Source organism: Vulpes vulpes, chromosome 16, assembly GCF_048418805.1.
Source record: "Vulpes vulpes isolate BD-2025 chromosome 16, VulVul3, whole genome shotgun sequence".
Lineage (NCBI taxonomy): Eukaryota > Metazoa > Chordata > Mammalia > Carnivora > Canidae > Vulpes > Vulpes vulpes.
The window spans coordinates 50889860-51032495 of NC_132795.1; the positions used below are offsets into that span (position 1 = coordinate 50889860).

The 142636-nt window shown below is 46.3% G+C and overlaps 4 protein-coding genes across 17 annotated transcripts; 1 reads left to right on the forward strand and 3 right to left on the reverse strand.

Moving 5' to 3' along the window:
- Positions 1-4692: 4692 nt before the first annotated feature.
- On the reverse strand, positions 4693-19721 carry RIBC2 (RIB43A domain with coiled-coils 2). Its single transcript, XM_026017399.2, has 7 exons — positions 19431-19721; positions 17997-18078; positions 15836-16180; positions 11936-12054; positions 10175-10402; positions 6134-6300; positions 4693-4866 (listed from the first exon to the last, which is right to left on the reverse strand). Exons 1-7 carry the CDS (start codon positions 19542-19544, stop codon positions 4788-4790), a joined length of 1134 nt encoding a protein of 377 aa, XP_025873184.2. The 5' UTR covers positions 19545-19721; the 3' UTR covers positions 4693-4787.
- Positions 19722-19808: 87 nt separating this feature from the next.
- SMC1B (structural maintenance of chromosomes 1B) lies at positions 19809-91637 on the forward strand. 2 transcript variants are annotated; one of them, XM_026017397.2, is made up of 25 exons: positions 19809-19993; positions 37576-37764; positions 39988-40100; positions 40190-40393; positions 43178-43416; positions 44064-44322; positions 45230-45370; positions 49409-49491; positions 50071-50278; positions 52779-52964; positions 54317-54496; positions 61223-61369; positions 64329-64466; positions 64755-64871; positions 66271-66377; positions 76397-76538; positions 77366-77511; positions 79052-79205; positions 81393-81491; positions 83248-83404; positions 84069-84223; positions 85230-85381; positions 87179-87248; positions 89786-89896; positions 91124-91637. In XM_026017397.2, exons 1-25 carry the CDS (start codon positions 19885-19887, stop codon positions 91223-91225), a joined length of 3708 nt encoding a protein of 1235 aa, XP_025873182.2. In that variant the 5' UTR covers positions 19809-19884; the 3' UTR covers positions 91226-91637. The 2 variants fall into 2 exon arrangements, with proteins under 2 accessions (XP_025873182.2, XP_072599099.1); XM_072742998.1 differs by lacking the exon at positions 52779-52964 and having other exon boundaries at positions 19831-19993.
- A 1891-nt stretch (positions 91638-93528) lies between these two features.
- Positions 93529-118721, reverse strand: FAM118A (family with sequence similarity 118 member A). 13 transcript variants are annotated; one of them, XM_072742568.1, is made up of 9 exons: positions 118614-118706; positions 108900-108955; positions 107856-108108; positions 104420-104641; positions 102146-102274; positions 100548-100833; positions 98711-98743; positions 97764-97847; positions 93529-94722 (listed from the first exon to the last, which is right to left on the reverse strand). In XM_072742568.1, exons 2-9 carry the CDS (start codon positions 108944-108946, stop codon positions 94703-94705), a joined length of 1074 nt encoding a protein of 357 aa, XP_072598669.1. In that variant the 5' UTR covers positions 108947-108955; positions 118614-118706; the 3' UTR covers positions 93529-94702. The 13 variants fall into 13 exon arrangements, with proteins under 13 accessions (XP_072598669.1, XP_072598667.1, XP_072598670.1 ...); XM_072742566.1 differs by having other exon boundaries at positions 107856-108111; positions 118614-118698; XM_072742569.1 differs by lacking the exon at positions 118614-118706 and adding an exon at positions 111616-112164.
- Positions 118722-127352: 8631 nt separating this feature from the next.
- Positions 127353-135368, reverse strand: UPK3A (uroplakin 3A). Its single transcript, XM_026017398.2, has 6 exons — positions 135252-135368; positions 134169-134324; positions 132643-132922; positions 131047-131129; positions 129337-129469; positions 127353-127648 (listed from the first exon to the last, which is right to left on the reverse strand). The coding sequence occupies exons 1-6, from the start codon at positions 135301-135303 to the stop codon at positions 127486-127488; spliced, it is 867 nt and encodes a 288-aa protein (XP_025873183.1). The 5' UTR covers positions 135304-135368; the 3' UTR covers positions 127353-127485.
- Between the last annotated feature and the right edge of the window lie 7268 nt (positions 135369-142636).

Here is a 142636-nt window from a genome sequence, read left to right on the forward strand (position 1 = left end):
TCCTACAGAGTCTAAGTTGGGACTGCTTTTGCCCAGCGATTATGTTAGCCTCTAGTAGGTTCTGTGGAGACAAAATTAATCTGAGAACACTGAGATTTAATTTTTCTGCTGGGGATTTCTCTCACCTCTTTGGAAAACATGGAAACTCTGGGGCCATGTAAAAGTGAGCAACTGGGTGTGGATTTTCAAGGACCAGTATCATCAGCATTACCACTGTCATGTCATCATCCTCATCCCCATCATCATCAGCATCACCATCAATCACCATCACCACCAGCAACATCACCATCGCCATCATCATCACTATCCCAGAGCCATGGCGGAGACTCATTGATTTCTAACAGTCTCTGCCTATCTCTCTCATTTAGAGTGTAATCCAAGGACCCAGATTAATGCACAGGTCTCAGTTTTTGATAACCCCCCTTTATGAGGGCCTCTTATTATTTTTCTCCTAATTATTAATCCCCCAAACTCTGGATTCCTATTATCAGCCTTGGCCACCAGCACCACCCCAGCCTCTATTTCTTATTAATGTTCCTGTTCTGGTTTCTGTTCACTGTTCTTATGTGTGTCTGTAACTTCCATGGTTTCATTTACTACCTTGTGAGCTCAGCAATGCATATAAAATGCTTGTTATGATTAATCTGGGACCCAGTTGAGTGGTAGAGGACAAATATTTTAGGATATTCATTCTGCTGTATAGATCATTCCCCTTGGAAGTAGAAATCCCTCACCTTAGTGACTTCATCTGCAGAAAATGGGGACAACAATCTTGATTTGTGAGGATTCTTGCAAAGAACCAAGACGTGTGGAAGGAATGCACTTAGCATAGTGCTTAGCACCAGTAGAGCGTGTGTGCAGCATCCTTCATGATACAGGAGGTGAGGAAAAAGTACTAACTGCAACACAATGCACCGTTGACTCCTTTAACAAACATATTGCTCACGCAGGCCATAGCTGTATATTGTATGGGTTTGGACAAATGAATGATGACCTGTTTAAATGCCCTAAAAATCCTCTATGTCACCCTTGTTCATTCCTCCCTCCCCCCAACTCCTGGCAACCACTGATCGTTTTACTGTCTCCATAGTTTTATTTTATCCAGCAGGTCATAGAATTAGAATCGCTCATTATGTAGGCTTTTCACATTTGCTTCTTTCACCTAGTAATATGCATTTAAATTTCCTTCAAGTCTTTTTGAGGCTTGATAGCTCATTTCTGTTTATCACTGATAATATCCATTGTCTGGATTCCATTGTCTGGACATCTTGGCTATGTGCAAGTTTTTGCGAGTATGAAGAAAGCTGCTATAAACATTGGTGGGCAGATTTGTGTGTGAACATCAGTTTTCACTTTTTTGGTGTTAAGTTCAAATAACTTTGGAATCCTCTTATTTTTTTTCTATGCTGTTTTGTTTTGATGTGTCTTTCTATCTTAAAGATTTATTTACTTATTTTAGAGAGTGAGCATGAGCAGGGGGAGAGGCAGAGGGAGAAAGAGAGAGAGAATCCTCAGGCCGCCTCCCCACTCATTGTCGACCCGATATGGGGCTCGATCTCACCACCCTGAGATCACAACCTGAGCTGAAACCAAGAGTCACCCAGGTGCCCCTTAGTGTGTCTTTTGTAAGCAGCATATAAGTAGAATTTTGAAAGCCTGTCTGTGAAGAGATAAGGAAGCAGATATAGCAAAATATTAATTGGAGAATCTAGGTAGAGGTGTATGCATCATACCCTACAATTCTACCCATTTTTTTGTGTTTGAAAATTTGTATAGGGATCCCTGGGTGGCGCAGCGGTTTGGCGCCTGCCTTTGGCCCAGGGCGCGATCCTGGAGACCCGGGATCGAATCCCACGTCGGGCTCCCGGTGCATGGAGCCTGCTTCTCCCTCTGCCTGTGTCTCTGCCTCTCTCTCTCTCTCTCTCTCTGTATGACTATCATAAATAAATAATAATAAAAAAATTAAAAAAAGAAAAAAAAAAAGAAAATTTGTATAGTAAAATCTTGAGACAAAATTAAACAAAACAAACCCAGCTACTCTGGAGAGTGTGCGTGTGCAGGTAAGACTGCAAGGGGCCATTCAGAGGAGAGTCAGAGAGACCCCACGCCTGGACCCTGGCTCCGCTTTCCAGCCAGCGCTAAGGTGTAAGCTCTCTTCTCTTTTCTCTTGGCTGGAGGGTGATCACGACAACCAGCGGTATAAGGGCTGTGGCACCAGCCTGCCCAGTGCCTGGTCTGGGTGGATCCTTCAGTGGCTGGGTTCCTTTACCCATGCCTGAGAACCACCTGGAATGTGTTGTGCTTCTGATCACCAGCAGAGGGCTCCCGTAAAGCAAGCCGGTGCCCAAAGTTTCCAAGCCTGTCCTTCCTCTTAGAACATTTGTTATAATGATGCAAAATTCAGAGTTAAAGCATGCCTTTCACGCTGTAGATATCATTGGTTAAGGTCACTGGGGTAGGCCTTAATCCAATATGGCTGGTATCCTTATAAAAAGGTGGAAATTTGGACACAGAAGCATGCATATGGATAATGTCATGCAGAGATGGAGGCATAGGTCAGGGTGATGCATCTACAAGCCAAGGAACCCTAAAGGTCCCCAGCAAACCCTTGGAAGCTGTAGAGCCCTCATAAGAAGCCTACCAACACCTTGATCTCTGTCCTCCAGACTGTGAAGAAGTATAAATGTCTGTGGCTTAAGCCCACCAGTCTGTAGTCCTTTGTTATGGCAGCTCCGGGAAACTAATGCGCCCCTAACCTGCCCCCCAAAGGGAGTATACTGTCCCTGTTGATCACTTAGGGGTACCCGCTCCATTGGGATGGTCAGCAGCAGTGGCAAGGGGGTGAATCACAGGACACGCACTTGATTTGGATGGATGTGGATGTCTCCTCCCCCTGCAGAGGACCATAAGTCAAAGTGAGTCTGCCCAGCTGCCTAACGGGGGCAGAAAGTCCAGAACACGCTCATCTGCACCAGGCACTAGTGAGATCCAGCATCCATTAGGTGCTAATAAATGGGCTTGCATGCTCCCCACTCCCCAGCATAAGATCACAATTGGTATCTCAGCTGCAGCCCCTGCAGGAGCCCCCACCCCCCACCCCGCCCCACTTCACCCTGTGGGTGGCACCATTACTAGGCTAACTCTGGGTTTGAACTAGGTCCCAGTTTACCATTCACTCAGATGCTTTGCCATTCTGGGAGCCCGCGTGAGGCTGGATTGGCCGGGAGACGGTGACATGCACCTTCAAAGTCAGCCTGTCCTCTGGCAGCTCCGCTGCTGCTGAAGCCACCTTTCAGAAACATGCACACTGGACCCTGTTACTCACTGGCCCACAGCTCCTCGGGAGCTCTCCTGGCTAGAGCCCACAGGATCCTCCCCTTCCACTTCAGCCCGTGTGGTCCCCCAAGCCATCTGCACGCTGTGCTCCAACAAATAATGTTCAGCTGGACAGTCCAGCCCCAAGTGACCCAGCCAGGAAACCCTGCCAACCCTCAGGCTCCGTTAACATCAGCCGGTGAAGGGTTTGGAGCCTAAGCAGAATGAGAGTCGCCTTTAGACCAAGAGGGGGATGAGCCAACCAGCTTATGTTGGCATACCTAGCTCTCTCTCGGCTAATTGGTAAAGGGCCACCAAGAGCTGCCATATGTCACTGGTTCTGTGCACATGGCCCCCCAAGAAACCTACATGGAGAAGGAAGAGTCAACTGGGTAGGATGCACTCATCCTGGGCCTGGGAGCTAGAGACCCCATTCCTGCCAGACACAGTACTCCTGCCCAGTATAAAGTGCCTCCTTCCACCTCCCCTCTGGCAAATTCCAAGTCCACTCTTCAAGTCTGCTGGAGGTCCCCCAACAACTATTCTTCTACTCTTTACACCATTCTGGAATCACTGCCCGGTCACATGGTTGGCCAGCTCAGTTTCCCAGCCTCCTGTGTTGCGGGATGTGGTTACGTGACCCATCTCTGGCCAACAGGATGTGAACGGAGGTGAAACGTACACTTTCTATGGCTTGTCCTGGAGGGTAAGGAGTATGCCATGGTCCCCTCTGTCCCCCTTTCCCCTCCTCCCTGCTGCCTAGTGACATGGTGGTGGCACCTGGAAGCAGCATCCCTGGACCACAAGATGGGAGATGCCAGAGCAGGGAGGGAGCAGCATTTGGCTTGGTCTTCTGAGAGCAAGAGGGAAGTGGCTTTGCTGAGGCCACATTTGCTTTGGGTCTCTGTCACTGGAGCCAGGAGAGTGAGGCGTGCGTTTGAGAGCTGGACTCCCTGGGCTCAACCCCAGGCCCATCACTGCCATCAGCATGACCTTGGGCGAGTCACTTAACATCCCTAAATCTTAGGCTCCTCTCCAGGAGCACGTGAGTAATAACGATACCCACCACCGGCTGCCGCAAGAGTGAAATCGTTCTAAATGCCTTGCACATAGTGAGCACCTGTGTTAGCTTTGACAGCAGCTGGAACTAGGGTCTCAGTGAGATGCGGGCCCCCTCAAATGCCCCTCTCTGGGATGGTCCTTTGCAGGGTCACATCTGCTCCATCCCTGTGGCCACAGCACCCACAGCTGCTCCGGGAACATTCTCTGAGCGGAGCTGCACAGAAACTAACGCTCCTTGCACACATACAAGCATGGGGTTCCGTACCTGTTGACCCAAGGGAGAAAAGCAAGAGGGTTTCTCTGAAACAAGGAATGTATTTCTTTTTTTTTTTTTTTAATAAATGAGACTCTTCATGGCCATTGCATTTTATGCATAAACAATTCAGAAGAGAAGGACGCTGTCTCTTTTGTTACCGACTTCTTGTATTAAATTGCGTGAAATAGTCTTCAGTGGGTTCATTTGTACAGATTTCCTCCATATATTTTTTCCTGAAAATAAAACGAGGGAAAAAAAATCCGCAAATACCTTGTTTCCTAAATATCCTACCTTTTTTTTTTTTTTAAGATTGTATTTATTTATTTGAGAGAGAGGGAGACAGAGCACGAGCAGGGGAGAAGGACAGAGGGAGAGGGAGAAGCAGACTCCTTGCTGAGCAGGATGCCTGCAAGAGCGCTCCATCCCGGGACTTTGAGATCATGACCTGAGCCGCAGGCAAACACTTAACCCACTGAGCCACCCAAGTGCCTCCTAAATATCCTACTTTTTGTTTTATTTTACTTTTTAAAAATATTTTATTTATTTATTCATGAGAGACACAGAGAGGCAGAGAGACAGGTAGAGGGAGAAGCAGGCTCCCTGTGGGGAGCCTGATGTGGGACTCGATCCCAGGACTCCAGGATGACACCCTGACCCGAAGGCAAACACTCCACCACTGAGCCACCCGGGTGCCCCAATATCCTCCCACTTAAAAATATATATATATATATATGTATATATGTATACATATATACATACATGAGTATGGCTGTAAAGACATTTGTTCATCCCATCTGACTCCCCTCAGGTCATCTCTACTGCTCCTTTGGGGCCCCCAACAGAAGGGACCCAGTAACGGTGGACCCACTGGCAAACATACAGGTGGTTCTCTGCCAAGTTCAAGCACAGAGCTCGACGAACAGATTAATGAGTAATGTTTTTTAACGAACAAGTTCACATATGGCTCTGCATTTGACATTTTCTATAGCCAGAACTCTGAACTACTCTTGGGGTCCGACCATGATGGAGAGACTCCAGCTTGCCCCTGGCAGCCCAGGAGGCCCCTCCCTGCACCAGGCAGCTGGCACCATCCTCCCACTCCCCCAGGCCCACCCAGGGGCCTCCCTGGGGTTCCCAGTGCCCTGTGTACTCCATCACCAACACCCAAGTCTGAGCTGCTGGGGTGGGGGGAGGGTGCTAGTGCCCGCATGAGCACCTCCCAGGGAGCTGGTTTCCAACCACTTAACCCCTGGCCTGTGGCTCTCAGGCCTCTCCCCTTCCTGTTTGAATCCTATAGCAGGAGGCTGTGCTGGGCCCAAGCCGCTGCTGGGGGGCCTCCAGGGGGATCAACAGCTCGGGTCTGGAGCCTCAGGGTGGGCCTGCACAGCCTGCCTCGACCCTCCCCACCACTCAGTCAGATCTCCATTCGGACAACCCCCCATCCCACCTGCTCCCCCGACCCGGCCACCCCTCCCCATGGCCCTTGGCCCAGGCCCTCACTGCAAACGCTGCTCCTTGGCCAGGCTGAGGTTGTTGCAGTCCAGGGCCCTGCGCAGGTCACGCTGCTGGCGCCGCTGCTGCCGCTCCAGGAGGAGGGCAGCTCGAGCCATCTGCACCCGCCGGCGGTCCCAGTCCATGTCTCGCTGCCGCTCTTCTTCTTGAAGCCTCTGGAGGGAGGACAGGTGACTCGCCACCCCCCATCCCCAGACCCGGAAGAGAGTCTGTGACCATCCAGGAGAATCGGCCTCTTATTTTACAGCTGGGGAAACTAAGGCTCGGAGTGGGGGGGGGGGGCAGACAGGTGAGCATCGTCATGCAGGAAATCAGCAGAGACCGCCCCTGCCTGCCACAAGTCCAGGTAGCCCAGGGGCTTCCCACGCTTGTAGGGGCCAGCTGGCCCTCTGAGGTGTGCAGGGACAGCAGCTGCCAGCCCAGGGCTCCGTAGGAGGGCCTCCCACCCAGGATGCTGCCGGCGGGCCATGCTGCCGAACACTGGGATCACCTGGTCGCTTCTAGAAGGCACGGAAGTGACACCCCCACCTGACAATGGACTCATGAGCTTGGGGGGAATTTCTGCATCTCAGCTCATTCCTCATCACCTTCCAGATCCCTCTATAAAAACCACCGAGCCTTAGAAGAGGAAACTGGAGTAAGGCAGAGGGAAGGGGTCACTCTCCCAAATGTGAGTAGTTTTATCAGCCATCCTGCCTATGGATCACTGCTTCTACAGGAAAAGGAAGCAAAAGCGGGTGCTGCCGTGTCTGAAGACAAGCACACCTCCTTCCCTTCCACGGGCTTCCACCCACCAGATGAGCAGGGCTTGAGTGTCCAGTGGCCCCGTAGACCTGGGGCTGCCGGCCACCATGTGCAGACAGGCAGAGGCCCTGGCCCCCCTCCCAGGGACGGAGACGAGGCTGGCACCTGGTCTTGCCACCTACTGGGCCAGTCATTTTGCCTGTCCAAACCTCAGTTTCCTTACCTGTAAAATGAGGCTGCTCACAGCCGCCCCCAGTCATGACACAAGATGCTTCAGTCAAGAATACAGAATGTCGGGGGGCATGCTCGCCCTGGACTCAGAGACGGATGGCCTAACTAGTCTGCATGACCTCAGCTCTCCAAACCGTCTACACAGGTGAGAAAGGTGGCAAGAGGGACAGGCACCAGGGAGCACACAAGGGTGTGGGGAGGGGGAGTATTTGCGAATGGTGAGACCTAATGTAGGCGTTTTTTCCCTTTGTGTTTTTCTGTCTTGATTTCCTGCAAAGATCGAAAATCAGATAAAAATGCCACTTTGGGGACAGATGGTTGACCTTCCTTGCCAGACATTTGGGCTGACTTGCAGGAGAGAAGGGCAAAGCAGGGCCCTGCAAGGGTGACCAACATTCCCTGCATCTGAAATCTACCTTAGGGCTCTTCTTGGGCTGCTCCCCCACCTTACCCCCTGGCGGCCCCCCATCCTGGCTCCCAGGCCCCCCGCTGCCTCTCACCCAGGTGCCATCTTCCCTCCCGCACAGGTGACCCTCTGGGCCTGGAGCAGAGCGGGCAGGGGAGCCGTCCCATCCACTCCTCACTTCCTGAGCTGGGCTGCTGCCCCTCGCCCTGGACATGCCAGCCTGGAAGCTCACACTGACCACAGCACCTGCCACCGCACCCCAGGTCCTCCTCTACTGACCCTGGGGCGGTGCCCCCCATCCCATAGGCCTGAGAACTTTCCTTTCCCTGGCTTGTCAGTGATTCTCCTTCCTCTCCAAGGACCTAGGGCCAACCTGTCAGCTGTTACCCCCTGGGCACAGCCTACTGGTGACCCTCGAACTCCAATGGGCATTGAACCCCCAGGGAGCTTTCCCAGCCACAGACTGTGGGCCCTACTCCAGGGTTTCTGATTCAGGGGGCCTGGGGTAGAGCCTGAGAATCTGCATGTCTCCCAAGTTCCAAGGCAATGCCAATGTTGCTGGTCCAGAGACCCCATTTTGAGAACTCTTGCCCCCACTTTGTCACTACCAAGAAGGCCAGGCTCCCTGGTATCACCTTCAAGTGCCCCAACCCCCACCTTTCTGACCTGCCTCTTCCACTGGGTCCCCACGCAGGGCCCTCCCATCCACTGACCACACACTTTCCACTCTCCTGGTGCTCCTGCGTCTTCGTCCACCCCCCACCCCCACCCCAGTTCAGCCCAGCATCCGTGGCTGACACCTGGCCCAGCAGACACCCTCAGCACCCTTGAAACTCTCACTTGGACAGACTTGCCGGGGGCCCAGGGGCCCCTCACAGCTGAGCGTGGCCAGGACAGCCCCTGACAGTGCTCACTAGGGAGACTTCAAGGTCATGCCCTTCCATCTCTAGGGCCCCCCACCCCTGGCTCTGCCTGGCCATCCTGCCCTCTTCCCCAGGCCATCCCGTTCCAGCTCTCCGAGGTGACCATCGGCACCTGGTTCTCTGTCCTCAAATCCCTAACTGGATCCCCCACCCTCAGCTGCTATCTTCCTACTTCCCCAGGAAATTGGGTCTCCGGAAGAGAAGCCCCGCAGGCTGCTCCCACAGCCAAGGACAGTCAGCCTGACTCCCACCCACCCCAAGCTTCACTAATGCCTCGGTGCCTCATGCTCCTGCCAACCAGGACACAGCTCCAGCAAGTCCTCACTGGCATCAGTTTCCCCGTCTCTGCTGTCATCCTCATGGAATGACAAGTATGCTGTTATTTCTACAGTCAGAGAAACCAAATGACTTGACTCCGGGTCCCCAGCAGCTACCACCCCGTTTCCCTGCACCCTTTACAGCAAAACCTAGATAGTGTTACCTGCCTGCCTGTGACCCCTCTGTCGCCCCCACCCCTTCTCCAAGGATGCTCCAGGTTGAGTCCCCAGGACCGCCACCTGGACCCAGCATTCAGGCAGCAGCAGAGCGGCAGGGTCTGACCCGGGGGCTCCCTGGCTGGGCCCCTCCTCCCTCACTGGCTGCCCTTTCGCTCTTCACAGACCATGGCAGGGGTGGGGGCTGTCCCAGGACTCAGTCCTTGGATCCCTTTGCTAGTCCATCTTGACTCCCTGCATGACCTCAGCCAGTTTCACTGCTTTAAACGCTGCCTGCGTGGTCGTGTCCCTATGCCTGTGTCTCCCACCTATACCTTGTTCTGAACTCCAGCTGCTGGCTCTACTTGGAGGTTGTGGCAGAAAATATTACGTCCCTCCCAGTAGCCATTTTTTCTTTCTTCCTTAATGAAACAATTGCCAACACCTTACTACCCCTGGAATAAACCCTGCATTTCCCAATCTTACAGTTTGGGGCAACTCTGTGACTGAATGTTCTCTAACGGAATTTAAGTGGAAGTGTCCTGTGAAACTTCTGAGAAGTGTCCTTGGAGTGTCCTTCCTCATTCCTTCTTCCTGCTAGATGAAATATGCATGTGGGGGCTGGAGCTCAAGCAGCCATCTTGCACTAGGAGGTGGGAGCCAGTTACCAAGGATGTTCAGGTACAAAATCCTAACAGACATAGATGCCTAGTGGACATTGCATTACACATACCATATCCAAAGTTGCACTTGTGACTTCCACTCCACCTAACAACCTGCGCTTTCCACTATCTTCCTATCTCAGTAAATGCCAACTCCATCCTTCTGAATGCTCAGGCCACAAGGCCTGGAGTAATCCTTAACTCCTCTGGGTCTCATATGCCACACCCAACCCTTCAGCCTGCCTGAATCCCGTTCACCCTGCCTGGTGGTCCTTCCCCAGGTATCTGCATGGCTCGTTCCCTCCTCCTCTTCAGGTCTTTGAAACCATGTCACTTCCCAGTCCCCTGGTGACTCCCCTCAAACCCCATACCCTCCATTCCCCTGGCCCGGCCTTACTTCTACCCAAGCACTGTCACACATGTGTGGGATTATTTGGCTTTTATCCCCCAGCCCCACCCAGAACATAAATTCCTTGAGGGCTTCTTCTAGGGACAAGGGCAGCGCAGCTATAACTAGATGCTGGAGGAAGACAGCAGGTGGCACAGGGCTACGTCTGGGGGCTCTGTGAGGGGGGATGAGGGGCGAGTACCAGCTTCTCCTGGATTTGCTGCTTCTGAACCAGGCGGATCTGCTCCAGTTGCTCCTGGGTCATGCCCTTCCAGCGGTCTGGCACCACACGGTGGGGCCCGAAGGAGCTGGCTGCCTGCTGTGGGTTCTCCGAGAGCAGGTCCCCGCGCAGCAGGTTGGAGATCTCAGCCACGTTGTCTTCTTGTTCCTGTTTTTTCTCTTGAATTTTCCTTTCCAGTGATTCGGTGGCCTGCACAGGGGGGAGACATTAAGGAAGATGCCCTGAGTGACCCCATGGGGATCGAGGCACAGATGGGCAAATCTCACTGGGGGCCCTTGAAGGAGGAGTTTGCTCAAGTGCACCTGGGACAGGTAGGAGGGGGCAGTAGACTCATCAGACATGGATGTGCGGAGGCCCTTGGATCCTGGCTGCCTGGATGACAACAGGCACATGGGCTGGGCCGAGGGACTCCCTACCTGTTGCTTGTGTGTGTAAGAGTTGCAGCTGTTTGCACTGATTTGCCAAAGCAGGGAGCTGTCTCCCCAGGTTAGGACGCCATCTCTCCCTGGCGTGGCTTCCCTCACCTCAGGGCAGGGCTCTGGGCCCCTCCTGGTGGCCCTGGTCACCCTTGGATGGCTGCAGGCCACAGAGTGCATCCAACAGAGTGATTGACAACAGTGGTGACTTCTTTCTTTCTTTTTTTTTTTTTTAAGATTTATTTATTTATTTGAGAGAGAGGGAGGCAGAGGGAGAGAGAATCTCAAATGGACTCGCCACCTGCCCTGAGCATAAAGCCTGATGTGAGGTTTGATCCCAGGACCCTGAGATCATGACCTGAGCCGAAATCGAGAGTCCGACGCTCAACTGGCTGAACCCCCAGGTGCCCCAACGGTGGGGACTGAGATTTGGGAGGTGTTTCCCACCCACCCCAGCATGCATTAGCTCACTCTGACTGGCACAGGTGAGTGTCCTCATTATCCCCACTCTACAGATGACAGAACTGAGGCATGTGGCTGGCTTTCCCAAGGAGGCAGACAAGGGCCTGGTCTTGTCCCTGCGGAGGTGGGCTCCGGGGCCTGCCACCCACCCTGACTCCACGACACACATCTAACAAAAAGAGCAGCCCCCCCCCCACCCCCCGCCTCGAGGGAGACTCTCCTGTGTGCGTCTCCTCTGTCGAACTGGACTGACCTGCTGGGAATTTGTCCTTGAGGACAGCTGTCTAGACTTTTGTCTAATTAACAAAAGGGATGGAAAACAGGGAATGGCCAGGCGAGGAGGAGTCTGGGAGGAGTTCCTACAGAGTTTAGAGGGGGAGTCAGGAGCCACCAGGAGTCTGCTCTAATCATCCCCATAGTAATTGCTCCCATTAATGAGCCCCCGTGGACCTGTTCTTGGTAAGGACCAGCGCTCTGAGAGGTGACAGAGAGGAAGGGAAACCGAGACAAGGTGTCAAAGCAGTGCTGGGTGGCATCCTTTTAGGTAGATGTCATGGTCCTCAGTATTTGAGAAGAGCCTGGGGTTTAGAGGGTCTATTGAGACCCTCACCCCCACCAAGGCTCGCATGACTAGTTTTGTTGAATTCACATCCTGATTCAGAGCTCCGGAGCAGGGACTGGGTGTCATTCATCCCTGTACCCGGGCAGCCCTGGCAGGGCTCTGTGCAGGTGTGGCGTGAGCAGGTGAGGGGCTGAGTGTGGGCAGGGGAGGCTGGGGTGCCCCGGGGGAGCGGCCATGGCTGTAGCCGTGGGTGTGTCCTCCCCCATAGAGCCTGGGACGCACCTGGCTCTTGTTGAATTCTTTCACAGCTACACAAACCGCCTTTCTGGTGGCGCTCTCCAGATTCTGTAGATGCTTGGCTGTTTCATCAAACTGCAGCCTTGTCTTCAAGTACAGGTCCTCTGAAAATGAAGCAAAATGCAGTCAAATCTTGCAGGCTCCCCATTCCAGCTCCTTCCCAGGGGAGCAGAGCACCCTGGGGCATATCCATTCATACAGACAATACCTGCAGGCCCTACCCCAGCTCCTTCCCAGGCATGCAGAGCACCTCTTCTTATCCTGCCCTCTTCCACAGAGCAGGGCTGCGGGGACACTCAGTGAGGGGATTCAGGTAAAGCTCTGGGGTGCAGGCACCGGCTGTTAGCTCCACTACCTGGGGATCGGTGATGTGGGCTGTGGTCCTGGGCTGGGGCGCTGGTGGTGGAGGGGCTCTGAGCAATCATCCTCACAATGGGCAAGGGAGTTCTGCAAGGGGAACCAGAGGGGGCTCCCTAGAGGACAGGTGTCAGAGTGGGGGGAGATATTCGTGCAGTCACAGTGGGACTTTGGAGGAGGAGCATCCAAACAGCAAAAGCTAAAGATTTAGCATCAGACAAGAGCAGACCCCTGTCCCCACCCAGACATTTTCTTTTCTTTCTTTCTTTCTTCTTTTTTTTTTTTTAATTTATGATAGTCACACACAGAGAGAGAGAGAGAGGCAGAGACACAGGCAGAGGAAGAAGCAGGCTCCATGGGAGCCCAAAGTGGGACTCGATCCCAGGTCCCCAGGATCACAACCTGGGCCAAAGGTAGCGCTAAACCGCTGAGCCACCCAGGCTGCCCTACCCGACCTCTCTGAGCCTACAACCCTCTTTTGGGAGGCAGGACAGCTCCTACGTCGCAGGGTTGTTACACTTTTTTTTTAAGTCACCAGTCACAAGGTTCTCCTTATGGTCTTATGCCCCGTGATGTCCTTGTTATCTCCAAACACAAGGATCAAGGGGTGAGTTCATGGCCTTTGCTGCTTTCAGCTCCATCTCCCCCACCTCCTATGTTTATACCTTCCAGGTGACACAGTGCCACAAGGAGAACCACACGGACTGCGCCCTTTGTGGGCACGGTGTGGTGTGTGCAGCGGTGGCAAAGACATCACGGCTTTTCCTGCCTTCGTGGAACTTACTGTCCGGAGATGAGCAACATCATAAACAAGCAAACCCCGAAATACATCTATGAATGCATGTGGAGATAGTGCTCGAGAGGGGAAGGGTCCCAGGGGAGGAAGTGCTGGGAGTACCCACCTCCAGTGGAGGTGGGTGGGGGAGTCAGACGCTTCTCCAGGAGGAAGTGACCTTGAAGCTGAGGCAGAAGGACAAGAAGTTGGGTGGGGAGCAGGTACAAAGGCTCTGATGGGATCTGCCAGGATCCAGAAGTGAAAGGAAGCCAAGTAGCTGGAAGGTAGTGAGTGAGTGGGGTAGGGGGCAGAGCTGGCCCGGGGTGGGGGGCTGCTGAGCAGCGGCCCAGCACGCAGGGCCCCACAGGCTACAGAGGATTTTGCACTTAATTCCATACAGAATGGGAAGCCACTGGAGGGTTTTAAGCTGGGATGGGGTGAGGGTGACCTTGTCCAACTTGACGTTGATTAAAAAGTAGCATTCTGGAGGCGCCTGGGTGGCTCAGTGGCTGAGCATCTGCCTTCGGCTCAGTCGTGATCCTGGGGTCATGGGATCAAGTCCCACATCGGGCTCCCCATAGAGAGCCTGCTTCTCCCTCTGCCTGTGTCTCTGCTTCTCTCTCTGTGTCTTTCATGAATAAATAAAATCTTAAAAAAAAAAATTTCTCTGACTGCTATGTTGGGAATAGAGTGGAGAGGACAAGAAAGAAAATGAAGGACAATGAGAAAGCCCTTGGCGTGGTACCTCAGGTGGCTTGGATCACCGTGGTGATGGCAGGGATGGCAGAAATGGACAATTCAAAATATACACAGGAGGTGGAAGGACAGGGGTTGAAGATGGCCTGGAGATAAGGGTGGCTCAAGGAGGACTCCTGGGTCTGTGGCCTGACAAGGGACAGAGACGTCATTCACCGAGGGGAGGAGGGTGGAGGGAGGAGCAGAGCTGGAGAGAAATTCAGGGTTACTTTCTAGAATGTTCTGAGGTGCCTGGGGAGATGTCCAGGGGGCGGTTCAAGGACCAAGTTCAAGGCTGAGACAAAGGCTCTCATCCAGAGATGGAAATGTGGAGTGCCTGGGAAGTGGGTGCAATGTTTTTAAAGGCCTATGAATTCATTCTTCAACAGCTACCTATGTGCCAAGAACTAAAGATAGAGCAGTGAATAAAACAGACAAATCTCCTGCCTTCACTGAGCTTGGTATAGGATATTGGGGACAGGAATGACAAATACATGATCGTATAGTATGTCAGTGATCACTGCTATGGAGACATGGATAAGAGAGTGTGGGGATGTGGGAGGGTACAGGGGTGCAATTTAAAAGAGTGGTCAGGAGAGACCTCTCTAAGATGACATTTCAGCAAAGGCCTGAAGAAGGATCAGGGGCAGGCTTTGCCAATGTAGAGGGAAATGTTTTCAGGCAGAGGAAACAATAGGTGCAAAGGCCCTGAGGCAGAAGTGAGCTGGACACTCAACGTTCTGAGGAAGCCAGGGTGGCAAGGGTGGAATGAATGAAAGGAAGTGTGGTAGGAGATCAGTGCAGGCTGTGAAAACCTTATGGGTCATAAAAATGAATCTGGCTTTTATTCTGAGTGAAAAGAGAAGCTATTGGAAGATTTTGAGCAAAAGACCTAGTTTCATTTTTAGCAGGATCATCCTGGTCGCTGGGTCAAGAGGAGATTTCAGAGGGGCAAGGCCTGAAGCAGGGAGACCCCTTAGAGGCTGTTGCAATAATCCTACTGAGATGTGCTGATAGTTTATTTCAGAAAGGTTGCAGTGGGTGTGAAGGGAGGTAGTTGCAATTCGAGATGATTTGCTGCTGGGCCAGATGTGGCATTTGAGAGAAAGGAAGGAATCAAGATGCCTTGGGGTTGGGACTTGCACAACTAGAACAGTGGAGTTCCTATTGACAGAGGTGGAAGGTCAGCTTTGGGGGAAGGTCAGTCAGTGTGTCTGGTATTGACTTTGATACATTTATTAGACATCCAAGAGCACAGAGATGTCCGGAGGTGACTGGACGGATGAGTCTGGATTCAGGGAAGGGTCCAGGCTGGAGATGTAAATCTGGGGAAGGATGGTCTGTGGGTGGTATTTAAATCCATAAGACTAGCTGAGATCGCCAAGGGAATGAGTGTAGTTGAGAGAGGAGAGGGGCAGAGGGCCCTGGTCAACAACAACGTCCAGAGGTTTGGCAAGTGAGGAGAAACCAGGAAATGGCCTGGGGAGGAGCACTGGGATGACGATGCATCTGGGAAACCAGTTGGGGGAAGTAGTCCCAGGAAGAGGAGGAGGTGATCCACGATGGCACAGGCTGCAGGTGAAGGAGAGGCCTGGAAATGGAGCTTGGTTGGGGCAGCATGGAGGTCCTGGTGACGGTGGCCAGGCAGGTTCAGGGCAGGGTGAGGGCAGATGTCTGGTGGGGGTGGGCTCAGAAGCGACAGGAGATAGCCATCTGGGGAGACCTCACCCCCAGAGAGCAGAGTGAGAAGAGGGGAGAGGAGGCTGGGAGGAGGGTGGTGAGCTGCCTCTGAGGGGGCCAGCTGAATCCTGGGCACCGAGCACAAGCTCAGAGCAGGGTTCCTGGGTGACTGCTATGTGGCTGAAGACATTTATACCCTGGGATGCAGACCCCTGCTCCTCATGGCCAACGCAGCACATCTATAGGACTTAAAAGACAAAATGAAGCTGGGGAGAAGACCAGGGGGCCAATTGGCCGAGCAAAGTATTGAGACCAATTCCTCCTCCTTGCTTCATTACCTGCACATCTCTGGTGGGCACGGGCATCCTCCCATTCCCTTTGCTGTTGCAAGGACCACTCTCGGTTTTGTTCCTCCTGGAATTTCTTCCTCTCCCGGAAATTTAAATCCTCTCCCATGAATTTCTGCATTCCCGATATGGTATTCCGAATATCATTATCTGACTGTCTCGCTGGAAGATCTTTCTTAAGGGCTAGGGGGTCAGATAGGTCAAATTCACGACGCATTTCTGGCCTCTGGAAGCTCTGCTGGAAGTCATTGATGGCTTTACAGAGGCTTCTCTTATCTCTCCTTTCCCGGCCTTCCAATATGCATGTGATTTTGTCATTATGCCTCATTTCAGCGGCTAGAAGAAATATAGCATACCCGTAAGATTAGGTTCAGAGAAAAAATAAATTTGAATCCACTTTAAAAAATAATTTTTGGTGATTCTAAAAGTCACATAAGCCTCTATAGAGGTAACACAATCATCAAAGAATTAGTATTCTGAATATATAAAGAGTACCTACAAATCAGTGTTAAGAACCAAACAGGGGAGCTTGGAAGCTGGGGCTGATCTCAGGAGCCTGAGATCTTGACCTGAGCCAAAATCAAGAGTCAGTCGCTTAACAACTGAGCCACCCAGGCACCCCATCACTGATTAATTTTAAAAATATGTTGAATAATGGGAATCCCTGGGTGGCTCAGCGGTTTAGCTCCTGCCTTTGGCCCAGGGCATGATCCTGGAGACCCAGACGGAGTCCCATTTCGGGCTCCCTGCATGGAGCCTGCTTCTCCCTCTGCCTGTGTCTTTGCCTCTCTCTCTCTCTCTCTCTCTCTCTCTCTCTGTCTTCCATGAATGAATAAATAAATTTTAAAGATGTTGAATAAAAAAAGTTGCAAAAAGATTCATTCAATATATTTACGTAAAATTTAGGTGAAGTTTTAAAATACACACACAAAATTTTATATCATCATGAATATATACATAAACTGTATAATATTATAAGAAACACGTATGGAAATGATACACCTGTCAAGGAGGAAGAGGGAAGATGAGGTGGGCGAGAGCTCTATCTATAGCTATATATACACACATATACATGTGTAGTGCTTATCTATATTTATGTATGCATACAAAGCATTTATATGTTTTTATATATACATTATAGCATTTATATATCTATAGCTATAGATATATATACATATATAGCATTTAATTCTCAAAAAGAATACATAAAATAAGATCTCTAAAGCCAATTTGGCAAAATATTAACATCTAATCTGCAAGTAGTTATGTATGTGCTTGTCATATTGTTCTTTTCATTTTGAATTATTTTTAAATTAACATAAAAAAAGCTGAACTGTTCAGAAACTAGAGAAGAAAATAAAAGTTCACTTGTATTCTATCATTTCAACATCACCACTGCTTACATTTTGATAGATTTTCTGTCTGTCTTTTTCTAAGCTTATTTTTTAAAGTATATTTTAACATTTAGGGGCGCCTGGGTGACTCAGTGAAGTGTCTGCCTCTTAATTTCAGCTCCGGTCATGATCTCTGGGTCATGAGATCAAGCCCCCAGTAGGGCTCCATACTGGGTGCAGAGTCAGATTGAGAGTTCCCCCCTCTGCTCCTCCCCCCACACTCACTCTTGCTCTCCCCTCCTCTCTCTCAAATGAATAAATCTTTTTAAAAATATTCTTATGGTACTTAAAAAAAATAAGCTAGACTTGTTGTACCTGCTGTGGGAAAATGAATTCTATTTGAGATTTTTATCTCAGAGCTACCACACTACCATATCTAGCTCTGAATCCACGCAGGAGTGTGAGCTGAGAGTGTGCACATGTCAGCTAGTGCAAGCAGCTATCCCCAGGAGAAGGTCTGGAACCTTGGGGCACAGAATGATGTGTGTGTAGGGTTTCTCATAATCAGTTTTTAAAGAAAACTGATGCAAATGTACATTTACCCTTAAAATATATTTCCTGCCACCTACATAGAATTCAATAGCTGTTTTCCTTTGAAGAGAGAAAGAATCAGCACATTAATTGAATACAATCAACGGTGAAATTTTAAAAGGAGGGGGAGTATGAAAATGATGAGTTTTACATCTTTGAAGACATGAGAACTGGAGTCTAGAGGTACCCGGCCCTAAACTGCTAGATAGGCTCCAGGAAATTCTCACCAAAAGTTTCATGTCTAGCTTTCTCTATTGCTTCTTTTATCTTCTGGTCTTGAACCTGAATATCCCAGGCTTCTGTGTCTCCCTGGAAATGGAAAACAAGGGGAGACCAGTTACAGCCAGATAATTTTAGTCAGTTGATAACCATCCCACTTACCTTTTTAAAAACCTTGTTCCACTGTTAACTAGTTGTCTTAGGTGCACATCAGGTCTTTTCATACCTGGATGCCTTTCCTTATAGTTGGTTCTTCCTCCTGTCCCCAGAGCTTCCTTCTCCCCTTCTCTTTGTTAATAGGTGTCCTCAGAACAGGCTTAGGCAACACCTCCTCTGGGCAGCCCTCTCTGATTTCCTCCCCTAGACCCAGTCTGTTCTTCCCTGCCTCACAGCATTGATTCCACTGCATAGTAATGTGATCGTTTTAATGCCTGCCTCTCTTCTCCTTCCTGGGCCATGAACTCTGCAAGTTCAGGCAGGAATTGCCATGTTCCTCATTTTGTGCCCCCCCCAAAAGCCTGCCACAAAACAAATAAATAGACTGGAAGGAGCCCCTGGCAAGTGTAGAAAATCTGGCTCAGGGAAAGGAGATGTGCTCAGGTCTCCGTTGAGCCAGTGGGTGCAGGTGAGCCCCCTCCCTGCTGCAGGACTCCATTTTCCTGCTGAGCAGGTGAAGGGGTGCAGCGTCTGGTGTGCCCTGCAGGTGAGGGGGTGCAGTATCTGCTGTGCCCTGCAGGTGAGAGGGTGCAGCGTCTGGTGTGCTGAGGTGAGGGGATGCAGTATCTGGTGTGCCCTGCAGGTCAGAGGGTGCAGTGTCTGGTGTGCCCTGCAGGTGAGAGGGTGCAGCATCTGGTGTGCCCTGCAGGTCAGAGGGTGCAGTGTCTGGTGTGCCCTGCAGGTGAGGGGGTGCAGTATCTGGTGTGCCCTGCAGATGAAGAGGTGCAGTATCTGTTGTGCCCTGCAGGTGAGGCGGTGCAGTATCTGGTGTGCCCCTCAGGTGAGAGGGTGCAGCGTCTGGTGTGCCCTGCAGGTGACGGGAATCAGTATCTGGTGTGCCCTGCAGGTGAGGGGATGCAGTATCTGGTGTGCCCTGCAGGTGAGAGGGTGCAGTGTCTGGTGTACCCCACAGGTGAGGAGGCGCAGCGTCTGGTGTGCCCTGCAGGTGAAGGGGTGCAGTCTGGTGTGCCCTGCAAGTGAGAGAGTGCAGTATCTGGTATGCCCTGCAGGTGAAGGGGCTCCCGCCCCTCTCCCCCCGCCACAAGGTCAGCAGCCCATTCAAGGAACCCGTCTTCCCCGGGAGAGCCGTCAGCCTTTGCAGCTGTACCTGCATCCGCGGTCCCCCCACCCCCACCCCCGCGGTTCGCCTCCGCTCCCGCCGCCCGCCGCCCGCCGCCCTCGCCACCCCCCGCCCCGCACATGCCCTCCCGGCCCGCGGGCCTCACCCCCACGATCCGGTTCCTGGCGTTGAAGACCCGTTTCTGCCTGCACAGCTCGTTATGCCTCCTTTTACCCAGAGCCAAGTCCTGCCCCAGGTCCCTGGGCTGCGCTAGCTCCATGACTGGAATCGCGAAGAAATTCTACGGGTTTTTTAAGGCCTGCGAGGTGAAAAGGGAAAAAGACAACGAAAATAAAAGTAGCTGTAGCCTAGGAGAGGCTGGTTCCGCTGCAACACGCGGCCCCTTCACGAGCTTTTCAGTTCGGCTCTCCGCTACCTCGCGCGGGGCGCGGAGGCCGGTTTCCTGGGAGACGTAAACAACCTGGTTGCTTAGGAACGGCGCGGCGCCAGCTGGGGGTGGGGGCGTCGCTCTCTCTCCTCTCGCGAGACGCCGCGAGGCCCTTCCCGCGCTTTTCCTGCGGGCGTGCGGGGAGGACGCTTGAGGCGCGGAGGGCGCAGCCATGGGCCGCCTGGAGGTGCTGCTTGTGGAAAACTTTAAGTCGTGGCGGGGCCACCAGGTCATCGGCCCCTTCAGGAGGTTCACCTGCATCATCGGCCCCAATGGCTCCGGTAACTGGGACCCTGAAGCCTCTGCCCAACCCCGCTCGTCCAGGCCGCATTTGGCCCAAGGGGACGGAGGGCGGCCTCGGGTGCGGGACTCGGGGGTTGGCCACCCGCGGGCTTCTGCCACCGCGCCGCCCCGGGACCCCGGGCCGCGGCCCCGACCCTGGACCTCGGACCCCGACCCCAGACGGCGACCCCGACCCCGGACCCCAGACCGCGACCCCGACCTCGGACCCCGACCGCGTGCCCCACCCCAGCGCCCGGGCCTGACTCCGGGCCGACCCTCTCCTCAGAACCCCGACCCTCTCCTCAGGACCCCAGACCCCGACCCTCTCCTCAGGACCCCGGACCCCGACCCTCTCCTCAGGACCCCGGACCCCGACCCTCTCCTCAGGACCCCGGACCCCGACCCTCTCCTCAGGACCCCGGACCCCGACCCTCTCCTCAGGACCCCGGACCCCGACCCTCTCCTCAGGACCCCGGACCCCGACCCTCTCCTCAGGACCCCGGACCCCGACCCTCTCCTCAGGACCCCGGACCCCGACCCTCTCCTCAGGACCCCGGACCCCGACCCTCTCCTCAGGACCCCGGACCCCGACCCTCTCCTTAGGACCCGAGACCCTCTCCTCAGGACCCCGGACCCCGACCCTCTCCTCCAGACCCAGGACCCTCTCCTCAGGACCCCAACCCTCTCCTCAGGACCTTGGACCCTGACCCTCTCCTCAGGACCCCGGACCCCGACCCTCTCCTCAGGACCCTGGATCCCAACCCTCTCCTCAGGACCCGGGACCCTCTCCTCAGGACCCTGACCCTCTCCTCAGGACCCGGGACCCTCTCCTCAGGACCTTGGACCCTGACCCTCTCCTCAGGACCCCGGACCCCGACCCTCTCCTTAGGACCCGAGACCCTCTCCTCAGGACCCTGGATCCCAACCCTCTCCTCAGGACCCGGGACCCTCTCCTCAGGACCCTGACTCTCTCCTCCGGACCCCGACCCTCTCCTCAGGACCCCGGACCCTCTCCTCAGGACCCCGGACCCCAACCCTCTCCTCCGGACCCAGGACCCTCTCCTCAGGACCCCGACCCTCTCCTCAGGACCCCAGACCCCGACCCTCTCCTCTGGACCCCGACCCTCTCCTCAGGACCCCGGACCCCGACCCTCTCCTCTGGACCCCGACCCTCTCCTCTGGACCCTGACCCTCTCCTCAGGACCCAGGACCCTCTCCTCAGGACCCCGACCCTCTCCTCTGGACCCCGACCCTCTCCTCAGGACCCCGGACCCCGACCCTCTCCTCTGGACCCCGACCCTCTCCTCTGGACCCTGACCCTCTCCTCAGGACCCTGGACCCTGACCCTCTCCTCAGGACCCTGGACCCTGACCCTCTCCTCAGGACCCCGGACCCCGACCCTCTCCTCAGGACCCCGGACCCCAACCCTCTCCTCCGGACCTCGACCCTCACCTCAGGACCCCGGCCCTCTCCTCAGGACCCCGGACCCCGACCCTCTCCTCAGGACCCTGGATCCCAACCCTCTCCTCAGGACCCGGGACCCTCTCCTCAGGACCCTGACCCTCTCCTCAGGACCTGGGACCCTCTCCTCAGGACCCCGGACCCCGACCCTCTCCTCAGGACCCCGGACCCCAACCCTCTCCTCCGGACCTCGACCCTCACCTCCGGACCTCGACCCTCTCCTCAGGACTCCGACCCTCTCCTCAGGACCCCGGACCCCAACCCTCTCCTCAGGACCCAGGACCCTCTCCTCGGGTCCCTGGACCCCGACCGTGTGCCCCACCCCCAGCTCCCGGCCCTCTGCCGCCCGGACCCCGGACTCCGGACCCCAACCCTCTCCTCGGGACCTGGACCCTCTCCTCAGGACCCCGGACCCCGACCGCGTGCCTCACCCTCAGCTCCCGGCCCTCTGCTGTCCAGGACTCAGACCCCAATTCTCTCTTCGGGACCCTGACCCTCTAGGACTTGGACCCCAGACCCTGACCCTCATGCTCTGCCCTCACCTCCCATCCTATGCGCCACCCGGACCACCGACCCCAGCCTTCTCCTCAGGATCCCAACCCTGTCCTCAGATCCCCGCCCTCCAGTGCCCAGACCCCAGACCCCAACCCTCTCCTCAGGACCCAGACTCCAACTCTCTCCTCAGGACTCCGGCCCTCCAGTGCTCGGACCCCAAACCCTGACCCTTGTGCTCCCTCCCAGCTCCCCGTCCTCTACCGCTGGGACCCCAACCCTCTGCCCCCCCACCCCTGGCCCTCTGCAACCCTTACCCTAGGAACCCGACCCTCACCCTCGACCCTCTAGCACCTGGAGCCCGACTCTCCACTCTCTGCCTCCACTGCCAGGTGCCCATCCTTGTCCTCCACCGCCCGGATCAAGAGCCTGGCCCTCACCCTCAGGCACTGCTCGTCCGGTGTCCTTGCCGCCAGGTGCCCACCCCTGCCCTCTGCCCAGCCCCGAAGCCCCCACCTTTACCATCTGGCCACCTTCACCTGACCCTTCACCTCCACCATCTGGCCCCTAGCCCTCCAGCACCAGGGCCCAGACCAGACCCTTACTGTCAGTCTCCAGCCCTCCAGGGACCAGTGCTCCCAGCCTGGTGTCCACCATGGCCTCTGCAGCTGGGCGGTGACCCCTCTCCTCCATACTCATCCCCAGGCTTGCCCGGGACCCTCCTCTCCTTTGCCCTGACTCCCAGTGCTTTGCAGGTTTCTTCTCCAGCCCTGAGCTCTAGTCACCTCTTGTCCTGAGCACAGTTGATATCATTATACAGCAGGTTCAGGATTCCAGATTCAGTGACATTTCATCACATGTTTAGCCTGGCTTCTCACACAGCACAAAGTGAAGCACAAGGCAAGTCACAAAAAAACAAGATAGAGCAGGAGGTAGGAAGTTAACCAACCCATCCTGAAGTCAGTCTGTGGGTGCCAGGCAGGGTGAGTGCTGGGCACTTACTGCTTCTTATGTTCAAATAGTGAAGGATCTCTTGAGATCAGGCTGCAGAGCCTTCCTCCACTGCCTTTTTGAAGTGGTCAGGCCTGGAGGGGCCAATGTCTGAGGAATCTGACACTTTGCTGCAAAAGACCTCTTTTTAAAGGGATTTAATTAGTCTTGGGCCTTTGCAAACCCCTCTCCTCTGTTTCTTCTGGTCTTCAGTTCTGAGTGTGTCATCAGCTGGGTGCTGGTCCAGGTGACATCTATCTTAGCTGCAGTGCCCTACCCACTACCTCATTGCTTGACACAGGCCCCTGCTTGACATGAGTGACTGTCTTGCTTGAGATACCTCTCCTCTCCACCCCCTTCCTTTTCTCCTCCAAAGATTAAGTTAGAGAGAGCTGAAGGAAATAATTGGTTTTAAGGAGGCTGAACAACTGTTTGGCTTTAAGGAACCTTTTACATGGGAATATTGTAATAAAAACAGTGTTCATGGAGCTTTTACCAAGTTCCTGGCATCCCTGTTCCAATGCTCATAAATGGGTATTATCCCATTTTATGGTTTAGGAAACTGAGGTTCAGAGGGACCAGATGACTCTCCAAGGTTGCCCAGAAAGTGGCAGGACCTGGACTTGAGTTTGGGCCTGGCCAGGCTCCCCACTGCACTGCAGTAAGAATCTGTAGATGTAATAACCCCAGCAGGTGGAAGGCCTAAAATGATAATTTGAGAATTTTCCTGACTTGAGTCTTCCTTTTGGCTCTCTCTGGCCAGATGTCCTTGATTCTGTTATCAAAAAGACATTGAGAAGGGAAGGGTAAGAATACAAGAGTATTTATAATAATCTCCACTCATTTATCAGGTTACTAGGCCCACCATCAGTTGATTTTTACCCTTTAACCTGATTATGTGAAGGGTTGCTCAATTATATTTTGTACTTCCAATAGTGTAATACTTTGAATGGGTATTTGGGTAAAATCTACAAGCAGCCTAAATTACTTGCCCACTGCCAGTCAAGATCCAGATAACATGGTGTTTTGAACCTTTTTAAACTAGTGCCAAACATAAGTTTCAAGATAGTCTTATCTTCTTTTTTTTTAAGATTTTATTTATTTATTCATAGACACAAAGAGAGAGAGAGGCAGAGACACAGGCAGAGGGAGAAGCAGGCTCCATGCAAGGAGCCCGATGTGGGACCCAATCCCAGGTCCCCAGGATCACACCCCAGGCTGCAGGCAGCGCCAAACCGCTGCGCCACCAGGGCTGCCCAGTCTTATCTTCTTAATTCAGCAATACATATTGTGATTAACAACACATCTTGAGGTTATTGTGAAAATGCCTTTATAACCTCCTCTTGTCCCTCTTGCCCTGGAAGCTCCACTTCCCTCCTGAGAATCACTGGTAACCCAGAGACTGCTTAGAACCATGTAAAGCCAGTTGTGGATTATTTCAGCATTACCTTAATATCATCTCTCCACAACAAAAAGTTCTGGTCTACTTATTGCTGAATTTTATATGGGCTATTCACATTCTCCTATATCATAGCCAAAACTCAGTATAATACTAATCCATGACTAACTTAGTGGATGATATTCATCTATATTTATTTGAACACTTGTAATAAATCATCTTTCTAAAAATCTTACAGAATTGCTGGCACATTTAAGTAGATTTTATTAGACCAATTGATAATTTTCTGTTATACTCATTTTCTCTTAAACTTCAATTTAGTTAGTTGGTCATATGTTTTGTAATAATTTCCTATTGCTATCACCTGTCTGAATTTGACATGTTCTCATTTCTTTTTAGTAAATCTAATGTTGGGTTTTTTTTGTGGGTAAGGGAAAATTTTCATATTTAGTCTTAACCTTGATCTTTTCCACTAAAATTTAGCAAATATTTTTGCATATATATAGTATCAGAAGTAGAAGAAGATAAGTATAATAAGACGGCTTCTGCTCCCAAGGCATGGGGCATATAAGAAAATGACACACTTCTTAAAATAGAAGGCCCAATAATCCTTGAAGGTTTATGGACCTTCAAGAGGAAAATACTAGATCTGATTTGGGGATGTATGGACAGGAAGAGGTAAGGATAAGGAAAGGTTTTCTAGGGGAGTTAGCATTTGAGCTGGCCCAAAGAGTAAAGAGTATTTTTCCAGAAATTTGTGAGTCTATTTGTGGGACTGCTAGTAGCCCAAATTGGCAAAAATGTAGTGCATATGTAAGGGAGCAGTGGTGTATAATGTTGGAATCCTATGGGGTAAGTCCTTGCCAGAGTGATATATTTAACCTTATGGGGGAAAAAATGGTAGACTTTGAAGCATATTTATCAGGGAAATTCCACAATGTGCCTGAGTCTAAGGCTATCCTCTCCACTTGTGATTTACATCCTGCCCCCTCCTCTGTTCTTTGCTTCTGTGATTATCTTTCTATTTTGGATTGTATCTTCCTCCCTTATTGGATAATTTTCATTGACATTAATACATGCCTTATTATCACTCTTATGACATAGATATGACATTAATACATGCCTTATTATTCACTCTTATGACATAGATATGACATAGATATGACATAGATAGCTATATGAAAAGAAAGCATAGTACAATGTTAATTGCGGAATTTAGTGATAAATATATGGGTGTTTACTATGAAATTCTTTCAACTTTCTTGTATGTTTGAAAATTTTGTAAGGAAATGCTTGAGGAAAAAGCCCTTGAATTTCACTTTCTCTGTAGGCTGTTGCTCCATTTTATCAGTACAGTGAAACTCTGAACCATCCTCAGTGCTCAGTTTTCAGTCCCACTGAAATGACACTTATCTAGGTCACCGTTGACCTACATCTTGTAAGAGTCGGTGGCCAATTTCCTATCCTCACTTTGTTTGACATCTCAGTGGTATTTCATTCATTTAAAAATAATGTGGAAGCTATATGTCTATTCACTGTTCTCATCAGTAAACAAACAGATTAAAAACCCCTGCCCATATAGAACTTGCATTCCAGTGCAGAGAGACAACAAAATATCAAAAATTTTATAGAATGTTAAAGTGTTAAATATCAAGGAGAAAAATAGAAATGGGAGGGGAATCAAATGCTGGGGTTATTTTTAAAGAAGTTGGTCAGAGGAAGGTCTTGCTGTCTAGGTGGCATGATAGGTCATATTTTATCTCTCCCTTGAGCCTCTTTGCTCTTCTGATTTTGTGTACCAACTAGATTTTCTCCTGTCAGCAAGCCCTCAGAAATTGGCTGCTTCTCCCCTGGGTTTCTTAAGCACTAGAGTCCTCCCACCTCCTGGAAATATGTCCTCAGTCTGTGTGTCTTCCCTGTGTTCTTTTCCCAAGTGATCTTATTCAGTCCCATAGCTTCAAATATATCCTTATGCTAGTCACTTTCAAAATTACATACCTAGCCTATAATATTCAGCATTTTTTTTTGCCATTTCTAATAAGCATGTGAAATAGTATGATCAGGGGTGCCTGGCTGGCTTAGTCTAATTCAAGCCCCATGTTGGGCATAGAGATTACTTAAAAATAAAATCTTTAAAAAAAATCTTTAAAGAATACTGTAATCAGAAAGAGTAGTAAATTTCCTCTCCCCTATTTCCCCCAAACTTGTTACTTCCTAGATCTTACCTGCTCAGTAAGGGGCACCATTTACTGGTTCATTCAGACCAGAAACCCAGAGTAATGCTATATTCCTTCTTGTACACCCCACTTCCCTCATCTAATCTTCTGTAAAGCCTAATAACTCTACCTCTGAAATACACCCTAATCCAATTGTTTCTTGCCACTTTGCACTGCTATCACCCAGTTGAAGCTACTAGAGCTCTCCTTTGGACTATTGCTATAACTTCCTAACCTGTCCCTCCGCTTTCTTTCTTGTCTCTCTACAATTCACTCTCACAGCAGCCAGAGTGAGCAGTTAAAAAAACAAACTAAAAAAGTCAACCTATAAGTCCGAGCACTGCTCCACTTAAAACTCTCCATTGGCTTTTCCCTACACTTGGAGTAAAATCCAGTATTTCTTACCATAATCCACAAAGCCCTTTATGATCTGGCCCTGTGTATTTCTCTTCTCTAATATTTTCTTCCCTCATGTTTACTGTGCTCCAGTAGGAATTGCCTGCCTGTCTGTCTTGTCTATATGTCTGACTTTCTTTCCTTCTTTTTGCCTTCCTTACATAGACCAGTCTTACTTCCATTACAGGGTCTTAGCATTTGCTGTTCCTTGGATTTTATTTTTTTAATTAATTAATTAATTAATTAATTAATTAATTTATTTATTTATTTATTTATTTATGAGAGACACAGAGAAAGAGGCAGAGCCATAGGCAGAGGGAGAAGCAGACTCCATGTAGGAAGCCCGACTTGGAACTCGATCCCAGGACCCTGGGACCATGCCCTGAGCTGAAGGCAGACGCTCACTCGCTGAGCCACCCAGGCGTCCCTGTTCCTTGGACTTTAGAATGCTTTTCTCCCAGAGTTTTGTATGGCTGCCAACTAAATGAATTCTCCTTCGTCCTTATAAATTCTCCCTGTCACACCTAGAATGTTACCAATCCGGGCCAGTTCTACTGCCTTAATATTAATAACCTTGTCCTCTTCCCTCTATTCCCACTACTATCACTGTTTCAGGCTCTCATCATTTCTTCCTTGGATTAATGTAGTAATCTTTTACCTGAGTTCCCGGCCTTTGGTCTCACCCCACTTTAATCAGTGTGCCACACTGCTACCTCAGTAGTCTTCATCTATTCCCACAAGAAAGAAGATCCATCTTATTTTTTGATAGGCATTTGAAAAAATTCAATACCTAATAGGTTGATGGATTCAAATTAAACATTTTTGGTTAGACTCCATCATAGATGATGTTGTGTACTTCACAGTTTATTAAATCACATAATATCTATTTGTTTTACCTAGTGGTAGGGTGGTGACAGTGATCAATCACTCCATTGTATAATTAGTTTTTCCCTTCTAACTAGTATAGTAGTTCTAGTGTTACTTTGACATTAGACAAATGTTCCTTATCAACCATTTACCAAAATTAAAAAAAAATTATTTTTAAATTTTAAATCCAGTATAGTTAACATACAGTGTTGTATTAGTTTCAGGTATACAATACAGTGATTCAGCAATTCTATACATTATTCAGTGCTCATCATGATAAGTGTTTTCTTTAATCCTTATCACCTATTTAACACTTCCCCCCACCATCTCTCTGGTCACCATCAGTTCTCTATACTTAAGAGTCTGTTTCTTTTTTCTTTTTTAAATATTTCTTTGTTTGTCTATCTCTCTTTTTTCCTTTGTTTTGTTTCTCAAATTCCACATGAGTGAAATCATGGTATTTGTCTTTCTCTGACTTCCTTTGCTTAGCATTATACTGTCTAGCTCCATCCATGTTGTTGCAAATGGCAATATTTCATTCTCTCTTATGACTAATACTGCACTGTATATACATACCCCATCTTCTTTGTCCATTCACCTATTAATGGACACTTGGGCTGCCTCCATATCTTGGCTATTGTAAATAATGCTGCATGTGTCTTTTTGAATTAGTGTTTTGTATTCTTTGGGTAAATATCCAGTAGTGTCATTATTGGATCATAAGCTAGTTCTATTTTTAACTTTTTGAGAAACCTCCATACTGTCCACCAAGAGTGTGTAAGTAAGGGTTCCTTTTTCTCCAAGTCCTTGCCAACACTGTTGCTTCTTGTGTTTTTTTTATTTTAGCCATTGTGGCAGGTCTGGGGTATTATCTCATTATAGTTTGATTTGCATTTCTCTGATGATGAGTGACGTGGGGCATCTTTTCGTGTGTCTGTTGGCCATCCGTATGTCTTTAGAGAAATACCAGTTCATGTTGTCTGCCCATTTTTAAATTGCATTATTTGTTTTTTTGGGTATTGAGTTGTATAACTTCTTTTTTAAAATATTTTATTTATTTATTCATGAGAGACAGAGAGAAAGGCAGAGACACAGGCAGAGGGAGAAGCAGGCTCCATGCAGGGAGCCAGACATGGGACTTGATCCCCTGTCTCCAGGATCTGGCCCTGGGCTGAAGGGGGCGCTAAACCACTGAGCCACCCGGGCTGCCCGAGTTGTATAACTTCTTTATGTATTTTAGATGCTGATCTTTATTGCCTGTGTCATTTGCAAATGTCTTCTCCCATTCAGTAGGCTGTCTTTTAGTTTTGTTGATTTTCTTTGCTGTGCAGAAGCTTTTTATTTTGATGGATTCCCAATAGTTTATTTTTGCTTTTATTTCCTTTGCTTTATGAACCTATCTAGGAAAATATTGCTACAACCAATGTCAGACAAATTACTGTATGTGCTACCCACATGGTATTAATGCCAGATAATAATCTTGACTGAATCAGAATTTCATAAAAGTTTGCAAAACTGACTTTTTAATGTGCCATGCTTTTCTACGTTCATTGAATGGTAGTCCCCTGTTTTTAAAAAAGTTTTTTTATTGACTGGGATTATTAGAAACCTAAAATAGAGTTCACATTAGAAAAACAGGGTAAATGCTTGTCCTCTTTTCTTTTTAAGATTTTATTTATTTGAGAGAGAGATAGCAAGAGAGAGCATAAGTTGGGGGGAGGGACAGAGGGAGAGGGAGAGAAGTAGGTTCCCCACAGAGCAGGGAACCCAAAGTGGTGCTTGATCTCAGGACCCTGGGATCATGACCTGAGCTGAAGGCAGTCACTTAATCAACTGAGCCACCCAGGCAACCCAAAAGCTTGTACTTTTAAATTAGTATTTACAGAGATAAAAGTTTTATATTAAAATGTAAAATTAAAATTTTACCACAAATGGTAAAAATGAGTTTTTCTCTTTTTTTGTTACTGTCATTTTGAACTCATGAATTTTCATTGATATAGTGTATTTTAATACATCAAAATCATTCATCTTTTTTTTAATTTTTTAAGATTTATTTACTCATGAGAGAGAGAGAGAGAAAGAGAGGCAGAGACACAGGCAGAGGGAGAAGCAGGCTCCATGCAGGGAGCCCGACGTGGGACTCGATCCCGGGTCTCCAGGATCAGGCCCTGGACTGAAGGCGGCGCTAAACCGCTGAGCCACCTGGGCTGCTCTCATTCATCTTTTTGATGCTTACCTTGTCATTTCTTTAGTCAATAGGAGCTCTTTCAATCCTCTTCCTGTGCCCTTTGGTCATGATCTCATTAATTGAAATCTTCCTGCTTTCTGACATAAGATGTCCCAGTTTCCAGGCTATTCTTCAGTTTTCCGAGCCTCAGACTTGGAATTAGCCATTTCTCCAAGTATTTCTGGTTTCTTTTTGAAGGGAAGTTATTAAAGACCACCACAATCTGGGAACAAGGGATACTTTGTACATTTGGTCGGTGGATTTGGGTAATAGTAGGTCTAGGCCATTTCAGTGGCTGAGGCTAGAAAATGTATAAGGTGCTTTTACAGATTTGTTCTTTTGTTTATAGCAGCTTTATTGAGATATAATTTACATACTATCAAGTTCATCTTTTTAAGAATACAAGTCAGTGATGTTCATTATATTCACAGAGTTGTGTACCTGTCATCACTATCTAATCCCAAAACCTTTTCATCACCCCAAAAAGAAGCCTTGTATGAATTAGCAATCCTTCTCCATTATCTCCTTTTGATTCAGGCCCTGGCAACCACTAATCTACTTTCTGTTTCTATGGATTTTCCTATTCTGAACACTTTATGTAAATGGAACTATGCAGGACGTGGCCTCTGTGTCTGGCTTCCTTCACTTAGCATAATAGGTTCCTCTGTGTTATAGTATGTGTTAGTACTTAATTTCTCTTTATTGTGGAATAATATCTCATTGCAAGATATACCACATTGTATTTATTCACCAGTTGAAGGACATTTGGGTTGTTGCCACTTTGTGGTGGTTTTGAATTCTGCTGCTCTCAACATTTGTGTACAAATCTTTGTGTGGGCAAGTTTTTATATCTCTTCGGTGTATACCTTAGGAGTGGAACTGCTGGGTGGCATAATAACTCTGTGCCTAGCATTTGAGGAACTGCCAGACTGTTTTCCAAAGTAAGTGCACTATTTTAGCATTCCCACTGGCAATGAATGAAGGTTCAGGTTTCTCCACATTGTCAGTAGTTGTTACTTTTTTTGTTTTGACATCCTAGTCAATGTGAATTGTATCTCATTCTGGTTTTGATATGTATTTCCCTAGTGACTAATATGATTTTGAGCATCTTTCCATGTTATAGTAATTTTTAAAAATCAGATTCATGGGACACCTTAGTGGCACAGTCGGTTAAGCCACTGACTCTTGGTTTCTGCCCAGGTCATGATCTTAGGACTGTGTGATTGAGCCCCCATTTGGGCTCTGCACTTAGTGTGGAGTCTGCTTTAGAGTCTCTCCTCCTCCCCTACTCCTGCTTGTGTGGGCACACGCACTCGTTGTCTCTCTCTATATATAAAATAAATAAGTCTTTAAAAAATAAAATACAAAACAAATTGAATTAATGTTGATGTTACCATTCGGTTTTTTTAAGATGTATTTATTTATTTGTGAGATAGAGCAGGGGGAGGGGCAAAGGGAGAGGGAGATTCTCAGGGAGACTCTCTGCTAAGCATGGAGTCCCTTGCAGGACTGGATCTCACAACTCTGAGATCATGATCTGAGCCAAAATCAAGAGTTGGTCCCATAACTGACTTAGCCAAACACCCCTCCATTCAGTTTTGTTTTTTATTTTTTTTAAGATTTTATTTATTCATGAGAGACACAGAGAGGCAGAGACACAGGCAGAAGGAGAAGCAGGCTGCCTGCAGGGACCCCAATGTGGGACTCCATCCCAGGACCCGGGATCATGCTCTGAGCCGAAGGCAAACGCTCAACCACTGAGCCACCCAGGCGTCCCCCTCCATTCAGTGTTAACACAACTATGTTTTTACTGTTTCCTGATTCTTGTCATTGCAGATGTTTTTTCTTACTCTGAAAATCTTAGTTCCTAACATCACTAATATAATTACATATTTGCTTTAATGTGCAATATAAAGAAAACTTTTAAAACTACCAATAACATTCCAAATGTTATTAGTATATTATTATATAGTATATTATAATATAGATAGCTCTATAGTATATTATTTAGTATAAAGATATCAAAGGATATTTAGAATCTTTTCTGCTTCTTTTTGGTCTTTAAAATACATCCTATGAAGAATGTAGTCAGAATTTTGTGATCTGAAGTCCCTTGAAATGAACCATTTTCATGACTATCACCAATTTAATACTCAGTTAAGTTTATTTGTTTCTGATTGTTTTCATTTATTCAAAATTTTAGTGTTTTGTTTTCATTTACTTAAAATTTTAGTGTTTTTCTAAAAAGGGCAAGACGTATATGTATTTCAAAGGTCAAAGCTATAGACAGGTATACATGGAGAAATCTTGCTTCTGCCATGTTCCCTCTATCAGTCAGGGTCCCAACAGGAAACAGGTGGCACATTCAAATGAGGACAATTTGTGGAAGGATTATTTACAAAGGGACTAATTACAAAGGTGTGGGAGGCTATAAAGGAATTCCCAGGACCAGAAGAGTTGCAGGGTTAGCACAATGGATCTGTCACTACCAAGGCCCAGAGAGGAAGGAACTCAAAAGGAAATTTAAGAGTGGTGACCTGTCAAAGGACACAGCTAGTCAGAAGCCACATCACAGAGAGGGAAGTAGGGGAATAAATACCTGACCCACTCTTTTCTTTCCCTCCTGCCAGAGCTCCCCATTGGCCAAATCCAACCAGAAGTCAAAAGATATGAGAGCCTATTGATACAGGGCAGAAAGCAGGGTGGAAAATGGACCAGGAGAGGCAAACAGATATCCAAGTCAGTTTCTGTGTGCTACTCTCCACTTTGTATAGGTGACCATTCATTTCTTGATTATCTTTCAGTGTTCCTTTTTGCAAATGCAAGCAAATATGTATGTATTGCTACTTCTAACCACCCAGTTCTCTTTACTTCTAAATTTGTTTTTTACTGTATATGCTGTTATGCACTGTTTTTTTTTTTTCATTTACTACATCTTCTATTCACTTTTTGCTGTATAATTCTCCATTGTGGGGCTGTTATATAGTTATTTCCAGGTATTCCTTTAATTTTTAAACACTTGAGTTGTTTCCATTCTTTTTCTGTTAGAAACAACCTATAATTAATTGGATAATTGCGTATTTGCCATTGTGTAGTTGTATATCAGGGAGATATATTTCTAGAAGTGAATTACTGGCTCAAAAGATGAATGGGGGATGCCTGGGTGGCTCAGTGGTTGAGTGTCTGTCTTTGGCCGAGGGCATGATCCCGGGGTCCCAGGATCGAGTCTCACAATCACGCTCCTTGCATGGAGCCTGCTTCTCCTTTCTCTGCCTGTGTCTCTGCCTCTCTGTGTGTGTGTCTCTCATGAGTGAATAAATAAAATCTTTAAATAAAAAAAAGATGAGTGGATTTAGATAAAGGGTTAGTATCCAAAATATATAAAGAAGTTATACAGCCCAACACCCCAAAGGCAAATAATCCAATTAAAAAATGGACAGACAACATGAACAGATATTTCTCCAAAGACGACATCCAGATGGCCATCAGACACATGAAAAGATGCCCCACATCAAGGAATGTAAATTAAAACTACAATGAGATACCACCTCACACCTGTTGCCATGGTTAAGATCAAGAACACAAGAAATAACAGTGTTGGGGAGGATGTGGAGAAAAAGGAACCCTTGTAAAAAAAAAAAAAAAAAAAGGAACCCTTTTGCACTGTTGGTGGGAATGCAAACTGGTGTAGCCACTATGGAAAACAGCATGGAGGTTCCTCAAAAAGTTAAAACTAGTCTATTATCCAGTAATCACATTCCTGGGTATTTGCCCAAAGAATGCAAAAACACTAATTCAAAAGGACACATGCAGCATTATTTACAATAGCTAAGATATAGAAGCAGCCTAAATGTCCATCAATAGGTGAATGGTTGAAGAAGATAGGGTATGTATATACAGTGCAGTATTAGTCCTAAGAAAGAATGAAATCTTGCCATTTACAACAACGTGGATGGAGCTAGAGTATAATGCTAAGCAAAATAAGTCAGAGAAAGATAAATACCATGTGATTTCACTCATGTGAAATTTAACAAAGCAAATAAATGAAGAAAAAAAGGAGACAAACCAAGAAACAGATTCTTATCTATGGAGAATAAACAGATGGTTACCAGAGGAGAGGGGATAGGGGACTGAAGAAACAGGTAATGGGATGAAGAGTACACTGACCATCAGAGCATGGAGTAATATATGAAGTGTTGAATCACTGTATTGTATACCTGAAACTAAGATATGTTAACTCTACTGAAATTCAAATGAAAAGTAAAGATGAACAGATTTATAATTTGGTTAGCTATTTCCAAATTCCCCCTCCAGAGCAGTTTTATCATTTTGGACTCCCAGCAGCAATGTATGAGAGGGTCTGTTTCCCTCCTGCCTCATTAAAAGAATATATTTTCAAATTTTGGATTTTTGCCAGTCTGGATAGTTGACATATGCTAGTCAATACAGTTGTAATTTACATTTCCCCTATTATGATGGAACTCAAGTATGCTTTCATATGTGTAATAGCCTTTTCATTTTCTTTTTCTCCAAATTGCCTTTTCACATCCTTTGCTCATTTTTCTGGTGGGTCACTATCCAAGAAATTGATAAAAACCTATCTGAAAAAGTCACTGCTCTTCCTAAAGTCCTCCAGTGGCTTCACGTAATCTTCAGCATGAAGTTCAATTTTTCTCTTACCATTTCCAACCTGGTAAACTCTGCTCCACCTATATAAAATTATCTGCCATTTCTTACTGGAGTGGTACCATGCTCTCTCACTCCTCTGTACCTATATGTTCTCTTTTCCTGGAATAGTATTATTACCTTCAGAATCCCCCTCCCCAAACTTCTAATTACTGGAATCATCTGCTAAAGTCTACTCAGAGCCTCCAGTAGTCTGTGCTTCTCTTAAGTACTTGAATGTGTGTTTTTATTTTAGAACTTGTTATAGTGGATTATAATTTTCTGCTTTTTGTAAGAAGAGTACAGATTTTAGATCCAGATACTTATCTCCAAAACAAATGATTTGTTTGACCTTGTGTCTCTACTTTTTAATTTATGAAATGCAAATTAAAACCTACCTCATAGAGGTAGTTGGTTTTGCAATGACTGAATAAAATAATGGATATGGAATCTCTGGCACAAAATGGAATTCAATGAAAATTTATCATATCCCCACAGTAAACACCTGGGGAGAGAATCCTACCTATTGTTTATAGTTTTAGTATTTTGCAGAGTGCCTGGTGTTCAGTAAATGTCTGCAGAATGAATGCGTGGATTTAAGGAGGTGAGAGCACAGAGGTTGAGAAGTATAGGGAGGGCTTGAATGAGCAGAAGCCTGGGAAAGGAAGAAATGGAATGGATAGACAGAATTGGAACGCAGAGGGACTCAGCAGCCTGTTAGGTAAGAAAGCAAATGAATGGAAAGATTGAGGTTCTTGAGATGGGATAGCGATAGTGTAATTTTTACTTCTGAGTATTTGGTCCATCTTCATCAAGTGATGATAGCCTAAAAGATAATTCTTCTGGAATTATTATTTTCTTGGTGTTGGTTTTGAATTATTTACAGCAGAGGTCCCCAGTCTTGACTTGGTTCATTCATTCATGTTTTTCAGCAGATGGGTCTTAAGCTGACACTAATTAGCAGGTTGGCTCTTAATAAATGTTTCCTGACTGTTCTAACTGAAGTCGAGTCTCCAGGTTATCCTCAATTTCATCACCCATCTTCCTTCTTCATGACACTTACTGTAATATATAATTGTCTTATTTATGTTGTGTCTCTCTTAATGGAGTATAATCTTCATTAGACAGGGGTGCTTTTTGTCTTTTTCTTTTACCATGTCCTCATGACCTCACACATGATAGCTGTTCAGAAGATATTAATGGAATAAATGGATCTGGGCAAGCAAGTGTTTATTTTAGGCAGATGTTAAATAAGGATTGACCAAAACCAGTTTCTGTTTAGTTCTGTTACAGTCATCAGACTTAATTCAGTTCAATGAGTGTTCACTTTGTCCTATATTTGCTCTGTCTTATAATAGCTTTCAATCTGCAGATTATCAGTTGACCCAGAAAGCCATGTTTCATACCCATTAGTTCACTGATATTTAGATAAATAAATTTATAGCATTTTAACCACTTCTGGTTCTCTTTAGAAAGATCATAAACTAAAATTAAGCCATATTTTTAGTGGTTGACAGTATTTTTTTCTTTGTATTACCTTCCACCCATTCTGCTATTGGAAATTTAAGTTGCTTGTGGATATGAGGGAAGAAATGTGAAAAAGAAAGAAAGAAATAGAAATGGTAGTAGCTGAAATGACACAGCACCTTGGAAATTGGCTTGGAGCTATCCATGGGCTCATGACTGGGTAACAATTTGCCATGTGGATTGGGAATCCCCAGGCTACCTCTGATTTCAGTGATTCACTAAGAGGATTCACGGGACTCAGGTATAGTTGTACTTAGAACTGTTCTGTGTTACAGTGATAGGAACAAAGCAAACTCAGCGAGAGGGAAGGCATAGGGAGCCAACTGAAGAAACCTGCACAGGGTTCTAAGAATCCTTCTGCAGTGGAGTCACACAGAACAGGCAACTCCTCTAGCAACAAGTTGAGGCAGTACATGTGAAATGTTGTCTATCAGAGAACCTTATTAAAGACTGTGCAAGGTTTTTATTGGGGATTGGCCACCTAGGTACTCTCTGCCTAGCACATAACAAAATTCTAGACTCCTAGAAAGAAGACAGGTGTCCAGCATAAATCATGTTGTTTTAAACAAATAATTTAGGCACAGTGAGACATTCTTATCAGAGTGGTAGAAACTCTCCTAAAATAGAAATACAAGCCCCCAGATGCTTGCTAATCCTGTAAGCAGGCCTTTCAAAGGAAAGCAGGCGTGTGGCATCTGGGGGTTTAGTTGGTGAAGCGTCTGCCTTTGGCTCAAGTCATGATCACAGTGTCCTGGGATTGAGTCCCACATCAGGTTCCCCATGGGGAGCCTGCTTCTCCCTCTGCTTGTGTCTCTGCCTCTCTCTCGCTCTGTGTCTCTCACAAATAAATAAAATCTTTAAAAATAAAAAATATCTTTAAAAAAAGAAAGGAGAGCAGGCTCAGGCCTGCTACATAACTTTTCTGTACCAACTCCTACAAATCATAAATATTCTAGTAACCTTATTCTATCCTTGGGAATATCTTGGATATATTTTTTTAAATATGTGATAGTTAATATTCATAAAATAGGATGACTGAAATTCAGAGATGATTTGCCATAGTATAATATTTAGTAATGAAAGAGAGCTCAGGTTTAGATCCCCTTATTTAGATCTTATAAATTTGGGCACTTAATACTCTACCATAGCTTTCTACTGTAGAAGAAACCAGTGGTCTATGAAAAATTGTTCAGTCACATGCATTTTAATGTAGACAAGACAGTACTGTTGAGATGTATATTGCCTATATTTCACTTACACTGATGGCCTGGTTTCTTTGGCTCAGGGAAAGGTTTTTTATTATTAAGAAGGAATAACTTTTTCCTCTCTCTTCTTTCCCAGGAAAATCTAATGTAATGGATGCACTTAGTTTTGTAATGGGAGAGAAAACAGCTAATTTAAGAGTCAAAAATATTCAAGAACTCATTCATGGAGCACATATTGGAAGACCGGTCTCCTCTTCTGCAAGTGTGAAAATTGTGTATGTGGAGGAAAGTGGAGAAGAGAAAACATTTACAAGGATTATTCGAGGTATTTTTTTGGTAGATAATTGCTAATGAGTCATTTGATTTTTCATAAGTTAATTCAGGTCATCTGTTTTTTCTTTTTTTGGAGAGTATGATTTGTTATTCCACTGGCATAGTAAACTAGAGATTTGGGGTTTTTTCCCTCTTAGATGGCAAATCTCAGAGGCAGGTAATAGAACCTGTTTGATTCTCCACTAAGAGTCTTGTTTAAGCAGATGGATTTGTTCACATTTCCTTGCTGTCAAATAGCATTTTTCTACCTGATTATTGGGTTAAAATGAAGGAGGTTCTGTATGTATGTCTGGTTTTTTTAATGATGAATTGATTATATGTATATTTTTGGTTTGTATAGAAAGTTTTTCTACCACCAAATAGCAACTTGAATGAAATATTTTAATTTGTATTTTGTGATTTATTCAGGAAACAGAGATTTCATGATAAACCCCTGTTTCCCAAAAAAGCAAGATTGAGAGTTGTGATGTGTATCTTTTCTGTACGCTAAGAGTTTACAGAGCCTCCATAAAATAGTCATGTTTTTGTTTTGTTTTTGGCATTTTGTCCTGGTGCCCTAGAACATTGTCTTAATGTTTTAATGTATAAATACTGTCTTATTAACTTTCCCTGAATTCAGCCACCAATAATTCTGGAAATACTTATTATTGTGTATTTATACCTTAGTATGTAACTTAAGGTTTTCACCGCATTACCACATATATATCTTTATCAGTAAGTTTTCTCACTTCCTTTGGGTTTTTATTCAAAAGTCTCTGTTACAGTAAAGATTCCCTAGCTTACTCTGTTTATCTAATAAATCATCATAAATTTATGTTTTCCCATCTTTATTGAGGTATCAGTTGCAAGTATCTAGGGGCTCCTGGCTGGCCCAGTCAGAAGAGGATGTGACTCTTGATCTCGGGGTCATGGGTTTGAGCCCTGCTTTGGGCCTCAAGCTTACTTAAAAAGAAATAGTTAATTTTAAAAATTCCATATATTTAAGGTATACATCTATGTTTTAATATGCATTGTGAAGTAAGCACCGCAATCAAGTTACTTAACATATATATCACCAAACATGGTTACTGTTTTCTTTGCATGTGCGTGTGTGTGTGTGTGTGTGTGTGTGTTTGTGGTGAGAAGACCTAAGATCCACCCTCATCACAAATTTGAAGTATATAAGTATTGTTAGCTGTAGTCACATTGCTATACATTAGATCTTCAGAACTTATCATCTTGCATAACTGAAACTTAGTAACCCTGGACCACATCTCTCCATTTTTTTTTCTCCCCCTGGTTGCTGACATCCACCATTCTATTCTCTGCTTCTGTGAATTTAACTATTTTAGATTCTGCATATAGGTGAGATCATGCAGCATTTCTGGACACTCTGTTCTGTTCCATTGGTCTCTGTTTTTATGCCAGTGCCATGCTGTTTTGATTACTGTGGCTTTGTAATATATTTTAAAAGAAGAAGTGCAGTGCCTCGGCTTTGTTCTTGTTCCTAAACCACCTGCCTTTGTTTGCTTGCAGTGCTATAACAAATAGCTTATAAACACTAAAAATTTATTTCTCACTGTTCTGGATGTGGAAAGTTCAGGATCAGGATGCCAGGATGGTCAGATGAGGGTCTATCTAATGGGTTGCAGACATCTCATTATGTTCTCACATTGGTGGAAGGAACTAGGGAGCTCTGTGGGTGTCTTTTATAAGCCCACCAATCTCATTCCCAAGGGCACCACAGTCATGATTTAGTCACTTCCCAAAGACCCCACCTCCTAGTACCATCACTCTTGGGAGTTAAGATTTCTACATATGAAGTTAGAGGGTTCAGAAACATCTAGACCATAACACTATCCTATTTAAAATTGTAATGCCTGTTCCCCATACACAGAGACTTCCATATCCCCTTCCCAGTTCTTTTTACTCCTTAGCACTTAACACTTTCTTACATGATATTTATTGTTCTTACATATCTCATTTTGTCTGTCCTTGTTGTGGCATATAAACTCCTTGAGATCCAGACTTTCATCTGTTTTGTTTCACTGCTATACAATACTCCTTGGCTTAGAGTGGACATTCAATATTTGTTAACTGATTAAACACATTTATTAATAACACATATGTTATAGCATAACTGACTGCTTTGATCAGAAAAATAATTTTACTAAACTTTGAATGGTTGTTGTTACATGTTATACTTCCAATAACAGCTTTTATTCTTTTATTTTAGGGGGATGCTCAGAATTTCATTTTGATGATAATCCAGTGAGTCGTTCTGCTTACATAGCTGAGTTGGAAAAGATAGGCATAATAGTTAAAGCACGGAACTGTCTAGTGTTTCAGGTAAGGAGCTGTGCTAGTTTATTTGGCTTGTGATTTTGAAAATGCATCCATATATTTTATATGTTGATGTGCTTTACTGTTTTTTAAAGGGAACCGTAGAGTCTATTTCAATGAAAAAACCCAAAGAAAGAACCCAGTTTTTTGAGGAAATCAGCACTTCAGGAGAGCTTATAGGAGAGTATGAGGAAAAGAAAAGAAAATTACAGAAAGCTGAAGAGGATGCACAGTTTAATTTTAATAAGAAAAAAAATGTAGCTGCAGAACGCAAACATGCAAAATTAGAGAAAGAAGAGGTAAGGTCATGAAGATAGAAATAATAAATTGGGTACAAAAACTATTAGCATTTCTAGGTATTGGCTTGGGGTTACTAACAAGATTTTTAAAATAATGTACGACAAAGCCCACCATTCATTAAAGATAAACTTTTTGATGTAGTTTCCACTGTTTTTTTTTTTTTTGGTTTATCCTAAATAGACCGTACAACTTCAACCACAAAAATGTCTGATTTTCCTGACTAAAAATAAGCATGAAGGGTTTGTATCTTATATGACAGAGCCTTTCAACTTTTGGGTCTTGTCCCCTTAAACTCTTAAAAATTTGTAAGTTCCCCAAAGTGTTTCTGTTAATGTGGGTCATATCTATTAATATTTATAGTATTTGAAATTAAAACTGAGAATTTTAAAAAATATCTTTTAAGTCAATGTAAAAAAAAACCAATAATAAGTGTTATATGTTAACATAAATGACATAATTTTATAAAAAATAACTGCATTTTCTAAAACTCATTTGAAAGGTGACATTGTCTTACATATTTATAATCTCTTTAATATATGGCTTAATGGAAGACAGATGAATTCTCTTATTTCCTTCTATAATAAAGCTTATTTATGTTGAGGCCTAGCAGCTTTATCCACCATCAGTACAGGTGTCAACACAATGAAAAAGCAAATGAAGTCTTACTTATTATGAAAAGAGTTTTGACCTCTGGGGCTCTCTAAAAGGTACCAGGAACTTCTAGGAGGCCATAGACACACTTTGCAAATACTGTTGTTCTGTGGTATTTTCTTGGTACCCTTCACAATACCTGGTATAGTGCCTTATTTATGGTTGATAACTGCACTTACCGTGATCTTTGTCAAATGCAAATCAGATTCTGTCTTTCTCTTGCATAAAATGTCTATCAGTATAGTGCTTCCCTCTAGTCTGCATCCCAACCTCTGATCTGGCCCCTTACCCACTTCTAAATTAGTTCCTCTACTCTCCCACCACACTAATCTTTACTGTTTATTGAACATACTTTGCTTGTTTCTAGCTCAGAGCTTTTCCTGTTTCCCCTGCCTAGATAGCCATGTGCCTGACATTTGGATGGTCAATTCTCTTTATTCAAGTTGTTGTTAAAAAAAGATACTTTCTCCGGTGGGCATTTGCTATCTAACCCCAATCTAATTTGGCACCCCTCCCTGGTACTATTGCATTACCCTATTGTTTCTTTTGTAACATATATTGCTGTATGAAATTGTCTTGTTTATTTTATTTGCTTATTTATTCTCTGCTTCCCCCTTCCCCACCGTTAGAACAACTAGCTTATAAGCTGATATGAGCAGGGACTGTTTCCATTTTCTCTATTACATTACCAGCAAGAAGAGCCTGGCACATAGTAGACAGTCATTAATATTTGAAGAAATAAATGAAAGGTGTATATGTTTCTCATTGTGATGTTTCTCTGTTTTTCTTATTTTTACATGTGTGTATATGTCCTTCGTTTTGTTAGTGGAGAGAGGTGGTGTCAGTGAAAGACTATGATATTCATAATATACTGAAACAGTTTACAGAAATGTAGAATTGCAGAACTTTAAACTTTATGAGGACAGTCATTGAATTTCCTAACTATTTTTTACAATGAATGTCATGGCAAATGGTTGTTTAGTTGTTACTTGGAATACATCATTAATTAGGAGCTTTCCCTTCAAGGCAGCCCATTATTCCTTTATAAATAGTACAAATGCTAAGGAAATTCTTCAATTTTACATCTATTTTAGAATTTTTAAGAAAGATTTTATTTATTCATGAGAGACACACAGAGAGAGAGGCAGAAGCCATAGGCAGAGAGAAGTAGGCTCCGTTCAGGAAGCCTGATGTGGGACTCGATCCTGGGACTCCGGGATCATGCCCTGAGCCAAAGGCAGATGCTCAACCACTGAGCCACCCAAGCGTCCCTATTTTAGAATTTTAATATTCTTGTCTATTAACAGAAAAAAAATTGAAATTTATTATAGCAGGAATTTTACCTGGAATTCTTGAATTTAAAGTTGCTAGGGAGAGGGGCACCTGGGTGGCTCAGTGGTTGAGCATCTGGCCTTCAGCTCAGGGCATGATCTCGGGGTCTGAGGATAGAGTCCCACATCGTGCTCCCTGCGGGGAGCCTGCTTCTCCCTCTGCCTATGTCTCTGCCTCTCTGTGTGTCTCATGAATAAATAAATAAAATCTTTTTTAAAAAACTAAAATTGGTAGGGAGAGGTGCCTGTGTGGCTTAGTTGGTTGAGCATCTGACTCTTGATTTCAGCTCAGGTCATGATCTCAGGGTGGAGCGATTGAGCCCCTCCTCAGGCTCCTCCTCAGCAGGGAATCTGCTCTCTTCCTCTCCTTCTGCCCCTTCCCTTGCTCATGCACACCTGGGTGTCCATGCACTCTTTTTCAAATAAATAAATCTTAAAAAAATAAAGTTGCTAAGGATATTACAAGTCCTATAACTTCCTTCAATTTACATATTAGGAAACCATATCCTATGGTTTCCTATCACATAGTATATGAAAACAAAATCATTTACTGGTGTACCAGTCTATTATATAAGTGTATCCAGAAACTTTCTGCAAATAATGCTACTTCTGACAATACTATTTCTTGATGACATAAGTAATTTATTTCATAAATTTAATAACTTGTGAATAATAAATGATAGATGAATAAGAAACAATTTCATTCCTTAGAGATCATTTGTTGGTACTGTTGCTGAGTTTATGAAAGGTCACCTTAAATATACTCACCTTTAACTCTTGTTGAATTATACTGCTTTATAGGCAGAACGTTATCAGAGTCTGCTTGAAGAACTGAAAATGAATAAGATACAATTACAGCTTTTCCAGCTATATCATAATGAGAAGAAAATTCATTTCCTGAACACTGAGTTAGAGCATGTGAGTAGGAACTTGAGTGTCACAAAGGAGTCTCTTTCTCGTCATGAAAACACAGTGAAAGCCAAGAAGAAGGAACATGGAATGCTAACCAGACAACTACAACAAACAGAAAAAGAATTAAAGTAAGTTTTTACAAGTAGATGTTAATAAATAGATGGATTTTATGTACATTGATAGAAAACGTAAAAATATAAATGACACTTTGAAAGTTGATTTTTTAAAAAAAAAAAAACTTTTTACTTTGGAATACTTCTAGATACACAGAAAAATTACAAAGATAGTAAGAGTTCCTGTATTCCCCACACTTGATTTCTGCTACTTTACACATTAATAATATGATACATTTGTCAGAATCCATGAACTAGTGTTGAGACACTTCTATTAAGTAAGGACCATACTTTACTTATATTTTCTGATTTTTCCTCAGTGTCCTGTTTCTGATCAAGAACACCAACTTAGGGATCCCTGGGTGGCGCAGCGGTTTGGCGCCTGCCTTTGGCCCAGGGCGCGATCCTGGAGACCCGGGATCGAGTCCCACATCGGGCTCCCGGTGCATGGAGCCTGCTTCTCCCTCTGCCTATGTCTCTGCCTCTCTCTCTCTCTGTGACTATCATAAATAAATAAAAATTAAAAAAAAAAAGAACACCAACTTACATTTAGTAAGCTGCCTAGAATTTATTTTTAAATGTATGATTTGATCAAAAGAACTTCCTTCCTTTATATAGTATAGATTTAATTTACTTTAAAGCAAACTTTATTTTCTTTTTAGATCTCTTGAAGCACTTTTAAATCAGAAAAGGCCTCAATACATTAAAGCCAAAGAAAATACTTCTCACCACCTCAAGAAATTAGACGTGGCTAAGAAATCAATAAAGGACAGTGAGAAACAGTGTTCTAAACAGGAAGATGACATAAAAGCCCTGGAGACAGAGCTGGTTGATTTAGATGGTGCATGGAGAAGTTTTGAGAAGCAGGTTGAGGAAGAAATCTTACACAAGGGGCGAGACATTGAACTAGAAGCCAGTCAGGTGAACAAGTCAATGAATGAGAACATTGTCATTTCTATTATTTCATCTTCTTAGAAACAATTTAAAGAATGTCCTCTGATATTTTAAGAGATTATTTTCAAACAATCCTCATCTAAATTATGGGGGTTGAAAATAGCCTATATATAGAATCTAAATTTAATCTTTAGGCTAGGCTATTTTTACTTTATAAGATTAAATGGTATTATAACCTTATGAATTAATTAAAGTCCTATAAAATGCTTCAACAAGACTACATGGTAATATTTTGTAATAAAAATTAGATAATTAATAATATTCCTATGTTTTAGTAATCATTTTTCCTTATAAATATTATAAAAACTAAAAATAAGATATACATGGCTTTGAAGAAACATGACCACTTAATTGGCAGGAGGGAAGTTGATTGTTTGAAGTAGTATAAATGTGGTGGTGAATTAATATCCAATTTGGTATGTAAAAAATTTAATTATAAATTGGTAGTAGATATCCAAAAATTTGTAATCAGAGTTTTCACAATTCTCTCAACTGAATTTTTGTCGCTTATCTTTCACTAATTTTATGATAATCTTACTTCACAATATATATACTAAAATAACTATAACTATATAAATATGCAATTTTATCTGAAATCCTCTTGCTTTTGGACTATTAATCCCCTTTCTCTTCTAAGAATTTCTTACAGAAATGTTATAAAGCTAGGTTTGAATACCTTACTTATTTGAGCAGTTTTGAATAAGAAGAGTTTCATTTTCTGTTCAGATTATCTTACCAGAGAAGATGACCAACTATCCCTCTAATTTATGTAAAACTTTTGATAAGATTAATTATCTGCTAGTAAATGGTATCTTAAAATTTCCCTCTCACGCTTCTTCTGTGAGTTAGTAATATTTAGATGCTCCTTCTACAGCTGGATCGTTACAAAGGACTTAAGGAACAAGTAAGAAAGAAAGTGGCTATAATGACCCAACAGCTGGAAAAGCTGCACTGGGAACAGAAGGCGGACAAAGAGAGACTGGCATTTGAAAGGCGGAGGCATGGAGAAGTTCAGGTACCTTGGTTTGTGCAGTCATGACTGGGAATTATTTTCAATGAAAGTATATTCTCTTTTCATATCAACTTTTCGATATATAAATGGGTTTACACTAAACATAACAATCAATTTAAAAAGTGCTGAACTCCCTGTTTTGTTGCTTAGAATCATCCAGGTACTCTTTCATTGTGGTCTAAGGTGGAAGTAGACAGTGCCTTCATTCGTGTTAATATTTTCAACACATCTTTTTTTTTAATTTTTTATTTATTTATGATAGTCACAGAGAGAGAGAGAGAGAGAGAGGCAGAGACATAGGCAGAGGGAGAAGCAGGCTCCATGCACTGGGAGCCCGACGTGGGATTCGATCCCGGGTCTCCAGGATCGCGCCCTGGGCCAAAGGCAGGCGCCAAACCGCTGCGCCACCCAGGGATCCCTTCTACACATCTTTGTAGTGATAAGTATGGGCAGACCATACAGGTTTTGTTCTTACATCTATTTTAGTCCAGTAAGGTGAGAAGGAGGACAGAAAAAGAGAGAAAACAAACAACTGTCGTAACAGAGGTGAGTGCAAAGTCCTGTGGAAACATTAAGGACAAGGTCCAGGAGGAGCTTCATGCCCTCTCTACACAGGAAGTGACCAGCAAGACAGCATGATTGTATTCTGCCCTTGAGTAAGGCAGACATGGCTTCCTGCCAGTCTTTGCCAGTCTTGCTCTGTCACTGACTGGTGTAATCTTGAGAAATAACTAAACTATTTAACTTCTCTGAGCTTTGATTTCTTCATGTGTATGATGAGGAAGATGTGTCTACCTCATAGACATGGGGAGGTTGAACAAGGTGAAAGGAAGTGCAATGATATATGAAGTAGTTGGTCTTTCCCTCTGTGCCTCTTGACCTCCTTTTCCAAAGACTGAGCATTGGCCTGTAAAATTATTACTGTGGCAGTTCAACAGTAATAACAATTCGTGATACTCTATGGAGTCAATGGGCCATGCTGAGAACAGGACCATTTCTGATAAGAACCATAAAGGGGAAGTGGTTCTGAATTATACATACATTTGATTTATAAGTGGATTGGAATTTAGAGGAAAAATGTTTATTGATTACTTTGCTAGGCACTTTGCATTCATTAGCTCCTGCATGTTTCACTATTCTGAAGAATAGGTATTTGCTGTAGGGTACAGATGAAGAAGCTGAGGATTGACATTTCAAAATGAAATATGTCTCTGGAAACGGGTTTGACATTCTCCAGAGGTAACAGCAGTAATATTATAATGTAGTGCTTTTTTGTGCAGACCATGTATATTCCATGTTTACAGCCCTGCCTTGAACCCAATTTACTTAATCCTCAAACAACTCTGTAAAGTAGATATTAGTACTGTTATGTTCTCATCCTGGTTTTTCCTGTTTTCTGCATTCTCTGCCTTGGTGATCTATATTCTCATAGCTTTATATATCATCTGCTGATGACTCCCAAATTTGTATTTCTTGCTCACAACCTCCTATATCCAGCTGCTTTGTCAGCATCTCCATTCTGGATGTTAAATAGACATTTCAAACTTAAATCCCAAGCTGAACTTCTGATCTTCACACTCAAATGCCTCCCGCATATTGATCTTTCTCATTTTATGTGATGACAATTCAATCTTACTGGTTGCTTAGACCAGAAAACTTAGAAACCATTTTTGACTCTGAAGAAATTCGGCTGGCTCCACCTTCAAAGTATACTAAAAATCATATCACTTCTGTCCACTTCTGCTGGCCCAAGTCACCATCTTTTTGTTTGTTTGTCTATTTAGGCCACCAGGAGTAGTCTGTTAGTTTCCCATTTCCACTCTTCTTCTCCACAACAGTCTTAGCACAGCACCAGAGAAATGGTTTTAATATCTAAGTCAGATCATGAAACTTGCTCTTTTGTAAGTCCTCCCGTGGCTCACCATCCCACATAAAGTTTAAGTCTATGCCCTTCGAAGACCTGCCTGATTTGTTCACCTCTCCCATGGCAATTTACCTTTCAAATATGTTTTGCTGTCTTCCCTCTTATTCCCTTTACTGGCCTCTGGAACACAGCAGACATATTTCTGCCTTTGGGCCTTTGCACTGGTTATTCCTCTACTTGGAACTTACTTTCCCTACATTTCTTCATTTTTGACTCCCTCACTTCCTGCAAGTCTTTGCTCAATGCCCCCCTCTCAGTGAGGCCTACCCTGATGGCCCTGTTTAAAATTACAGTCCCCACTGCACTTCTGTTCCCCTCACCCTGCTCTGTTTCTCCCATAACATTTGTCCTAGTACATTATTTATTTATTTATTTTTAAGTATTTTACTTATTTATTCATTAGAGACACACACACACAGAGAGAGAGGCAAAGACACAGGAAGAGGGAGAAGCAGGCTCCATGCCAGGGAGCCTGATGTGGGACTCGATCCTGGGACTCCAGGATCATGCCCTGGGCCAAAGGCAGGTGCCAAACTGCTGAGCCACCCAAGGATCCCCTAGTACATGATTTAATTTGCATATTATATTTGTCTACCTTCCTCCTCTAGAATGTGAACTTCACAAAAGCAGGGATGTCTGTTTTGTTGACTGATACATCCCAAGTGCCTGGAATAGTTCCTTATCTAGAGCACATAATAAATATTTGTTGAACTGATGAATTTTGCAGATGAAGGAATCAAGGCACAAGATGGTTAACTTGACTGAACTAGTAAGTGGAGGAGCTGGGATTTGGTTCTAAACACTGTCTCCAGAGTAAACTTTTTCAACCCTACACTGTACTGCCTCTCAGTGAGTTTGCATGTTGTGAGTTTGCAGATGAAAATACTAATAAGTAGAAAGGTGAACTATTTGATAATCATGAGTAGCAGAGATGACATTTTGTAGAAGGACTTCTTTGAATGAAAGATAAGTGAGATAATAGAATTTCAGTATGGGTACTTTCATTTTGAAATGTGTGAGTCCTAGAGAAAAGGAACCATGTGTTGGTTATTGTTATAACTCTGGTACAGTAAGTGTTCATTCAGTGAATTTGTATTACAAATGAATAAAATGACATAGTTATCTCTATAGAATGTATTTGTCCTTTTTCACATGAAAATTGGCATTTATTCTCTTTCCCGGTGTTATACACTAAAAAAATATTATATTTTTTTACTTTGGTACACTCCTGGTTTTAGATCACTTAGTAATGGAATAAGGAAGGTTAATCTTGCTGTGGTGCACAGGGTGAATAGGGGAAAGGTTAGAGGTGAAACCAGTTGAAGGTTAGCACAACACTTGTACTTAGTTAGTGATAAAATGAATGGAGCAAGGCTTCTGTAAAGGCTTAGTTCCAAAACCCATTGTTGCCTTCCAGCTTTCTATGTAATTGTAACACCAAGTCACTGTCCTGGAATTGCTGTGCATTTGTCTGCCTCCTCCCACCAGCCCTCTGCCCTTGAGAACAGAGACTCTGTGCTGTTCTTTTTTTTTTTTTTTTTTTTTAAGATTTGTTCATTTATTTGAGAGAGAGCATGCACATGAGTGGGGGCAGGGGCAGAGGAAGAGGGAGAGAGAGAGTCACAACCAAATTCCTGCTGACTCCAAAAGGGGCTCAATCCCAGGACCCACAAGATCATGACCTGAGCTGAAATCATGGGTCAGATGCTCAACTGACTGAGCCACTTACGCACCCCTTCTGTTCATTATCATATCTCTATTTCCTAGTACATGGTAGCTAGGGAGTAAATATTGAATGAATTGGTTTGAGGGACACATGAAATATGTGAGACCTTTGAAAACCAGCTCTTAGAGCTGGAAGTTACCACAGAGACCTAGTAAATGGCTAAGCCAGAATTTGAACCTTAAGCTTGTAAGCATAAAGCTCTATCCCTTATGCCTTTTCAGAGTTAAACCTTGTTCTTAGAGTGTTTTCATAAAGTTATATTTGACATAGTTCAAATTTAGCACACCTTACAATTCTATAGTAATTTCTAGGGATATAGTGAAAAAATAGTCAATTGTATTTGTTTGGAGTTGCTAGTACTGATTTTAAGTTTCTTTTTTTCCTATTTTAGGAAAATCTAAAACAAATAAAAGAACAGATAGAAGATCATAAAAAACGAATAGAGAAGTTGGAGGAGTATACAAAAACATGCATGTGGGTATAGGAGGAGTTCTTGTGGCTTTCTTATATCTCAGGGATCCTGGTATATTTGTGGGATATTCATGAAATGAAGGCTTCCAGTGATTGTATCCTAATGTTCTCAGTCCTCCGGTTTTTTCCATTTCATCATAGATAATTAAAAATTATAATCACATAAGTAAATACAGTATTTAAGTTTTGAAAATATAAACTTTTAAATGATGAAATTTTGGTATTGATATTTTATAATAAAAGTTAGGTCACGAAAGCTAATGTGACCTAAGTATCCTGCCACTGGGACTTCTATTTTTCATTGGTGTTTACTTATTACTAAGCCACAATGACTACTCTGGTTATAACAGTCTATCCTTACCTTCTCAGTATTCAGAAGTATGTATCTTCTGAATCAACAAAGAATGATCAAAATCTCTTTGTCCATGTCTAGTGCTAGGCTCATTTTATTGTATTTTTCATCATTTAAAATTGATAAGCACTATTCCATTCCCCTGCGATGCCAGACCACAGAGTATTATATCTTGTAATTAAATTTGGTTTTTTCTTTTTGCTATGTAATTTATTGTTGTTATTATGTAGGGATTGCTTGAAAGAGAAAAAACAGCAAGAGGAAACCCTAGTGGGTGAAATTGAAAACACAAAATCAAGAATGTCTGAAGTTAATGAAGAATTGAATCTTATTAGAAGCGAATTGCAAAATGCCGGAATTGATAGCCATGAGGGAACTCGTCAGCAAAAGAGAGCAGAGGTTCTGGAGCACCTTAAAAGGCTTTACCCAGATTCTGTGGTAATAAGAAATGAATAGTTAACTTAAACAAAAAGGCTAATCTTTCTTATTTGGGATTAAAAATGTTACCGTCATTAGGAAGTAGAATTATTTCAGAAATCTTTTATTTTTGTGTTTGATAATTTATATTTAAAACATAATAGTAAATAATTACAACAAAAATTTTTTTAATTCCAATACAATAGTGTCTATAGATAAGTAATTATGGGAGAGAATCGTTGACATGAACATATTACCCAGAAAGTCCAAATTAGGACCAGTATCACCAAAGGACATGAGTGCCATCAAATAGTCTGGCCACCCCACCCCGGGTGAATAGCCTCAAACCACATGTTCTTCGTAGTTTGAATTTTAAAAAAATATATTTTCAGTAGACATCATTGGCATGCTTTTGAAACAATGAACTTTTATTCTGTAAGTCTGTGTATCCACTTTGCTAATGTATTTCATTAGCTCAAATATAGCAATATCTAACCTATTAGGGTATCAACTTCACAGAATTATTTCCTCTGGCATTAGGGTTATGGCATCTGACTTTCTTGTCACTAGCTCCAGTGTACACTGTGTAGTCCTTACTTTATGAGGGCCTACCTCCAGCTTTTGATACTGTTAACCACTTGAACTGTTCTGAAACCGCTCTTCTAGATCGTGATGAAAGAGGAAGGCTCGGTCACAGAATCCTTCCCCCAGTACCAAAGAAAATAGCAAAACTCATTTAAAAATGAATTTAACAACCAAAAAATAAAAGAGGCTATTATATCTAATGCCAGAACTTCAGAAAATGGTGACAGTCCGTAATTTAAAAAAAAAAAGATTAAACGATAACATTCCTTGTTCTTAACTCTGCAGAAGGAAAACTAACAAATCGATTACTTCCTGAGAGTTCTCACCTAGTATCCCTTAACCTAGCAAGAAATAAACACATATGTATTTGCTACCTTTTGGTTAAAAAACTGGTGGATCAGGGAGCATGAACCTCTGATCTTCTTAGATGGAAGGGAAGGCCAATTCAAAGCCCTCTCCCAAAAATGGGATTTCTCTCCCACTCCCCCATAGAAGAAACTTGGTAAGGGATATTAATTAAAAACTCAAAGGGTAAAACTCAGGTGTTCAGACAAAAGATAACACACAGCCTCAACTCAGGTCTCACTTGCTGTCCTCCATGCCCTTAGATAATAGGAAATAGATCAGAAAATACTGAGAAGCTAGAACAGAAAATACTTAGTCTGTCACCTGTTGCTCAGAGGAGATAACTGTCTCAGTTCTAGGTGAGGCAATCAAAACAGTTATCCACCTCAGCAACTTCAAAGTTGGAATAGAGTTGCCCACCTTAAACATAACAAGGGGAAAGGATTCAATATGGCAGCTATAGGTCCATATGACTATAAAAAGAAAGGGTGATTTTAAAAAGCATTTAATAAGTTAATTAATTAATTAATTAATTAATTAGAAGCATTTAGAAGTCAAAGAGCCTAGTCTGGAAGAAGGTTACAGAACAAAATCCCCCCCTAAGTAATTTGTGCTATGGGCAATTTAATAAGAGCTTGAATTCCTAAAACCAGATTCACATATGAACTAATACAAGATAAAAAGTAAAACAGAACTGTGAAAACAAATCAAGAACAAGCAATATTACTGAACTAATAAGAAATTGCAAGTAGCAAGGAATGGGTTACATAGGTGAAAATCAAATTACTGACCTAGAAGTAAGATTTGAGTTAATTACAGGTGAATGGAGAAGGAAAAAACAAAGAGCAGAATAATAAATGTTAATTACAATGATGGGCTATCATAAAAAATTGGTATTCCCTGAAGTAGAAATTATCATGCAAAAAAGGTAGAAAGATGTAAAATTGAATCTTCAAGTATTCTAGGGAACATTGATACAGGACGGTTGACGTTCTGACATTTTGTAGCAAAGGTGTTGATGTTGCATCTACTTCTTGAGACTTCAGGTAACACTTCTTCATAGGAAGATTCCCCTAACTTCTCAGGTCAGCCTGGTCCCTGTTACACACTCTCAGAGCACTCTCTGCTTTATCATAGTGTGTATTATTGCTCTATTTTGTACATGCTTGTAATTATTGATTATTTGTATCTTTCTTCCCTACTAGACTAAAAGCTTTGTGAAGTCAGAGTGTCTGTTTTTTATCTATAATGTTCACACAATGTCTAGCTGAGTACCTGCATGTAGTAGGTACTTCACTGATTCTTATTTAATAACTAAGATAGTGAATGAATGCTATTTAATTACCATAGCCTTATATTTTAATACCTTGGTAAGGCAGTCCCTCCTCACTACTCTTCTCTTAGGTGAAGTGTGACACCCAAATTGATACTTCATGATGAAACCTATGTCCATTTGAATGAGATTCTGTTCAAATATGTTCATAATTTTATAAAATTCATTTTTGGTCTATTCTTTGTTATATTAAGAAACAGTGAATTATATGTTCCTTAGTAACGTGTTTGTTTTTCTCCTCTTTTGAAACCTGCTAAGTTTGGAAGACTACTTGACCTCTGTCATCCTATTCATAAAAAATACCAGCTGGCTGTTACTAAACTCTTTGGCCGGTACATGGTTGCCATTGTTGTAACCTCTGAAAAGGTAGCAAAAGATTGTATTCGATTTCTGAAGGAAGAAAGAGCTGAACCAGAGACATTCCTTGCTCTAGATTACCTTGATGTAAGAAATCTGTAATGCTTATTAGTGCTTAATAGTGATAAAATCTTGTCTTTTAAAGTATGTCTTTATTACCTAAAACTATGGTAGTAATTGAAAAAAAGTCATAGCTTGGATGCCTGTTAGTCACTCAATCAGCAGGTGTTAACGTATTAGTAGGCAAAGAATAAGAATTCCTTTTTTTTTTTTTTTAGTCTTTTTTTCTTTTAATTTATTTGAGAGAGCAGAGTGAGAGAGAGTGAGCTCTGGCAGTGGTGAGGGGCAGAGGAGAGGAAGAAGCAAGTTCCCTGTTGAACAGGGCTCCATCCCAGGACCCCAGGATCATGACCTAAGTCAGAGGTAGATGCTTAACTGACTGAGCCACCCAGGTTCCTCAGGAATAAAAATTCTTGATTTAATATCATTTCTTCCTAATTTAATTTTGCTGTAATTCTACCTTGATGACCTAGAGGACATTACTCTAGTGGTACACCAACCTACCAGCAATTTATTTTGTTCTATAGCAAACTATAGAACAGTTAAAACATATGGCCTGTCCATGAAATGCCAACCCTGGGTTTCGACTGTTAATTATGCAATCACCCCTTGGTGGAGCAGACAAAATTTGGGACCTTAAGATATGCATGGAGAGGCCTTAGAGTATCCAGAGTAAATTCCTGCAGCAGGAATTTTGCCATTATCACAAGTGATGTCCTTTACTGGTTTTTTATTGCCTACTAAAGAAAATGCTCCACTTGGTCCAGCTTTCAAGACTCTGAACTGCAGGCGACGTGAGCAGTGGTTAGAGCAGACATGCACTGCCCTGCATTTGACTGTCAGCCCTGCTTGTCGTTATTTCTCATTGGTTTCTTCTCATAAAAATGAGGTCATGCCTGCTGTTCTTCAGTAATCATTGCAAACATCTTTTTAAAAAAATCTATTTACAAACCCAGCTTAAAAATTAAAAGTCATGTCAAAGAGGGTCTGAAGGCTTTCCTGGTCATTTAAGCCTAACATGATTCTCTGAGTTCCATGACACGCTATTCTTTTGACACATATGTAAATAGGTATTTTTTCCCACTAGATTTTCTGATTTTGAGAGTATGGAACACTTCTCATGCATGGCTTTGTCCCAGCTGGTCAGTGGCAGAGTTGAATCTGGAAATTATGTCTTCTGGTTTTTGCTGAAGTGTGTTTTCTTTAAATATTACATGAGCCACTGTTGGGATATAATTCATCAGATTCTGGTCAAAATTTTACTATATATAAGTACATTCTGTAGGGTTTTTTTTACTATTATGTATGCTTTTTGGGGATGTACTGTTTGGTTTTTATTTTAGAGTGTCTAATATATCAAATATTTTTTAACCTTTTAGATCAAGCCAATCAATGAAAGATTAAGGGAAATTAAAGGCTGTAAAATGGTGATTGATGTCATAAAGACTCAGTTTCCTCAGCTGAAGAAAGTAATTCAGTTTGTGTGTGGAAATGGCCTTGTCTGTGAGACTGTGGAAGAAGCAAGACATATTGCATTTGGTGGACCTGAGAGACGGAAAGTAAGAGGCTTAGATCATACTTTGGGGTAACTCCTCTAGACTGTATCTTGTTTTCATTATTTCAAAATTTTAATCTGCTTTGTCTTATTTGTATCAAGTATATTTCAGGGACTTTAACCTTCTTACTATTATTCCACTTCTAGAATTTTCGCTGTTTTAGGATGTGTAGAACATTGGAATAGATGTCACATTTTCACAGAAATCATCCAATGTCTTGAATTTGTGCTCTTGGTTTTCCATGAACTTGATTATCTTTCTATAGGTTTGATATCATGTTTTAGAATTTTTAAAATTCAAATAGTGCAAGTTAAATCACAAAATGGTATTTTGGCTAGATTATGAACTACATACAGTATTTATAAACTATATTAGATAAGTTTATCATATAGTTTGCAGCAGCTTATCTTATATATAGCAGCAGTTCTGCTAGCTATAGTTTGGTCATCAAGATTTTTATGGTAACTCAATTTTAAAATATTTTTAAAATTTATATAGCAAAAATTTAAAATATGGAGTCTATTTGAATACATGTGATTATTCCATCCCTTCTCCTTAACCAGAGAAACAGTTATTTGCTTCCTTTCCCATAGACTGGATGATTGTTACTCAAAAAAGTGAATAGAAAGATCTATTTATGCTTTGCCCTTTTAATATGATGTAGCAAAAAGCAGATTCAGAAAAATGTCGTTAACTAGCTAGTAATTTATGAAAAGATAATTTTTCCAAAAATTACACACATTAAACAAGAGAATAAAATGCAGGGAATAGTAAGCTGAAAAAACAGTACCATCTGGAATAGAATATGGTTGAATCTAAACTTCATACCTTATATCGGAATACGTTTTTGATGGCTTCAAAGCAAATGTAGGAGATGAAACTGTAAGTATGCTGAGAGAAAGCATGGGAAATTTATTCTTTATGTCAGAAATGGTGAGACCATTTTAGTATGACAAAAGTTATAAAAGATGAGTTACATTCACATGAACCTAAAAAAATTCTGCATGGCAAAAACACCGTAAGCAAAAGCAAAAAACATGGAGAATGTTTACAGCTCACAGCAAAGAGCAAATTTTCCTGCAAATCAGCGAGGTCCAAAGTAGAAAAATGGACAAAGGATATGAATAAACTTATTTTCATAAAAGGAAATATAATTGTTCTTAAATATGAAAGCTCATATTAAAATCACTTAAAATATAGGAAATGACCATTAAAATTACACTGAAATGCTTTTTTTTGTTTCCACTACATTTATTACTAATATAAAAAAATGTTAAAAAGAAAAAAAATTCATTCTCAGTTCTCCAACGGCTCTCATCCTTCCCTCTTGCCCACACAACTCCTGATCCATTTCCTCAGGGCCAGTGCAAAACCGAACCTGTTCACTGCTGTTTTCACAGAAAACGACCATTGCCAGGGATGTAGGGAAGAAGGTTAGACAAGGGCGACAGTACCATCCAGGTTCCACCCCAGGGTAGGCCAGGTGGAGATTCACAGAATTCAGACGAAAGGGCAGTGTCTGTGGCATCATTGTGACTTCCCAACACTAGAGTAAGTTTTTCTGCCAAAATGAGTGAAATACTATTTTCACCTGTCAGGTTGATCAACATTAAAAAGTTTGTTGGGCAGCCTGGGTGGCTCAGTGGTTTAGTGCCTCCTGCAGCCCAGGGCATGATCCTAGAGACCTGGGATCGAGTCCCATGTCAGGTTCCCTGCATAGAGCCTGCTTCTCCCTCTGCCTGTGTCTCTGCCTCTCTGTGTGTGTCTCTCGTGAATAAATAAATAAAATCTTTAAAAAAAAAGGATTGCTAACACTTTATGAGGAAAGAAGCCCTACCATTTACTACTGTGAGAGTATGAATTTGTACCAGCTCCATGTAGGACAGTTCTTCCAGTTATAGTTTTTGGGAACTTCACATACAGATAAACTCACATGTAAATGAAATGATGTATGTACAAAATTTATTTATTGAACCATTTTGTGTAACAGGAAAAATTGGAAACAATCCAGACAAGCCTAGTTCAATAACATTATAGTGCTTTCATAGAATGCAATACTATGAAATCCTAAATAAGAATAAATTTCTTTATATACAAGAATGAGGCAGTCTCCAAGATCTATTCAATTTTTTAGAAAGTAATATGCAGACTAAGTGTAAGTATGCTACCATCTGTGTAAAAACAATGGGGAAATAAGAGATGATATCTGTATCAAACATTTTGCAAGTGTTTATGCAAAAACATTTCTGGAAGTATCTATAAGAAATTCACACCTTTGATTACCTCTTGGGAAGGCATATGGGTGGCAACAGCCAGGGGAGTTTTTCACTCTACAGTCTTGTATTTTTTGGACTTTGAAATATGTGACTGTCTCATCCATTCAGAAACAAAATGTTAAAGTATATTATTTTTTAGACCAATGAAAGGCAACTTCAAAATTATGTATAATCTACATAATACAAAAATTATAGGAGAATTATAGTTAGCAGTTTGTAACACTGAAACACTATTTCTTGAGACAGTTGAAGTTGATTCAGTGGAATGATTGATAATCCTGCAGAAAACATTTTTAGTGGCAAAGAATTTTTTTCTACCCCATACCATCCATACTTTCTCAAACTTTTATTTAATGTAATTTTAAAAATTCCTCTACTCCTTATTTTAAATGAAATCCCAGTTGCATCAGCCAGGTTATTTTTCAGGAATGTAACCCTCAATGTGGGGATAGGATTACTGCCCTGGCCAACTAATGTAAGCTGTAAGTTAAGGAAATTGCAGGCTGGAAGTAAAAATTATAGTCCTTCTGGAATAAGAATTTGACTGCAAGTCAAATGAAAATAGGTTATCCAAGATTATATTTACCTTTAGAAGAAATGAGTTGTTTTAATAAACACAGGAACTATTAAAACCCCTAAGATCCATAATTCTACAAATTGTTACTATGTTTTTGGCATTGAAGGAGATATATATAACATGGTGGTTAAGAACATGGCCATTGATATTTGACCAACTCGGACGTGAGTCCCTGCATATGGCCTTAGGCAAGTTGTCTAATATCTTTTAGCCCCTATCTATAAAATGGAAATAATATTTACATCATAGGCTTGTGAACATAGAATCAAATAGCATATATACACTACATCGGGCACAGTATATGCAATAGTAAATGGTTGCAGTAACAACAGCAACAGGCAGGCAAGCAATAAAGTAAAAATAACCTCAGAAAATCATTGTTTGTACCCCCTGCTCAGAGAGGAGAAGTTGATTTTTACCTGAATACAGTGGCTGGGAAGAGGGTGCTGTCATGGCAATCCTATGCACAGTGTGGCAGATTGTTCGTAGCTGACTTCTTGATACATTTCTCTCCAAGCCAGGCCCACTGAGGTTCTTCTTCAGCATTATATTTGATTTTTATATATCAGAAATAGAAGTTAATAAGTGTGCAGTTTAGAAATTTTGGAAAATAGAGCTCAAAAAGGGAAATGAAAACCATCCCTAACTTGTCTCCTAGAATAGAGTTGAAAGAGAAGATATTCGGACACATGTATATATATTCAAAAACTCTTCATTGTTTACCTGAAATTCACATTTAACTGGGAATGCCATATTTCTGTTTGGTAAATCTGGCAGCCAGACTCTGGAAGTGTCTAGTGTGTACCACAGTGTCTATGCCATATAGTTAGAAATCAGCTTTATCCCTTACCTTTTCTAAGTTTTGTTTTTACATAGTTGGGTCTTTACTATGAAACCAAGTATGGATTTACTTAACCTTTCTTCACTTTTCTTGGTGGTACCACTTCTGTATTTTAATTTTAATCTGGGATTTATTTTGATTTGCATTAGTAGGTGTAGCTGTTAGCTTTCCTCCTAAATAGTTAATTGCCTGTCCTAATATCATATATTGAATAATCTTTCTTAATCTACCAGCTTAATTGAATTCTTTTTTTTTTAAGATTTTATTTATTTATTCTTGAGAGACACAGAGAGAAAGAGAGAGGCAGAGACACAGGCATAGGGAGAAGCAGGCTCCACGCAGGGAGCCCGATGTGGGACTCGATCCTGGAATTCCAGGATCACACCCTGGGCCGAAGGCAGGTGCTAAACTGCTAAGCCACTCAGGGATCCCAGCTTAAATGAATTTAGTGATTTCTCATTATAATAGTCTGGATTTTTATACTTGGTTCTTTTTTCACCTAGTATAATTTCTTATCTCTACTATTTGTAGTTATCTTACTGCATATTTATGTTTATTATAATTTATAAAATCTAGTTTCTTTCAGAAAATAAGATATATGTTGTAAGTAAGTAAAATATAAGCCCACAAGCACTGTAAAATCAGTATGTCTAAATTTATGTTCTTTCTAAATCTTGATCTCCTGTATTTAATTTTTGGTACAACTCTTCTAGCCAAATGAAGTTCTGGTTTTTCCTCAGGGATTTCCATGTAATTTCTGTAATCCCCAGAGGATTATAATTGCCTGATTATATGTCCTAAACATCTCTCAGATCTTTTTCCATTTCTTCATCCTAGCTATTATTGGCTGATTTCTTACCATCACTTCTGGCTCACTTGAACCAATCCATTTTCCAAATAGTTGCCAGAGTGGTCTGTCTGTTAAAAGCACCTGTCTGACCACCTCTCAGTTCTGTCACACTGTTCAGTGTTAGTCCGCCTCCGTGCTCTCCATAAACCCATCAGTCCTCAATTGTACTCCATCCCCATTCTTCCTAGGATGCCACACAAAGGGCTCCACAGTCTGCCCTGCCTGCTAGCCTCACCTCCAACTGATTCCTTAACTCTCACTTTACTTGCTAGGAATTCCAAACTCTTTGTTCCCTCTTTCTCCATCCCACCTCTGTGACACATGCATACACACAATCTGTTTATGTGTCTGTGCCTCACAGCCAGTGGCCTGCCACTACCCTTTTCCTGGTTATCTCTTACCTGTCTGTTTAGGAGACTACAGTTGCCTCTGTATCCGTGTCCCCTTTGTCCTTGCTAACAGAAACCTGATATTACTGTGTTAACTAGGAGGGGCCCCTGCAAGTAAATGGCAGTCATCAGTAGATATGCCAGGAAGGTTTCCTAATAGAACCCTTTTACCTTCTATCTTAAAACATAGACACAATAGCTAGAGCTCTAGGATTCTCCTGGACTACAAAATGACTTTGAAAACTGTCATATAAGAGAATACACATGCATCACTAGTGACACATAGTCACATAGTAAAGTAAGCTTTATGGAGAACTTAAAAGCCTGTGTGGATCTTTACCTTTCATTCAATAGGGGTGTGGTTTGGCCAGTCAAAAATAGCGTGAGCTAAAAGTATTCCAGGAGAGGGATGCTGTCTCCATAACACTTTATTTTTTGTGGAGATGTTGGAAGAATCAGTGAAGTGTGTAACAGTAGGCTTCCTGGTCAGGGAAACTGCCTTCCCAACCAGAGAGAGCTTCCCATCAGGAGCTCAGTTTCCATTGCCTCTGCTGTTGCTGCCCAGTAAAGATCTAGTGTTTGTCCAAAGAGCCATTTCAGACCCAGTGACCAAACTCACTGCCAAACTAACAACTGGGAGGGAAGAGGGCCCCTAAGGCCTTCCAAAAAATAAAAAGGCTGTCTCCCTTGAAGAGTAATCCAAATACTAAGGATGATAGAGCAATATTATATCAGGAGTCTGGGTTTGTTAATTATGGACCCACATACAAACCCTTTAATGTGTACCTTTGTAATTGTGAGAGAGAAATAAACTGAATTTTCTGCTAAATATAGCTACCTTGCTTCTAACTAGTTCTTCTGATATGATACAGTGAAAACCTTCCCCTCTTCAGGAAGCCTTTTATGGAGTGGCTGGGTGGGGACCCCCCCAATTTTATGCTTCCAGATTGCTCTGAATATGACTCTGGCTTTTCATCACTTTATGTTACAATGATATGTTTCTTTTCCCACTAGCATGATTGACTGAGGGCAGTACCTTTTGTCACTCCCATTGGTCTCTCTAGTCCCCAGTATAGAAAGCCTCAAACACAGTAGCACGTGGGGAGGGTTTGTCTGAATGAAGGAATGAATGAAACTCCTATTTGTTGGCTTTTCTTTTTCTTCCTAAACTCATGTTGCATGGTTTTAGTCATCCAAACGTGGTCCTCTCCTGCTTTCACAAAATAATTACAAAACATTTACAAAACATTAAGAATCATGTATCCTATAAAGCATATATGTAATCACAGGACTATAAACTTGAAGCTATTTTATACCTTTGACTCCATTTAAATTTTTTTCTTGATCACAGTTTCGTATGCATCTTGGAGAAGGTGCTATGTTTGCTGTCCTAAAGTTGCTAAGGCTGTTTTCATAATATGCCATTGACATGTGATAACAAATCTTCAAAATACAGGATTATATAATGCAAACTTTTTGATACTAAGTACAATACCCTTGGTGTTTGCTTCTCAATATTGATTGAATATGTTTGGAACTAATATACTATTTATTTTTAACCTTTTTAACTGCTGCTGGTTTGTTTAGAATTGCTTTGGGCCTTAGCAAAACAGAATGTTGTATTTATGGTTTGTTTATTAGCTAGTGTCCCTCTTTAAGTGAGGTATTTTATTAGTGAATTTCAGTAAGTACTTTACTCATCTATAAACTCTCAGCTGTAAAAATTGCCATTTTATATCCTATTTTTATCTTCCTTATGTGCATTTCTCCAGGATAAAATGTTTTTAATTTTACAGACAGTAGCTCTTGATGGAACATTATTTTTAAAATCTGGGGTGATCTCTGGAGGGTCAAGCGACTTAAAATACAAGGCTAGATGCTGGGATGAGAAGGAGATAAAAAACTTAAGAGACAGAAGAGCCCAGCTGATCCAAGAATTAAAGGTAAGCCCATGCTGTAAAAGTTGTGGAATACTAAGTAGAATAATTGTGTTTTTAAACTAATTTTTGTGGTAATAAAAGTACCATGTTTATAGTTTAAAAAACTTTAAGTAAAGCAAAACAGAATAAAGCAAAAGATAAAAATCTTTCTCTTACCAATCCTCATAGCTCAGTGATATTTACTAAACATTGTTTGATATGTAGCCTCTAGGAATTTTCTCTGTATATGCAAGCATATGTATTATTTTTCCTGTTTGTTTTATGATGGGATTTTGCTGCAAATAGTGTTTACAAGAAGCTTTTTCATTTAACATTTTTATCTTAGCATACAGAGAACCACTTATTTGTAATGAATCCTGCCTGGTATTTCATTGTAAAAGTTGTTTACTTAACAGTCTCCAATAATGGACATTTTGGGTTTTGCTGGACAATGGACATTTTGGGTTACAAATGAGGCAGCATTAAACATTCTATAGAGAAGGAGAATAACACAGTACCTAGGAGTATGAGTTGTGTAGCCACACTGCTGGACTTTAAATCCTGGCTAACTTACTTACTAGCTACTTACTAACACTATAACCTTGGGCAAGTTGCCTAAACTCTTTGTACTTTAGTTTTCCCACCTATAAAATGAGTATAATAAAAGTACCTTCCTTTTAGGGTTATTTTAAGGGTTAAATCACGTAATCCAGTTTTTAAAAAAAACGTGACTGGCATGTGTGAGTACTATATAAATGTTTGTTGTTATTATTTAAAATATCTTTATTTGTATAAATATATCTCTTAAGATGAATTCCTATATGTGGAATTTCTGAGTCTAAGGCTATACATATTTAAACTATTAATAGGTGTTGCTAAGTTCCCATCAAAAGAACACCTGTAGTAGAGTGTGTATGCCGCTGAATTGCAACATGAGATATTAGCAGATATTTCCATCTTTACCAGTCTGATTGGTAATATATATATGATATTTATATATTTATATTTATATATATATATATAATCTAATTGTTTGAGTATGCCTTTCTTAAATTATATCTGAGATTGAGCATTTCCCCTTGTTTTATTGGTTCTTGGTAATTTTTTCTTCAAACTGTTTATCTCCTGTGTACATTTTTCTATTAGGTGCTTATTATTTTGCTACCTACTCTTAAGAATTATTTGTATAATGAGTAAATTTGTTCTTAATCATATATGTTGTAAATAATATTCTGTTTGACTTTTCGTTGTGTTAATTGAGGTATAATTTATATACACCACCTACTTTAAGTGTGTGTTTCAGTAAGTTTGGACAAATGTATGTAGTCATTTAATCACCCCCACAATCACAGAACATTTCCATCCCGCCCTGGTTTCTTTGTAGTCAGCCTCCTCCCTGGACCCTGGACTGAGAGTAGGGATAACAATAATGCCTCTTCCATAGCCCTGTTGAAAGAGTGAAGTAGGTTAATAATGTAAACTTGATAGAACACTGGTAAGTGCTCAATAAATGTGAGCTATTATTTAGAATATCCATGAAACACTTTTAAAAACTGATCATATGCTTGTCCATAATGGAAACCTCAGTAGCTTTTTAAAAGGTCATCTTGATTATAATTTAATGAAGTTAGAAGTAATGACTAAAAAGTTTTTGTGTGCATAGAAATAAGAAATGGACTTGTAGATAGCTTGGGGATCAAAGAAGTAACCAAAAGGCAAATTATAAAATGTCCTGAAAGTGGTAAATGGAAAGTCTTTGAGACACATAAAAGCATCAGAGGAAATACCTTCAAGAGGAAATACCTTCATTATTAAAGAAGAAAGATGAGATATAAGGGTATTTATTACTTAAGAATCTCTTGCTCATTCTCTCAAATAAAATCTTTAAAAAATAAGTAAATAAATTCCAGATAGATTAAAAACCTTAATGTAAAAAAAAATTAAACGAGGATAAGAGTGATTATATATGTTTTTTGAAGTTTAAAATGAAGACTAGTTTCTGTACTATCAAAGATCTCTTCACAAGTTGACATGAAAAGGACTTTATGATAGAACATCTGGGGAAAGGATAAGATTAGACAGTTTGCAGGAAGAAGTCCATTGGCTAATACACATTAAAAATTGCTCAATACAGAGTATAGTACTCAGGAGAATACATACTAAATTCATTGTACTCCACACCTATCAATAAGGCTTGGAAAAATACGTAAATGCTGGAGGAGATGTAAAGAAACATGTACTCCTACACTATTTATAGAAACGTGACTTAATACAGCCATTGGGAAACAGTGGGTAGCAGCTATTAGACGCATGAATACCTTTGACCCATTGATCTCACCCTGGGGCACCTACTGCATGGAAATGAAAACACATAAGCCTGTTGTTGCAGCCCTGTTAGTAATGGCAGAGACTGGACAAAGCAAAGGCCCATCATTAAGAGAACATTTGAATAATTTTGGTACACTTACACACTGGAATAATATACAGCCATTGAATGAATCAATTTAGAGCTTTATCAGCTGACTTTTATGAGTAACTGAATGAGTAAAACAGGAGGCAGAAAAGCACATTCAACCGGATTCTAAATTTGTAAAATAAGAGTGAAAAAAACCACATATAGGTGACTATGTACGCATGTATTCATGGAAAGACTAGGAGTAAAAATACAGAAGAACATACATATACCAGGGAGTTATTTTGATTGAGTAATAGGGTGGGCGAAGGAGGAAGGAATGGACTCAAAGGAAGGCTAATCCCATTTATGTCACTTGTGTGCCTTGGATGGAACACACCCTTCCCATTCCTCATTTTTCACTCCTGTTTCCTACTAGGAAGCATGGTAGTCTTTGAGGATGCTCTAGGGCGTTGTGATCCCTCCGGATGACTTGTGTACTTAATTATCAGTCTCTTATCAGAAGGGGGGAATTATGACATGTAAAAGTACCTTTCCGTTGTAAAATGTTCTATTTCTCTCCCTTTTTAGGATTTAATGAAGATACTTCGCAAGGAAGCAGATTTGAAACAAATACAAACTCTAGTACAGGGAACTCATACACGACTCAAATATTCTCAGAGTGAACTAGAGATGATTAAAAAGAAACAACTTGCTGCTTTTTACCGGGTAATATGGGCTTATAGAAAACTTGGTGGAGATGAGAAACAGGACCGAGAATTTGAGGAATTATGTTTATAAAGCATCATGTAGTTTTTACACTTTAACTCATGATTGAGGTTATATTCTAGTTTATTTTTGTGGTTGTTAATCTTAACATATAGCCTTACCTGCATTTACCTTGTCTCACGGATTCCCTTTTTATTCTAAAAGATATCTTCACTTTTTTTTTTTTTGCTTCACCGTATAAAGGTAAAATAATTATGCTAAAAAGAAATCTTTCTCTTTTGTAATTAGGAACAATCTCAACTACAAAGTGAACTACTAAATATTGAGTCTCAATGTACTATGTTGAGTGAAGGAATCAAAGAACGGCAACAAAGAATTGAAGAATTTCAAGAAAAGATAGATAAGGTCATGAGTGGTGTATTTATTACTGGTTGACATGTAAAATATAGTTCTAGCCCAGATACCAAATTTGGGACTTCTTGAATATATACTAAAGCAGTTTGATAAGTGCTTGATTTTATTTGTTTGCCAGATGAGTTTCTTTGTGTCTTTGGAGAACCACTGTTGCCCCACTTAAGAGATAATGACCAGTGCATAGTTATTCTCTTCTGTTCTCCAGCATCTCCTTGCCCATTGTAAAAATTACAGCACCTTTCATCTCCCACTGTCCTTAACAACAGAAAGAAAGAACTTTTCAGGTTATCTTTTAAAGGTACTTATTCCCTCAATAATTATTTCTTGAACATTTATTATATGTACCAGGCACAGTGCTTGGCTCTGAGGCAACAAAGATTTGGTCATCTAACCTCTGCTGATAAAATGACAGCAACTTTATGGCTTAATCTATTCTGCTGTTGATCCTAATCCTTAGAAAGTTGTCTGTTCCACAATCACTTAATAATTTCCAGCCATTGTTTTAGTTCTACCTTATATCACAGGATTTGAAACCACGCTTCTGTTGTTCCTTAATTATCTCTTTTCCAGCTTAAGTACCCCTATTGCTTTAATCATGTACATTTCCCATGGATTTAAGAGTAGCTCTGGCAACCATCTTCTGGGTGCTCTGTTGTTTGTCAATGCTCAGAACAAAGTATAATGTCAAAATACTGTCTGACCTGTACAGAGTACTGTGGGACTCAACACATAGAACTATAACTTTCCATAATTTTGATTATCTAGTTATGTAAATTGTAACCTACCACTGCCATCAATCATATCCCATTTATATTTAATTTATATTCAACTAAAATCTGAAAGTTTTTAACATGTCCTGCTGTTTAAAGCAGGCCTTTCTTATCCTATAATTGTATATAAATGCAGGGCTTTAAAAATATTGAAGTTAGATGTTGTTTTGTTGGATTTGGCTCATTCTAGTTCTTCCAAATCTTTCTGAGTCTTAATTCTATGCTCTAGTCCTCTTGGTTTCTATTGCCTGAGACTCTATAATATTACTCATATCTAAAGAATATTTTATTTATTTATGTAGAATGTTATATTATGGTGTGGCTAATGTAAAGGAAATAGTTCTAATTTTGTTCCCAATACTTCAAAAAGCCAAAACAGTTATTAAGGCCAGTTATGAGCTTCCTTATTTAGATTTTAGAGTAAGAAAGTTGAAAATAGATGGGTGTAGTTTGAGGAATTAAGAAAAAAAAAAAGCACTGGTTCCTCAGAGTACAATAATGCTTTTCAGACTAGTTTTTGACCTTGTAATACAGGGAATTCTTGGTAGGAGGAATTTAGGTTTAAGCATTGTATACTTTCTTAAAATTATTAAACCAGTTGTTTTGAAATAATTTAAAAGGTTGAAGATGAGATTTTCCAACACTTTTGTGAAGAAATTGGTGTAGAAAATATTCGTGAGTTTGAGAAGAAACATGTTAAACAGCAACAAGAAATTGATCAGAAAAGGTATTTCTATTAGAAGATGTTAGTAAGCAACTTATGCATATATAAATGTAACTATTATTTCTTTTTTTTTTTTTTAAGATTTATCTGTTTTAGAGGGAGAGAGTAGAGGGGAGGGGCAGAAGGAAAAAATCTTTAAGCAGATTCCCTGCTTAGTGCAGCAGAACCCAGTGTGTGGCTTGATCTCATGACCCATGAGATCATGACTTGAGCCAAAACCAAGAGTCCAACACTTAATTGACCGAGTCACCCAGGCACCCCTGTAATTATTATTTTTTAATTTAAGGAAATTATATCTGGGTGAGTCTTCATTTCAGTTCATCAAGAAATAGCTAGTAAATATTGATATTCTTATAAAGAGATATAATTCTTTTATTCCATAATTTTTAAAGAGAGAAAGCATAAATATACAAAATAAGAGAATGGGGACATAATTACACATATAGTAGTTATTTTTTTAAAAGTCAAACATAATTTATTACTCTTTAAATATCTCTGTGAATAAAATTGATAATCTTCAAGAAAAAACATATTCTTAAAATAGAAAAATCTAAGGAGGCCAATTACCATAGGGAAAGTAAAAAAGCTTCCTACTCAGCATTCCCTTCCCAGATTCACCAGGCACATATGGTTTCACAAATGAATCATCCCAGCAAACTTCAAAGGCACAAGTAACTTCAACATTTAAACAAATGTTTGATATTTAAGCTGCTTCATAGTATAGAAGAGGAAGAGAAACACCTTTTTATGAAATGAACCTAATATTTAATAGTATTGATGCAAAAATCAAAAAAAGGCATGTACACATAGAATAAGAAACTCTAAATTATTCCTATCCATAAATAACCAAATAAAGTAAGGTTACGCAGGAACCAGCAGTGCAACAACACAGCAAAACAATACATTGTTATCTAGGGTAGACTTCATTCCAGAAATAAAAGGGTGGTTCAATATCAGGAATTATTGCTGTAATTTGCCATATTAATGATCAAAGAAGAAAAATCATGCGAACAACTCTAGAGAAGATGAAGAAGTTACTTGACAGAATTCAGCATATATTCTTGATTTAAAGTTTTAAAAATGTGAATAGATATCTGTGATATGAGAAAATACACCTTATTCTAAATCAGCATCATGTTTTCATTAGAGTAACACTGGAAAACACTAGAAGTGTTCCTAGCAAAGTTAGAACTGAGAAGAATATTCTGTATCACCACTGTTACCTAATACTCTTCTAGAAATCCTAGTCCATAGAGTTAGACAAGAAATATAAATAAGATATAAACAAATATTTACAAAGGAGGAAATAAAACTCTACTATTTGCAGGCTATATGATATATATCTAGAAATTTCTAGGAAACAAATTAGAAACTGAAACTTCTAGAAAACTGTTAGAAATAAAAAAGAATTCAGTAATGTGGCTGGAATCAAACATTAATATGAAAACTTTAAAAATTAATATAAAAGTTTAAAAATTTTTAGACTTCCTTTATTAAAAACTACCAGGGAGACAATATGTAGGGAGAAAATGTCTCAATTATGTAAGAGATGAAAAAGGTAAAATACTTAGTACTTAAGAAGACATTTACTAAATGTGAAAGTATATAAAGAAACTTTCAGGGGTGCCCAGCATGCAATACTTGATCTTGGGATCGTGAGTTCAAGCCTCACGTTGAGGGTAAAGTTTACCTAAAAAATTTTTAATAAAAAAAGAAACTTTTAAACAGAACAGAGAAATAATAACCTTGAATTTAAAAATGCATATTTTTTCATAGGAAGACTCAATATTATAAAGAAGTTGATTCTCCCTAATTTAATCTCTAATTTACATATATCTCAATACATATATGGACAAAGTTTTTTTTACTAGATAAGCTAATTCTAGAGTTCACGTTCAGAACTAGCTAAGAAAAATCTGAAAAAGGTAGTGAGAAAGGACTAGAACCTCAGATTTTAAAACTGTATAAAGTTATATTCATTAAAATCTTGAGATGCTTGTTCACAAATGGAGTCCAGAAATATACTCAGATCTATAAGGGAAATTAGAGTTAACATAAAGCTGGCATTTTATATCAGTGGAGAAAAAAATATACTTTTCAGTAAATGTTAGGATACATCTATTTGCAACCTGGAAAAAACCTATTTGGATCCTTGTCTCATTCCTTAGATTAATGCCAGCTGAATCAAAGATTTCAATAAATTAAGGCATAAAAATACTAGAGTGAGTCATAAGAGAATTTTTAAAAATAATCTCAGATCAGGGAAGGTCTTTGAGTATGACATAAATGCTGGAAGCCATAAAAGAAAAGATAAAATGCAAATGTATAGAAATAACATGTTTTGCATGGCAATGGCACCATGAAGAAAATCAAGACAAATGACATTCTGGGGGAAAATACGCATACACATGTGTTTAGAGATCGTTAAGAGTGGTTGCCTCTGAGGAGACTGAGAGGTTGGGATAGGGGTATTTTACTTTTTGTGTGTTTTTACATCTCTTTAACTTTGTACCACATCCATGTATTATCTATTTGAATATAATTGCATTGCCATTATAACTATAAATTCTTAATTTGAGATTAAGTGAGATTAATTATTAATTAATTAATTTGAGATTAACAGTGATGATGACAAGGTTATGTTATAGTTCAGAGGACAGTCCCTTTTGCCCAAGATAGTCATTTTATATTTAAAAGGAGTCAAAGTTATGCAGAAATAGGAACAAAGCATTTATGACTGCAGATTATTTAAGATCTAGACTTTACTTCTACTCATCAAGATGGTTGGTGTATTTTGTAATAAGCATTTCTCTTATTTTGGTTTTATTGATACATAATTGGCATACATCACTGTTTAAGATGTACAGCATAATGCTTTGACTTACATGTATTGTAAAATGATTACTGTATAAGTTTAGTTAACACTTATCATCTCATATAGGTACAAAAACAAATCTAATTTTTATTTTTACCTGTGTTTTTACTTTTTACTTTATTCCCAATATAGTTAACATACAGTGTTATATTAATTTCAGGTATACAATTTAGTGATTGAGCAGTTCATATGTTATGCCATGCTCATTAAGATAACTATACTCTTAATCCCCTTTACCTATTTCACACTTCCCCCAACTCACCTCCCCTGTGGTAACTATTTGTTCTCTATAGTTAAGAGTCTGTTTTTTGGTTGGTCTCTCTTTTTTTTCCCTCCTTTGTTCATTTGTTTTATTTCTTTAATTCCATAGAGGAGTGAAATCATATGGTATTTGTCTTTCTCTGACTGATTTATTGTACTTAGCGTAATACTCTATAGCTTCATGCATGTTGTTGCAAATGGTAAGGTTTCATCCTTTTTATGGCTGAATAATAATCCCATTATATATATACTGGAATATACATATATCACATCTTCCTTATCCATTCATCAAATTTTTAAAAGATTTTATTTATTTATTCATGAGAGACACACACAGAGAGAGGCAGAGACACAGGCAGAGGGAGAATCAGGCTCCATGCAGGGAGCCCGATATGGGATGCGTTCGCGGGACTCCAGGATCACGCCCTGGGTGGAAGGCAGGCGCTCAACCGCTGAGCCACCCAGGCGTCCCTATCCATTCATAAATTGATGGACACTTGGGCTGCTTCCATAGTTTGGCTATTTGTTGATAATGCTGCTGTAAACATAGGGGTGCATGTATCCCTTTGAATTAGTGTTTTCATATTCTTGGGGTAAATCCCCAGTAGTAGTGTGATTGCTGGATTGTAGGGTAGTTCTATTTTTAACTTTTTGAGGAACCTCTATTCTATTTTCCACAGTGGCTGCACCAGTTTGTATTCCTACCAAAAGTTCATGAGAGTTCCCCATTCTCTGCATCTTCACCAACATCTTTTGTTTCTTATGTTTTGATTTTAGCTATTCTGACAGGTGTGAGGTAATATCTCACTGTGACTTGTATTTTCCTGATGATGAGTGATGCTGAGCATCTTTTCAGTGTCTGTTAGCCATCTGTGTGTCTTCTTTGGAGAAATATCTGTTAATGTCTTCTGCCTATTTTTTATTTTATTTTTTAAGATTATTTGAGAGAGAGAGAGAGCATTAGTGAGGGTAGGGGAGCAGAGGGAAAGGGAGCAGACTCCCCACTTAGCAGGGAGCCCAATATGGGGCTCCATCCCAGGATCTGAGATCATGACCTGAGCTGAAGGCAGATGCTTGACCCACTGAGCCACCCAGGTGACCCTGCCCATTTTTAATTGGATTATTTGATTTGGGGGTGTTGAGCTGTATACGTTTTTTATATATTTTAGATACTACTCTATTAGATATGTCATTTGCAAATAACTTCTTCCATCTAGTAAGTCATTTTTTAGTTTTGTTGATTGTTTCCTTTGATGTACAGATTTTTAGTTTGATGTAATCCCGATTAGTTTATTTTTGCTTTTCTTCCCCTTGCCTCAGGGGACCTATCTAGAAAAAAAAAGTTGCTATAACCAATGTCAGAGACATTACCACCTGTCCTGAATTCTATGATTTTTATGGTTTCAGGTCTCATTTTTGGTCCTTAATTCATTTTGAGTTTCTTCTTTGTGTATGGTGAAAGAAAGTGGGCTGGTTTTTTTCTCTTGCACATAGTTGTCCAGTTTTCCCAACACGATTTGTTGAAGAGTCTGTCTTTTTCCCATTGTGTATTCTTGCCTCCTTTGTTGAAGATTTATTGTGGGTTTATTTCTTGTATTTCTGTCCTGTTCTACTGATCTATGTGTCTATTTTTGTGCCAGCACCATACAGTTTTAATTACTACAGTTTTGTAGTATAACCTGAAATCTGGAATTATGATACTTCCAGTTTTGCTCTGCTTTTTCAGGATGGCTTTGGCTTGTAGGGGTCTTTTGTGGTTCCATACAAATTTCAGGATTGTTTGTTCTAGTTCTGTGAAAAATGCTATTGGTATTTTAATGCTATTGCCTATTTTAATAGGCAATATGTACGCCTCTACATTAAATCTGTAGATTCCTTTGGGTAGTATAGGCATTTTAACAATATTTGTTCTAACCCATGAGCATGGAATGTCTTTCCATTTCTTTGTGTCTTTGATTTCTTTCACCAGTGTTTTATAATTTTCAGAATACAGATCTTTCACCTATTTGGTTAAGCTTATTCCTAGGTATTTTATTATTTTAGATATAATTACAAATGGGATCATTCTCTTAATTTCTCTTTCTGCTGCTTCATTGTTAGTACATAGAAATGCAATGGATTTCTGTAGATTGATTTTGTGCCCTGGGACCTTACTGAATTCATTTATCAGCTCTAGTAGTTTTTTTGGAGGGTACTTCAGAATTTTTTATATATAGTATCATGTCATCTGCAAGTAGTGAAAGTTTTAATTCTTCATTACCAATTTGGAAGCCTTTTATGTCTCCTTCTCTTCTGATTGCTGTAGCTAGCACCTTCAGTATTATGTTGAATAAAAGTGGCGAGAGTGGACATCCTTGTCTTATTCCTGACCTTAGGGGGAAAGCTCTCAGTTTTCCCCCACTCAGTAGTATAATCTTAGCGGTGAGTTTTTCTTTTTATTTATGTAAAGAAGGGGGTCGGGGTAGAGGGGTAGAGAGAGAAGGAGACAGAGAATCTCAGGCAGGCTTCGTGCTTAGCACAGACCCTGATGTGGGGTTCAAGATCATGACCCTGAGATCACAACCCTAAGATCACTACCTAAGCCAAAGTCAAGAGCTGGTTGTTTAACTGACTGAGCCACTCAGGAGTCCCAACTGTGGGTTTTTCATATAATCAAGTATAATTTTTAAGTACAAAAGTAGTATGTGGGTCTTGAAGAACATAGAAAAAACATTTTTTTAAAATCAAATCATTTTCCTATTGTCCAGAAATAAAAGCTATCACTATTTTGGCCTGTTTCCTTTAATTTTATTCTAATTCCCTCATGGTCCATTCATTCATTCAACACCTATTTACTATAAGCCTTCTATGAACCAGATACCCTTCTAGCCACTGAGACTACAACAGTGGACAAGGAAGGTCAAGCCTCAAGCCCTTGCCTATTCTATGTCCTTTGCATTTCCATGTACATTTTAGGACCAGCTTTTCAATTACTTTTAAAAGTCTACTGGGCTTTTGATTGAGTCTATGTTGAATCTATAAATCAATTTGGGAAGACTTGACATTGAAAAAATACTAACGCACAAACATGGTGTCTGTCTTCACTTACGTAAAACTTCCTTAATTTCTCTCATTAGTGTTCTTTAGTATTCAGTGTACAGGTCTTATATTTTGTTGAGTTTATTCTGATTACCTTATATCTTTATGCTATTATAAATAGAATTGCTTTTAATTACCAATTTCAAGTAGATTATGGGTAGTATATTGAAATAAGATTGGTGTGATTTTTTTAAAGAATTAATTAATTAATTAATTTAGAAAGGATGGTGTGGGGGGCAGAGGGAGAGAATCTCAAGCAGACTCCATGCTGAGCACAGAGCCCAACTCAGGGCTCAATTTCAGCACCCTGAGATCATGACCTGAACTGAAATCAAGAGTCAGGTACACAACCAACTGAGCCTACCAGGTGCTCCTAAATAAGATTGGTTCTTATAAATTGACCTTGTATCCAGCAATTTTGCTGTACTTACTAGTTGCAGGAGCTCTTTTATAGATTCCTTAGGATTTTTTTTACATAGGTAATTGTATTTCAGTGAAAAGAATTTTATTTCTTCTTTTCCAATTAGTGCACCTTTTATTTCTTTTTTTGTGTTATTGCACTAACTAGGACCTCTGGTACAATGTTGAATAAATAAATGTGGTAAGAGCAAACATCCTGCCTTATTCCCAGTCTTAGAGGTACAGCATTCAGTCTTTCATGGTTAAGCATAGTTTTAACTTTAGGATCCCCTTTAGCAGGTTGAGATAGTTCCTTTTTATTTCTAGTTTGCTGAAATTTTTATGAATAAATAATGAATTTTGTCAAATACTTTTTCTGCCATTTTTTGAGTGATCGCATGGTTGGGGTTTTTGTTGATGTTTATTAATATGGTAAATTATATTGATTGATGTTAAGCCAACTTTATAACCCAGGATAAACTCCACTCAGTCATATTACACTATTCTTTTCAAAAATTTTTGGATTTGATTTGCTAAAATGTCATTAAGGATATTTGCATCTATGTTCATGACTGTACTCATATATAGTTTTCTTCTCTTGCAATATCTTTATCATGTATTAGGGTATTAGGGTAATGCCACAATCAAAATGAGTCGAGAACTGTTGTCTCTTCTTGTGTTTTCTGGAAGAGATTTTGTGGAATAGGTTACTTCTCTCATAGATATATGGTAAGATTTGCCAGTGAAGCCACTGGAGCCACCCACCTTTGTGGGGAGGTTTTTAGTTACAAATTGAGTTCTCTTTATAGATATAAGGCTATTCAACAATATCTTTTTTTCTTGAGTGAGTTTTGGTAATTTGTATCTTTCAAGGAATTACGTATTTCATCCAGGTTGTCAAATTTATTAACATAAAGTTATTAATATTTGCATTCTATCCTTTTTAATGTCTATAGGATCTGTACTGGTGTCCTTTCTTTTGTTTCTGATTTTCTTCTTGATGCCTAGCTAGTGTCTTCTTTTCTTGATGCCTAGCTAGAGGTATATTAATTTTATTAATTATTGATCCTTTCTAAGAATAGCTCTTGGCTTCATTGGTTTTCTCTGTGGTTTGTCTGTTTCTGTGTTGTTGATTTCTGTTCTTACCTTTATTATTTTCTTCTATTTATTTTGGGTTAATTCTTTTAAACTGTATATATATTTTAAACTGTATATTTCTTTGGAAGTACTGCTTACATTACATTCCACTACTTCTGGTGTGCCATATTTCCATTTTCATTCCATTCAAAATATTTTCTAATATCTCTTGTGATTTCTTTCAATGACCCATGGGGCATTTAGAAGTGTGTTATTTAATAGATACCTCCTGTTGGTTGGAGTGTTCTTTGAGTGTCAGTTAAATCCAATCAGTTGGTGTCACTCAGGTCCTCTCTGTACTTAGTGGTCCTTCTCTGCCTAGTTCAGCAAATACTGGGAGGAGTATTGAGCTTTCCAAATACTTTTTGGACCTGTCAGTTTCTTCTTCCAGTTTTGTGAGTTTGTACTTCATGTATTTTATAGCCTTGTGATACAATCCATATGTAATTTGGGATCAGTGTCTTTTTGCTGAATTATCCCTTTATCACTGTGCAATGTCCCTCTCTATCCCTGTCATGGTCTTTTTTCTGAAGTCTACTTGAACTTTGATAGATTTTCTTTGTAAAGAATTATGCCTATTACTGTTTATTGAGTTTCCCATAAAAATCCAACTGGAATTCTGATTGATATTGCATCGGATTTATAGATTTGGGGAGAACATCTTCAAAATATCAAGTCCTCTCACCTAAGAATATAATATGTCTCTTCATTTATTCTAATCATCTATATCCTTTATTAAAATTTTAAAGGTTTTTTTTTCATAGAGAACTTGTGTGATCTTAAATTACTTCCTAGATATTTTAAAGATTTTTTTCTCTTATGAGTAGTATTTATTTTTATAATATTTTTCTAATTGGCTTTTACTAGTGTAGAAAAATGCTATCAAATTTTAGATTTACATATTATGAGTTTGCTAAAACCTCTTATTCCAAAAAAATAAAAATAAAAATAAAACCTCTTATTCCTTCCAGTAATTTATCCATTATGTATTCTGGGATGCGTTTGACATCTGATTGGAGAGGTGGAGTAGGCAGTTGAATGTATAAGTTAGGAGTTTGTGGGAGAGGTCCTGCCTGGAGGTATAAGTTCTGGGATTGTTTGTATGCCTAGGTAAGATCACCAGGAACCATCAAAGGAGCGGCCAGTGAGGAAACAGGAAAGCTAGAATAGTAGAGTGTTCCAGAGCCAACTGAAGAAATGTTTCCCTCATACATAGTCTGCATGTCTGCCTCCTGCAGCAGGAATAAATCCTTTACGGGCTTATTCTTAACCCCGCCTGCAGGCACTGTGTTCAGTGTGTGTCACGCCCACTTGACCACTTTCTCATGGGGTAGCCTTGGGCAAGAAACTTAACTCAGTGCCTTGTCTGTTCATCCTCCTTATAAACAGGGATAGTGGTATTACCCACTCAGAGAGTCCTGCAACTGAAGTGATTTAATTCATGTAAAAGCAGGTGTGACAGTCTGATACACAGTGGCCTCTCATCGAGTATCACTCTTTGTTTTTATCATTACTGTTCTTATTGTGGTCTTTGTATCAGCAGTATCTAGCACAGTCTCTGATAACAGTTAGTGCTTGAAAATCTGTTAGCAGGGTATGTGAGGGAGAGAGGATGGAAAGGATGAGCTACCATTGGTCTTAGAGTTCTTTATGAGGAGTTTGTGAAGCTTACAAAGTAGGAAGGCGCTTGAGGTAGGAACATGCTCTTCAGGTCCCAGGTTAAGAGTTTGTGGGTAATGAGCTGTTTGGAAAGACTGACTAAACGAGAATGAGCACATCAATTGTAACTTAAAGAGGAGGGGAGGGAAGCCACAGATAACAAAAGATGGAAGAAACATACATCTATATGCAACGTATGGATTGTGATCCAAACAAACCAGTTTTGTTTTGTTTTGTTTTGTTTTGTTTTGTTTTGTTTTGTTTTGGTGTTAATGAGACTCAGGAAATCTGACAATGAGAGCCATCTAATATTAAGGAATTTTCGTCATTTGTATCTATAGTAGTTTGTGGTTTGTGTTAATGGCCACTTCACATCCAGAGATACAGACTAAAACATTAATGGATGAAGTTACATGATGTCTGAAATGTGCTTCAGACACCTGTGCTGGAGCAGAGTGATGAGTACAGCTATAGATGGAACAGGATTGACTGTGAACTGAATTCATTATAGTATTCCGTCTACTTTTGTATTTTCTTGAAATTTTCCATAATAACAAAAGTAAAGAATTAAAGGATTCTTTGCCACTTGTAACACTTGACTCTATTATACTAGGTTAGAATTTGAGAAACAAAAAACTCGGCTTAATGTTCAACTTGAATATAGTCGCAATCAGCTGAAGAAGAGACTGAGTAAGATCAACACATTAAAAGAAACCATCCAGAAAGGCAGAGAGGAGATTGAGGACCTAAAGCAGGTAACTTGTAACAGGGGGCTGAGGTGACATCACTGAAATGACGACATCCTCCATTGAGTAAACGTGTGTTGAACTCCTGGTGACAGAAAGGGTGGTGGGCAGATTTGGGAAATACTGGAAGTCAAATCAGCAATTCATGAATTATTAGATGTTGAAGTGGGAGAGGAGGGCTAGCGGGGATGCCACTGATGACTTCGAGTTCTAGTTTGGGTGATTGGTGGACAGAGAAGCAAGTCAAAGGGAGAACATTCTGGGCCTGTGGAGCTTGAGTTGCCTGTGTTGACACCTAGGCAGCGATCTCTGGCAGGTGAAGAGCACGCAATAGCTGGAGGAGTCCAGACTAGTTTATGGGAGTGAATTGAAACTGTATGTGAGTGGTTGAGACTCCCAGGCAGAGCAGTGGACAATGAAGAGCAGTGAGGCAAGAGTGGAACTCTGGAAGGAGTAGTCACAGAGGTTATGAAGATAGACCCAGAAGAGGTGGCATCACAGAAATCCCACCACTCCAGGAAGGAGGAAGTGAGGATGGTTATTGACAACTAAGAGGTCATAGTAGCAAGAACATTTTCATGAGACAATGGGAACAGAAGTCACATGGCAGCAGGCTGTGGAATTAATCCAAGTGAAGGACAAAAGCAGGTAGTCATTACCAATTTCCAAAGTGTAGAACAAGAGTGGGTCACATTCTGAGATAGAGGTTCAAGCAGAACACAGATTTTAAGGGTTAATCCCAGAATCACTGTGCTAGTTTCCTGACAATAAGATGATCTGTTGACCTTATTATTGTAAAAGATGGTGAGTCTACAATGCAAATCATCTTCATTCAGGTTGAAGAAGACTGTCTGCAAATTGTGAATGAACTCATGGCAAAGCGGCAGCAGCTTAAGGACATATTTGTCACTCAGAATGCCAATGCTGAGAAGGTTCAAGCTCAGATTGAAGAAAAACGGAAGAAATTTTTGGCCATTGACAAGTAATTAAGCTTATTACTTTCCAGGACCATAACCAGAGTTTTAGAGAAGTTTACTACCAATTTTGAAATTTATTGTAGGAAGTTTTATTATTTGAATATATACCCTTGGTGCTTTTGGTCCCTCATCACACCTTTCAAGTGTTTTCCCTTGGGGGAAAACCAAAGAGGTGGTTAGCTCTTTAGAATGAATAGTTCTCTTTGGCAGATGAAAACATGGACCTGTATGAAGAGCCCCTTACCCTAAACCCCTCTGACACTGTCATACAGGGCCCCTCTCTAGCCCACTGTGCGACAAAGCCTGACGGGGCAAGGGTGGGATTTGGAGCCAGCCTGCATTACTGTGTACCCCAGCTTTGCTACTTACATACCATGCCTTCATTTCCTCGTCTAGTAAATAGTAACATGGGGATACTAATAGTGCCTACCTCCCAGGAGAGTTGTAAGGATTAAGTGAGACACTGTTCATATGACACTTAGTAGCTAGCATGTGATAAGCATGTGTGTCTGTCATGATGGGGATGGTGACCCTGGGAATCACCTGGCCCGTTGTACCACAGTGACCTCTACTTTCCTGTATAATTGACACAACTGTATGCAATCACATGAAATGTGCTCTGATTTAGTTGACTCTTGGCATTTCACGGTTTTCCTGTTAGAAGACTTTCAACAGTTCAAGATAGAGTCAGAAAGTTCTTTGTCTAAGATTTTTGAGTGAAATTAAAGTTAATTTACTCTTGAGTTTTTTTCACTCCTGTATTTAAACAGAACTCCATCTCTGTTCATCATTGTATTCTTGAAAACCATATAATTCTTAATTTGTTTTTTTAGTCCTGTTTCTAGGTCTTTAAAATCCTACATTGTTTTAACTGGTAAAACCCCCAAGCCCTCATTTAAGATAGAAGGCATTACATTGATAGTGGCTATAGTTAAAAAAAAAAAAAAAAGTTCAGACCATTAGATATGTAATGACTTAATTGGTAAAATATTTCTCTTATTAAAAGATTGTTTCTTTCATTTTGAGGCTCTAAAGTGTAGAGCTTATATTGAGGGAGAAGTGCAGCTTGAAAAAATATACGTATACATATTTTAAAGTAGGAAACAAAGCTAGCATGATTTTTTTTAAGATTTTATTTATTCATGAGAGACACAGAGAGAGGCAGAGACATAGACAGAGGGAGAAGCAGGCTCCCTGCGGGTAGCCCAATGTGGGACTCCATCCCAGGACCCCAGGATCACGACCTGAGCTGAAAGCAGACGCTCAACCACTGAGCCACCCAGGTACTCCTAAAGCTAGCCTAATTAAAGTAATTATGTTTATTATTTTAAAATGCTCCCTTGGGTTAACTAACTATATTCATCCTTTCTCAAGAGTATTAAAGTTTATATTACAAACATCAATGAGGTAATTCCAGATCTTATAGCACTCATAGGAAAAAAATCTTTTTTCCATGTAAGTTTATTTATAACACATTCATTTTTCTTCTTTGGTGCAACTTTACATAAGGAGTAAAATATCACTTTTCATATCGTGTATTTACAGGGAAGTGGGAAAATGGCAAAAAGAAGTTGTAATCATTCAAACTTCTTTGGAACAGAAACGGCTAGAGAAGCATAATCTACTGCTTGATTGCAAAGTTCAAGATATTGAAATAATCCTTTTGTTGGGATCACTGGATGACATCATTGAAGTCGAGGTATTTGGCCACAGGATTTCAGACTAAGTGCAGTTGTGTGGAACTTCATGTGATGCCCTTTGGCTGCTTGGTGAAGCCCCAGCTCTGTGGACACTTCCTCTGGTCCTAAAGCCCCATCAACAGTGGAGAAGGCATCTCCTTCTCAGGGAAAAAGGGCAGCATGATCATCGTTGCAGAGGGCTGGGCATTTTGTGCAGTTGTCTCATGTGTGTTTTTAATCCACATTCTTTTAGCTCCACAAGATGGGCTGGAGTTTGTTTCCTACACATTAGATACCCGAGAGGAGTCAGAGAACTCAAGCTGTTGGTGTCAGTGACCTTTAGGGGTGATGTTAGGGAAGCTGCTGCTGTGTGCTTTGTAAAGAGCATCTTCCCCTTAGCTCATCCACAAGCTGGTGACAGTAATTGTTTACCCTGCCTCTTGGGTCATCTCTGGCTCTTTCCTGAGCTTGTTAGTGAGCCTCTTCCCTGGGGTCTCCCTTCCACATCCTCTTCCCCTCTCTGTTCTGCCCCAGCAGTCTCTGTTCCATCCCTCCTCCACTCCAGAAGTGCCCTGAGTCCTTTGGAGTCTTCAGAATGAAGCATCTATAAAAAACACTTCTTCTCTTGCTAACATTGACCGGTTCTCATAACCTTATACTCAAAAAGTCTTTGTCTTTTTTCTCAATTGTAGCAGAGAGCCCATTCCAGACAGGAGGTAAGGATAGGAGAAAACCCTTTCTTGCCCACAAGTGACATAAACCCAACTCAGATGGCTTTAAAGGGGGTAAAGGGATACGGCTGGGTAGGGAGGCAGGATAGTGATGGGGTGGTCTCATGCCTGACTCAGTCCAGGAATTTGAACACTGTCAAGAACTCTTTCTGGCTCAGAATATATTTGCTTTATTCTCCCAAATCGGCTGTCCCCACAAGGCTGCAGTTATAATCACTAGCTCTGACCAGAGGGGAAAAGAGAACTCTCCCCTGCTCTCTCTTAGGAAAATCCTGGGGAAAAATTCTGGCTCATTTTGGGTTGTGGGTCCACTTTTGTAAGTGCAGAGAAGGGAGGGGTCTATTAATAGCAGAAATGGATGGGAGCAGGAAAACAATAGTTATACTATAGAAGGAAATAGAATATCTGTTTAAAAGGCAATGTAATCTTAGAAGAGGTTACAGAGGAGAGGAGGAAGCAATTTTAATCACTGACCTCGAAGTGAATGTTACTGGTCAAGTATTCGCGCTGCCGCTTTGCTCCTATGGCTTTCCATTAGCGAACCTTCAGAATTGTTCTCCAGCATGCCCCTGTGAATTTGAAATGACTTCTTGATTGTTGAAAGAATGTCATACTCATGGTGGGCTACTTCAGGGCAGGTATGAAAGACCTTAAGCTGGACTAATACTGAATCATCATCTAAGGAGAAAAAGTGATAGTTCTGCTCTACTTTGTGGTGGTCAGGCTAGACTGGAATATTGCCTTTACTTTTTAAAGCATAATGTTTCTTAAGAGTAAAGTGTTCAGGATAATGAAGAGACCCAGAAGTCATGTGCTGGGAGGAGAAGGCCCATCGGGGAATACAGTCATTCTCCTCCATTAGAAGACAATCTATCACAGAGGGATTACTGTTTGTTCTTTCTGGTCCCAAGGGGGATACAGGGTTGGGAAGTAGAGGCCACAGAGACAGATTTCTTCTCCTAGGGAACTTTGGTCTAGGAAGATGGAGAGCCTTTAGTGGTGAGTCCCCTGACTGGAATTCTGTAAGCACATCCAATAGAAGCTATGTAACAGGAATTCTGTGCAAGGTGTTCTCTATAAAGCCTCAAATAGAAAAGGCGTGAGGTCTAAATTCTTTCTCTCCAAAGGGCTAAACAAGGCTCACTGGGTAGAAATAATTATAATAGTCGTTACAAGAGTAATTGTCTTACCACAATTGGTAAGTGGAACCTAGGATGAGGTGTTCAGACAGAGGGTACGTTACCTAGACCTGCCAGGGTTCTTATAGAAGATTCTTCTGTTGTGGGAGAGACTATACTAGACCACTAGCTCTTAATTCATACTGTACACATGGAAGTACCTAGGGATCTTGTCAGAGCATCATGGCCTGGTAGGCCCCAGTAAGGAGTGAGGTGAGAATCCACTGGAGGCCTTGGCAGATGGATGAGGAGAGATCACATTTCATATTACAAAGAAAGGGCTTTGTCTGTGTTTCAGTTGGGAACTGAAGCAGAAAGTACCCAGGCGACAGTTGACATCTATGAGAAAGAAGAAGCCATTGAGATAGACTACAGCTCTCTAAGAGATGATTTGAAGGTAAATGAAAGATTGGTGTTAGCCCTAACTTACTGTTATTTAAATATACTATGGAATAGTTTTTAGGACATTGAGCATAAGATTAGGGGGGAAAGTAGATTTCCTGATGGTTTTTGAAGAAATAGTGTAAGTAGGTAGCTTTTTAAAAATGTTTAGATCGGCATTTCTTACTGTGTATTCAGCAGAATATTAGTATCATGAAATTTCTCTCCAAAGAAGAAGAGCTGTGGTCAGCCAGTTTTTTGAAGGGCTGCCTCCTTGGAGATTCACAATGATTATTAGTCTCTGCGAAGTCCTGCAAGACACAGAAGGAGCCACCATACTCCAGCATCCTGGCTGTGGCCCAACAGCATCCCAGTGTGGCCCCTGCAGTAGAAGACACAGGCTTCAAAGTTGTGGGGGCACATCTGGGATCCACTTTCAAGGGCGCTTTAACTGAGCAGCTCCGGCTCTGTTGCACAGGCATCCCTGTAAGCCATACCATTATGCTACGTTTCTTTGTGTTTTGACTCCATCCTGACGCTGCCTCTCTCATTGAGGCCAAATGACTAGCCATTCTTGGCTTTCCAGCCACACAACCACAACCTTCAGAGAAGAGACAGGCTGCCTTTTGTCGTGGTGTGGAACTCTAGGAATTGGGCCCACATCACAGTGGCCTGAATTAGGCCATGTGTTCCTTCCTGACCAATCGCTGTTGGGGGGGGGGGGTGGACTAGCCCCCAGCTACAGGGGACACAGGAGGGAGAAATGATTAAACACGGGCTCCCTAAGAAAGGAGGGAGTGGAGAGTGGGGGCCAAATAGCGATATCCACGTATTTTAATTTTGCATGTTCTTCATATATGTTGTGAGATTTGTTGGACTCTTAGATTGTATTTGTGCTGCTTTTACGCAAAGAAAAGCTTTTGTCTTTTGTCTTTTCTGTAGTCTGTTTAGTGCTTTTGTCTTAGAAAATCCTTCCCACCTTATTACCGAGTAAATATTTATAAATATTCTTCTGTCCATGGCTTTGCTTTTAGTACCTATTTGATTCATCTGAAATTTATTTTGGCATATGGTATAAGAATCTGTTTTTTAAAAATTACCTAAGTTAGCCAGTTTACCCAACATTCTTCAAATAATTCTCAATGACTTAAAATGTCACCTTTATCATGTATAAATTAAAGATCCTGGGAGGCAAGAAGGCTTCCCAAGAAGGTCACGCATGCCTATACCTCTTTTTCCCTTCCCTCCTCACTCAAACTCTATTCATTGTTCTGGTTTCAGCTTAAGTGTTCCCCCCTCCAGATGGGTTGGATCCCTTCTCCGTACCTCACAGCACCTATGCTTGTGAGGGTTTTCACGCTGTTGTAAATGCCAGCATATATGTCTGACTTCCCTGTGAGCTAAGGTCAGGCCAAAACAGTTTTCATCACTGAATCCTCTGTGTCTAATACATAGTAAACAATTACTGTTTTTTCATGACTGAGTAAATGAAGATGGTATATGAATTGTTGCTTTTTGCCAGACTAGGAAATATGGAAGGGAAGTATGTTCTGAGAGCAGTATCCGTAACACTAGAGCCATGGAAGAGCCCAGGTGGCTCAGGAAGCTGGGATAGGGCAGCCTGACCGTATTTCAGACTCAGGGCTTCGTGGGAGGGAAGGAGTAGGTGTGGAGGAAGGAAGGTAGGAGCCCAATCCTGAAGGGCCCTGTTCCTGATTACTCAGCAGTTTGGAAAGACAGGGTAATCATTGCAATTCTCTGCCCAATAATAGGCTCTAGAGTCTGATAAAGAAATAGAGGCCCACCTTAAACTCCTACTGCAACAAGTAGCATCCCAGGAAGATGTCCTGTTGAAGACGGCAGCCCCCAACCTGAGAGCCCTGGAAAACCTAAAAACCATCAGAGACAAGTTTCAGGAGTCCACAGATGGTGAGCCTGAGCTGTAGCTGCCAGGAGGCCGTATTCTTGAGTGCAACGGGTTTTGATTTCTGTAACAATTATCAGCAATCCTCCCCCCCCCCATTATAGCTTTATTTATCTGTATCATATATTTTCCTCTGTTGTCTTATATTAATGTGCATTTTCAATACTGAGTTATTAATTGCTTCCTTTTTGAAAGTGTTCTGCTTTAACTTAAGAACAGGTGTGCTGGTTTATTTTTTTAAAAGATTTGAGAAAGAGAGAACATGCACCCCCTCACACAGGGCTCAATCTCATGACCCTGAGATCACAATCTAAGTAGAAGAGGAGCATCTAAGAGTCGGATGCTCAACTGACTGAGCCACCCAGGCGCCCCAGGTGTACTGGTTATTTTAGAACAGATGTTTTTTTATATCAACATAATGGTCATTATTAGGTACTTTCAGAATTTTTCATTATTATGTTAAAATTAGCTCTACTGGAAAAAGGGCTCATCAATTTTAAGAGCCATGTTCTTGAAATCAATAATAATTGAAGTATTTTAAAGATAGATTTTACTCAAGACAATCAAACTCAAAATCCAGTTTTTAAAATATTCTATGCTTTAAAGTTGAAATAAGAGGAGCCAGCCCCTCAGTGTTCTGCAAAATAAAGAACAATGATTCTCTTTTAGCTTTTGAGGCCAGCAAAAAGGAAGCCAGAATGTGTAGGCAAGAGTTTGAACAGGTGAAAAAAAGGAGATATGACCTTTTCAGCCAGTGTTTTGAGCACGTTTCAATCTCTATTGATGAAATCTACAAGAAGCTCTGCAGAAACGTCAGTGCCCAGGTACATATTTTTCACCCCCAAAAGGTAACTGAGAACTTGGTTTTGGTGGTAGTTTTTTTCTGGTGGGAAATAAATGTCCATCACATTATCTGAATGACCCACTTCCGGAGCAAAATGCATTCCAGAAGATTGGTTACCGTGGTAACTGTGTTCCCACTCACTCCCACTGGCCGGCCTGGACAAGGCAGAGACTCTGGTCCCATCTCTTCATCTGAAAAATGAGGGGGTTAGGTCATTTAGTTTCCAGGTTCTCTTCAGTTTTGGAGTTCTGCTCTCTAGTGCTAATTTGATTTTATGGAACAGTCAGTGGTTTCTGTAGTGAAGGTGCATGTAATGTAGGGGGTCTTGGGGAATGGCTGATCTGGGGTCAGGAGGGGGAAAGAACCAAAGCAGGACTGTGTGTCAACAGTCTCTTTGCTATCACCCTTGCCCATTCCGGAGCCAATACCCATAGCAGATCCTGTTGCACTGGATGTGAAGTCAAGATGTAGACCAGGTCTTCATCTGCTCTTACCTTTCTTGTGGTGTTCTTTTATGGCTGAAAGTTGATCCTGGATCAGATATTTAGAATTTTAGCCAAAAATAATTTACTTATTTTCAGCAAAGTAAAACTAAAATAAACCCACAAACTCCTTGAAGCAGGATTCATCTGTTGCCACAGTACCTGGCCCACAGTGGGTATTCAGGAAGTGGCCAGTGAATGGGCTGAGTGTGCTGAATAAAGGCTGTTTTGTCAGACTGTGGCATGTGCTGCCAAGGTGTGGCAGGCCTCTGGAGAGGCCTAATCTTTTGTGTGTGTTACCATGTTCCCCCTCTATTACACACCCAGACAGCCCTGTTTCCTGTGACTACCTGTAGAGCTACATATTTGCAGGCATTGGTATTTTGCCATCACAATGGAGGGAAACCTAACCAATAGAATATTTGGCATTTAAACTCGGTTGCAATTTCCAAAGTTGAAATTTACTCCTTTTCTGATTTTGTAAATAAATAACCTGTGTTTCAGGCATTTCTTAGCCCAGAGAACCCAGAAGAGCCTTACCTAGAGGGAATTAGCTATAACTGTGTGGCTCCAGGCAAAAGGTTCATGCCAATGGACAATCTGTCAGGGGGAGAAAAGTGTGTGGCAGCATTAGCCCTCCTGTTTGCTGTGCACAGGTAAGGTCACAGTGAGCTATCTGATTTTGCATCAGGGCAGAAACCAAACAGACCTCCCCACAGAAGATCTGTTTCCGCATATGTGAAACAAGACTCTTTTCTTCAGCCAGACAATATTCAGGTTCTGTTTTAGGCCTATAATAATTTAGACTTCAAATCTAACACACAAAACACACAACTCAGTCTTTGGCAGATTTTCATTTAATTTCTGTAATTACCAGCTACTAATATTCCAGCTTTACAGAAGAAAAAGAAATTCTGGAATAGCCAGATGTGACATCAGGATTGCCAATAAACAGTCAACAACAAACCCAAACAGAACAAAAACTCCCGACCTGTATATTATTTTCCTAGTGCCTATTCAGAGAGCTGTTTATGGAAAGCATGTTAAATGAAGCATTTCTTCTGAAAAAATGTTTAACCTCCTTTCCACTAGTGGTGGTGGTGGTTTGTGAAGTCAGTCAGTAAAATTGTTAGCTAAAATTAGGGCAACTGATTTTCAACATGCAAATCCTGAGATGAAGATGTAGGTGCACATGATGCTGCCTCTCTGCTTTCATGACCAGGAGGATTATCTTGAGTTCTCCAACTACTTTTAACTGTTCCCAGGGGTAAAAAAGGAAGCCATTACAGGAGAGGAACAGACAGTTCCTCTGTCTGTGGACTCTGGGAATCAAACCATGAGCCTGTGTGAGCAAGTCCTAGCAGGACAGGACTAGTATCAGGTGTCACTGCCATCCATTTATTCAACAGCTCTAAATATCTACTGTGTGGAAGTGGTGGTGTAGCTTTGGAGAGACAGCAGCGAACAAAACAAAATACCTGCCTCAAAGAGACTTTATTTCTGTTGGGGAAGACAGATGAGAAGGTATATTAGTAAACTCATTCTGTAACATAGAGACTATCAGGAGGAAATGACATAACTACAGAGAACAAAATAGGGAATGGAGATCATAAGTAGCTGGGAAGGATTTGCAATATTAAAGAGTCACCTAAGAAGGCCTGTTTGAGCAAAGATTTGAAAGAATGAAGGGAGCACGTCATGCAGATAGCTAAGGGAAGAATGTTCTAGACACGAGGAACAGCAAGTACAAAGGTCTGGAAGCCAGAGAGAGCCTGGCATCTGTAGTGAATAGCCTCTATGCAACAGTGGCAGGCACAGGGCTAGAAAACTACTGTAGCAATCACGGTGGGAGAGGAGGGTGGGCTGGACCAGGGCAAGAGCAGAAGCTGAGCAGACAAGGTGTGGAGTGTGAAGGAGGAGGCAGGGATTGACCCCTAATCAGCTCAGGTGGGAAGACCCAGGAGGGAATAGGTCTGGAGAGGCAGGTGAGGAGTGGGATTTTGGATGAGCTTGAGCTATTTATTAGACCTCTACATGGAGTTTTCGAGTAAGCTGCTGGACATGGGAGCCACCAACATAGACCATATTCAAACCCTGAGAGGAGAAGAAATCACCAAGGGAGCTAATTAGTATGTAAGCACTGCACCTCAACGGCAGTGCACTGAGAGAAGTTGGTGGAAGAGATGGAAGGAGCAGTGGGTCAGGTTGGGGGAATAGATGGTCATCCTTGACATCAGAGCCAAAGGCCGGGGGAGCCCCAGATGCCACCTGCATCAGTTATGGGAGACACGGACTGAGCCTTGCACATTTGACTTAGCATCGTAGGGGTCATTGGTGACTGAGGCGAAGCATCCAAGGTGATGTAGCTTACTTACTCTGAATACTTTTAATCCTCTCCAGGTCTCTTGTAAAACAAATAGAAAGCTGCAACTTGAGTGTAATTTCTTTTCTAGTTTTCGGCCTGCTCCATTCTTTGTTTTAGATGAAGTAGATGCAGCCCTGGACAACACAAACATTGGCAAGGTAAGTTTCTTTCTGCTTTTAATTTTCCAGTAGAATGTTTACAATTCAAGGATCATATTCTGGTCAGAAAGACAGTTTATCCTGAACACCCACAGTTTGATAACTGCTGATTAAAAATCAAATCTGAGTTAAATATCTAAAAATTAGGGGCAATAGTTTTCATTCAAGGTTTAAGGGACCCTCGATGAATTCTTATGGAATCAAAACGGAATCAAGTTTTACTGAGTCCATACCATTGCTAGTGGTAACTTCTCCCCAGATCTAGATACTGGGACTTAGAGGGTTACCAGTAGGCCCCGTGGCAAATAGGACCAAATCAGTTGTTTAATAAAGTCCAAAAATAAACATTTCTAAACAAAATTCCAAAGGAATTAAAGTTCAAACTTCTGCCCACCCCCCTTCATTTACTGAAACTTACCTGATCATTGCACTCCTACATGATCCTATTTTCAGTATTTGAGACAATGAGGGAACTAAGGAAACAGTTGGACTCTTGGGAGTTCAAGTTAAGGTCAGCCTTCAAGATGAAAGCATCGATATACAAACCCCCTGAAAGGACCGACACTGAAGCCACACATCTCCACTGTGACTTTCTGACATGAGAATGGAGTCAGCCGTGGAAGCATGACCAAAGGACAGCATGAGTCAGCTGCAGAGGGAAGCCATAGCTCTGGCCCACAGACTCTGTATCATGGTCCCATTGCCATGCCAGCGCTGTTTTGGAGCTGGATGGATCAGACTCCTGATTCTGATCCCAGGCAGTGTAAACTGGCATCCTGCAATATACCTTAGTCTTGTGAGCTTGGCTAGGGAGTCCATCTCCCAGTGGTCTTTAGGGTTCAGGTGCCACCGCAGCCGGGTCTGAGTCTCTGAATCTGACCTGCCAGGTTTAATCTGCAGAGCCTGCCATGAGCTGTCTAAGAGGCAGGGAGTGTCAGGGGCTGGGGCTGAGGGGCCTTCCAGCGGGGAACCAGGCGTGTCTTCCTCCAGCACTTCCCGATGGGTACTCCAGCCCGGATTTCTCCAGGCCCCTGCTTTCTGCACATCACCATGTGCATAAGGACAGCATATCTGCTCCACAGTCACAAAATTTAGAAAACTGATCCCCAGATTCTTGAACCTTGTAGAGGACAACAAAGAGCCACCTTCTGTGACCTGCCGGACTTCAAGGTAATAGGTGGAGGAAAACATGGGGACAACAGAAAATCTGTCTCTTTAATGCCAGCCAGTGTGCATCAGCTGATTGGACTCCACGGCCTGACTCATTTGGAGAAACCTCCCCTGAAGAGGTGATTCTGGCACTTTGAACCCAGGTTGTATGTATTTTTGTGGACTGCTTTTCTCTTAAGGTATCCGGGTCTTCTAGCAAAATTTAGATATATCACTGTCGCCTCCAGAGACTTAAGACTCTCCTGGTGACACCCATCTGAGGTATTAAAAACCTTTTAGCTTTGTCTCCCCTTGAGATTTACTCTCCTGTAAATGCTCACCACTGCCCTGAGTGTGACATGTAGGACGAGCAATTCGGAAGTTGCTCCCACTCCCTCCCAGGGTCAGGGTGCCCCCACTTACCGTAGGTAACTCTCCAAGCCAGATGCATCCCTCTGCTTCGTCTCCCACTCCTGTCAGCACCCCACGACTTTTAGCCCTGCATCCTGGTGGCTACCATTGCTTCCAACGCTAGATGGAGTTCCTTCTGCCGTGGGTCTGCTGCTCAGCCCTCTCAGCCCAAAGCAGTTTCCCCTCCATGGCACACGTCAGCTAGGGACTACTCCCCACGCGGCGCAGCCACACCTGCTGCCATGCCTGCTGCCAGAGCTGCATCCTTAGCGCGGCAGCATTGTCTGGAACGATGCAAATGAAGAGCACTTCAAGCCCCTCGGAGACACGCAGTGTCAGCAGATACCTTGTGAAACTGTAGCTCAGTTCATCTCCATCTTTTTCTGGGTTCTGAGTAGAGGCTGCTCAGCAAGACCCATTTCTATCCAGAGCTTGTTTTGTTCGGATTCTCATGCCTTGTACTCGAGCTTCCTGAAGGAGCCACAGAGTTCAGCTCTAACCAAATAATTATGCTATGGATTAGGATTACCATTTTTGGCCACAATTACCACAAAATGGCAATTACCATAATTGCCATTTTTTCATCTTCTGGCTTTGAGTTAGCAAAACAAGAAGTTGGAAGTTTAAATACCAGTCTGTTCTTGCCCTCACGTAGTGTATGAGCGACAGTTTTTATCTTGTTATGAAAGCTGATTGCATTTTCACTTGACAGTATCTTAAGTAAAAGCTCTGTTCTTAAAAAAATTCTTAAAGTTTTAGAGGATAGATTTAATAAGATTTACAATTTTTTACTAACCTATTATTTTGGAATCTGAGTTCTTTCCATTTCTGCAGTTATCATGGATTTACTGAATTACCAGAAAGCCCAGTGCCTCATTACCTACAAGGGGCAGACCCAGGGACAGGCAGTCACCATCCCGGGGCCAGCAATGAGGCCTTTCCCTGCTGGTGAAATATGGGCTTTTCATTTCCCCCAGGTCTCAAGTTACATCAAAGAGCAGACTCAAGAGCAGTTTCAGATGATAATCATTTCCCTAAAAGAGGAGTTCTATTCCAAAGCCGATGCGCTGATAGGCGTCTATCCAGAGGTGAGGACCAGCGACCGGGAGAGAAGTCACTCGGTTGACTCCTGACACCTAACCATAAGTACCAGTAGAATTGAGATACAGTTTGATTTCTTCAGTTAACTAATATAGACTTAAATGATTTTTTAAACAGAATAAGATTTTAAGACCTCATTATTTTTCTATGGCAATACACAGAAATTTTTAAGATATGTTTTAAGTGAAAAAGCAAATCAAAAATTGCAGAACAGTAGGATAGTTTTGTTAAGGTACTTGCTAACATATACCACTAACTATGAATATTATATATTTTTGTAATGTTAGAATGCTTTAGGCAAAACAAATGCATGTGGGTAGCACTAAAGGACCTATTTACCTTTGAAAAAGGACCAGAGGAAAAAAAGAAATTGAATTCTAAGTTACGTCTGATCAAACACTCCTTTCTTAACCTGTTCATGACACTTACCTGAGCTAACGAATAGAGCAACTAATTCAGATCATTCAGTTTTGGACAGTTAGGCTTTACTTCTTGAGTTTTCGTTTAAACTAAGATAAAAATTAACTTCCCACTCCTGTTAGGGAAAGATGTTAGGGGGCCACTGGAAATTGTCATACCAGTGTAGAAGAGTAAAAAATACCTTTTTCCTCTACCCATGCTAGGTTCTCTGGCTGGGACTCTGTAAATCAGAATGGCAAAAGGCAGCTTACCAACACATACACCGCACATGCACACCGCAGACACACCTGGTGAAGAGTAACCCCAAGAGCTGCTGGCTAGGACTTGGGCTTCTACACCATTCCAGGCTAAACAAGGAAAAGGGGTTCAGGGCTTCTGGATCAGGGAGTGAGGGGAGGGAGAAATGAACAGAAGTGTGGTGAGCACAGGTCCCTCAGTGAAGCCTGTGGTGCATGAGGATGTGGGCGCCTTCTCCATGGCGACCGCAGGGCAGAGCAGAGCAAGCACCTTCTCCTGCTGCAGCGCACATGTCCTTGCCAATTGTCCCATGCCAATGGGACACCTGTACCTGCTGTCAGAACTCGTCCTGTGTTGTTGGCCTCAGCAGGCCTTTGCTCAAAGCCGAACCTTTGCTCCTACCTTCCACCAGGGAACACACAGATGTGAGGTTGATGTAACTGGACACAAGTGGCCCCTGTTTTAAGTGTGGATCCAGGTTCCCTAGTGACCCAAGATATTTGAGGACACCGTCCCTAAGCAGAGAGCTGACTTTTGGCTGTCTCCTCTCTTTTCAGCATGATGACTGCATGTTCAGCAGAGTTTTGACCCTGGATCTTTCCCAGTATCCAGACACCGAAGACCGAGAAAACAGCAAAAGAAACCACGAGTCACGTTAAGACCTCGCATGACTCTGAGCCAACAGGACAGTCAGGCAGGTCAGGATCACCCCTCAGTCCTTGCTCTTGAACAACAAAGTGCGGAAGCAGTTGAGTGGCCAGGCGCTGGAGCTGGCTTCCGTCCCAGTTTGGGCCCCTTCCCCATAGGTCAAGTTTCCCCAGAGTTAGTGTGGCAGGTACAATTTTGTACCATAATCTTAACTGCCATTTTGAAAGCCAGTCAGAAAAATGTTGAATTCTGCATTTTTTTTCATTCAGGTCTTTCTTGCCTTGTACGTTTAATCTTTAAGGAAAATTCTTGGGTCTCAAGTATACTACTTACACGGCATTGAACCCCGGTTTTATGGGAAGTTATTTCAGAGGAACTGATGTCAATATTGAAAATATCAATAAAGAATATTCTAATTTCAAATGTCTCCAATCTATAATTTTACAGACAAAAAAAATTTTAGGGTGAAACTGAGTTATGTCTGCTTCAATGAAATCTAGATTTCTCTGTGTAATTTCTGTTAAGGAAGTATCGAAGAACATAAGCTTTCCCAAGTAACAACTGACTTCTCCACTTACATATATTTTATGGGGAGGAAAGAAAGTTGCAGTGTTTTCAATAACACTTCATTTCTATTTTCAAAATGGAGTAAAATTTCATACCTAACAGAGATGCCTGGGTAGCTCAGTGATTGAGCGTCTGCTTCAGCTTAGGGCATGATCCTGGGTCTGGGGATCGAGTCCCACAGCGGGCTCCCTGTGAGGAGCCTACTTCTCCCTCTACCTGTGTCTTTGCCTCTCTCTCTCTCTCTCTCATAGATAAAATCTTTAAAAAAAAAAAAAATTGTACCTGACAGAGTAGCTCCCTCACTGCAATCTACCGAAAGTCACCCCTTGACACAAGAGTTTGTAAGCATATAAACATTTAAAAAAAATTAAAGCAACAAAATATGGAATAAAAAAATTCTAAGGTGCCGAGGGTCTTCCATTGAAGACAGGACTGGGGAGGGCTGGGGATGCCTGGGTGGCTCAGTGGTTAAGTGCCTGCCTTCAGGTCAGGGTGTGATCCTGGAGTCCCAGAATCGAGTCCCATATCGGGCTCCTAGCAGGGAGCCTGCTTCTCCCTCTGCCTGTGTCTCTGCCTCTCTCTGTGTCTCTCATGAATAAATAAATAAAACCTTAAAAAAAAAAAAAAAAGGTCTAGACCCAAGTGCTAACTGGGGAGCAGCCTCCTGAAGTAATGCAATCACTTGTGAACACCACTCACTGCACGTAAACAAAGTGCACTCCACACCCAAGAAGTAGACTGAAGTCACAGAGACGCTTCCTGCCCTCACCCAGCCAATCTCTATCAACTAGTCAGCAGAAGCCACTCTACTTGTTCCTTTTTTTTTTTAATTTTTTTTCTTTTATTTATTTATGACAGTCACAGAGAGAGAGAGAGAGAGAGGCAGAGACATAGGCAGAGGGAGAAGCAGGCTCCATGCACCGGGAGCCCGACGTGGGATTCGATCCCGGATCTCCAGGATCACGCCCTGGGCCAAAGGCAGGCGCCAAACCACTGCGCCACCCAGGGATCCCTGCTTGCTCCCTTTTTAAGAAAACACCAGAATAACTTATAAATCACGGACTTTCTCTGCCTTGGAAACCATCAACATCACGCTGAAATGTCCCTGGAGTGCCACATGAGCTCAGGGCAGTCAGTCCCTTATCGCTGCCTGGGCCATTCTCACTCAGTGATCCCTCAAAGTACAGTCTGTTTTGTTAGAGCACGATGCACCCCCATTCCTGCAAACCACCAGACGATGGGGAATGTGCGGGCGGGGCGCTACTACAGGGCCATCCTGTAATCACCCTGAGCCAGTGTTTCTCAGTGATGAAATTATACACAAATGAGTGATGCTCGAATTTTTTCGAACAGATCAATCATGTTGGAATGCATTTGCATCTTAATATAAGCATTAGCAGAACTGACTACATATACCCATTCATTACAGCAAGAAGCCCTCAGATCCTTCAGCATGGCACTCAGCGCTCATCTTGAGCTACTTCTGTGTCTCCAGTATCATCCTGTTCCACATCACTTTTCATGCTTGTCTGCCCTGCGTCTAACCAACTTTCAGATGCAAACATTCATCGCTGATTGCACTTTGTAAACGTGTCTTTAAAAAACCAACAAATTCAAATACTTGCTTTTTAAAAAATTCACACACATTCAAGTAGTCATTTGACCTCACAACTGAGAGCTCAGGGCAAACATTCTCATTAACTACATCACACCAAGCTTTGTCATAACTGAAGTTGAGCACACAAAGTTGAAGTTAACATTTTATTGATGACCAGAGTAACATAAAAGATTTTTCATGCTTCAAAAAGAAAGTCTTAAGTGGGTCTCTGGCTTCTCTCTCGAACACAACACATCCTGACCAACTTTGTGTTTCCTGTTCTTAACTTTATACCTGGGAGAGTTCCAGCGCCATCAATGGGGAGTGTCATGAGATTTGGCAAGAAACATCACGTCAAAAATAGCAGCCCCTGCAAGGAGAGCAAGCAGGGTCCGAGAGCACTGCCCCCAGTCCAGCGCTTTCAGCCCCGGCTGACCCTGACGGCTCACACTGCCACAGGCCCTCTACAAGCTCTGCCAGCCTCGCTGCATGCGAACCCCAAGTGGGCCACAGGAAGAGACTTTTAAGAGACAAGAACAGAAAGGTTGGCCCTTACCCCATGGAATAAAAACTCGGAAAGCTTGAAATTTGTAACTAAAATTTGCAAACTTGGTCTTGTGCTCCACATGTAGCTTGGCAGCTGTGAGCCAGCGTGCGGACTCGCCCAGCACCGAGCTGCCCTCTGGGGTTCCTCCACTGCCGTCAGGCCTGCTGTGCTCTGGGGCAGCTCTGGAGCCGAAGTCACTAAAATTAAGTAATTCCAAAGAAGCCCATGAGCTGCTCTTCCTTTTTCAAAACATACCATTCTCAGCAGCAGATGTCGTGCCTCAAAGGAGCACCTGCACACACTTTACTATTTAACAATGCAACAAAAACTTTTAAGTTTTTTTTCTACAGTAACAGAGGTTTCCACATAAAAATTAGAAAATTTTAAGTGTCTAGTTTTTTTTTTCCTCTTTGGCAACTACTGTTGCTTAGACAGTCCTCACCCTCCCCTTTTCATTGACAAAGGGAGTGTGTCGAGCAGGAGCCAGGAGGCCCAGGATCTCCCTCCCCGCTGCTAGTGGTCCCTGAGGTAGGTGTCCGCCGGGCCTCACGGGAACCCTGACGTTCGTGCTTCCCCTCCCGAACAGTCAAACCACACAGTGGAACTTGCACCCAGCCTCCAAGGCCACACAGCCACATGGCTCTTCCAGGGTATGGGATGGTTTCAAAGTGAGAGATCCCACGTGGAATTCTTGAACATTCCTCAGCGTTCGGGTTATGGCACTGTGGTTACAGAAGGCTGGTTTTCACATTGCAGGTTTTATTGGTCCTAAACATTTCAAGACCCTCCAGCATCATCTGTTTCAACAAAATGAAAGGAATACAGAAATGTTAAACTCAGCTTAAAGGAGTATTTGCAAGAGGATCTCCATTTCAGACACTGTTGAGTTTATTTTCCATGCTACACACTTTCAAAGTGACTCCATAATGTTAACAGTAGCCCTTGTTGAGAAATGGCTTTGTGACCTGTACACAACAGCAGGGAATCTGCACCCGTAGATGTGGGTGCCCTTTTCCTTCTGAGAGGACTGGGAGTAGGTGGCTGTCACCAGACAGAGACAATTTCAACCTTCAGATGATAGCCCGCTGGAGAGCAGAGGAGTGTCCACAGCGGGATGGCTGTGCAGGTGACAGCCAGCCCACAGGGACAGCCAGAGCGTGGAACACAAACCCAGAGAGCTTCCTCTAGGGAGACACGACTGCCCAGAGCAGGGGTGCTGGCATCCAGGGGAACCCTGGGGGCCCCACTGGCTCAACTGCCGCTCTCCCCCAAAGCCCCAGCCAGTGAGCCCTCTGCCCCATGTGGGCCGCCCCACATGGGCCACACCACCCGGAGGCAGCCCTGGAGGGGGAGCCGCACGAAGAGCAGCACCACTACGGGCGGAGCATCTCCAGGTCTGCCTTCCTGATTATCACAAGTGACCAAGGAGCCCAGACAGGACAAAAACAAGAGGCAGGAAAGAGCCTAGTGGAAAAAACTACCTGTCCTGGAAGAAACGAGTCAAAGTGCTCATTTCATTTCTTTCATTTTTATTTGGTTACAGATGTCCCTACTGGCTGAATTCAGTCTAAATATTTGCCGAAAGACTTCAAAGAATTGTATTCCAAATGCTGAAGTGGCATTCTCCCCTTACAGGTCTGTGTGCTGAGGACCTGCTGCAGTGGTGGCTCAGTGTCCTTCAGGAAGGCTCACAGACACACCTCCAGCCACCACAGCCTCCGTCTCCTGCCACCAGTCCTGCTCGGGCACGACACTGCGCAGCCGCTTTTAAAAACTGCTTTTGTTGTTTGCTTCATTAGGGATCTTTCTATCAATAACAGACTATTTCAACAGCACATGTTCCTTGTGATGTAGAAGGAAAATGCAGCATCGCAGCACTCCTCATACATACCCACTGAGGATTAATTTAAATGTTGAGTAACAAGTACCTGACACTCAATATGCTTTGTAGTCTGAGAATCTCAGTGGGTTCTTAGAGAAGTGTTTAAGAGCATTTTACTTAAGTTTTCTTAGTTAAAGTAGTAAAAAATTAATACTGTTATCTGAAAATCCTCAATCCCAATGTTTTTAGGAATGGAATAGAGTCAGATAACCTGGGAATCTCTAGAGATTTGAAAACATATCACTGTCATGGGAGAAAAAAAAAGATTCTATGAAAGAGAATAAATCAGAAAACAAGAGCTCCCAGAAATTAACATTAAAACTCTCAAAAATTTAACCAGAGGCTAGAACATAATTTTGAGAACCGCCCAGAAAGTTTTTGAAAAAATAAAGACTGAAAAACGACAGGAAGACAAGAGAATAAACCAGAAATCAATCAACCGTAAATCAATCCATGAGGTCCAACCAGGACCATGAAGTCAAGGAACAAGGAACAGAGTCGAAAGAAAGTATCAAGGAAACCAGAGTTATCCCAGGACTGGAGACGCAGGGAAAGAATTCAGCAGGGACATAGAAAAGATTTCCACCTAAACACACCTTCATGAAATTTCTGAACATGAGGAAAAAGCTTCCAGATAGGAAAGCAACAGGTTACCCACAGGTCATGGAGACCTGGGTTGGCAACAAACCCTCTTCAACAGAAAACCCGACCCGACCTGTAAGACAGTGGAGTCCCTAGGAAAAGGAAGCAGCAGAAGCCCACGCACCAGCCACACTTGGAGGGTAAGGACCATGAGGGGCCCAGATGCCTGGGCCTCGGGGAGCTGCCCCCCCCCACGCGGAGTGGGACAGCCCGAGGGGTCATGGCCGGTTGGCCAGGGACAGGAGGGGAGACCCAGGCAGCAGCCTAGGAGGCCAGGAGCGGGGTGGGGGGGGCAGATGCGCACGACTCTGCACACAGCCCGGGGCGGAGCAGCAGCAGGCCAGGGTCTCAGGAAGGGGGTAGGCAGTATGACGGACAGAACGAGACATTAGAAACACCGCAAAATGTGATTTTTTTGAACAAGACAAAAAGAAATCTAGAAACTCCTCAAAAACTAAAAAAACAACAGCAGTAACTCCAATATGCAACAAGCAAAAAAACGCATTTTCCCTTGATACTGAGAACGTCCTGCAATTGGCACCAATCCCATTAACGCTGCACACAAGACAGAGAACCAAGAAAAAAAATATTTGCCTTCTTTTAACAAAAGTGCTTTTGTTTTCCAACTTTGAGACCCAACCTATGGGCCAACCAGAGGGCTCGCGTGGGCTCGGGCCATGACCACACCCAGCGCAGCCCGCAGAGGAGACACGGCGCGGGGGGTGAGGTGGCTGCGGGGGCTTGACAGGCAGGGCCCAGTGCGGATGCGGGAGTCCCACTCATGACGTGGGCAGCAGAGAGGAGGTGCTCTGGATCCCCGCAGAGGGGACCCCCACATAGAGGACCCCCGGGAGGATGGGCAGGCCGTGAGCAGCACCAGAGCCCCTGTCCCGAGGCCATGGACCGGACCCACTTACATAATCCGTTTAGTAAATCTCAGTCGGTGACAGGGGGAACAAGAAACAGGATTTGAAGTGGTTTTTCTGGAGATGGAGGGGGCCTATAGTCAGGACAGTGGTCAACCCCAGGTGCCAGGGGTGGGGGACAGGCTCCCAACAACACTGCTTGGTGAACTGGACACAATCCGGTGGCAGATGCGCTCTGTGAAATTTGAGGGCTGACCCAAGACTGTGCACCTTGTGTGTGTGTACTTGTTGCATCACACGCCTCCCCAGACATCCAGACGGGCTTCAGGCTGATGCCGGGCGCCACCCCCGTCACCCCCTCCAGGCCCTCCCGACCAAGCACAGGTGAGGAGAGCACCGTGCCCGCAGCCAACCCACAGCAGGCCCCACCACAGGGAAAGCACCATACCGGCGTCGGATTGCCTGGGCCGTTTTGAGACTTCCATTCCGTTCTCTTCCAGCTTCCTCTTGGCGCAGTCCTGACAAGCATTCCCTGAAAGGTGAAAACCTTTACTTACCAGCTGATCTCTTCTAGAATCCACCCTTCAAGGACCAGTTTATAAATCTGACTGCACTGAAGCACTGGCCAACAAGCCCTGCCAGGTGCCACAGATGATGCTTTGTCCAAAAGAGAAGGATGGACCCAGGAGTCACATCTAAGTGACAAAGTGACTCTAATAAAGGTGTCCTTCTGCAGGGAAAGGAGGCAGAAATGGAACGCAGAGCACGACGCTTTCAGGGGTCTCTACGCTGAAGCCCATCCACCACGCGCAGGGCACCCGCACCAGACCCGCCGAGGGCGCGGGGCCGGTGCACAGAGGCCCCTCTCCCCCACCGCCTGACCGAAGCGCACAGCCTGCCACCAAGTCCGCTGGGAAGACGCTGGCCGCTCCTGAGCTCGGTCCTATCTTGCGAATTTGTCAACAGCCAGAGTTGAGCCTAGCAGCAAGGACCTTCTCCTTTCCAGCAAGCAGCGCACAGAAAAACTTGATGTGAAAAGGTCAGAACTTTTGCAATAAACATCTCAGAAGGGGCTGGGACAACGCTACTACGCCTTAGACCCCATGGTAAAATAGGACTCTCATTCCAATTGCCCTGCATCTCTCGCTTGCGGGACAGTATCGTCAGGTGCCAGCAAGTGACCCCAGTTTACGCTGCCCCTGCCAAAGGGACGCGAGTTTAATCTCTCTACTGTCACGGGGACCGTAGAGGCACAGCCGGCCAACATCTCTGGCGGGGCTGTCTGAATACAGGCTAGGTATTTACTGCGAGAAACTTTCATGATTCTACGATGGCAGGAAGATAATGGAACGTGTAGGCAAAAAACAGGCTGGTAAAAATCAAGATCTGCTTTACCCAACAGTGTGGTGCTGTCCACTCGGTCAGCATCTGGAGAAGAAAGGAAAACAGTCAGCAGAACCCAGACTTCACGTGCTCGTCCTCCTCGGGCCAGTGGCGGGGACAGCGGACAGGCCTACTCAGGCAGCGCCACAGCAACTGGGAACCTCAATACCAGCTCTGGGGAGCCGGGGGACCCCGGCCAGCAGGCGGCCCTCCTCTCCTCCACCCAGTGTCACTGTGAGGACCGAGGGAGGGGTGGCATGGGCTGGCCTGGCCCACAGGGAGAAAGGGTCTGGGACCCACCATCACTATCATGACCATCATTGCTGGGACACCACCCTCTCCGGTCAAGAGAGGTACTTCAAAAACCTACATACAGGGACCCCTGGGTGGCTCAGCAGTTCAGCACCTGCCTTCGGCTCAGGGTGTGATCCTGGAGACCCAGGATCGAGTCCCGCATCGGGCTCCCTGCATGGATCCTGCTTCTCCCTCTGCCTGTGTCTCTCTCATGAATAAATAAAATCTTAAAAAACAAAACAAAAACCTAAGTACAACATCCTTGAAGGACCCGATCACCAATTATAAGTCCAAAAGATCTTTTGGCCCCAAAAGCTTGTCAAATCCTCTCAGCTGTCTGGGCTCGGGAATGGGGCCTCCGCCGGGTTAGGAAGGCACCCAGAGGCACCCTCCGAGGCCCGAGCTCATGTGGGTGTCTGTGAGGCCCTGGTCCTCCGGGGAGCCATGCATGCAGAGGCAGGAGAGGCTGTGGGTCACGTAGGGTAACCTCTGGTCCTCTCCAGAGCTGGGCCCGTGGTCCACTTTGGGACACACTGGATTCCAGTCCCAACTCCAAACTCTCTGAGAGCTACCTGGACAAGTGATTCATCTCTTTGAGTTGGTCCTGCATCTGTCAAATCATCTAGTTTCTGGCCATGGATACTGTCACTGAAAATGAAGGTCAATAACGTAAAACGCAGAGTTTTACGAGTGAGCATCTGTCCCTGCTTCTCCTCCGCCGAGGAAATGGGCTAACGCCCTAACTCTACTTTCCTTCACGGACATGCAACTTAAACTGGTCCACCTGCTAATCACTCGCAATTCTCACTAGGACTAGCGGGGAGAGACAGAGCTGCTGGACCACGTGTGCCTCCGGTCACCTGTGACCCTGGCCCCCAATTCCCCTGCCCAGGGGGTGGGGAGCGGGGCTACGTTCTCGCTGTAGTTAAATCCAGCCAGTCCAGACCTTTCCAAGTTTGCCATCATCCATGTTTTAGGACCCCAAACTCAAAGCCATTAACCACCTTATGTCGGGATGACCAATTTAAGACCGGCTCCATTATCGAGGTCATTCCTGACAGGTCCCCAGCAGCTGGGCCAAGGAGACTTACATGTTGCACGCACTGCAATGGGATAAAGATGGTATTTGCAAAAAAGTGTAAAAGTCTTCATGAGATCATTCTGTGCCTCTGCAGTTTTAACTTGTAAAATGCAGTGAGGAGACAGGGTAACTGAGGCTCTGCGCTTCCCAGGGTTTTGGCGTCTCCACTATGGAGCTGGCGGGGTGTGCCGTCTCCTGGCTAAGGATACCGGAAGCGTGGCAAACACTGACTGCCATCAAACAGCTTTAAATGCTCAAGTCCTGTGCGGAGATCACCATCACACTGACTACCTTGACCTTCGATTTTACACACGCATCTTTTTAAAGGTAACTGGAGGGCTGGGGAGCTTAGTGGTATGAAAACTCCATCCCCATTTTATTTTCTGTGTGTAAATTGTATCGCAAAAAAAAGGAAAAACTGAAAAGAACTCCATTAATGTCATGCCTGGAAAAAGCAAGAAAGAAATCCCCTACCTGGACTGCGCTGCCTGCAGATCTGAGTGGCAAGGTCCTGCACGTAGCCAGGAAAGTAGTCAAAACAGTCCCCGTAGGACACGACTTTAATCCCATGCAAAAGCATGTCCGCTTGATGCTTAAAGAAATGGTCTTCATTCTCCTTGAGCACAAGCATGTAGTGCTCCAGCTCCACCTTGTTCGGCACTGAGTACAGGAAGAGAGCCTGGAAGATCTGGTCCCGGAGGGTCTCCCCGCAGCCCACAAACAGGAAGGACTTGGTGCGGTACAGGTTCTGGAGGACTTCCTGTGGAAAAGCCAACGAAGAGCCATGGATGCTCACCTGAAAAGTGGTACAACCCTAGGCCCGAGTGCCGGCTGCATGTCTACGCCTTCAGAACGCTGCTCGGCAATGGGCCCCTCCCACCAGCTACACCAGGGACAGAGCAAGAGGCAGCACACACTCTGCAAGTCAACCCAGCGCAGCACTCAGCAAACAGAGGCCCAAGCTGACCGGACGTCCCTGCTCAGCACTCGTGGGAGCCCCTTCCTCTCCAAGCCAGGGTAATGGGTACAGCCCCCATCAATGTCCAGTGTCATTGTGCCTCAAAGTAAGGAAAGCCTAATGCCCACCCACCCACCCACCCAGCCATCCTGTGGTGCAGCCTAGCAACTCAAATCTTCGGGGATTATGTACAATTTTAAATTCTTAAAACATGAAATAAAGACATTCCATTTGTTTCTGTTCAGAACTGTGCACATCCAACACTTGGGAATTCATGTGTCTGCATGGATCACAGATGGGAACCAGAGACTGCTGTCAGGAGAACAGGGGTTTTGGGAATGAAGGCAAAAGAGCTGAGGAAGGAGGGGACCCATGACAGTGATCCAAGGGAACAGGCAAAAGGGGCCGGCAAAGATTCAGGGGGTCACTCAGGCACGCAGCAGAGAGTCAGCACTTCAGACATCTGACACCCTAGTGAGAGGGCCAGGGTCCACCCAGCCATTCTCACAGCCTCCCACGAGCATCCCTGACCCCCAGAGGGGCACCAGTCCAGTCACCCATCAGGCCACGCCTGTGCCATGGGCCACAAGCCGGGTCAGCCCAAGGACAGGAGTGCCTGACCCCAAGATCAGCAGGGACTCAGTGAAGGTACAGTGGTTTCTAAATGCACTAATCAAAAACTTCATAGAAAGCTGAAAAGCAGCTTTTCCACACTTCATTTTGTCCAGGATATCAAAACAGCTTCACAGAGAATGAGGTTGTAAAATGAGGTTTCGAAAGCGAGAGAGAAAGACTGCCAAGTGGAGAAAGGAAAGGAGGTGCCTGAAGGAAAACACACGAGGGTAGTGGGGTGGGGGGGTGGGGTGGCCCGAGAGTCCGCACAGATGGTGCCGGGTCCATGGGCCACGCTGGAGGCTCACGGGCACCGTGGAGCACTCAGGACTCACCGCGTGAGCACTGGGCATCCGTGCGAGGCGCCAGCCCCTGGAGATCCAGCTGAGAACAGGGCCAGCTGTGTGCCCCACAGGGCAGGCATGCCTGGAGGCCGGGAGCTACCTGCACTGCCACCAAGTCCCAGGGGACACCACCAAAGCCTAAGGAAGGGGGGCCGTACCATGACTTCTGGGTCTTGTGTAACATCTTTATATCCCGATGGATCCAGGACCATCCCACAGGGATCCGTGTACAAGCCATGAATATGAAGAACTCCATACTTGATGTGCCCTCTTGCCCACTGAAGGACCTGTCAGAAATCAAGCCAAGACAAAGGGGAAAACCGGGTATTATTCAAAACAGAAGAGGAAAATACCTAAATTGGATTTGTGGTTTTTTTCAAACCTCTTTGGAAAGAATGACAGAGATACTTCACGTCATAGTGCTACACAAAGCCTAAGAGTGATCAGCTGTTGGCGCTGGTGACTCCTGTCACATCAAAGAGGACTGCAGGGGGCAGCCCAGGTGGCTCAGCGGTTTAGCGCTGCCTTCAGCCCAGGGTGTGATCCTGGAGACCCGGGAATGAGTCCCACGTCGGGCTCCCTGCATGGAGCCTGCTTCTCCTTCTGCCTGTGTCTCTGCCTCTCTCTCTGTGTCTCTCATGAGTAAATAAATAAATAAAGTCTTTAAAAAAAAAAAAAAAAAAAAGAGGACTGCAGGACAGCCACAGACAGCTGCGAAGAAGCCACCTCCAGCACCCAAGACCAAAACACACGGTCAAGGCTGGTGACTTTAGGGGACTAAGGGGACTTCTAAGTGACACATTGCATTTTAATTACCGCTGTGTATATTAAAATGCAGTTGTGTTTACACCCAGAAAAAAACATATGAAAAAAATAAATTAGCAAATAGCTCTATATTGATTTCATTTCAAGATCTAGAATAGAGGTCTTTAAAAAGAGTCACATCAGGGCAGCCCAGGTGACTCGACAGTTTAGCGCCACCTTCAGCCCAGGGCCTGATCCTGGAGACCTGGAATCAAGTCCCACGTCGGGCTCCCTGCATGGAGCCAGCTTCTCCCTCTGCCTGTGTCTCTGCCTCTCTCTGTCTCTCATAAGTAAATAAATAAATAAAATCTTTAAAAAAAAAAAAAAGAGGCACATCACACACACCGAATTTTATCCTCATGCCAGGGGCACCTTCACGGCGGCAGGTGGTCCCCACGGTGCCAGAAAACTGGACAAACCCCAACGGCTCTACTGGTGCAACCCAGACAGATGAGCCAGTGGGCACTTCAGCCTCAAGCCCTCAGCAATTTCCAGAGATGCTCTTTACAACAGCAAGCAAGCCTCACAGAGGGGACTAGTGTCACTAACAGCTCAGGAGAGGGTGGGACCCGTGACAGCACCAGCACAGTCCTAGCGGGCTGTCCCTTGGACACACGTGCCGCCCACCAGACTTGTGCCAAGCTCTGCAGGAAAGCAGCTCCGGGTCTGAACTGGCTGCAGCTGCATACTCACTCTGGGCCTCAAGGGGGCATAATCTCTAGGCCTTAGGTTCCTGCGTGGAGGGCAGGCCTGGCCGAGACCACCCTCAGGGTGCAGACACATGGGGTGGAGGCAGTATCGGTAATGACATAAAATCTTTAAGCAAATATGCAACAGATATAAACATGTCACAAAAGCAATAGTCAATAACACGAAACCATGATCCACCTTAGCAAGGCAAAACCAAAATGTTAAATTTTCACCTATTTTCACTTCAGCAGGGGAAATGTGTTTTGTTTTCTGGTAACACGGTGTGTTCACAAGACGTGGGAGGTGGATACCCTCCCACATAGCTGGTGGGAGGATGAACTCACTCTTTTTCTGGACAGCCAGCTGGTGATTCCTATCATCTAAAATACTCCTGCCCTCTGACCCCACAACTCTTCTAGGAATCTACCCTAAAGAACAGACATGGAAACATAAGGATTTTACTGCAGCATTACTTACAATTGTGGAAATATGCTAACGATAATAAAGAAAGATTAACGGTTATGTTTCAATGATTAAACTGCTATTTAAAAGCACGCTTTGAAACACAGCTTAAGGACAGCAAAATACTCAAAGTATAATATTAAGGGAAAAAAACCAAGATAAAAACGTTCCATATGGCATACTCCCAGTTTGTTAACGAAGGGACAGGACCACCCGAACCACGGCGCCAGGACCGGGGGCGACCTTGCTCGTGACTCTTACGGCCCCTACTTCCCACGAGGACTGTGATGAATCCACACAAGAAGCCCTTACGGACGTGCAGGACAGAACACACAACAAAACCAGAGCAGGCAGCAAGACGGGAAGGGCATCACCCCGTGGGAAGCCTGGGCCGCCTCCGAGGCAGTGCAGATCCCCAGCCGGCTCGCACCGCCTCCTCCGTGGCTGCCTCCCGCCCTGGAACCCGCGGGCCGCACCTTCGTCTTGTCCTTCAGGTCCAGAGACTCCATGGGCTTGCTCTGCTGCTGCCCAAAGATCTCCAGCAGGTTGTCATAGTTGGTGGTCAGCACCATGGTGCCCCTCTCCATCAGGCTGAGGATGGACTGCAGCACCAGCGGGTTCTGGATGTGCTGCTCCAGGTTGTCGAAAATCTCCATCAGGCAGTCCTGGAAGAAGTTGGGCTTGGTGTCGCCTGTACGCTAGGAAGAGGTGGAACAGGAGTTACAAACATCGTCTCTCATCAACCCCTGAGCAGCTAAGCAGTGATACTCTGGGCACCAGCGTTAAAAGAAGGAAACCCCTGACTCATACGAGTTTACTGAAACCCTAGAGGGAGACAGTTCCTGCACAAATACGTAAGTGATTGTCAATAGTGGCAAATGTTATGGGAAAGTAAGAAGAGAAAGGGGGCCAGGTGCTGCTGGGGGCAGAGGGACGACAGGTGGAAGGGAGGGCCTCTGCGAAGGGGCGTTTGAGCAGAGCTGAGGAAATGAGGGGCCTCTGGAGAGCGTGTCCCAGGCAGAGGAAGGAGCAGGTGCAAAGGCACTGAGGTAGCAACAGCACGGGTAGATCCAAGGGTGTGCAAGGGGCCCCTGTCGCAGGGCGAGAGCATGGCTAAGGTCAGCAGGTGAGGTGACCCAGAACCAGATCACGTGAGGCTCTGATGACCTCAGAGCGTAGGAAAGACTTCAGATTCCCCCCGAGAGTGCTGCAGGGGTACTGGTTTGTCTTTCTTGCTGGTAGAGGAAACAGTGTATCTTAATGGCATCTGCAGTTAGGTGCAAGGCAGTGGGGTTGACAGCGAGTGCGGAGGGATTCGATGGCTGGAGAGCGAGAGCTGGCCCCTGGATGGAGCAGCCGCGGTCTCAGAGGTCACTCGTGGCCTGCACGAGAGCTGCTTCAGTGGAGCGGTGGGGCCAAGCCTGGCTGGGATGGGCTCAGGAGGAGACGTAAGCAACTGGCAGCAGCAAATACGCAGAGTGCTTCTGAACAACTCTGAAGCTATGAAGGGGAGCAGAGGCCTGGGGCGGTGGCTAGTACCTGGGGGCAGGAGGTGTCGTGCATGCCAGTAAAACCGAACCTCCCCCAGGCATTCCATGAGCACCAGCTGCAGGGTCAGCAGGGCCAGGACTTTTGCATCACCACCAAATCCCTCAGCCTGCCCTCGGGACCGTCCATCAGAAGTCACCCCCACACACACCCACTGTACCATCTGGCTCTGTGGATGTCACAGGCCACAAGACCCTCCTGTGAGCACTTGTGGCTCCCAGCCAGCACTTTTCTGACAGTTGTTATCTCCCCAATCCCGGAAACCCTTCCTCTGTTCCCAGTGGGTCCATTGTCAGTAAACCCCCACATCATCCTCCTTCTGCCACTGAAAAGCTGGCCCTCGCTGGCCCTGAGGCCCTCACACTCGCTGGGCCTGGGGAGATGGGGAAATGGCTCACCGTCAGGTCACAGTGTCTGCTGATTTATTCATCCACTGAGATGACCCGTTTTGCATCGCGGCCTTTCCTCCACTGGCCTTATCCCATCTCTGCCAACCAGCCTACCATCACATCCCAAACCTGACACTATTAGGAGCAGGACCCTTCCAGAACTTCTGGCCCAGGCTCCCACTGTCTGACCCTGCAGCCCCGACTCCCAAGGCAGCACACCACCAGCTGGGTTACCAGGTACCCCGAGTCTGCCCCCCTGCCGACCTAACTCCTCCCACTCAGCAGCTTACACTCGCTATTTTTAGAATTTTTATCACTGCAACTACCTCCTTGAATAAGCTTCCAACCTTGCTGACCCCTTCCTGTGCTTTGCTGGATTTCCTGGCAACTTGGATACGACCCCTCCTCCCCCCACCACATTCCCACACCCGTTCTCAGCTGCTCAGCATGGTGGGGGGGACACAGTCGTTCCGATTGGTCTCACTTTAAGTCCTTATGAAGTTTTACAAAATACACACGTGAAGAGTAAGTCTCCACGAAGGTGGGCGCTCTAAGTGGGTTAAATGAGCGTCCACCTCGCTGGCCTCTCTCCACACGAACGACCTCACCTGACGGTGCCCCTGGCGCTGCCCAGCACTCCTACACCTCTCTGTCCACGGACGCAGCCCCCTCCTCCTAGGACAGGGCTCAACAACCCTGTCCATAAAGGACCAGAGAGCTACTGTTTTAGAACGTGGGCCTCACAGTCTCTGCCACAACTACTCAACTGCCCCACACACGATATGCAAACGATCCGTGTGGCTGTGGACCAGTAACTTCATTTACAAAACGGGCGGCGGGCCAGGTTTGGCCAGGACTGCAACTGGCCAGCCCTGGCCCAGATCCAAGTGGCCCAGTATTAATAGAACACCCCCCTGTGGGATAGCTGCCCCACTGAAAACCCTTCTCAGGCTCTGGAAAGCCGGGCAGGGCCATGTGTAACCTGGCAGTGGGAGATGTGGCTCCCTGTCAGGCCCTTGAGGGGAGGAGGCAGGAGCTCACCTCATTTCCCCCCAGCTGGATGGTGAAGACGGCAGAGCAGCAGGACAGGGCGTGGGCCCCCAACACTGGCACGCCACCTGCTCTACCGGGCTGCCGGCCCAGATTTTTATGTGAGAAATAAAAACGTGATCATCTGCAAGCCAAGCTGGGGTGTCTACAGCAGCTAAACACTTCCAGTCTCCCCAGGGACCCCAAAGACACCTTTTCATGCTTTCTGTGCAACACCTCCAATGCTTTCCCCCACCCCAACCCTCAGAGGATGGCTGTGCTTTAATAGATACTCGAGTAGCGAGAAGAAACCTGCCGCGAGCCTCTACCACATTATGTAGCTTCCAGCGTCTATACCAGTCCACACGGCTGACCCGGCCAAGCAGCGGCTGACAGCAGACCCCACACCTGCGCCAGCGCCTGATTCGAGGGCATCCCTCAGCAATGGCCCCCTGTTCCACCCTTCCTCTCTACTAGACCACTTCCACCTGCCGAGGAAGCCGCCCTACCTTTTCCTATCTTCAAAAGTTGGCAGGAACCACTTGTCATCTGAAGATACACGGCTGGCCCACTTAAACCAAAATACACCTCAAGGCTACCACTCCGCGGAGTACGAAATCCTAAGGCTTGTCCCTAGTGCGGCATGACGACATCCCAGAGCCCGTCCCAGACGCCGCACGTGGATTCAGGCCCGAGCTAGCACACACTCCTTGAGGAGCCCCACCGTGCGCCTGGCATCACCACTGCTGCGAGAGGTGCTATGCTAGTGAACCAGAAGCTTCTGGCCCAGCAGCCTCACTCTGCCGAGAACTAAACATGACATAGGCTTAAAGAAGTGTCCACGTTAGGGTCCCAGGTCGGGAGCACGTGGTCCCAACCCGGCCACAGGTTCAGAGAACCATGCTACCCCAGGGAAACCCAAAGTGCCTGTCTGAAAAAGACTTACAGGTGACATCTTCCGGATCAGATCATGGGCGACCACCAGCAGGTCCCGGTCCTTCGTCACTTTCCTGCGGAACTCCGCGACGTCCCCCGGGTGAAGCACCTCCAGCTGCTCAGCAGCCTCGATGACTGCCTCAATGCAGCTCCTCCATGAGCAGAGGGCTGGGATTCCCGGCGCCACCGCGGCACTGACGCCTGTCCCAATGACCAGCAGCAGCTCCTGGGGCTGCTTCCGGATGAGGCTTTTCAGAAACTTTCTACTTAAAACAACAGAAAGAACAGAAGTCAATGTGGAAAGTACTGCACCCACGGAGGAAAATGGTGTCTAGGAATATCTACGAATTGTGAGGTCAGACGGACCATAGGCCCCCTGCCCCCACTCACACCACCAGAAGACAGAGCCTGCACGTTATTCTTTTTTGTGTATTTATTTTACACGTCCTATCCTCATTCCTGGGACCCGGGGACAGTTGTGTCTTATTCATCTTGAGTCCCCCATGGTGTGAAGCACACATTTAAGTGATATATATGTGAACAAAAAGCTAGCAGTTTTAATTCCTTTGAAGCTGCCAAGAGCCTGTAAATACTAACCACGATGACAAAAACGATCCCTGCTTGCAGTGCCAGGTAAGAAACTTCCCAGCCAGAGCTGGTTTTCTGCCTCTTACGCACCGCAGCCCCTCCCAAGCTAACACTTCCTCATCTAGCATCACTTTGAACAAGCACGACTCGTGCTTCACTGGGGGTCAAAGAGTGCTCTCCAGTGAAGCATGGCACCCCAGTCCCCGAGGTGACCCTGGGATCACTCGTTGCTTGGTTTGGAGACCAGGTTACAGTCATTTCCTTATGCAAAGAGGAAACTGCCTTCTGGAACGTTTCTTACATCGCAGTGAAGGCTGGCCGCACAGCCCCCGCAACGTTCCCTCCTGACACAAGGTTCCGCTTCCACATTTGCTTCTGCAGGTGGCAGGTTAAATATAAATGACACCTCAGGAGACGTGTGACAGAGGCTATCTACCTGCGTGAAGATGTGGCTGACTTTATTTACCTTGACTTTTGTTCACTTCTGTTTGTTGTCTTTTCCACTGGATCCATCTGTAAATCCTAAAGAGAAACATTAGAAGTGACTTCCGTTTCCCAGATAGAAGTTCTTTTATTAGTACATGGAAGAGAGTTCAAGCTGGAATTAAAATCAAAGGTCCTGGATCCTTATTTATTTTTTTTAATTTTTATTTATTTATGATAGTCACACACACAGAGAGAGAGAGAGAGAGGAGAGAGAGAGAGAGAGAGAGAGAGAGAGGCAGAGGGAGAAGCAGGCTCCATGCACTGGGAGCCCGACGTGGGACTCGATCCCAGGTCTCCAGGATCGCGCCCTGGGCCAAAGGCAGGCGCTAAACCGCTGCGCCACCCAGGGATCCCCTGGATCCTTATTTAAATTAGAATGCCTAAAAAATGTCATAGACAAAACACATACTTCCCTAATGTTTCCTAAACCACGGTTCCCACCACCCAGGCCAGGCAAAGCCTCCTATTCAGATTCCCCGTAGCTCCACGCCAGACAGAAAAGGAACGAAAGTTCACACACACCCACCTAGACGGTGCAGTGGGCTCAGGGGTGGGTGTCCCCTTGCCGCCCCCTTTATGACTCTGCTTCCAGTTGACATGGACACAAATGACTTATCACAGAAGGAAGAAGGGCAAGTGGCCCAACAGAGCAGAGCCAGGAAGCAGTTTCTTAGGGGGGAGGCACAGACATGCTCTGCAGGGGGCAGTGCCCTAGTGCAAGGGAGCCCAGCCCCCTCAGCAAGTCTTCCCAGGCTCCAGCCCCCTCGGCCGTGCTGAAAGCCAGTCCAAAAAAATTATCTAAATAAAAGGTCAATTCTTAGCTTTACATAAAACAAGAATCTTAAACCAGCTAGGTCTCTATTGCCGAACTACCTCCATGTTCTACAAATTTTGCAGAATCACTTTACCCCAATTCCAGAATATTTACTGTAAACAAGGAAACATAAAAATAAAGTTTAAAAAGCCCATAAACCACTACCTCAGCACGAACTGCTGCGAACAGGTGTATATTGCCTTCTAGATGTTTTACATTTTCCTCTCGTTGGAGTTCAAAAGCCATAACCTACTGTTTTCCATGCATTATAATCAAAGCATCTTCCTGACGACCATCTTTGTGCGCAAAGATTTTTTATCTATTTTGGAATTATTTAGGAGAGATTTTTTGAGAAGTGGAATTGCTGAGTTAAGGAATATAAACACTGTGAAATACTTGAAAACATACTGGCAAACTACCTCTCAGAAAAGCGAGTCAGCAGAATATGTGAGTGCCTGCTTCACCAGATCCTAACCAGCCCTGACGGAAATCCGCCTTTTTACATGTGTAGTCTTGTCTTTTTTAATCTCAATTAGAACCAGGTCACCAAAAATAATTTCCCAGGGTAAGTAAACAGGCTTAATCTCCCTGTAAGGATCATTAGATTTTAGAGCTAAATGGGATCCTCAGAGTATCCCCTGACAATGCACACACAATGTAGGCGCCTGGATGCCTCCTCCCACCCCGCCCTACCCTACCCCGCCTCGCCCCACCCCACCCCGGGGAAAGGGTTCAGATTCCTTTAAACTCCCAATGGTGTCTGTGACCTTTCCCCAAATGTTAAGAAATCGTAGTACACAGGCAAGAAAAATGCTGCTCACAGATGCCTGTCATCTGTCCAGGGAGAGGCTGGCAAAGTCAGGGCTGGTTCTCCGCCTTCACTCCATCTTCCTTCCACTACAAAGTTACTATCAGGGGATCCCTGGGGTGGCTCAGCGGTTTAGCGCCTGCCTTCAGCCCAGGGTGTGATCCTGGGGTCCCGGGATCGAGTCCCTGGGGTCCTGGGATCGAGTCCCACATCAGGCTCCCTGTATGGAGCCTGCTTCTCTCCTTCTGCCTGTGTCTCTGCCTCTCTCTCTGTGTCTATCATGAATAAATAAATAAAATCTTTAAAAAAAAAAAGTTACTATCAGAGCCATCAAAGTCAAATCTTTTTTTTAACCTACTAGATATTTTCTAAGGAAAGTAACATACTGGGGCTTTCCACTCTATTTGGACACCCTGGATCCCAGCCCTGAGATTTCAATGGCTGACCTAACTGTTCACCAATCCTGTTTTAACATCTATAAAATATGAAATGTGGCTAACTGACCCAAGTTTTGAAAGCTTGAGAATCTCTCATATGAAAGGAGCTCTGGAAGCTCAATTTGCTGAGTCAAACAGCTCAGGCTCTGACCTGCCAATGAGGCAGCTTTCCTAACCTCCCACTTCAGGATGGAACTTGAGACTCATTCCTACTCAATCCTATTGGACAAGTTAGTAGGAGATGCTTATCAGTTGACTAATCCAATGGCCTCCCGCCCCTGCCTCCCAAAATAACGCACATCCCTTTGACACAGTTACTCCTGGGAAGAAGCCTCTTATCTTAGCCTCCTCTACATAACATCTTAAGAGTAATCTTTAAGCAGTCACTGGTCAACCAAAGACTTAAGAAATGCCCCAATCTCTTTCCATGGTAAAGACTTTTACAAATCTACCTGTAGTTCTTTCAATTCTTGTGCAACTGCTTGTACCCGCACAAACTGGAAACCCAAACACTGCATTTACACATCTGCAAAACAGTATGGACAATTCAAACTTCGGTGGACAAGATTTAACTCCCAAATTACATGATTTCAAAGTTTTCCAAAGGAATTCATCCCTGTAAATACTGAACACTTACACACAACAGATTCCCAGCTCGCCCTCCAAAGCATTCTGCTGCTGGTCCAGATGCTCAAACCTCCTTCTCTGTCTGAGCCTGATCAAAGTCAGGAGCTGGCCCCTCAGCGCCTCAACCGAATCCCAGGCTCCAGCTTCAACAGGCAGATAGATGTGCCTCTAGACTTCCACACCTCTGTGCATCTTTAAGAAGCAAAGTAGCCAACAGGGAAGTCCCCAATTATATGAAGACTCCACACAAGCACTGTGATGAGCTGCACAGCTGCCCATATTTAGACATCGACGGCTCATTCTAACGCTGCAGGCTGGAGATACGACCTCACTTCCTGTTCTTTCAGCAGAGTACTCATCAGAGCCAAATCTCACCAGAATCTGGAGAGTACCCCCAAATCTCCTTCTTCTCACACCAAGGGCCAAGTAGGAGATTTCCAAAGCAACTAGTGCCAGATCCTAGAAGTTCCGGCAGGATGGCAAGCCCCAGCTGGTCTGCTCCCATGCTCAACACCACTCTTCTAAACCAATCGGATTCCAGACAGCAGCAACAAAAGCCTTCCGAGACCTTTGAGAAGCTGCATCTTTTGGTTTCCTTGGTGACCATGCCGTCACCACAGTGTGTAGGCCCAAAGCCAAGTCATCATAGCAACCTTTTTTTTTTTTTCAAGGACCTATCAGCATTTCCTAAAAGCAAACTCTGGCCCAATACAGATCTGTAGAAGCAGTTCCTGTCCTTTTCATCTAAAGCCAGGAATAAAAGTCTTCACAGGGTGTCTTCTGCTTAAAATCTGAGATCATGAGTATTTTATGAACTAGCTTCAGAGTAGCCAGAGACTGCCAGCATCCAGCACAAAATAAATGTTCACCACATTGGGTCCAATGCAAGAGAATCAACTAAGAACATGGCCCTTGTTATTTACAACTAGCAAGACAAAGTCCCCTCCCAACTCCCTAACCCCACTGTGCCAGATGGTTCATGACCTTCCCCTGCCATCATCCTTCCTGACCATGACTACGTAGAGGCCCCACACTTCTAACTCTGGACCTCATTGTGTGACTTCTCCAGCCAACAGGAGATGGGAGGGCAGGCAAGCAAGCATTTCTTAAGAGCTTTGACTCTGGAGCCAGCCCTCTTGGAACTCGGGCCTGCAATGCACAGTCTAGCCTCCTGGGAGGCTGAGGCACACCATCCAACTATCCAGCACCCGTCCACCCAACACATCAAAGGCTACCTGGAGCTATTTGGTGCCAGCCAAACAGCCAGATCACGAGAGATTGCAGTGAGGCCAGCTGAAGACCTGCTGGAGCAGGCTCGGACGCCAATCTGCAGAACCGACCTTTGTTGGAATTACCTCACTGTTCTCCACTGCTAGGAAGGGCGCAGGGATGGAAAAGGCAAAAGGGTCAAGAGAAGGAAAAAAGAATGGATCAAGGAGTGTTCCAATCGTAGTTTTGAGGGGGAGGGATAAAATGTCAAGAATAGTCTTTATGAAATTAGCATAACAAAAAACTTATTGAAACAAATTATTTTCTATTATAAACTACACTTTCCTTTTACAAGCACAAACCACAAATGAGAATCTGTGGGGTCCTCAAAAGTATCCTTAGGAAAACCTCTTCACTTCTCTCTATAAATGAATGATATGCGTTTGGCGCAGCATAAGAGCAGAGAGATGAGAGCTCTCAGTGAAGAGGGATGTACACTCAAAATATATTCCTCTCACACAGCAGGGGAAGGGAAGATGCAAGTATCTGTCAAGGTTTCCTAAAGCTGGCTTCTCCCCTCACCTGTAGCCAACCCACAGTCATGGAATGAGGTGCTCCCTGAACATGTGGAAATACATGACTGGCAGCAGGGCAAGGCGTGGGTATTAGGTACTAGCCACAGTCAGGCCCTGCCGCTGTTACAAAGTAACCCAGGCTGAGAAATCATGTATAAATGTGCTGCTCGCAAAGACAGAGACTCGGAAATGGAGTTGACCCTTGAACAATGGGGAGGAGGGACGGGTTAGAGGCACCCTGCATGCTTGAAAAGCTGCGTCTAACTTTTGACTCCCCAAAACTATAATAATAGAAAGAGCCACAAAGTTTGCAGAGAGATGAACCGTTCACGGGGAGATTAGTGCACACATCATTTCAGGCAGATACGGGCAGTTCTTGAACTCGCCACAAGAGCAATAGGAAGCAGCCACCTAATAAGGACAGTACAGTATCCCTGCAGTGCATTCGATGCAGTTACAGTTAATACTGCATCTCTATTTACATTCTCTTGACCAAGAATGAAGTCATAAGTCTGTAAGTTTTGATGAATTTTGACTTCTTTTATAATAGATTTGTGCATCCTTTATGGTGGTAAATGACAAAATAGACTAGTATCTACAACTATTTTATGCATTCATGACATATCTCTCTCTGAATTTTTTTAGTTCAAGGCTTTGCAGCTTGTCTGTTTTTTTCAAACTGTCACAAATCTCAAAAGGAATTTCCAATGTATTTACTGAAAACAAACTGCGTGTAAGTGGACCCACACAGTTCAAACCTGTGTTGTTCAAGGGTCAACTGTATTAGTATTAAGTGTAATCCACAGCATCAGTGTGGTTCCTAAGGACTGGAAAATCCTAAGAGGAGGCCAAAACCTAGCCATTGTACTCTGGCTACACTCAAGGCAAGCCTGGAAGCCATAAAGCAAGCGCTTCCCAGTGCGTCTCCACCTATGGGCACACTAGAGCAGCTACCAAAGCTCTTGACGCAAACACTGGTATTTAATACTGTCCTCTCCTTTTACTCTGATGTCATTCCCACAAACTGCCTTTTTCACAGCAACCTGGCTCCGCATGCAGACGTGGGGGTGGTGGACGCAAAAGCAGAAATCACTGGGTAACAAAAGTTTTCAAGTACATCTGACGGCCATACTTCTAACCACAAATGAATCATCTGGGAGTGATAAATGTGCTTCTGGTGAGTTTGATTAGCATGACTAAGTTCGCCTGACGTGGAAACAAGGTGCGAATGGACAGCAAGCTTCCAGAACTACAAGAGACTTAGCCCTGAGACCACAGCAACCCCAATATGGGGGCAGCCCTGGAGCCGCTACAGAGAAAACACAAGATCTGGACTTAAGAAAATGCCACCACTTCAGGAGCAGGGGCCATCTCTCTGTGAACCTGTGTTTCCAAACGTGTCAGCTGGGAATTCCACCTCCCACACCGCTCACTGTTGCACAAACTTCAGTTGAGTCAAAGACCAAAAAGGTTCTTGATCGGCTGTAAAGCGTTGATCACCATAAACCACCGCGGCAGCAGCTGGCTGCCCTCAGCATCAGGGGGCTCCCAGCTCAAGGCTCTGGTTTCCAAGGCAGCAAGCACAACCACACACTCACTTAGCCACAGTTCTGGTCAAACTTCCTCCCAGCCATTACTAACAAGGGGTCTTTACGATGAATGTTTTTTCTTCATTTTACAGAAAACACAGAACCTTGATTTGAACACCTGACACTAAACCAATCTTTTTTTAAATGTGGTCAAAATAAATTAACAACAGAAAAAAATGCATCTTGTTAGCAGTTATAATGCATTCGTTTGCATTTTTAACAGTTATAATGCCTCTAGCGTTGCCTGGGCATATACCCCAAAGGAAGACAAGAAAACCCACCACTCATAAAAAACGTGAACGTCACAGTTTGGTTCAAATGGCAACATTCGTTAGTGACATTTTCTGTACCCTTACTAGATTCAGGGGAAAGTACTTCACGTGCATCATCTCACTTCATCCCATCAGTAACCCGGCAAAGTGCTCACTACTATGGCCCCTCATCGGGCGAGGCAACAGTAAACCTTTCCCAGAGACCGGTCACCATGGTGAATACAGTCCTGTGCATTTTCTCCTGACTTGGGCCCAGCTCAGGATGGCAAACATACCCGACGTTTTATCGTGAACCCTGGCAACCTCTGAAGTGTTTGCTGTTTTAGTTTGTCCATCAGACGAGACGCGTCAAATTAACTCAAATAGACACGTTACTTAATGATAAGCTAATAACGGTAAGATACACACCCACAAAGGCCAAAGGCAGGCTGAACCACCGGCGTTGAGCCATCCCCAGAAAAATAAGAGATGTTCTAGAAAGTAAACCTCTAATGAGATGTGACACTACAGAATTCTAGAGCTGGGGGGATCCAAAAGGTTATGGGATGCCAGATGCCCTAATTTTAGAGAAGTGAAAATGAAGACTCTGGGAGGTAGTGACTTAGCTCCTCTCCCCCTCTCCAGCCCCCCACCGAGGACTAAGGGGCAAGCTAGAAAATTGCTCCTGCCTCATGGCCCCTGACCTTGCATCCTGGGGCATTACCTGCTCCCCCATGGGAGCAAAGCTTCATCTCAAGTACTTACTGCATCTAAGACACCTTTTGTACCACCAACTCCTCACAGGTAACAAGCCACAGTGTCTAGCTGACCTGCAGTTTCACCTGCTTTCTTAGCTCACTTTCCAGAAATGCTAAGAGCAACGGCCGCCGTGATGAAGGTCTAAGAGGCAGCAGGAAGAAGCTGCAGGCAAAAGCAGCAGCTCCCAACAGTTTTCTGTTTGGTCTAGGCTGGCTCACCACCCCACAGTTCACACAGACTTCGGCCTGGGCAGACCAGACCCGGAGCACTGGGCAGAAACCAGGGCCGCCTCAAAAGGACTTCTGTCTCCGGGCAAGGAGAGGCTCCAGGCTCCTGGCAGGGAGGAAACAGGGTCTGTGGAAAGAGCCCAGCCCGAGGAGTTCCACACCCCACTCTGGTTGTACTACTTAACATGGGGATAGGTTACTTACTCTGGGTCTCTATTTCCTTTATCTGTAAAAAAGGAATCCTATGTCATGTCTCCTAGGGTTGCTGGAAACATTAAAGGTAACACTTAAAAGAACACAGACTAGAACAGTATGCTTCCCACTACACCCTGCATGTGACTGGCTGCCCTTCCTGGATTTAATTAGTTAAAATTAAATAAATCTACAAATCCAGTTCTTCAGTCCCACCAGCCTTATTTTAAGTGCCTGATAGGTGCACGGGGCTAGTGCCTTGCAGAGCACGGATGCCGAACATTTTCACCACCACGTGAAATTCCAGGCCACCGCCTGTGTCCTCCTGAGAGCCACCCTGCCTCCAGTCCCACACAGTCTCCAGAGAACAGGACCCATCCGAACTTGCCTCTCGTTCACGGACTTCCCATCTCTTCAGGGCTCCTAAGTCCAAAGTCCAAACTCCAAACCCTGTATCCTATTCCATCTCCAAGAACCTGCTTCTTCACACTGCCTCCTCTCCCACCCCATGCCATGTGTGCATCTCCTGTGTGGTGCTGGGCTCCCACCCCAATGCAGTGACCCCGAAGCCCCAGAGACCACCCACCTTTTGAGGAAAAGGACAAAACCTCTCCTACTGGGACTACTAAGTTCCAAAGTCCATTTCCAGGCAGGAAAGTGTAGGCTCAGACAGGAAAGAGCTGAACGGCAGTCTCTGGGGTCTAGCCTTGAGAGGCCCAGCCAAGGTCTCCACTGCCCCCACCCTGGTCCGGGACCCCTCGATCCCTCACCTCGCTTCCTCCTGCTGCAACAGCCAGTGATTGCTATAAACACAAAAACCATTCCACTCCCCTAAACCCCTCAGCAGGCCCCGACTCCGTGCCTGCATCCTGATCCCCCCTGCCCACCCTCTTCTTTACCACTCTGAGTCCCAAACCCTGCACTCTGCCAAACTTCCCGATTTCCCCATTCTGGTCTCCCTGGAATCTCCCTCAGTCCTCCCCACTGACCAACTCCTGCCTTCCTTCAGCCCTGAGCCCCGTCACTGTCTCCTCCGACGATAGGAGCAGCCGCAGTTCAAGAAAGGAGCAAGGGCATGAGTCTCAGGGAACAAAGCTGGATTCACCCCACTTATGAGTCCCACCCTGATGACCTTTCTGTTAAGGCAGCAGTACATCTGCAGCCGTCCCCTGGGATGGCTCTCGGCTCCAGCCACCCCTGCTTCCAAAATCCGCTGTGCTTGGTGGCAACACCGCTCTGCGTTTTCACACACAGTCCCCTTCCCAGGACTGGGGCAAACTTCTCAACCTCAACCTTCAAGATCAGCACACCTGTTACCGTGGGCCTCCCTCCCCTCTTGAGGGAGCTCTCCCCAACACCACTTCCTGAGAATCAGGCTCCCACCCCAGCTGGGCTCAAGGCCTATGCGGTGATCATCACCCCAAGGAACCACCTGCTTGCTTCACGGTCCTCCCCCAGGTGACCCTGCCCACATGCGGCCCTGAGAGCAAGGACTCCGGCATCTCTGGTTCCGGCACCAATTCCTGGAAACTACTGGGCATTCAAAAAAAAAAAATAATAATAATAATATATATATATATGTTAATTCCACAAATGAAAAAATTAAGCCAAGGAGACAACCTCGGAGCCCCATCTGCTCCAACTCCCCACCTGCGCGGCTGCCCCTCCCTCCGCGACCTCAGATGGCTTCTCTAGACTCTTCGGGGCCACAGGAGTCTCGGCAACAGCATTAAAAGTTAATCACTGTGGCTGCTCGGGCCTCAGGCAGCAGTGAACACAAATGGAAACGTGGGCGCCGAGGTCACAGGCCCGGCGGGGCTGCAAGGGGTCGTCAGCCGCCCCAGCAGCCGCCCGACTCCACCGTAGCATGGGGGGGGCACCGGACGCGGAGCAGGTGACAGGTGACAGAGGAGGTGCGGGCCCGGGTCGCGGGAGGGCGCCGAGGGCCTGCGCGCCGGGCGATGACCCGGGCGGGCTCAGGGGGCCCCGGGCGGCCTCGGGGGCCCTCGGGGGGTCCCGGCGTCCGGGAATCCTGAGGCTCTGCGGCCCCGCGGTCCTGGGAGCGGCGGGGGTCGGGGAGGCCAGGGGCTGCCAAGGGCCTCGGGGCGGGCGGCCCGTAACGGCGTGGAGGGGTCTCGGGGCCCGCGGGGGCTCTGGGCCCGCCCCCGCCCCCCGCCCCCCGGGCCCCTCACCGCGGGCGCCTCACCTGCGGGCCCGGCTCCCGCCGCCGCCTCCCGCTCAGCGGTGCACCGCGATCCCGGGCTCCGGGCGGCCGCGCGCTCCCCGGCTGGGCGGGGCCGGCGGCGGCGAGGGCTGCGCGCGCAGCCCGGGGGCGGGGCGGGGGCGGGGACCCGGGGCGGGAGCCGCCGCCTCCCGGTGAGCGGCCGCCGCGCCGCCGCCAAGCCTTCCCCGCCCCGAGCCCAACGGCCCCGCGGACGCACAAGCCCCGCCCCGTGGGCCCGCCCCCGGCTCTCCGGCGCAGACGCGGTGGGGGACGCGCCGAGCGCTCGCGCCTTCGAACCCGCGGGTCTGCGCGTCCTCGCTGCTCCCGTCGGGAAAATGGGCGCAGGCGCACTCTGCGGGGACCCGGGGAGCGACTCCGTGCGCCCGGAAATGCCCGACGCTGCGGGTGCCTGTGCGTGTGCGCGCGCCTCCCGCGGTCAGGCCTCCCCTCCGCGCCATGACCCCCGGACCCCCGGTACCGCCCTCCGCACCCCGACCCCCGGAGCCCCCCTCCGCGCCCGGACCCCCGGTACCGCCCTCCGCACCTGACCCCGGACCCCCCCTCTGCGCCCGGACCCCGGAGCCCCCTCCCTGCCCGGACCTCCGGAGCCCCCCTCCACACCCGCACCCCGGAACCCCCCCTCCGCGCCAGGACCTCGGGGCCCCCTCCGCACCCTGACCCCCGGAACCCCCCTCCGCATCCTGACCCCCGGAACACCCTCCGCACCCCGACCCCGGGAGGACCCCCCCCTCCGCGCCCCAGATTCGCGCTGCGGCCCAGGGAGTCCTGCCCAGCGCTGTGCTGCCTGAGAGCCCTTCGCACCCCCTGGAGCAGCGCGCCTGCTGTCCTCTCCCCCTCGTCCCTCCCGTCCCTCCACGGGGTCCCCAGGTCCCCGAAGTTGCGCGTACCCGGCGGCCGTTGCCCAGGTGCCCGTGAACGCGCCAGTGCCCTCCCCAGGTGCCCCGCCATCCGGAAAGGCTCTTCCCAGAGGCTGAGAGTGGCCTCGGCTGGGTTCGCTCCGAGGCCCTGTGACCGGTCCTCTCTGTCCCCGTGAGCCGGGGGTGCTGGAGGGAACTCAGAGTCATGCGTGCGTGGACTGCGCCCCCGGAGCGCGCAGCTGGGTTCCCCCGCCTGGCGATCCTATTTCTCAGGGGCCCCCTCCTCCCCTCGTCTACCCCTGGACCGGCCAGGCCGAAGAAGCCCCAATTCGGTCAAAACCCGCCTTGGCTGCCCTGCCTGGCCTGCCCTGCCCTGCAGAGCCAGTCACAGTTAACAATTCTTCCCCCCTCACCGTAACCCACCCCTGCCCCCCCCCCACCCCCACCCCCAGCCTGGGCCGGGGAAGCTGGTGGGATGCAGCAGCCTGTGCACCGGCCGGCTGAGCGGGGAGGGGGGTCAGTGGCTTGGGAGAGAACCAGGCAGAGGTGGCCCCTTGCGCTGGCGGGGCGCTCACCCGAGCCCTCCGTCTGTGGGTCCATGCCTCGGATCAGCCCTCCGGGCAGCGGGGTGAGGGTCACACCATGGCCATCAGTGCCAGGGGGACCCAGAGGGGCACAGCTTGTCTCTACTGGTGGAGAATCACTGGGTGCTGGTGCCGCCTGCTGCCCTGAGCATTGCCGGGGTAGATAGGGGGCTGGCCTGCTGGCGTGTGGGTCACATGGTGCCCAGTGCGGCACCAGCTAGTCGCCTGTCCCAGCAGCCACCCGGCTGGCACGACCGTCCCTTAGTGAGTGTTCAACAAAGAATAAATATGTGTGTACATGACGAGGCTCAGCAGCCCAAGCCCAGGGACCGACCCCATTCATTTCTGCACGGATGCTGCCCTGGTGGGCGCACGACAGGGGCTGCCAGGTGGGACGTGAGAGCGCTCGGAAGGGACCTGCTGGTGTGTGCGTGTATTCACTACGGCTTACTGAGCACCATAAGGTGCCACGTTCTAAACTGTTCATACGGTCCTCATCCTCACCGTCACCATGTGCAGTAGCCCTTATTCCCCTTTAACAGACTGAAAGACTCAGGGTAGCCAGGCCAAGCTGGAAAGGGGGTGTCTGGCTACAGAAGGAGCTTTGCGCCATCAGGAGAGAAGGCACAGAGTCACAGATGGGCCCCCCGGGAGGGGTGAGCAGGAAATGGAGACCAGCCACGATCCTTGCGATCCTTGCATCCTGGAGAAGTTGCTTTCTCACCTGGGAAGATGTGCGTCGTAACAGAGGTGCACTCAGACACACCCGAACGTCATATACCCTGGACCACGCCCTCCATAGACGACATCCGCCACACACACACACACACACACACACACACCCTGTGCACATAACGCCCCTGTGACACGTGCACACTCTGATGGAAAAGGAGCTGATTATATCTTTGGGACGCCCTCCCCGCCCCCCACCAGTTTCCTGTAGAAACTCATGCGGCTCCCACCTGCCTGCAGGCCGGGAGGTCTGAGGAGGCCGAGCCTCCTGGAAGCCGACCTGGAAGTTTGCAACAGGCTGCCCTCGGTCTCCACTCCCAGTCCATGCCCCCCTTCCACCCCTGGCAGCTCTGACGCGGCTGGGGGACCGGCAGGGCCACTGAACAAATACCAAGTTCCCACTGTGCTGGGAGCTGAGGACCCAGCAGGAGAGTCAGCCCCTGAGCCCATGGAGCTGACAGTGGTGGTGGGGGGGGAGCAGGCAATAATCACACCTGTCAGGTGGGACGAGGTTTTTTTTTGGGGGGGGGGGGACGAGGTTTTAAAGAAAAAGGAAGTGGGGTGAGGGACAGCCCACACAATGAGAAAATGAAAGGGCGATACACAGACTGGGGAGAAACGTGCACGATATGTGTCTGACCAAGGACCCCGTGTAGCATATAGAAGGAACTCTTGTAACTCATAGAAGACAAACAGCCCAGTTTTTTGGAAACCCAAACACATGCTTCATCAGGGTGGGTCTGTGGATGGCAAATAAGAACCTAAGAGGACACTCAACCTTTGCAGAAATGGAAATGAAAACCACGAAGAGACGGCACCGCACACCACTCCAGCGGCCAAAACCAAAAGGCGACCACACCAAGAGTAGCTGAGGGGCAGGGGGAACCCGAGCCCTCCCATGCTGCCCTGGTGGTGGCGGGGGGGGGGCGGGGAGCACAAGTTCCAGGCAGCGCACACCTATCCGAAAGACTAAAATAAAAAATAGCAGTAACACCAAGTGCTGGGAAGGATGCAGAGAAACTGGATCATCCACCCACTGCTGGGGAAACGTAAATGGTTCCCAGCCACCCCCGCCCCCAGAAAGTAGTGACCATGCCCCTCCACGCTGCCCAACAACTGCATCCTCGGAGATTCATCCCAGAAAAAAACTAGAAAACCATTGTAGAAGCTCACACACACGTTCACGGCAGCCGCACCCATGAGACCCCCCGAGCTGGCAACACCCAAGTGTCCCCGGAAACACCCATTCACCTAAGGATGAATGCTGTGGCCAGGGGACAAAATTCCTTCCGTGTTCCAGAAGAAAGCACAGGGCAGGGGACCGAGGCCTGGCTCAGGAGCACTCTGGGCTCCTCTTCTCTTTTCTCAAGCAGCCAGTCTGTATGCTGCACAGCTGGTAAAATGTAGAATTGTTGATTAAAACTGGAGGAAACGAGAACTACAACATCCCAGGAACTTATCACTGTTTACTCAGCCTCTATCTACTGTGACAGGGCCTCAGGAGCTCTGGGTAGAGACGCGGTAGGGATCTGGGAAGAGTACCATCTCCTCCAGGAAGCCCTCCTATTCAAGCCCTGATTTCTACAGTACTTCTAGCCCGGCGTGTGTGTTGAAGGCCTGCCCAAGGCTCTGCCCCCAATAAATGCTCCGTGCAGTTCTGTTCCCCTGCCCAGATGGGTGGCTCCAAGTTCTCCTAAGCCTGGGGTTCAGGGTTCTGTTGGCATCACTTTGTGATTGATCGGATCTCAGCAAAAAACAAATCACCCATTTTAGAGCAGGCTTCCCCAGCATTTGACCCTCTCTGCACAGAGGAGGTCAAGGGTGCACAGAGAGGTTACATCCTTGGTCCCCCGCCACACAGCACCGTCTGTGTGATCAGCTAATGCATGAGCCATGCCTGGGGTCCCCGTGTAGAGGCGGAAAGGTTGGCTCCGAAGACTCTGCCATCTCAGCCACCAGGCAGGCGGGAGAGGGGCAGCCTCAGAATCTGGGACGGGAGCTAGGAAACCTGCTCCCGCGGATATTTACAATTAGCAGTTTCTGTGAGGGCTTCGTCCCCCCCAGGGCTCATGAGCCGCGCTCGGCTGTTGCACGCACCACCTGGGTCACTGTGCTCACACCGGGTCGGGTCGAGCTGGCTGGAAGACAGTGAAGGCTTGGCCTTGCCTTAAACTCACCCTCTGAAAGATGCTAGGTCACCGGCCGGGGGAGGGGCAGGGGGAGCCTGGAGCCACATTCCATAGGGACCAACCCAAGGCCTCCAGGCAGGCTGTTCTGCGCACAGAGTGCATGCTGGGGGTCAGGGTGGTTTAGGGGACACGGTGAGCGACACCGCCTCTGTCTCAGTGACAAGGAGGTTCTGGGGCTGAGCAGGGAAACGGAGGCTGGGAGGCTGGAGACGGAGTGGGGTCACGGAGAGTAGGCAGGGATCGCTTTCCAGTGAGTTCTCTTCCCTCCTTCCCGGTCGGTCCCAGTGCTGACCGGGCTCTGTCCTTTGCCTTCCCTGTAGCTGCCCTCCTAAGTGATCCCAGCCAGTCCCAGGGCTTCACACCGTGTTTGCAGAATCCGTGGTGACCGATGCACGACTGTCAAGGCCCAGGGGCCGGTTTGGCTGCTGACACACAGCATTCCTCATCAGACGCAGGCCGGAGGGAGACCAAGCAAGACCCCTGCTCCCCGCCTTCCACACCCCGCCGACCAACCCCGGACAGAAGGGGCTAGACGACTGCCGCAGGGCCAGGGGAACCCCGTGTCCAGCTCCCCAACTACAGCCACACCCCCAGGAGGGGAGGCAGGAGGCCTCAGACCTCATCAGAACCCCAGGACGGGACACGGGCTCCAGGCGGACTCCTGGGAAGACGCGGAGGCTGGTGGCACACGGCCCAGTGGCTGCTGCTGCCACACCTGCCCTGCTCACCTGTCCTGGGAAGATCGCGGGGCCTGCGGCAGCGGGGACAACAGTGAGGCAGCCTTGCCTCGGAGCCGGTGCGACCGTGTGCCAGGGCCCTGGGCACAGCTGGGAGTGGATCCCCTCCCAGGACAGCCGACCCTCAAGGCTCAGGGGTCTGCAACCCCAGGTGTCATTCCTGCTCGCATCACACGTAGGCTGTGGCTCTGCTCTGCAGTGTCTTCTTCACTCGTGGCCCTGGCACATGTTCCCTCAAGGGGAGCCACCTGACGGCTCTTGAGGAGCTGCTCAGAAGTGGCCCCAGCTCGTCCCAGGGGGGCCTGATGCTGGTGGAGGAAGCAAGCATAACCTTTTCAGGGGCACCTGGGTGGCTCAATGGCTGAGCGTCTGCCTTCGGCTCATGTCGTGACCCCAGGGTCCTGAGATCGAGTCCTGCATCGGGCTCCCCGCAGGGAGCCTGCTTCTCCCTCTGCCTGTGTCTCTGCCTCTCTGTGTGTGTCTCTCAGGAGTAAGTAAACACCAGGCACCATGGGTCACCTACGTTCTGCCGGCTGACAGGTAAGTCAGATCTGACTCCATAGAGGCTGAGCTTTACTCACGAGGCCAACAGCCTCTCCCAACAGGGTCTCCTCAGAGCCAGAAGCAGGGCCTCATTAACACTCCCTGGGGAGAGGAGACTCATCACCCAGGGAGCTAGGTCCTGCCTGAGCCACAGACCAGTGAGTGCTCATTTGCTCACTTACTCGGAGCCCCAGCATGTGTCTGCCCATCCGCGTTCCAGTGGTTCTGTCCCTTCAGCTTTTGTGTCACGAACTCATGCTAAAGTGTCTCCATAGCTGGAAGTTCGTGTTCCCCTGGGCCTCAGTCAGCCAGGCCGGTGGGAAGAGGACTTGGCATCAAGAGACAGCCACCACCCAGTGGCCCTAGTGAGGGGATAGTTCCTGCTAGCAGACAGGGGCTTGGGCTACTGGGGGTCCTGCTTTTCAAATGGTGGTAGCAAGGGGTGGGGGGATGGATCCAGACCCAAACCCATAGAATAATTCTGAGGCCTTCTCCACAGCAACTGATGCATTCTAGCTGTTTTGATACTAAAATAAATGCAGGTGATGTTGCTGGCGGGAATGCATTATGGTCTGGCCACTCCAAAAACAATTTGATGTTTCCTCAGAATGTTAAACATAGAATGACCATGAAACCCAGCAATTCCACTTCTAGGGGCATACCTGAGACGTGTGAAACAGGTGTTCACACAAATACATGAAGACACACTCAGAGCATTACTGTTCTAAACAAACAACAGCGCAATAGCAAAGTGGCGGAAAAAACCCAAATGTCCATCGACGATGAGCAAGAGATCCATACAACAAACTACTTATTACTCAGCCATAAAAAGGAACAAAGCATTGACACCTGCTACAGTGTGGGTGAACCTCAAAAACACCATGCTCAGTAAAAGCAGTCAGGCATAAAAGGTCACACATTGTAGGACTGCACTGACAGGAAATGCCCCGAGTAGGGGAATCCAAAGAGGCAGAAAGCAGATCTGTGGCTGTCAGGGACACAGAGTAGGGGAGGAGGAAATGGAGAGTCACTGCTTCATAGGTACAGAGTTTCCTTTTTGGGGTGATAAAACATTCTGAAAAAAAAAAAAACATTCTGGAACTAGGTCGAGGTGATGATGGTTGCATAACGCTGAGAATGTTCTAAATGGCACTGAATTGTTTGCTTTAAAATAGTTAACTTTAGGGGTGCCTGGGTGGCTCAGTGGTTGAGCATTTGCCTTCGGCTCAGGTCGTGATCCCGGGGTCCTGGGATGGAGTCCTACATCGGGCTCCCACAGGGACCCTGCTTCTCCCTCTGCCTGTGTCTCTGCCTCTCTCTGTGTGTCTCTCATGAATAAATAAATAAAATATTTTTTAAATTAATTTATTTATTTATGATAGTCACACACACAGAGAGAGAGAGAGAGGCAGAGACACAGGCAGAGGGAGAAGCAGGCTCCATGCAGGGAGCCCGACGTGGGATTCGATCCCGGGTCCCCAGGATCGCGCCCTGGGCCAAAGGCAGGCGCCAAACCGCTGTGCCACCCAGGGATCCCAATAAATAAAATCTTTAAGATAAAATAAAAAAGTTAACTTTATGCTATGTGAATCTCACCTCAATAAAAAAATAAAATAAAATCAAAAGAGGCATGTTATAAAGTGGAATGCAAACTGGCATGAATTTCCAACAGCAGACTTCCAGGGAGCTTTGCCTCCCCTCTGCTGCTGCGGGCCACTCTCAGAGAGAAGCTCTGGAAGGACTGTCCTCATGGAGGCAGGGCTGAGGAGAAGGCTCAAGACAGAGGAAGCGGGAATTCCAGCGGTTGCCCAGGCTGGCCTCCTGTGTCAGTCTTGAGGGGTTGGGAGCTAGTGGAAGGCTCCCCCCGGCTGGGTGCCCTCTGGAGAGCAGCACCATGGCTCCCTCCTGTCCCCACTGCCCAGGGACTGGGCTCTTCCCAGGTCCTGGGACGCTCAGCTGCTCTGGCTCCTCCTGACCCCTTCCTGCCTTCAGGCTTCTTCCCACAGCCTGTGCCTCCAGACCTCTCAGCTCTGGAACCCTCTGGCAGATACGTGCGTGTCTTAGCCCCCGTCCGCGCCCCCAGAGGGCCATCAGGTGACTCCAGAGCACCCCACCCACCCCTGCTGACAAGGCCCATGGGGAGCGTGCAGAAGCTCAGGAAGGTGGTCTTCCTCCCAGCTGGTGGCCGGTGGTGTTCCTGCTTTATGACCCAGCCCTGCTCTGACAAGTGTCTTCTTTCAGTGATGGGACGTGGGACCGTCACCCGGTTTGCACATTCCCCAAAGGGAAGTGGTCTTGCTACCTGGCTCAGAAGACAGAAGTGAGTCATGGGAGCTGAGAAGCAGGACAGGGAGAGTCCCTCCACCCCCTTCCCTGCCCCAGGCCTTGGGGCCCCTCATGTCTGAGGCCTCTCTGCCACCCACCGTGGGGCCCTCAGGGAAAGTAGGGAAGGAGCCTTGAAATTAGCCGTTTACACCAGCATTTTCCAGATGAGGAAGCTGAGCCCCAGAGGGAAGGAGATGGCTGCTGGGGGCCAGCCAGCAACCCTCCCCGGGGGGCCCAGATCGGCTTCCAGTTCCTCGTGGCCAGTGAACCCCAAACACGTGCTGAGCAGGTTGCCTGTCAGGACCCTCCCCCTCCCAGGGGCAGGGGTGGGCAGGTTCTCACATCTAGATGTTCCAGGTCTGACAGCCCTGGTTCCCCACCCCCCCCCTTTTTTAAGATTTTATTTATTTATCCATGAGACACACAGAGAGAGAGGCAGAGACACAGGCTGAGGCAGAAGCAGGCTCCGTGCAGGGAGCTCGGTGGGGACTCGATCCTGGGACTGATCCCGGGACTCCAGGATCAGGCCCCGGGCAGAAGGCCACACTACACCGCTGCCCCCACCCCCGCCCCCAGGGGCTGCCCAACCCGGGTTTTCCTAACCCTCCCCACCTCCACGACTGCAAATGAACCCGTGCTCCGCCCCCCAGAGATACAACTCAACCCCTCCCTATGACATTGGCTCATTCATTCATTCCTTTATCCTCTTATTCATTCATTTGGCAAATCTCTATTGAACTCAGAATCTTGGGGAGACTTTATTAGAGGCCTTCCTGCACGCAGGACCAACGTGCTCTGTTTCTCCGAGGCTGGGGTCAGGGCGCAGGCACCTGCTGCCCACACCCCCCTAGGTGAGGAGCCCGGGCTCAGTCCTGCAGCTTGCTGGTGTACACCTCAGCCCTGTCCAGCGGCGGCCCCCGGTTCACAGACGTGTACACAGCCTCTGAGGTCCCCAGGGACCGGGGGACGGCCTCCTGCGTGATCTGGGAGTCGTGAGTCCTCGTTTCCTGGTCAGAGCTGCCCGTGTCCCTGACCAAGCAGATGGAGAGGGCGAGGGTTAGGGGCACAGAGAGCAACCCTAAACCCCTCCGGCTGGTGGAGCCCTTCGCCCTAGATGCTGTTTTCACCCGCGTCACCCCAGGCGTGCACTCAGTAGACCAGTGTTTGCAGAGCACTCACTGTGCACCAAGCCCTGAGATGCGGGAGTGCAGGGGGCGGGGGGCACCCTTTGCAACTGGGTGAACAGTCTACAGATCTTAGCAGGAGCTGGACACGGTGGAGGCTGTGGTCCCAAATCCCCAAAGAGCTACGACTGTGTGGGGAAACGGGCCACAGCAAAGAATGACCAGATGGAATGGACAAGTCTGGGTGGGAGCCCCCAGAAGGCTTCCTGGAGGAGGGGACCCTGCATAGCCTGAGGAGAGTGGGTGGAGAAAGGCATTCCAGGCATGTGAGAGGAAGGGCTGAGAGTGTCTGGGGCAACCGTGGGCACTTGGGTGGAGCTGGCGGGGGCGGGGGACTGAGGAGGGCTCAGTGGAGGAGCCAGGCCCTCCTCAGGTAACAGGACCTTTGGTGCCAGATTAACCCGTTGCCCAAAAGGAGGGAGGGACATGACCCCGTCCTGCCCTGCCGGCTCCCAGGCCAGACAGACCAGACTCCTGGCGGCTAATCTTACCTATTGTTTGTGTTTTTATTGACTTAACCATGGGGGCGGGGGCACCTGATTTGCAAGTTCCCTGCCCCTGACTCCATCCCCCACCCCCCTCCAGCCCCCGTGGCTTTTTCCACCTGGCTAATTTCTGCATCCACTGAACTTCACCTACTCCAAGCTTTTCCATCTGCTCCCCCCACCCACACGGGACAGGCACCCCTCTCCATCTCCAAAGCCTCCCGGGGGCTCCCTCCCTCTCAATGAGAGGACTTGACAAGTCATAGGACTTTACAAGTCATCTCTGTCCCGAAGAGACCTCGCTCCTGCTGCTCCTTCCTCCAGGAAGCCCACCCTGGTGGTCCCAGCAGGATTTCCTCAGCCTCCTCTGGATTCCCATGGCACCTGCTGGCGCCTCGCTTCAGCCCCGTGCCACCTGCCCAGGATTGGTGGATCGTGTGCACACATGACTTCCCACCAGGCAGCCTGTTAGCTGCTCCAGACACCCACAGGGGACCTCCAGTCCTGATCCAAACGGACACACGTCAGGGCTGTCGGTAGCACCAGGAGCCCAAGCTCCGGTCCCAGCTGTTTTAACTGGCCATGTGACCCAGGGCCACCCTTCCCCTATTCTGGCCTCAGTTTCCCCACGAGTCTAGCCAGGGGGTGGATTATGACAATGAACCCTAATACTTGTGGAGTATCCAGGTGCCGCCCTACAAACTCCGTGGGGATTATGCCGCTGACCGGTCATGACTCCACAGGGAGAATAATGGTTTTTAGCACCCCCCCTTTCCCAGATGGGGACATTGAGGCATGGGAGACGTGTGGGAGCTGCAACCTGCCCACAAAGTCCTGCTGCTGGGTCCCCCCGCCCGGCTGAACGACTCCACCGTGGACACCCCAGAACGCTGCTCCCCTCTCACCGGACCCCACCCCAGCCCAGGGTGGAAGGTGGCTCCCTTGCCTTCTGGGCTCCCCCCTCCCCCACCTCAGAAGACCCTGTGGGTGGGGTGCGCCCAGTGCCCCCAGTGCCCCCAGTCTGGGCCTCCAGCCGGCAGGTACTCACAAAAGGCTGAGGACAACGGCTCCGGCAAAGGCGACCAGCAGGAAGAAGGGCAGGGAGCCCAGGATGGACGTGATGACAATCATGCCCCCGCTCCGCCGGCCTGGCCATGTGTCAATCGCCGCATACGGGGTGGCTAATAGGACATGGGCCCACTTAGTCCCCAGACACGGCACCCCTCAGCCTTCTCCCAGGGACACACGCGCCCCCCCACCCGGCCGGGCAGCCACGGGTCTCGGGATGAAGGGGGACCCCGGTCAGTGTCTGTGTCCCCCCCGCGCAGCCCTGAGATGCAGTCCCCTTGCTTGCCCCTCCCTGGCTCATCTCCTTTCTCCCTAATTGTCTTTCTGCGTAATTTTCAATTACAAACTAAACCCTTCTGGTGAAATGGAAGGGACACAGATTATAAGTGATTCAGGATGGAACAAGGACCCGGGCTAAGGGGCCAAGTGCACCTCAGCTTCCCCTCGGCTCTGGCCCGCGTCACCCTTTGGAACTACACGAACTCTTCATAGGTCCTCCTGCGAGCCGGCCGCTTCACAGCCACTGTCCCTCGCACACCTGACAAGACCCCTGCTCTGCAGATCGCTCACTGCAGCCGAGGGAGGCTGGGCTCCTGTTCAAGGGCACCCGGAACCCAGACCCAAGTCTACGGGGCTGGGTGGTCCCAGAGGGCACGCTGTCCCAAGCTGACCTCCTGCCCTGCCCAAGAAGAGCTGGGCCTAGCACTTCTGTCTGCATTGCTCCAAGGAACCCTGAGGGGACGCAGAGCAAGGGCTTTTCTCCCCACTTCTCAGATGTGAAGACTGAGGTCCTGACGGGTTCACAGAGCGGTGAGATGCAGGGGCTGGGCTTGAACTCAGCACCCTCGGTCCCAGGGCAGGGAGACTTCGATGCACTGATGTGCCATGGGAAGGATGGGTGGGGGGCCACCCCAGCCACACCCCACCCTAGCCCTGTGACCTCAAGCAAGCTTTCTGAGCCACTGCAGACCCTGGAAGCTTACCGAGGGGGTCGGGGGTCTGAGGAGGTTTTATGCTGAGCTGTCAAGTGTCAACTTGGGCACCAAGGTGTGGGGGCTGGGGCTCTAACGTTAGGGTCAGGTGCTGTCAAGATTACCCTGGGAAATCTCCTCTGCTGCCCCTCTGCTTCAGCAGACACGATTCTGTGTCTAAACCTCAGATGCATGTTGAGAACCCAGATGGAGGCTTGAGGAGGGACAGGGCAGGACCACAGGCCGCCGCCTGGGCCCCTGAGCTCCCTGGCCTTTAGGAGGCCTGCCGAGTCTCCAGAGAACAGGGTGGAGAGGTGGGCGGCACTCTGGCTGCCTCCCCTGCTCGCCCCCTGCACCAAGTCCTCGCCTCCGGACCCATCTGGAACCATCTGGAACCATCTGTCGTGGCTGTGAGGTCTCCACAAAGGGGCAGGCTGGGATGGAAATGCGGGATAGACCCCCTGCCCCTTGGAGGCAAAAGCCTTGACTATGGTCCTGCCATCATGCCAGCCCATCCTTCCCCTGCCTCTGCCGACACCTGGCCCCAGGGGAGGGAGACGAGGGCAGGCGGGGGGTCTCGAGTCAAACCACTTTAGGTTGCCTTTTCCTCATCAGCCCACTAGCCTGCCTGTGTCTGGGGGTACTTTGCTGAGCGACGGCCTGAGGGTGTATCCCACGTCCCCCTGAGGGTCGCCCCCCAGCCCAGCCCTGCCACTCACGCCGGTTGGTGCGGATGGGGTCAGACCACAGGGTCTGGTCCTGCACCAAGCCCGTGGACATATTGACAAGGACGTACTTGAACCTGTAAGGAGACAGAGAGAGGGGGACATCTAAGCATCCCGTGCGCCCCGGCCAGAGGCAGGTGGAGGGATCAGGATGGGGTTGGGGGGGCAGAGGAGGTCCTTTTAGGAGATGGAAGCGTAGACGGCTACAAGGTGGGCTCCGGGCCACAGGACAGTGCTGGACTTGGCATTGGGGCCCTTGCCCCCTACTCCTGCCCCTGGACTTTTTCCACAAAGCCTTCAGGGTCAGTGGCCCTCCTCGCAGCTCGCCCTCCAGGGCCCCCCTGTTTGTTTCTCTGTTATCTACAGGATGAGTGTAGCATTTTGGCTGACCCATTTGTCCTCATGGAGTTCCTGCCTTCCTCCCAGCCTGGTCGTTGGTATCACAAAAGGGACTTAAAAAACAAACAAAAGAAGGAATAGTATTCATTCCCAACCCAAATGCCTTGAGACAGGACTACACATTTATATAGAAATTCCAATCCAGTGCCACTAACCATAATGAAAGATCAGCACAAAATTTCCAGAGCCCACCTGAAGCCTCCTACACGGTCAGCTAAAAATCATGGATAGTCTGAGAACTAAAAAATTGACAGCCTCTTGTATGATGTTAAAAAAAAAAAAAAAAAGGATGACCCTTAAAATCTCTACAACCTCCAGTGTTTTGCTTAATCTCCTATTTCTCTGGGTTTGAAGAGAATTCAAGAGGCCAGGATATGTGCCTCGAGTTCCCCAGGTAGGAGGCTCAGGGATGTAGGTGGAAGGGGGGCGGTTTCCCTCATTAAGAACAAGGTTGGAGGTAGGGGAGAGGACACCGAGGCTTCTGTCCGGCCCTGTGGTTGAGGCCGAAGGAGACGCCAGCCCTCTGACAGGATGGCCGGCAGGGTGGTCTGGGCCCCGAGCGCACCTAGCAGGTGCAGAGTCTCGGGCCTGGGCGCTTCCATGGTTACAGGAGTGGGGGTACCCGAGGCTCTGGCATAGGCGGGACCCCACGGCCATGGATCAGGGCTGAGCCCCCAGCTCCGCACGGAGAAGAAACAAGTGTGGAAAAGAATCAGGAGAGGGGTGCACAGAGGATATGTCAGAAGGAGGCAGGAAAAGGCAGAGGATGGGCTGGTAGCAGGAAAAGCCTTCAACGGGGCTGGGGCTCTCGTTCATGTGGGGCCACTGCTTTTCAGGCAGGGACCCGTCCTCTCTCCAGACCAGCTAGTCCCTGTTGAATGAAGTGGATTGGGAAGGAGCTGCCACAGGTGATGAGCCAGGACCAGGTGCTGGATTTGCAGAGCTGGGTACAAAATGGAAATGCAGGTCCCGTGGTTAAAAAAAAAAAAAAAAAAAAAAAAAAAGAATTTCAAGGTGACAACAGCAGAGGATTAAGCCAAGCAGCCAAGCAGAGGTCCTTCTGAGCCCAGGGGTCCTGGCCTGGTCACACGGCCTTTCAGGAGACCAGGCACAAGACATGTGGCCTCGCACACCTCCCCCTCCTGGGCCTTCCCGAGGCGGGGCCAGGGCAGCGCTGCCTCTCGCACCCACCTGTACTCCGTGGCTGCTGACAAGGGCGCGTTGCAGAGACCCCCGAAGTTGGGGTCTGACAGGCAGGTCCCGTTGGCGCCCACCCTGACGAGGTACGCGTTCAGGATTTCCGAGGCCCGGGCCACATCCCCCACGGCGTCCAAGCTGGGCAGGTCACCGCAGGGGATCAGGCCAAAGGCCACGGCCTTATAGGGGCCTGTCCTCCCTCCCTCTGTCTGCTGGACCGTGGAGCTCAGCGGGGCCCTGGCGCCGTCCTGCACCGAGGCGTTCCTGGAGCTGGCTGTAGGGGCAGGGGCAGGGGCAGGAGTCAGGCCGCCCCAGCTCAAAGGTACTCACTCAGCCAGTCACCCAGCACTGCCGCACATCCTCTGGGGGTCCCAGGCGGGGGTAGGGTCCCTCAGGGGCTCCCTCAGAGCACCCCCGACTTAGGGCAAGAGCACCCCCTCTTCCTACAGGCCTGTAAGATCTCACAGGTCCTCCTACTCCAGCAGACTTCTGTCATTCTCCCCTGAGACCACTGGATCCTCTTCTTCTTTTTTAAGATTTATTTATTTATGGAGACAGAGCTTGAGCGAGTGTAGTGGCAAGGGGCAGAGGGAGAAAGTCTCCAGCAGATTCCACGCTGAGCACAGAGCCTAACACGGGGCTCGATCTCACACCCCTGCGATCATGACCTGAGCTGAAACCAAGAGTCTGTTGCTCCCCCCACTGCGCCACCCAGGCGCCCCTAGATCTTCTCTTCTGTAAAATGAGAAGGGGGGTCATATGGTTCAGGGGGAATAGTGTGGAGGTGCACAGACCTATGCTGGGTCCTAGGCTGCTTCCTGACTTGCTGGGTGACTTTGGACAATGCACTCTACCTCTCTGGACCCCGTCTGTGAAATGGGAGAGAAACACCCCACTGTGTGCATGGATTGGGCACAGGCCCAGGTGACGGCTCTGAATGAGCTGCTGTAAAAGACTGGCTGCCAGGAACGTAAGAGGTGGTCCCTGGGAAGCCCAGGATTGCTCTGGTGACCGGGCAGGGGCCGGCCTGGAGCATGCGGGTCCCAGTGCATGGTTCCCCTCACCAACGCCAGTTGCGACCCACCGGGGGAAGCACGGGGAAGCGCTGGGGTCTGAGGGGCCACAGAGATCTGGGTTTGCTTCCCAGCCTAGGAGCTCCTAGGAGCCATCCCGTCTCCGTGAGCCTAGGTCCCTCGCTCTGTGATGGGACAGTTGTCTTGCGGGCTGGTTGTCAACATTCGCTCCAAGGCATGTGAAGCCCTGAGCATGATGTATGTGCTCAGTGACTGGCACTGTCTTTACTTCTCCACCTGCCCGACATCTCTCCAGGGCAAGCACGGATGTGTGACGGCAGTACGCAGCCCAGGGCTGGCACACGGCAGGCACTGGTGGCCGTCGGTGAGGTCCCCGGGGGTAGCTGAATGACAGAGCTAGAGCGTCCCCCGAGCTGCCCCCTCTCCACCTCCCCGCAGACAGGCCGAAGCCCCCTTCAGCACCACCCAAGGGAAGCAAACCCTCACCGAGGTTGACCAGGACATAGAGGTAGATCTCATAGGTGCCATTGAGGGTCGCCGCGCTGTCAAACATGCACAGAGGCTTTTCCAAGGCCACAGTAGTGAGGGTGGGGTTGTTGGTGGCAAAGGTCATGCTGGCCAGTTGGGGCTGGAGGTTCACACCTATAGGAGGCAGGGAGGACAGGCACTGACCCCCGGTAGAACTGTCCACACCCATGGGCACGCTCTGCCCCCCGCCCCAGCCTGCATACCATTATTGGGCGTGCCAGGCCCTGGGGCTCACCCTGCCTGTGGCCCATCTCAAGAATTTGTCTCAGACACAGGCGGCACCCCTGCCCCTACCAGCCGTCCCTCCAGAAACCAAGCAGTCTGGCCTAACGGCTGCCCTCTCTCCCCACACACTGACAGTTGCCAAGAACCCCACTGCCTCCCCAGGCATCTCTTCACCCAGTCAGCCCAGTCTGGGAATTCCACTCTCTTGACTTGGACCCCAGAAACAAGCCCCCCTTCCCAAGTCTTCTGCTCCCTAACGGGCACATCTGACCCTGTCACTCTCCTGCTAGGCCCCTTCTGGGGCTCGCCCACTGCATTGGAAGGGCCTCCAGCGCAGTCCGGCTTCTCTGGAGAGGCATCATAGTCCAGAAGCTCTGGGCTCTGCCTCCCTGGGTGCCCAGGCTCACCCCAAAGCACACCCCACCCCATTCCATGCTCCAGCCAGGCTGATGGACCCCGGTGGGGAGGTTCCCAGGATAGACCACACTGCCTCCCTCTTGAACTTGCCCAGCTGCCTCTTCCCCTGAAATGTCCTGGCACCTCCAGGGTCTAGTCCAGCCCCTTCTCTGCTCCCCGGCAGACCCTTGTGTGTGTCACAGGGCCCATCCCAGGAATCTGATCCGTGAGCCCTGGAATCCCCCACCCAAGGGAGCTCATTAAACAGTGCTGTCTTTATTATTAATATCCGATGCCCAGGGCCTGCCCAGGGCTTGGCATAGAGGGAGTTCCCAGGGCTGCGCTCCATCCCTGCGCTCAGGACCGTGGGGCGGCTGCCCGCCCTCCCTGGGCACGACCCGCTGTCCCTTCCCCGCTTACCCACGCCCAGCCGCAGGCCGCCGAGGGCCAGCAGGGCCCAGAGCGGGGGCATCGCCCTGAAGAAGCCGCGGGAGCGCGGGCCGGCTGCGGGGCCCGGAGAGCCCAGCGCCTCTGGGCGTCCGCGCACCTGGCGGCCCGGCCTCCCTCGGCGCGCCCCGCCCCCCGTCCGCGCTGACCAATCCCCGGGCTCCTTGTGGCCTATTTGCATACGCACCGCCCCCGTCCACCCGCACCTGGCGGCCCGGCCTCCCTCGGCGCGCCCCGCCCCCCGGCCGCGCTGGCCAATCCCCGGGCTCCTCGCGGCCTATTTGCATACGCGCCGCCCCCGTCCCCTGACCGCGAGGTGCCCCCGGAGGCTCACTCACACCTGTCGGACCTTCCCTCCCTTCGACCCCGCGCGCCTTTACCGAAGCGCCTACTGTGTGCACAGGCTCAGGCGGCGCTTTCACAGCCTAATCAGACCTCGAGGGCGGCGGGGGGCGAGACATCCCCTCTCTGGGCCGCCGTGTCCACACTGGGAAATGGGGCGCTAATTCCTACAGCTATTTATGGAGACCCTACTAAGTGCCAGGTACTGGCTGGGCTCTGGTGGAGATAGTTGCAACAGGTTCATTAGAGAAAGTGCTGTCATGGAAACCTTGAGGTCCCGGGCCTGGGAGCTATCTGGATGCGCCAGGGTGACCCTTTGTTTTGTTGTTGTTGTTGTTGTTTAAAGATTTTATTTATTTATTCATAAGAGACACACAGAGAGAGGCAGAGACGCAGGCAGAGGGAGAAGCAGGCTCTACACAGGGAGCCCAATATGGGACTCGATCCCAGGACCCTGGGATCACGCCTGGGCCAAAGGCAAGTGCTAAACCACTGAGCCACCCAGGCGACTTCGGGGTGACCCTTTGTGGTCACAGGTGCAAGGCCAGGGCTCCTCAGGGACTCCCGAAACGCCCAGATTGGAGGAGCACAGTCCTGCTGCCCAGCCTGGGCTATTTATTTCAAAAGGCTTGCTTCCCATGCAGTGTTTGAAAACAGTGCTGTGGGCTTCACCTGGTCTAGATGGTTCCTTCCAGAGTCAGGAATGGTAGTTTTCCGCAAGAGTACCTTAAATACTATATTTTACATTTAAGACATAAGTCAACAAGGATGGGAAAAAACTAGAATTAGAAACCAACAGAAAGTAAGGAATTCAGACACAATCCTGTGCAAAAAAAATAGTGTCTAAGAGACTGGAAAGCTTGTCTGACTACACTCCCTTAGAGAGAGCTTTCTGAGGGCAAAGGGAACTCCTGCAGAACCCTGTTCTGCAGGAGCCAGGCAGAGGGGAGGGCGGAGCAGTTCTGTAGCAACTGGGTGTATCCTAGAACTGGGGTCAGGACCCAGGTCCTCACTATGGGATGAAGGAGATTTGGAAGGGAGGAAGAAGAACTCTCGGAGGTGTGGGGAGTTTTCTAAGATTATTTATTTATTTATTTGAGAGCTGGCTGCTCAAAAGCACATGAGCAGGGGAAGGGGCAAAGGGAGAGAGAGGAGCAGATGCCCCGCTGAGCAGGGACCCCCCCCCCCCCACAGTCCAGGGGCTCCATCTGGGCCCTGGTTTCATGACCTTTCACATGAGCTGAAGGTGGACACCCCCCAACCCCCAGATACCCCCTGGAGTTTTGAATTAGTAGCATTGTTAGGACAAAATAACAGCCCCCTAGTGCTACCTACTGAAGTGACTCCTAAGTGACAGGAGCCCACTTAGCACCCTGCATCCTGAAACAGCATTCCCTAGTAAAGGGCACCTGGGCCTTTTAGGTGACTCTGGGGCTGGGATGGGGAATGTCAAGAGGATCCTGGAATCTGGAGGAGTATTGGTAGATGATGGAGTTATGTCCAAGGTACTGGCCCAGACTTTCCAGCAGCCCAATGGAAAGTTTGTGCACAAAATAAATAGTGGAAGCAACATATTTAGCCCATTGGGTGAAACACGAATCCATGAGTCAATACTGGCACTTTAAGAAAAGTTGCAAAAGAGAACATTTTCCTTCAAAGAAGAAAACGAACTAATAAATGTACAAGGAATGACAAAACAAAAATCGTCATTTGCAAACCTCCTGGTGATAATGGATTATGGGAAAGAATCCTCTCAATGTTAAAACCACTGATGAAAGATTTTTAAGGAACAAGATGTGTGGGAATCTGGGGGTGTCAAGTTAGTGAAGTAATTGAACCTAAGGTTACCAGGAATGGGGTGGGCTGACCTCATGTGCTTCCTGGGGTCGGGCCTCTGAGAAGGGCTTGGGACCATCTATGTGGTGCTCCCATGCGAAAACTTTAACTCAAATCTAAACAAGAAGAAACAATCGGACAGATCCAAATTGAGGGACTTTCTGCAAACCAACTGGTCTGGATGCTTTGAAAATGCTCATATCCACAAAGGCAGAGGCAAACAAAACAAAAGGCTGAGAACTGTCGTAGGTTGAAGAAGACATAACAGCTCACTGCTCCTTGTGCTCCTTGATTAATTGTTGGATAAAAACAACCTGTAGGGACACCTGATTGGTTTAGCCAGTTGAATGGTTGAATGGCTGATCCTTGGTTCCAACTCAGGTGGTGATCTCAGGGTCCTGGGATGGAGCCCCGCATCGGGCTCCCTGCTTGGCAGGAAGTCCGCTTCTCCCTCTCCCCCTGCTGCTCCCCCTGCTTGTGCTCCCTCTGTCTCTGTCTCTCAAATAAACAAATAAAATATTTAAAAAACCCAACCTATAATGAGCCCCCTTGTAGTTAGCAGAACAATGAGAGAAATCTGGATTATGGGATGTGTGCTGGATAATAACACAGAGTAGACCTTCAGTTTCCTGAATGTGGTTGTGGTATGGTGGTCACGTGGAAGGAGACGTGTGCTGGAGTACTGTGCGTACAATGTCACCGTATCTGAAACTAGCACAAGTATATGAGGAAGTCAGAGAGAGAAAGTAAGAGAGAAAGCAGATGTCACATCATGTTAACAATTGGTAAAAAATAAAAATAAAATATATATATATGGATATTCATTGTATTTTTCTTGAAATGTGTCTATAGTTTGAAATTTGCCCAAGTAAGAGTGTTTTTACAAACCAAACATCCTGGGGACATCTGGGTGGCTCAGCATCTGCCTACAGCTCAGGTTGTGATTCTGGGGTCCTGGGATTGAGTCCTCATCCTGCTCCCCCGCAGGGACCCTGCTTCTCCCTCTGCCTATGTCCCTGCTTCTGCCTCTCTCTGTGTGTCTCTCATGAATAAATAAATAAAATCTTTAAAAAAAAAAAAAACTCATGCTCTCTGGAGCATGCTCGTCTCTGGACGTGTTTCCCCTCTGTGACATGGGGAGGGGTCCAGTCACTGGAGCCCGGATATATGGAGTGTATGGTCAGATCCCTATCGCTGGGGGATAGAAAGTCACTGCCCCAGAGATAGTGATCTCTTGGGCAAGGCGGTGGGAGTTTCCTCCAAGAATTTTTATGGGCTGGCATTTCTCATCCAACGATTGTTTGTGAATGTGGACATAAATAGGGACCAGCCAAGTTGACCACAAAGGCTCAGCCCAGAATCACCCACGAGAGGGAGAGGGAGAAGACCCCAGGCACTGCTGTCTTCTCTCAGATACTGCAATTTCTCATGAAAAAAAGAAAAAAAAAAAATACAAAAAGTCCTCCAGTCTCTTGTCTTGCCCAAATATGGCTAGAACATCTGGGGAAAAGAGTTAAAATAACAATCTGCAGAGGCCCCAAAACATCCTGGGAAAAAATAAAATTAAAAAGTCTTGGATTTATAAACAAGTCTCCACTTCAAAGATGCTGACTTTGGTGTGGCCAGTTCTGAAGACGGACAAGTGCAGGAAAGAGGAGAGACTGTGGCACATTCCCCCGGGAGACACCCAGGCTGGTGTGTGAGCAGGGAGGTGGGGTACGGAGAGGCCATGACACCACTGTCCCCCTGCAGCACCCTGCGTGTGTCCTTGTGCTGTGACCCAGCATCCTGGGTACACATTCCCGAAACATTTTTGTCACATTTTATATATATATATAAATATATTTTTTAATTTTTCGCTCTTTGATCCAGCAGATTCCATGGCTCTGAGCCTCAGACTGACTTCAGACCCGTTCGGATACCTCGGATGCTTCAGCCCGTCTCTGAACCATGGCCCAGATGACAAGCCTGTCAGGAGGCCACCGCAAGCAGGAAGTCCTGTGATGTGAGAGGTTATGCAAACTTCCCGGCCCCATACAGGCCTCCTTTGAATTCAAAACATGGGGAATTTATGGGTTGGACATTCTCCACCCAGAAATGTCTCTCCCAGCACCAGAGAGGCCTGAGCCGGTTTCCACTACTCTTTTCTTTAGAAATCAGAGAAGTTGTGGGTCACCTTGACCCCTGAGCGCCCTTGCTTTCAGCCTTTGCTCCATCTGAGAGGGGCTGAGGGCCAAGCTTCCCAGCCTGCTCAGGTTCAGTCACTTTGGAACTAAATGACATGAAAGGTGAGCAAAGTAACCCAAACCCCCAAGCCTTGGGAGCTCCCGGGTCCCAGCTCCGGGTTGTTCTCAGCGGCACCCCCTTCTCCCCCATGCTCCAGCCACCTGTCCTGCAGAGCGACCCCCTGGGGGTCCTAAAGGACCCCCTGCCCCTTGCCAGAGCCTCGGTTTCTTTTTCAGTAAACGTGGGATACGGAGGTGTCCCGGGCCGCGCGGAGGCCTGAGTGCAGTCGAGGGGTGAACACGCTCTGTGCCAGGGGCGCTGGGCAGTGTTGGAGGTTAGAGATCACTCTCCCACCGCCCTCTGCCCGGCCCCATCAGGCTTGTCCTGCCCCCTCTGGAATGCCCAGTCCCCCCTTTCTGGCTCCTCTCATGCTGAATCGAACCTTACTCAACAGATGTCTCCTGAGTGCCTACTGTGTGCTGGGCACACCAGTCCCCCAAGGGACCCAAATCCATCTCCTTCCCGGTCCTGCCATGCTGCCTGGTGCATCCTATTAGTTTGCTAGGGCTGCAGAAGCAAATACCGCAGGCTGGGCGGCCTAAGCCACAGAGACTTAGCTTCTCACCGTTCTAGAGGCCGAGAGTCTGATATCAAAGTGTGGGCAGGGCTGGTTCCTCCCAGGCCACTCTCCATTTTTCCCAAGGACGCCGCTGTCATTGTCATCAGGTTGGATTAGGGCTCATCCTGATGACTGTATTTCACCTTAATTACCTCTTCAAAGGCCCCATCTCCAAACACAGTCATGTTCTGGGGTCCTGGGGGTTTGAGACTTCAGCCTATGGACCTGAGGGGACGCAGTTCACAACTGGCTGCTCCCCTGCCTTCTTGCCTGAACGAGTAACATAACGACAGGGACGACGCTAAGCATTTTACTCATATCAACTCCTGTATCATATCCTAGTCTGGGAGGCAGTATGATTATCGCCTCCACTTTGCTGGCGGGCAGCCAAGGCTCAGAGGGGTTGAGGAGGTGCCCGTGAGAACGGAGGCTTGGCCTGGGCAGGAGCAGGGTCTCTAACGCCAGCACCCAGCACAGTTCCTGACACCGCTGTGCTGGCCAGATGGACCTGTCGGGTGACCCCCAGGTTGGAAGTAGGGAAGCAGATTTTAAACTTAGGTTAAGGGGGCAGGTGGCTGGATGGCTCAGAGGTTTAGCACCACTTTTAAAAAAAGAAAAGATTTTATTTATTTATTCATGAGAGACACAGAGAGAGAGAGAGAGAGGCAGAGACACAGGCAGAGGGAGAAGCAGGCTCCATGCAGGGATCCCAGTGTGGGACTCAATCCCGGGTCTCCAGGATCACTCCCTGGGCCCAAGGTGGAGCTAAACTGCTGAACCACCCGGGCTGCTCAATTAAAATCTTTAAAAATATAAAAATAAATGAACTTAGGGGACCCCAGTGTGCACTCCCTACCTCTACATGGCCCTACCTCCTCCTGGGTCCCCTCTTTCACCTGTCACCTCTCCACCTGGAAGCCAGAGTGGCATTTCTACAGCATAAATCTGGTTGTTACCTCCTGGGGGCCCTGTGTCCGCAGGACACAGCCACAGCCCCCAAGGCTCTGCAAGGCAGGTCAGCTCCCGCCAGCCTGTCTGTTCCCCCTCCCTCCCCTTCCCCTGGCACCAGCCCCACTGGACAATTGTACGTCCCCAAGCTCACCCCACTCTCTCTAGCCGTTTGGCTCTGAAAACAAGGGCTTTCTCTGTTGTCCCCAACTTTGGTATCAATGACTAGTGCTCTCAAGGCCCCTCTCCTGAGCCGCTGCCCTGAAGCGCAGCACGCTGGGCCCTCTGCCTGGGGGACCCGTGCTGAGCTCCTGCAGGGACATCCCCATCCTGGAGACCCAGCCCCAATTCCTCCTCCTCCGGGCGTCCTGCTTCCCTGGCTCTCCTGCACACAGCCTGCATAGCTCTGATGACATCATGCCACTGGTGTGTCTTGCTCCCCCCGAACCCCAGAATCAGAGTCCTCCCCCAGGGCAGTGATAGAGTCCTCATCACAGTGACTCCCGTGCCCCACCCAGGGCACATGCCCATCCGTGTTGAAGGAATGAGCGCAAGGATTTTTAAATTAGCATAAGGAGGAGAGAGGAGACTCTTTCAGGTGCCACGTGCAACTTGGTCCCCAGCAGAGGCTGTCCTAAAGCACGGCCGGGGCCACCCGCGCCGTGGTCAGACCCGCTCCTACTGCTCCTGGCGGTGTCCACTTTGGGATCTATCAAAGGACCTGGCCCGGGGCTCCAGGGAGTTGGTGCAGCAGAAGTGGCGGCTTCTCCCCCCAGTGACGCCTGAGGGTGGCAGGAGGTGGGGGACTGATTTACAACCTGACTGTACCTTTACCAAATGTCCCTAAATGCCTTAGGGCACAGGGGACGGAGGGCAGTAGGACCCGCTGAGTCATGGAGAGGCTCTCAGGGCCCCAGAGTCAAGGCCAAGGGGCTGACTGCCTGTCCCCAGGCAGAGGAGGTTCAGGCTGAGGCTCTGGCCCCCACCCCCTTGCCCTGGGGGAAGGTGAGGCAAACTGGTTTGTCCATCTCTGGAATGAAGCCCAGATTAGACAATCTCTCCTTATCTGCAGGATCTGGAGGCTGGCAGGCCTGGGGGCCCTTCTTGCCCAGCCACAAAGGTCTTTGCAGGCTCGGGATCGCTGTCACTCTGCCACATGGTCGGTCCCCACTTACCTCTACCCTGAGCCAACCTGGGTGGGTCGGAGCCGGGAGGATGAGCCGGGAGGATGAGCACAGGCCCTGGTGGGAGGATGGAGAGCACTTCATAGCTCCCCAGGCTCCCCCCCACCCACCCACAGCATGCTGCTTCCCTTTATCCCTGCAGCCCCTGGGGGTAGGCCCCGGCTGTCTGCCCCCTCCCCAACCCGCACCCCCTCTTTACAGAG

Coding starts and splice junctions, on each gene's coding strand:
- RIBC2 (XM_026017399.2), bottom strand. CDS start 19,544: ATGGAGCTAGCGCAGCCCAGGGACCTGGGGCAGGACTTGGCTCTGGGT. Junction 18,079..19,430: donor CCAGGAACCGGATCGTGGGG/GTGAGGCCCGCG, acceptor TTCCATTTCCAG/GGAGACACAGAAGCCTGGGA. Junction 4,867..6,133: donor GCCAAGGAGCAGCGTTTGCA/GTGAGGGCCTGG, acceptor TTTTATTTTCAG/GAAAAAATATATGGAGGAAA.
- SMC1B (XM_026017397.2), top strand. CDS start 19,885: ATGGGCCGCCTGGAGGTGCTGCTTGTGGAAAACTTTAAGTCGTGGCGG. Junction 49,492..50,070: donor GAGTATACAAAAACATGCAT/GTGGGTATAGGA, acceptor GTTATTATGTAG/GGATTGCTTGAAAGAGAAAA. Junction 83,405..84,068: donor GTTTCAGGAGTCCACAGATG/GTGAGCCTGAGC, acceptor ATTCTCTTTTAG/CTTTTGAGGCCAGCAAAAAG.
- FAM118A (XM_072742574.1), bottom strand. CDS start 108,946: ATGGATCCAGTGGAAAAGACAACAAACAGAAGTGAACAAAAGTCAAG. Junction 104,642..107,855: donor TGATCCGGAAGATGTCACCT/GTAAGTCTTTTT, acceptor ACCTCTTCCTAG/CGTACAGGCGACACCAAGCC. Junction 98,744..100,547: donor CTGCAGGCAGCGCAGTCCAG/GTAGGGGATTTC, acceptor TTTCTTCTCCAG/ATGCTGACCGAGTGGACAGC.
- UPK3A (XM_026017398.2), bottom strand. CDS start 135,303: ATGCCCCCGCTCTGGGCCCTGCTGGCCCTCGGCGGCCTGCGGCTGGGC. Junction 132,923..134,168: donor CTATGTCCTGGTCAACCTCG/GTGAGGGTTTGC, acceptor CTGCCCCTACAG/CCAGCTCCAGGAACGCCTCG. Junction 131,130..132,642: donor TCAGCAGCCACGGAGTACAG/GTGGGTGCGAGA, acceptor GTCTCCTTACAG/GTTCAAGTACGTCCTTGTCA.